Genomic DNA, 144,179 nt, shown 5'->3' on the forward strand with positions numbered 1-144,179 from the left:
GAGTTTCTTGGGTGATGACTAGTTCCAATTCACCTGTGATAACCCTTCCCTAGTATAGAGACTTATTCTACATAATGCACCAAAAAAAATGTGTTGAATGAAATGTCAATTGCATGACAGTGAAAACCCGGTAGGGATAGACAGTGTGAGGGATCAGGAAGGACAAACATTAAACTTTAGCTATGCTTATCTATAGAGGGGTGAGATTTCAGAGGGCTTTATTTTATATGTTCTGTATTTCTGAGTTGTTTGAATAATTATAATATATATGTGTATTTCTTTTTTAATAAGAAAAAGTATCAAAAGTTTCAAATATTTTTTAAAAGAGGTGTGTGGAAGGAGAAGGTTATGTCAGGATATGTGGCTATTATTCCTAACGTGCATTGTCCATGTGGCCAAGATGGTAAAGGGGGGCTTTGGAGGCACCTGACAGAGGTATGTACATACGCCGAAGTGCCCATCCTAAAAAAATAACTTATAAGTTTTGTAGAATTATTCGATTATTTAAAATATGTACATGTCTAATGGATGAAAATTAGAACCTGAAAAAAATGTTATGCCTTATACTTACTTTCTGCAGTATTGAAAACGTTTTTAAAATTCATTCTTTTATTTAAGTGTAGTTGGTATACAATCTTATATGGATTATATTAACTTCAGGTGTACAGTATAGTGATTTGACATTTTTACATCTTACAAGGAGATCATCCCCCTAACTCTAGTAATCATCTGTCACCATGCAAACTTATCACAATATTATTGACTATATTCCGGTTCCCCTTTTCACCCATCCCCCACCCCCTCCCTTCTGGTAACCATCCTTTTAGTCTCTCTTTCTATGAGTCAGTATTTGTTTTGCTTGTTTGTAAAAATTTTTTAAATATGTGTAATACAATCCATTTTCAAATATAATTTTTACCACATATTGAGCCTGCAACTTGTCATGTTGTATTTTCTTCTTCCACATGGAAAGCTCTTTACTACCACATGGAAAGCTATCCCAGAGTTCCAGAGAAAAAACAGAGATTGTTTCTGAAATTAAAAAGCATAGAGTCTTTCAGTGATAATCATGATAAAATAGATTTCAGTAGAGTAAATGATAACATGGTTGGAAAAAAAAGAGGGTTAAATTTATTTCAGAACATACCTTTAGGCTCTCTGTGTACCTTTAGGATTATCTAAACAAAGCTGAATTATACACACACACACACACACACACACAAACACACACACATCTCATGCTAAGAAAAGCTATAGATATTTATGCTCATTACACTTAACAACACATATGTGGAGAACTTAAAACTATGCTTGGTTACTTTTACTCTGCTTTGAATACAAAGTAGAAATGAGTGCAGAGAAAACACGAAGTGTGCTTTCCCAGAGTCCACTCCTGCCACAGAACACAGTGAATGTTGTCCTCTGGGAGAGAGGCAAGCCATTTAAATTCAGAGAACAGAGTCTTAACACTGGCAAGCTATTTTTATCTCAAGCTGTAGCTTAATTTGGAATCCAACCAGTTGAGGTCTTGCCTTTTTCTTGGATTGATTCTTTTTAATGGCAATAGATATCTATACATATGGAGAAAGAATTTTCTAAAAGTAACATTTTAACAGTTCTTGGAGAATAAATGTTCTAAAACTGGTTGAAAAAAATTGTTCATGGTAGAGCTTTGAAAGTTTTTGTTTATCTGTAGACTGTTGTTGTTTTTAAATTCACTGTATGACCCTAAAAAAAAAAAAAAAAAGAAAGATGCTCTTAATTGGTTTATTCAACCACAGTTCTGGGGGTGGGGTATGCCAACCTGCACAGCTATCTGACAGAATAACAAGACTGCCTTGATGCCAGTTGTCTGGCCCGGGAGGCCGGACCAAAATAAGGATGTGGGGAGTTCCTTGGCTTCAGGAGACCACACTACTCATGCTCAGAAGGATCTCCCTGGGCTTAAAGGGCAGCCAGACATCTATTCTATCAGACACGATGACTTATCTGCTGCAAGGATCCCTGCTCTTCCCTGTCTGTTAGGCTAGTCTAAATTCAAATTCTAATAAAAGAAAATAAAAAGTTAATTTCATCAGTCCCACTTGCCACATTTCAAGAGCTCAGTAGCCACATGTGGCTAGCAGGCTTCTATAATGGACAGTGCCTTTCCATCAAGACAAAAACTTTCATTGGACACCACTAGTCTATACCGATGACAAAATAACATTAGGCAGTGTTGTGAAAAGTGCTCGATAAGGAGTTAAGAGACTCAGAATTTAGTCTTAGTCCAGCCTCTATTTTATTTTATTTTATTTTTTGTCATAATATTTATTACTGAGGCTGTTTACAGAAAAGTCTTTTTTTGGCTGTTAATTTAGGTTAAAAAAATAGGTGTTTGTCTTATGTGATCGATTTTTTTTTTGACAAACACATATACAGTACTTACTGTGTATCAAGTACTATTTTAAGCAGTTTATAAATATCATCTCATCTTCATAATAATTCTACGAGCTGGTACAATTATCCCCATTTTCCAGATGAGGAGACTGAGGCACAGAGACATTAAGTCACTTACTGAGCCAGTAAGTGGTTGAGCCTGGATATGTACCCAGGCATTCTGCCTCCAGAGTCTCTGGTCCTATCCATGCTTTATGCTGCCTTTCTGAAAAGCCATGTGATGTGGGAGAATTGCTTCACCTCGCTCATCTAATGAGGAAAGCAGATCAAATGCCATCTTAGGTCCTTTCCACTGCAAATGGTGTAGGATTTATTCACTCACACAGTTGTTGTCGAGTGCCTATTCTGGATAGGGAATATATTAGATGCTGGAAATACACTACAAACAAAGCAGATGTCGTTCTTACCCTCACAGCGAGACAAGCAGACACTAATCAAGCACATAAAGACATGGACAATTGCAATGGGAAGCAGTGTGACAAAGGATTGGCTTTTGATACCGAGTGTTGAATGAGATTTGACCCATTCAGAGAGGCCAGGCATAGTTCTGTTGAGCAGGCAAACCTTGAGCAGTGCAGCCAAGAGGAGGGGAGATCAGGGAGCCTCTAGAGTCCTGGCTGTTGCCAACCAGTATTGGTCAGTGGTGCCCACATGCCCCGTGGTAGTGGGTTTACCATGAGGCTCTGTGGGTGGGGGCAGGAGTGGCAGGGTGAGGTTGGAGGGTGTGGGTGAGCAGGACCACAGAGAAACAAAATTTGCCCTCTCTCAGGGCACTCTTCTCCCTGGTTTGCCCAGATTCGTGTCTCCTGGGCAACCAGTGCCTGTGCCTACGTCAGAGTTAAAAATGGAATGCAGGCTAACATCTGTAATGGGGACCAAAAATAATTTGGGTTTCAGTCTGTGCACAGCATACATACAGGGGAGAGTTGAGCACACGCCTATGTCAGTGTGTGATGAGGGAAATGTGTGCAGAAACTCAACCAGGGAATGGAGTCAGGAAACTTCAGGTTAGAGATTGATTTGCTTCGGGGCTTCTGACTACAGAGACGTTGCTCCAGGAAGAGCACTGATTCGCAACTCTTGGGTGGGAAATTTTGTTAAGGAAAAAAAAATTCAAAGAAAGAAAAGAGCAAATAGGATCCCCATTCCGAAGAGGCTTTTTTCTTCCACTGATGTTTCTGTTGTAGATTTTCCCCCAAGGTTCAGGACTCGGTTTCTTTCACTTCAGCAAACTTATTCTGGTCCATGGCTTTACCCAGCTCATCAGTAGGTGGTGCAAATGCAAACCGGAGGGCCAGCAGGGAGATACCTGACTCTGGTCTTGAACATGAATACTAAGAAGAAGGATTGCCTACTGAGAGTTAACTACTGAGCAAGAGCAGTGGCTCAGAAAAGTGACTGATCCTACAGAAGTACCTTAAAACCAGGGCTGCAAACTCAGTAACTACAGTGGCTAGACAGGTGACAGAAATAAGTGACATGAGCTGGGCAGAGTCCATGGTGAACAGGGGATTATATGCTGTTATTACTACTCCACCTAATTATTGCCCTTTTTTTTTAAAGAGAGGTCAGAAATCTGAATTTTCAAGTGAAATGTGGGCAACTAACATTGTACATTAAGTGGCACAACAATATGTCTGCAGGAATAGATATGGTCTTTTGCTCCTAAGACTTGATACTCTTACTATATCTAAAGAAAGAGGCTGTCTATGGGGAGGAGAGTGGCCAGAAGAAAAGCATAATGAAGGGAAGATGAACACGAATAAACAGAGGGAAAGCGTCTCTCAGTCTGCTATACCAAGTGAGAAGGGCAGAAGAAACCACAGCAGGGAGCAGGGGCATAAGTGAGTCACCTGTGTGGAGGGATCTGTCTCAGGTGATCATGGCGTGATAACATCAACCACTAGGGTTAACCAGCTAACTCTGTCCCTTCTGGCTTGGTGCTCACCATGCTACTTCTGCTTATAATTTGGTTTCCCAAGATCTGTCCACAAATAGAGAACACAAATACAAATATCCACTTTATTTCGGAGTTTTACTTCACCTTCTAAAATTCTAAATGGGCACTCTGGTTTTACAAATTCATCTCTTTTTGTTAAACCAAGTGTGTCCCCCAGGACCTCCTCCTCTAAGACATGCTTGCAAATTAAATTTCTATGTGATGATCATATATGTGTGTGTGTGTGTGTGTGTGTAATCACGTCCTAGATCTGGAATCACTCATCCCTCCAAGAAACCTTGGCTTCGGGAGTGGGAGCTGGTATTTAAAGGCCACAGTCTGTGCTGTCATTGCATCTAGGCCTTTGCAGTGGTCAGAGCTAGGAAATACATATTTCTGGACATTTAAAAAAATCACAGGCTCATACTCATATTTCCAATTCAAATTTAACATTACAGGGGATATATATATATATATATATATATATGTATATGTATATATATATATGTATGCTACTGTGGAAAATCTTGATTTTTAACAACATAGTTATTTGCTTTATTCTGCAACAGAAAAAAATAGATTCAAAATAATGCTAATATAACTATTAACAATAAAACTATTTAATGCATGAAATTTATGATTTCTCTGCAACTCTATTTGTTCTGATAATATATATTCCACTGAGGCTAGATAGTTAAAATACTGTGCTAATAACTTGAATTATTTTCTCTGTGTAGTTATATCACAAGCTTGGTATAGAGTTAAAAATGATGAAACATTCATTTTAATTTTTAAAAAATGTTTAGGGATTGCTTTTTCTTTTCGATTTATCTTTTGGCTATGTAACATGCTAACAATATACCAAATCTAAAACTACATAATAATGTGTACTCGAGAAAGAATGACTTCCATCTGCATCTTGTTAGTTTTGATTCATCCTTGCGAACATAAGCAGGTAGGTATGTATGTTAACCCTCTCCCCTTCTCACACAATAGCGAGAGGAGGGGTGACCACGGGAGCCTCTCCCTGCCCTGGATGCTATCACTCCAGTGAGTGGTCCGGTGTGCTCCCTGTCCCCCATGTTGCGCCTGCCATGGGTCTGTGTGGGGGAGAGCATTGTGGTTACATAAGAAAATGTCCATGTTTTCCTTTCCATTTAGATACTGTCATTTCAAATTCAGCACGCATAAAGCCAAAGCATCAGCCTTCTCTTTGAATGAACTCTGCCTCCAAACTTTCCAGGACCTGTTCTCAGCAAGATCTGTTCTCAATTCTGTTCCCCACCCAGTACCAACACTTTGGTCACCTTAGGCTTCTCTGTTCTGTTTAGTCTTCACACTCTTATCAATCACCAAGACATTCAACATCAATATTTCTTGAGCATCGACTATATGCCAAACAGGAACAGGACATGATTGGTGATTCCAAGGAGCTTACACTGCAGTGGGGAAGACAAGAAAGAAATGATCCCAGTATGTTGTAAAGTGCTGTAATCAAAGTAGGCAGGAGGTGGTTTGAGAGAACAAAGGAATAAGGAAAAGTCTCACTAAGGAGGACTTCACAGAGGAGGTGCGTCTGAGCCGAACTTTGAGGGAAAGTGGGAATAGGATTTAATCATGAGAGAAAGACAATAATGATGGAAGAAAGAACAGGCAGAGAGAGCTCAGAGGTAAATGAGAGCAGGATGTGTTCCAAGAACAACATATTTTTTCAACATTCTTGGCATGTCATAATTTGGCAAAAGAAGAAAGCTAGAGATCCGATGTTGAAGAATTTTGTCTCCTCATCATGAACAATTTTGTTTTTTTACCTGAATTCTCTGGGAAGCCCTCAAAGGATTTAAAATTGCATAGTGATGTAATCAGAATTTCATCTTAAAAAGATCACCCTGGATGCTGGCCAGAGAATGACACTGGAATGAAAGAGGAACAATCTGGAGGGAAGACTAATGCAATAATTCAGGGGAGAAAATGATGAGTGCCTGAACTGAGGGCAGTGGCAGAAAAGATGGTGGGAAAAAAACTGTCTTGAGAGACGTGAAGGAGACAGAACCAATGAGACTTAGCAAGTGGATGGTGACTCTAAGATACCCTTAGACTTCTGGTTTGGCCACCCAAAGTGGTGGTGGCAACATTCACTTAGAACAGGAGCACAAGAGGAGAAGCAACAGGTGGGAGGATGAGAAGCAATGATGAGGATATCCCAGTGGAATAACACCATGAAAAAAGTATTCATTCAACAAACATGTATTGAGCATCTACTATGTGAAAGGTACAGTGTTTTCTAAGGAGTGAGCAACAGACTGTAAGATAAGGGGGAGGATGTGCAGTTTATTGACAATAGAGACAGGGTTAGAGAGGGCGACTTAGGAAAAACGAGACAGAAAAGGGCTGAGGGAGAAGTATTAATGGGAACAACAGAACGGAGTTTGCATTTGAGAAGCATGAAGAAAGTAACTGATCTAAAAATCTAAACAGCATGTTGAGCTAAAATTGCTTCAGTATGAATGCATGCTGAAGCCCCAGAGAGTTTCAGAGGTTGATGAACTAAGTTCTTTCAATTCTTCTTCTGTAGAGCTTCTTGTACCTTCCTTTTTGTTCTTATTGCTATAACCGGAACTCAGACACTATCTTCCTGTTCCTTTAATTTGTGTATTTCTCATCCTTTTTGTTTGTATTTTTTAATACTAAAATATGTTTCCTTCTTTACATCATAAAGCAAAAAGGAGAAATATTAAACATAATGTACTCCTATTGCTCAAAGATAAATATGGTTAATATTTTAGGGTAATTTTTCTTTTTCTCCTAATGAAGGGGGAAAGAGAAAAAACATACTTTTAATTTATATTTTTAAACAGGATCATATTGTATATTTTGATTTTTAATGTGCTTTAAAAAACTAAAACAGAATGATATAGGCCTCTTTCTCTGCCATTAAAGATTCTTTAATGACATTATTTTTAATGACCTCATAATATTACATTGTATTCTATTAAGAGCAACCCTGTCCATTTCAACATTATGCCATCTTTTCCTTCTCCAAATTCATACCATTTATTGTCAGTGCCATGTATTTTACCTCTTATCACAAACTATTTTATTATACTTTGTTATTTTTTAAAAACTTTTCATAAGTTTGTATTTTGGTTTTACCTAACATTGCGTGCATTAGTCAGCTTAGGTTAGTTATGCTGTAGTAACAAACAACCCCCAAATCTCAGTGGATTACAACAACAAAAAGTATTTATTTCTCACTCATTTTCATGTTGGTTACAGGTTAGCTATGGATCAGCTCCATATACTCTTCACTTTAGGATCTGAGCTGAAGGAGCAGCCTCTATCTAGGACATGTCATTCTTGTGGCAGGGGGCAAAGAATGATGGTGGAATCATGTGATGACTCTTAAAGCTCTTGCTTAAAAGTGTTGTAGGTCATTCCCACTCATATTTTATTGGCCAAAGCAAGTAACACGGTTAAGCCTGATGCCAGTGGATTAGGAGATATAATCCTCTCACATGGAGAGACAGCGAATCTTTGGAAAAGTAATGCAATCCACTTCAGCTCTAAATTCCTATGGATACGTATATTTTGCTTGTTCGCTATGTATCATCCGTCTTTATGAACTAACTAGGTTTTGTGAGGCAAAAATTTTAAGTAGCTTTATTTTTCTTACTGTCTTTCAAATAAGCCTGAATGGCATCCCTTTTTCCCAACTATGAATGTTACCTGGGAGTAGATCAGAAAGCTTTTCTTAAAACTTTGAGGTATTATCACAGTCTTTTCTTCATGATTTAAATAGTTTAATTTGGTCACAATAAAAACGTTAATCCCTCATTCAGTTTAAATCACCTTCTTTTCTACAACTCTTAATCTAGGTTTGGACACTTGCAGTGAGAAGGTCTGCTTTTCTCTATTGTTCTACCTCTCCTGTTAATCACGCTGCTTGACTGGTGTCAAGCCCTGTCTAACAGAAACAGTCGCTGGCTCTTTCTCTCATGGGATGATGTGTGGGTTTTTTTTGAAGACTCCTTGCCAGAGCTACCCACTGCACTGTTTTCTGATGGGGGCAAGCATCTTTCAGTTGACCCCCACAACTGTTCCCATAGCTCCTGCTTCTGGCTTTACCGTCTTCCTCTTAGGGCTATCTTGTCAGGCAGGCATATCAGATGCTGTAAGACAACTAATGCTGGCCACCTACTGCAGTATCCACTCAGATTCACTGGAAATATTTATATTCTTATTCTATCAAATTCTGAACGTGTTGGCTAATCCCACTATAGCCTTCACTCCTCACTTTGTCATCATGGGCAGCCCTTGTCTTTGGACTTTTCCAGGTATAAGTCAGTCTCTGGGTCCTCCAAACTCCTAAAGACATATAGCAAGTTCTCTGAGATGTTCTCTTAGGGCTCTTCATCCCACTTATGGTGGAGGTGAGATGGGAAAATTTAAATGCATAGAACCCCAATAACTGTTTCCCAAAGAGATTCTCACCTCCAACGATCCTCATCTCATCTGTACACTGGGGGTGGGAGATGGGCTTAGAATTACAAAGTGAGTTTAACAACCTATTAGCAGGTCCTAAAAGCTAGGTCAGCACCTCCTTTTGTTTACCACTTTGAGGCAATAGCCAAAACTAACACAAAAAGAAATCGTCATATATTTTCTATGTGTGACGTATTTTACACCTAAACTGGTTAACAACAAACAGGTTGAATGAGAGATGGGAGAAGTTGATATCTAGTTGTTGTTTTTTTTTTCTTTTAAAAGTCCATAGACTTTATTAGTGTGTAGGAATGAAAGATTTTTGTCAGTGTAGGGTTGACAAATGTAGGAAATTGAAAGACTGTTTTTGAATATGTATTACCTAGGTTAACAACACTACAATTCACATAATTTTCGTTTCTTTTTTTGTTCCTTCCAAAATACTTATTTTTTTAGAAGTGAACCCAAAATTTCCATACACCTCTATCACATAAACTTTAGCATGTATCATGAATTTCATTACACAGCCACATGTACATAAGCAACTTCAAGGTGATAAATTTGTTAATTTAAGACAAAAGTATTTGTTAACACAAGTATTCAGTGGCCTGAAAACATCAAGAGTCATAAGATTTCTGCTTCACTGTATATATTCATTATTTCATATATGAGGTCAGACAATTAACTTCGCAAACTCATCCTAGAAAAAGAGCTACATACCTCATTGCTGAATATCACTATGGTCACCTTCGAAGTACTCCCCTTGGGAAGCTATGCACTGATGCCAGCGCCTAGTCCATCCTTCAGAGCAATTTTGGAACTCTTTTTCTGGAATGGCCATCAGAGCTGTTGTCGTATTTAGGACATCCTTGATGTCCTAAATGTCATCCAAATGTCATTCAATATTTCCTTTATCTTTGGATAACGAAAGAGGTAATTGGGGGCCAGGTCAGGTGAGTAGGGAGAGTGTTCCAATACAGTTATTTGTTTACTGGCTGAAAACTCCCTCACAGACAGTGCAGTGTGAGCTGGTACATTGTCGTGATGCAAGAGCCATAAATTGTTGGAAAAAAGTTCAGCTCATGTAACACTTTTCAGTACTTCCAAATAGTAAATTTGGTTAACTGTGTGTCCAGTTGGTACAAATTCATAATGAATAATCCCTCTGATATCAAAAAAGGTTACAAACATCATTGCAACAAATTTACAAACTTAATTGTTAGACCTCGTATGGTTTCATAAGATAACTAGTTATTTTAATAAAAATTTACCTCTTATATCTAAGATAGATGCACAAAAGAATTTCACCATTATTTTAAAAAAGCACAGATTTGTGAAATAGCAAACAAGACTAGAAAGTTTAGAATTATGATTAGTATGAATGAAAAGGATTCATTCATCAAAGGAAAGCAGTTGTGAAAACTTACGTGTCCCATTCATCCCTGGAAACTGAACAGTTGAGGAAAAGGTACACTTAGAAAGATCTGGGAGTTCAGAACTCAGAGCCATTCCCCAGTTTAGTTCTACTTAGCTCTATTTGTTATTAATTTTAATCTTACTAGCAATAGAAAGCAATGCAGAGACCCAAGAGTAATATTTCAAATCTTGGCTGCCAGCAAATGAAAAACAGATTGAATAAATTTGGCTTGTGATTTATTCCACAACTTAAAGCCACTGCCCTTTAATTTAATCTCTTGAATACAACTATCATAGGTTTGCATTCATGTACTTGGATAATGAGCCAACCCACCATGAAGGCTGAAGGATATTTCTAGGGCTCTTTGCTGGCACTAGATAACACTGGGTGCTATGATATTATGCTCCCAACAGAGTTAATTATAAGTGTTTTAGAATAGAAACATAGAACAGAAAATTAAAGATGTTCTTAGTTCACCACTAGTAAACAAAGGGCAGGCCAGGTATGGCAGAGGCTCTTTTTGTTGGGGGTAAAAACCATTGAGATGAGAAGAGCTATTGAAGCCCAGGACACTTTAACGGATTACGTAGTTGATAATAGAAATGTTTTCCAACAGTTTATCAAAATTTTCAAACATAACAAAAAATATACTTTTTAAATTGATAGAAATTTTTTTCTTTTTTTAAAATTAAACATATTGGGGTGACAATAGTAAAATTACATAGGTTTCAAGTGTACATTTCTATAATATTTTATTTATACATCACATTGTGTGCTCACCACCCAGTCAGTTCTCTTTCCATCACCATTTATTTAACCCCCTTTACCCTCTTCTACCACCCCCCTTACCATCTGGTAAACAGAAACATACCAAAATTTTATAAAATTGTAGTACCGTCTCCCATATTTATCACCTAGATTCAATAATTAACATTTTGCAATATTTGCTTTATCGTATATTTACCTATCTATCCATGCATGAGTCCCTCTTATTTTTTTTATGCATTTCAGTATAAGTTGCAGACATCAGTACACTCCGTTTCTAAATACTCCAGCATGCCTATTATTAACTCAAGTTCAAAATGTTTTTGGTTTTTTTGGTGTAAAAGTGTATGAATGAAATGCATAAATCTTAAATGTGCCATTTGACAAGTTTTAACAAAAGCATACACCTAAAACATTGAATTTTAATTGGAGATATGACTATATGTTTTACTTTCAGGGTTGCATATTCCATCTCATCAGAAGCTTTTGCTGAAATTCAGTACGTTTTTCTTTTTTCATAAGCTTAAGTTTCAAAGACTACCAGAAGGCTAAATTACAGACTATCAACACCTACCCAATTATTTCCTCCAGTCATTTAACAAATATACCAAAATAGCAGACTGGAAAATATGATGATAAAAATGATGCACTTTACAATCGTATGCAAAATACAAAAATACTTCAGGATAAGTTTACAAGAGAAATGTGTAACATAAATAAAGGAAGCTATAAATCTACTGAAAGATAAAAGAAGGTTTTAACAATATGAAGAAAAAATACTATATTCCTGAGTGGAGCAATGAAAGATTGTAATATTGTCAGTTCTACCTAGTTTCATTTATAGGCTTAAGAACATTAGAATTGTAATATCAATAGGACTTTATCTCTATAACAAAATGATTATAAAATTTATGATGGAAAAGTCTAAAATAAAAGAATAAAAGGTGACCTAACCCTCTGAAATAAATACATGTGCAATAATCAATAATCACAGCACAAGATGATGGTACTTGGGATAAAGTGGAAATAATGGAAGTGGTGAGAAGTGTCAGATTCTGGACATTTTAAGATAGAGAAAACAGATTTTATGATGAATTGGATATTCATCATGAGAAAAAGAAAGAATTCAAAGGTGGTGCCAAGTTTGATACCTGAATTATTTACTGAGCTGTGGAAAATAGGAATAAAATATTAGGATGTACAAGAAGGGAATTAGGAGTTCGATTTTAAGTTTTCAATGTTAAGTTTTAGATGCCCATTATGCGTCCAGGAGGAAATATGAAGTAGGCAATTGGGTATTTGGGTCTAGAATTCAGAGGAGTGAAGAAGTGCATGTCTAGGCTGGAGTTATAAATACAAGATAAGATCACCTAGGGAGTGAGAAGAAGTAAGAACAAAGAGAAGAGGTCTGAAGACTGAGAGCTTGGTAGACAACGCGTAGCCACCAACTATCAGCTCCTTCAGAGCTTCCTCAGCTGAGTCACCTCACCCAAGGTCCCGCCCTTCCCAGGCAGCCCAAATCCACTGACTGAGCAAGGCCGGGGTATAAAAGCTCGACCATTTTGGGCCAATTGCAGGACAACTCTGACCAGTAATATTTGTTCCAGGTACCCCACTGGGTAGATCACAGCTTTGTTAGGCCTGTGCTCCCGTTCATCTTCTCTCTCTGCCCGTTCCTGCTTTCTCCTCCTTCCTTTCACAGGTATTGATCCCTCAGATACATCTTATACACCAAACTGTGCCTCAGCGTCTGTTTTCATAGAACGAAATCTATAACAGAAAGATAAGGCGAAATCAGCCAGGAGACAAAGAAAGGCCTTTGAAGCAGGAGAATAACGAAGAAAAAGAGGTGGCTTAGAAGCCAAGAGAAGTTCAAAGGGTTACTCCATGAAGCCTATTGTATCAGAGATTTCTGGGTGCCCCTTGATATCTGTTCTCACCCTCTTCCTTAGTTTTAGAATGCCCAGATTTCAGATGGACACCTTGTTGTCCAAAATAAAGACAACATTTCACAATTTCCCTTAAAGATAGGTGTGGCAATGTAACTAAGTTTAAGCCAATGATAAAAGAATACTGGTGGCTGCTTCAAGGGACCTTACTTAAAAACAACAACAATGAAAAACAGCTGGGCAAAAACTTTGCCCTTTCGTGTCCCTTCCTTTCCGCTGCTTGGGACATGTCTGGAATGGCTAAAACTCCATCCTGAATAGGGACGACAGGCCTAGACCTTAGGAATGGTGGAGCAGAAAGCTGGGCAGTCAGACTGAGATCTAGATGGCGGATGGTAGAACCTCTACACCAGCTCTGAAGTGCTTCCATGAAGACTTTCATGAAAGCAAATATATACGTACATATTTGCTTTTATATGTATTACATATAATATATATTGTGTGTATATATATATATATAGTATATATATGATTTTTTGAGTCTTTATCAGTCTTGTACCAATTTAATCCTAAATAATGTATCTACCCTGATCCTTCTTTACTCTCCACCCACCCAGGGTTGACCACTCCCTCTTTCTGGCCCTGCTGCTCTTTGTTCATGCCTCTGTCAAAGCATTTTCCATAATATATTGTCATCATTTAGGTGTTTTAGTAGGTGTTTTCAATTTGTTGAAATCTGTGAATGTATTTCAATCCATTAATTTGGATCTTTAGTCTTTGATGTATTATTGCAATTTATAAAAATTCTTATCCTTCCAATTAGATTGCGAACACTTTGAACCCAGGGACCATTTTTTATTCATATTCGTAAATTTTACATTTGATTCTTTATATTTTCTATTTCTTTGCTGAGAATTTTCATCTTTCTATTTGTTTCAAGAGTGTTCATCCTTTCTTGGAGCATTTTTATAATAGCTATTTTAAATACTTTGTCATATAATTCTAATGTATGTGTCATTTTGGTGTTGGCATCTATTGATTGTCTTTTTTCCACGTGAATTGAGACTTTACCAGTTCTTTCAAAGCTGATAATTTTGGATTGTGTCCTGGATCTTTTAAATATTATAGGGCTCTAGATCTTATTGAAATCCTATAGGCAATGTTGATATTTTTGTTTTAGCAGGTAGTTGAACTGGTTGAGTTCAGGCTATGAAACTACACTTCTGTGTCTGTGGCTGCCTTCAGTTCAGGCTAGAGGATATTGGAGTGATAAAGATTGGAAAGCCACCACTAGTTCAGTGGTACTTCAAATTCTGATCTTCTTCTCTAATCCATCTGCTACTATTTACTTTTCAGAGTCCTAAAATAGCTGTTCCATGCATTCTGTCTAGATTTTATAGTTGTATGCAGTCAGTGAAAAAAAATGAATTGTGCTTATTCTGTCTTACCCAGAATAAAACCTAACTAAATTGCTTTTTAAACATGTGTCTTCAATTTCTATAGAGGTTAAATAGAAGAAACGACTATACAAAGAATGGTTATGAGTTTCTAGTAAATTCCTTTCAATGTGTTGAAAAGAGGAGAGGAGAGGAGAGGAGAGGAGAGGAGAGGAGAGGAGAGGAGAGGAGAGGAGAGGAGAGGAGAGGAGAGGAAAGGAAAGGAAAGGAAAGGAAAGGAAAGGAAAGGAGAAAAGAAACAACAGGCCAAAATGATATGATGAACAAAGGGACCCTGAAATAAATAAGTGAACAAAAGTAATCTCACAGGGTGATCTGATCAGAAATTCCTAACAGGGCAAGAGGGTCATGGTAGGCAGTTACACCTAAGGCTTATACTTCCCTAGTAAAAGGTTATCTTTGTCTTAAGATGCACTGTTTTTGTGCATCTAAGTTAACACACCTTTGAAATGCCTTTTTTTTTTCCAGACCTCTTGGAAGCATACCACCCCCCAAAGAGCACATAAGCTTGTTAACTATTCTGTAATCCCTCGATTTCAAACGTATAAAAGAAACTACAAATTGTCATTCTGGGAAGCATTTTTCTCAGTCTGTTGAAATTTTGTTTCTAGTAATATCTCCTGTTTAGCTCGAACTCTTATATAAACTCTTATAAAAAAAATGTACAAGTTTGGATGCTGTTACACCAACAACAGAATCACTTTTGCTAAGCCACGGTCACCAAACCAAAACTTAATAACTAACCTCATTACAGTTTCAGCCTCTCCCAGGACTGGAATTTTAACCCAACCAGTCTGGAATTTCCTGCTCATCAGCTAGATAAGACCCCGGCTTTCCCTTAAGGGACAGTGTCCTTGCCTAAAAGAATCCACTCTTCTAATTTCTTAGTCCCACCCTCTTCTGCCTATAGAAACCTTCAATTTTGTACAACTCATTAGAGCGCCCTTTTAGTCTTTACTTGGGATGCTGACCAATTCACAGATCACTTTAATAAAGCCAATTAGAACGTTAAATTTACTTGGTTGGATTTTGTTCTTTAACAGATGATCCATTATAAAGTTTAAAGTGCTTTGTGCTAAGCTGTTGGAAATGTGACAAAAGCATAAACCTAAGAATTAAGCAGTCCTAGATTTGAATCTACATTTCATAGAATGGAAAGTGGACTAATACAAAGCTCACTGAGAAGATTAAATAATATCATGTATGTAAATTTCCAAGCATACATAAAATAGAAAATAAATGTTAATTCCACTTCCTTTTAGAATTTAGTTTCAGAGAAAATTTGCCTGAAGAAATAGTATACTTCTTCTGGTCATATGGTAAGAATTATGTAACTTGTTTTTTTCTTTATGCTTTGGCTGACAGGAGGCTCAGAGCTAAGTGTAATGAGAATCAGTATGTTCATTTGTGGAACTGGTATATTTGTCTCTGTAGAATAACATGGCATTTTTATTTTCCATTTTTTATTGCAATTTTATTCCAAATTGTATAATGTGACTTTCATGGTAAAATATTTTAAGCATTTCGGATGTAGGTAGAACATAGCCATAAAAATGTTAGCGTACCCTGTGCCTCTTAATTTATATGGTATTGCTAAATGTTTTAATTTCCTTAATTGAAAGTTTGCAGTTATTTTCTTGTAAAATAAATCATTTCAAATTAAAATAGTTATTTCAGAGTCATGAAAACTTGGTCATAGGATAGTCATATCTCATAATTGAGATTTATATTTTACAATTAAAGCGAGCACATTAGGTCTCAAAACTGTCATTGCTCTTAAATATGACCCATTTAAAAAACATTTTATATAAGGTATTGCTGACACGTGAAGAAAATTTTTCTAACAAAATAAGTTGATGGGATAAGATGTGGTTGTATAATCTTCCTTCCTTCAAATGTTTTTAGCATACTCATCACAGTTAACAGTATGCTTTTCTTTGTTAAACACTGTAGGAATTAGTTTATAGTCTGAAGACATTCATTCATAGTAAGCACATGTTGCATTAAATGACTCTTATTTAAAATAGATTTGGTTAGATTTTGAAATAATGAAGTTTCTCATGCATCTGATGAAAGCTTTCTTTTTTTCTTTCAGACTTTCCTTAGAAGGAGCTGTTTTTAAATAGAGCTGTTTTCTAACTACAGGCCCAGTTTCTCCAGCTTGATGTATGCCAATATGTTTTCAAAAGAGTTGTATGATTATGTTGTGAGGCCAGATGTATAAAGGTTTTTAAGTTTGCACACACATGCTCACTTTTCACAGGATAACACAACTTCCTAATTATTGATTGAGAGCTATTTCTGAAGCCTTAGATTTTCTCTAGTAATTCAGTTTATGGCCGTGCAACAGTGTGCTTACTGAATTTGAGGTAAAACGTTGCTTTATAAAATGGGTGGGCCAGTTTCAGACTGCTCAGATCTCCTTTGGGCTTAAATGTGCTTATAATTTGCCATATCAAGTGAAATAGGATTAAAACCTGCCCTATATCACCAGGAATTCCTTTCGAAATTCAGTTGGAATTTTGCAATAAATAGCTCACTGACTTATTGCAGATGTCAAGGACACTCTTGTTTTCTCTTTATATTTTCTTACTTTTGTTTTGCTGAAAAATATACAAATACTCTTCAACTTTAGGCATGTATCAATGACTGTAGCTGGGAATTAGAAAAGCTTGATTAAGAGCTTCTCAAATTAATATCACCATTTTTAGATGGAGAGACTGCAAAATATGCAGAGAAATGTTCACATCATAGGGGATTTATTACGTAAACAAACACATGATGGTTTTTAAATTGTTTAACAGAAGAATGGCTTGCATAATGTTCACAATTAGTGGAAAGAAGGCAGAACCCACATCCCAGTCCAGCGTCACCAGGGTCCCCTTGGCATCTTCAGTCACACAGGGTTTGGTTTCCCGAGACTAACACACTGTCGCCTAGATGGGCCTTCCTACAAGCTATTCCTCATTTCCCCATATTTTTTTCAAGTTTTAGCTTAAACATTATCCCCTGATCCCTGCGAATAGGTTAGAACTTGTTCACCTTATACACTTTTAGTTGGCCTCTAAAACAATAGTGGGAGATAAGCAAGATAGGTTAGCAACTTCATTTTAGATTTGACAACTATAGGTAAGGAAACTGAGGCACAACGCAGTTAGATGATTTACCTGAGATCACACACCTGGTGAGGGACAAAACTTGATGAAATGTCTTCTGATGCTACTACAGCAAGTCTTTTAAATTAGCCAAATGGCTCTTAACAACATTTCCTAAATAAGGTTCTCTAAACTTTCCAAAACATATCTAAGGGGATTGTAATAGTTTGAATCACCATTTTATATTTAGGTTAGGAGCAAAATATGCTGTCATAACTGTATAACCAAAATACAGTTTTTTTCAAAGAGTAGAAATAGCATGAAGAGATTTAAGAGTCAGTGAATAACAGCTTAAATATGTATTTTAAGTGATTATGTTTAAACCACAAGCGACTGAGGTTTATATGTTAGAAGATAACACAATTCTAGAGTTAGAAGAGGAAAAAAATGCACACCAGAAGTATATCCTGCTTTATGTTTCACAGCAGAGAACTTTAGTGGAGTCAAGGCATTTTACAAAGTTAATTAAATACTACTAGAAATATTATCTATAATTCGGAAATAGGCAAAAGCGATACCAGGTGATCTTACAGTGCAGAGCGAGGCTTGGCTTTCTATTTAAAGGCCTATGTCATAACTCTGCAGAGACAGAGTTAACGTGTAGATTCAGTCAAGTCTCGTTATTTTTGTAGTGATGTTCTATATAGTTGCCATGAACACTGAATTCTCAAATACTGACCATTGCTTCTAAGGGAAATACAGGGTTATGTTCCCAAGATCCTCTGGTCACAGCACTTTCATTAACTGATCAGTATATAACCTTGTTTGACATGTGTTTCTGTTTAAAAACACCCTATTACATACAGATATATAGTTAATTCGTTAATATTGAACTTGTGGCCAACCGCACTCTAACTCATGCCTGAACAAAACATAGGTAACACGCACCTAAGACACATCACTGATTTCTTGCCTTAGAAACACTAGACAGCGCTTCAACACTGTGATTGAGGGCCATTTTACACAGTGAAATTACCAACCAAAAAAAAAAGCACAAAAATGCAAAACACATAGCACCAAATAGACCACAAAAAGAACACTTGTTTACAACTTGTCAGCTGAAACAAAAAGGCAGAGTGCCACTTTGTTTGGCCTCAGTGGAAAACATGCAGGTCAGGCAACTCAAATTTTTTGCTGCTCTGTGTATGTTCTCTAATGACCATGAAACCGTGGTGAGTATTGACTTTGGGATTACAAATAAATTTTAATGAGTAGACGAATTCACAGATATGGAATCCACAAAAAATGAAAATTGACTTTATTCGTCCAATAGAGATGCAAATAATTTCTATCCAGCGGAACAGAACCCCATAGGTTATACAGCGTGTGGCCCTGCTAGAGTTAGGTTAACCAATTCTGCACCTATGACAGAAATCAATTAGAGTGCCTTTATAAACCTAGTTTCTCAATTGCTCTTTGAATCATCTTTAATATCCTATTAGTTCCCTCATTAATTAACAAGTTGAATAAAATATTTGACACATGTTCATTTTTCACTTACCTGTCATTTTTTTAATTTGAAAATTGTACCTTATAAATTTTCAAAGAGTAAGACACTGAGAAAATATACTCATAAGAAAATATACTCATAAAAAATGAGGAGGTTGAACTAGAAAAGTTCTAAGGCTCTTTTTCATATCTAAATTCTGCACTTTTAAGAGATTAAACAGCTTTGAAAAGGAATGGGTGAGATATAATTCAAAATTATTTAAACTACATTGATTGTAATAAAATTTGTTAAATATTTTTCCTTTAATTAGTGAGCATTTGCTAAACCTAATCTTTACTAGGATGCAATCAAAAAAGAAAACATTCTCTTAAAGTCACAATGGAAATAAGCCAACTAAATATACAGAAAGCCAGAAAAGATCACTTAAACTATTATCTGTCAGAAGGTAATTTTTTCAGTCTTAATAATAGAGGTTATATTTAATATCACGAGAAATAATTGCCTATTTATTACAGGTTTTTTTCTATTTGTGATTTCAATAATTGCTTCATCATATAAACCTACTATATAGTTCCCCAGTGAATTAATGAAGGAAAATGAAGTTACGCTGATGTTTCTTTATTTTAGCTTTACTTATCAGGTAGCTTAGAGTGAAATTTGAAGCTCAACCATAAATATATAGTTTTTCAAGACCTGTGCCTTTGTAAGCCTTTCCTCCTCCTTAATGTTATTTATAATTTATACTACTTACTTACAAATTGACTAATATAAATTTACTTATAATATAGTATATATTAACTGACTGCAAATTTACTAGTAGTTATAATTTTCTCATTCTTGATTTTTTTAAGTCCTCTTTCCATTTTCCTCTTTTATTTTACATGTCTTTTGTTGTCAGTCACACAATTCTGAAATTAGAAGGGAAAAGATATTCTTCTTTGTGGAAGGAGGTAAAGTCTGCATAAGAAAACAGATAATAAAAGAAAACATTAAATTGTCCTTTGGATAGAAAGAGAATGAGCCATTGCTTTCCTGCCGGCAGGACTGTGTCTATAGCTTCTTATATCATTGTGGTTTATTATCAGGAACCACGGTGGCCTTCATACACAATAGGCCCACTAGCTCATTACTGCTGGAAGAAGGGCTTCAGGCCAAAGACTTCTTCAACTTGATCAAGGATGGAAATCATAAAAGGGCTCACTATCTTTTAGGAGGAGGAAGGTAAAATACTTTTATTTCTCAGGAATAACTTCACACCCTGAAGACAGAAAAGTCATACAAAAAAATTTTAAAGTTTTCCACCTGCCGTATGTTACTCTGGGGGGTTCACAGCGAGTCACCCCAAGATGTAGCTCTGTGATATGTGGATTGTTTTGAGCTAGAGGCAACCAAGACCCTACGGGCTCAAGAGAAACTTCTGCTACCACCTAACTACCTAAAAGAATTTGAATTATGGAACATGTCGCAATAAGAGATTATCAGAGATAAACTTTTTTAAAACCTATTTATATGGCAGGGCAAACTTTGTAATTACTAAACATCTGCTCTTCTTGTCATCCTGCAATGACCCTTTAAAGCCCCTCACCTTTAACTCAGAATGTCATATATACCCAGTTTTCTCTTTCTGTCTTTGAATCGCTCATGTATGTGGGGTTCCCATGTGTACATATGAGATATGACACTTATATTTGCAAACTCATCCTAGAAAAAGTACTACATACCTCATTTGCTGAATATCACAATGGTCACCTTCAAAATACTTCCTTTGGGAAGCTATGCACCGAGTGCCTAGTCCACTATTCAAAGCAATTTTGGAACTTTTTTTTCAGGAATGGCCATCAGAGCTGTCGTTGTATTACCCTTGATGTCCTGAATGTCATCAAAATATCTTCCTTTCAATGTTTCCTTTATTTTGGGGTAAATAAATAAGTTATTGGGGGACAGATCAGGTGAGTAGGGAGGGTGTTCCAATAGTTATTTGTTTACCGACTAAAAACTTCCTCATAGACTGCTCTGTGAGCTGGTACATTGCCGTGATGCAAGAGCCATGAATTGGAGAAATGTTCAGGTCATTCTCATGTAACTTTTTCATGCAGCCTTTTCAGCACTTCCAATTAGAAACTTGGTTAACTGTTTGTCCAGTTGGTACAAATTCATAATGAATAATCTCTCTGATATCAAAAATTGTTAGCAACATTGTTTTGACTCTTGATTTGGACTGATTTGGAACTTTTTTGGTCACGGAGAATTGGCTGACTTCCATTGCGCACTTTGATGCTTTGTTTCAGGGTCATGTTTCGTCACCAGTGATAGCCTAAAACATCGTCCTGCCTCTCCAAAAGGTCTTGGCAAATTTTGACTCTCTGCTTTTGTTCATCTGTGAGCTCCTTCAGGACCATTTTTGTACACACCTTTCTCATGCCAAAATTTTCAGTTAAGATTTTCCTAACCATTTCTCTATCGATGTTTACTTGGTCTGCTATGCTTCTCACAGTCAGCCGACAATTTTGATGCACAATTCGATGAATTTTTGCAATGTTTTTGCCAGTTCTGCTCATTATTGGCCGCCCTGACCTCTCTTTATCAGTGACGCATTCTCTCCCCTCAGAAAAACGTTGAATCCACTTGTACGCTGCAGTTTTCTTCATGGCATTATCACCAGAAACTTGGACTCACATGTCCCTGGTTTACAGGATTATTAACAAGATTATGTGCTCCCTTGAGTGTGGTTACCTCCCAGCAGTCTGGAAAAAGATTACTCTGGCATTTGAAAGCTGTGTTAACCTAGAAACAGTGGACAAGGCTTGCTTAAGGCAAAGAAAACCCTTTTACTAGGGAAGTTATATGTCTGGGCATGACTGCTCACGGTGACCTGCCCAGTTAGAAATTTATGATCAGATCACCCTGTGAGGTTCCATCCGTAAAATCCCTTTTTCGTCCACACATGTAATAATAAATTTTGATTCTTTACACAATTTCTTATCTGTATGAGCTTGGAGAATAAACACAAACCCCTCTGTACCAATAACAGTATCAAGTAGTGGGTGGAATGTGCATGCTATGAGATAAGAACTTTGCAGAACACAAATTGTTTCCCAGTCTCCTCCTAGAGGAAGCTGGAACTTTGGGAATGATAGAAGCTGGTTTTTGGTAAAGAGAAGGAAAAATAGAGACAGTGAGCATTAAAAAGAGGCAGCACATGAAAAGGTGTTCAGAGTTATGCACGTTAAAATTGTTGTTGCTGCTATGAGAGGGGGTCAGAATATCTGGGTTCAGCTACCAAATGTGTCCAGTGCCTTTAAGCAAGTCACTTCCATGGGGGGTACTTGCTATGATTCCTTTGTCAAATGGGCTTCACAATCCTTAGGATTTCTTCTGTTTCTAAAATTCTGTAATTCTATGACCCAGGAATATGCAATATTCCTAAGGGATGCTGAAGCCCTTAAGAACATTTGAACACTGTAATATTCCTGGTATTTGCTATTTAAGAAGAGTTTGTAGCTTAGTATATTTTTCCTAATATGTGCTCTTATATATTTTGCTCTTAAATGTTTTTTCTACTTTTAATTGAACTAATTAATTCATAGTATGCCTTTATATGGGCTAGGACATTGTTCCTCCATTATCCTCCATTAGCTTGGCAAAATCATGGGGGCTTTTTTTGTTCTGTTTTTGCTTTTTTCCAGTTTAGGCACTCCTTCCATTGGACAGACACTTGTTGTTAGGAGCACCGCGCTCTAACCAACTGAGCTATCCAGTTGCCCCAAGTATTATTTTTTCAATCCTCAATGTTTTAAATGTAAGTGATGTTGAAACCTCAACACATTAAAAATGACGGAGAAGTTGATGTCAGTCAAGACTAACTTTTCTGCCCATTTTCTCCTCCCTCCTTATATCAACTAAGCAGAGCAGAGTAATTGCCAGAACCTGGTACTGTAATTCCATATAAAGGGAGAAGTACTCTTGAAGTGAAACTTCAACTAAGTGGTCACATGTACACCCTGATAAAGCAGAAGAAATTCTACAATATAACAGGCTGAAACTTCTTTTCAAATATCTGTGACTCCAGGTCAAGCATGGGAAGTTAAGAAAAATGTAATGATGTATTTTAGATAAATTCTTACAAATGGTATCATTGGGCCAAAGAGTTTCATAAATATTGCCAAATTGTCCTACACAAAGGGTTTACTAACAAATACCCACCTGAATTTAAAAGTCTAGCAAAGGTCTCTCCATTTGACTTTCTTATAGTCTATTTTCACCTGTCCAACCCACAGCTCTTTTATATGAGGCTAATTCTAACTGATTCCAAAAGGTCATCTATAGGTTAAAAAAAAAAACTTCTAATTATAGGCCTCAGTACAGTAAAAGTGGAAAAAATGCCATCACTTTCAGAACATTCTTGCAACCATATTAACATTAGTATGCTTTTGCATTTTTCAAACCCATATTAGTCCAAATAGTTACTGGACACTAAAGAACCCCAAGTGACTAAGACTAAGATAGAGAGAGAGAGAAAAAGGTGATTTCCTAATGTTAAGGATCTTAGAATCCTCATGGAAAGGACTTTATTCATCTGTGTTTCTCAAACTTCAATGTATTTATTTCATTACCTAGCAATCTTTTTTAAAATTGAGGTATAATTTACATACAACATTACATTAGTTTCAGGTGTACAACATAATGATTCAATATTTGCATATATTGCAAAGTGATCACTACAATAAATCTAGTTAATATCTGTCATAGACAGTTACAGAATTTTTTCTTGTGATGAGAAATTTTAAGATTTATTCTCTTAGCAACTTTCAAATATAAATACAGTATTGTAGTTGCTGTGCTATACATTACATCCCCATGACTTACTTATTTTATAATTGGAAGTTTGTACCTTTTAATTCCCTTCATCTATTCCCCACTACCCCATACCTCTAGCAACTACCAATCTGTTCTTTGTGTCTATGAGTTCTTTGTTTGTTTTTAAGATTCCACACAAAAGTGAGATCATACAGTATTTGTCTTTGTCTTACTTCTTTCACTTAGATAATGCCCTCAAGGTCCACCCATTTGTTGCAAATGGCAGGATTTTGTTCTTTTTTATGGCTGAATAATATTCCATTGTGTATGTATACCACATTTTCTTTATCCATTCATCCATTGATGGACATTTAAGTTGTGTCCATATCTTGGCTATGGTTAATAATGCTACAATGAACATGGGGGTGCATATATTTTTTTGAGTTAGTGTTTTCTTTTTCTTCTGATAAATACCCAGAAGTGGCATTGCTGGATCATATGGTAGTTCTACTTTTACATTTTTTAGGAACCTCCATACTGTTTTCCATAGTGGCTGCACCAATTTACATTCCCACCAACAGTACACAAGGATCTCCTTTTCTTCACATCCTTGCCAGCACTTATTTTTTGTCTTTTTGATGTTAGCCATTCTAACAGTTGTGAGTTGGCATCTCATTGTACTTTTGATTTGCATTTCCCTGATGATGTTGAGCACATTTTCATGCACTTGTTGGCCATCTGTATGTCTTCTTCACAGAAATGTCTATTCAGGTCTCTGCCCATTTTTTAATTGGATTGTTTGGGTTTTTTTTTGCTACTGAGTTGTATAAGTTCTTTATATATTTTGGATATTAACGCCTTATCAGATATGTGATTTGCAAATATTTTTCTCTCATTCAGTAGGTTGACTTTTCATTTTGTTGATGATTTCCTGGGGATCTTTTTAAAAAGTAGATTCTATTACATAGGTTGAAGGGGACAGGGCTATAATTCTGCATTTATAACAAGCTCCAAGGAGCACTCTTTGAGTAGCAAAATTATTTGACTATTAGGAAAGATGAAAGTTTTGGGTACCAATTACTTAACAGTCTCCTCATAAACACTTAACAAAGGTATAAGGTTATTTTCAATATTATTATTAATGTGCATATTAATTATTTTCTGCTCCTGCAGAAGCAATGGCAAATTTAATTCAGGAAATTTTCCTTGGAAAAATATGATAAATTTCTTCTGTTTAATGAGATAAAATAGCTATTCTCCCAACATATGCTGGATGGCACTGTTTATTTTATTTGTGAAAGATATAGTAGAGGAGGAATGGATTCAGAAAGAAGTGAGTTTGATTCCTTTTTGCTTTCCAGGGTTTTCATTGCTTTGTATGACTACAGATATTGTTTCCAGACTCAGTGAATATACAGACCAGTAACAAAACTCCTTTGAAAAGTTGGGGCGGGGAGGAATCTATTCTTCTCCTCTTTCTTTTCTTAGCTAAACACCTTTAACTTATTTTTCTTCAAACTTTCTTAGGCTTTCAGTACAAGCTTTCTGTCCTTTTTCCTTCATTGGCCTCTGTTTACTCCCTTCTATCTTGATTTTTTTTTTTTTTTGATGTTTACAAATAGGGTTGAGCTAAAAATCTTTTTTGGAAAGAATCTTTTTTGTACTTAAAATGATTTTGTGATAACTCAAAGCATGTGAGAGAGGGGAAGTGATTTAATGAGTGTTCAACAGATTAAAAAAAAAAGAGCTCAGAAAGGTAGGTTGTTACTTGTCCATAGTCACACAGCTCATAAGTGACAGAGGCTCTAATATGAACTTACATTTTTTCCAATCTCATGTTCTTTCAAGCGTGCCATGCTTCCTTGCAAATCTGGAAGATAAAACAAGCACACGGATTGTTATAATTTAAGCCAAAGTGGGTAGAGGTGACATGAATACAGAATAGTGGTATCGTGCCGCAAAGATCAGAAACAAGGAGAAGTGTTTCATTGAGAGGATGAGACGTGGCTTTGTGGATGGGTATTTCTATGAGGCACTTGGTTTGTGAGAATAACACAAGAAAAAATGGGAAATCCCAGGACTTCTCAGAAGTAGGAAGAGCAGGTTTCAGTGGAAAAAAACCATAGAGATAAAACTGGAAAGGACAGGTTAGGGCCACATCATGGACGGCGATGCACGCCAGGTGAGGGAAGAGCCTGTCATTCAGTGCATAACTAGAAACTGTTGTAGATTCTTATCCAAGAAGTTGCTTAAGCATAGCTGAACTTTAGGAGAATAACTTCAATAAAAGGCAAATTGTAATAATTGTCACTGAAATGTATAGAATGAGATGGTAGTTTTACGTTGAGGAAGAAAAACATCTAGAAAGTTGTTATGTTTTTAGTTGGTCTAGGATAGATTTATTAGGCAATCATCGTCAATGCAGGAAAAAACAGGTATGATTTCATGAAAATGAATTAAATTGGGGACATTTAAATTTCCTTGAAATTTATATTTGGGCTCATATGTGGATCCAAACAATTAGCACACCATCCCCAAATCAAACAATTCCTTCAAATACTATCACTGGAAGTCATTTAAAAATTATATATTATTTAGATACGCAGAGGCAAAATAAGAGTTTGGTTTTTAAAATAAAAGAAAGATCAAATCTACAGTAAGTTTTATTTTTAGAATTGCTGCTTTATCAACTTAACCCAGATGAAACAGTTACTCATTAGATGACAAAGTTGTTTTTTTTTCTCTCCTTAAATTCATTTCTGAGTTAATACAAATCTGACTCATTGTCACCAAAGAAGAGGAACCTTCTTGCAGAGACTTGTGCAGCTGCCCCGGGATCAATTTCTACATAAAACATACTTCTTTGAACAATAAAAATAATATAAATGCTAGTTAATTGAATTCTGGGTTTGATTGTAACTAAATCAGATTTTTTTCAAAAAATTGATAAATTGGACTAGAATTTTCTTTGAAAACAGTGACATTTAAAAATGTGGCAACCTACTTGTTACTTGAGAAGATGTAAATTCCAAAACACTGACTCATTTTTGCAATGAGCAAGTCCATGAATTTCTCAGAAAGTAAGATAGTGTGGTACAAAATGTCTGTAATGAGCAATAATGCCACACGTGGAAAAACTAGGATTAATGTCATTCTGATTCAAAGCTTTTAAGCTCAGAAATCCATCTGACAGAGGAATAGGAGCTCAAGTTCTTTTCAGTCAAATCAAAACAGGAAGAGCAATAAGCAGCTAATCCTGATAAGGGAGGGCCAAAAAGGAGCAGCAAAGAAGTTGCTGTTCCCAGACTGCAAGAACTGGTGAAGGCTCCAGGAGTTGGTCAGTGCTGGGGCAAGCTGGGTAAGCGGGGAGTGGTTAAATTCTCCACCTGCCAGATTTTTATTGTTGTGATACTGAAGTGATAGAAAACCTTCTGAGGCACTCGTTAACTGGAGGCTTTGCCCTGATTTATTTAGAAGGAAATACAATATTCAGATTGAAACCTAAGAGAAAGCAGTTGTGTTACTGCGGGGGGGAGGGGGTAGGCTCCTAAGATCAGGGACAGGAACACACCCGAGCATCCAGTCAGAAAGTTCTGGCTCCGTATGTCAGCTCCACTGTTCATTAGGCGTTTGATTGGATATTGGAGAGTCTCAGAGGCTAGGGTATTACTGAAGGAGGGGCATGTTTTAAGCTCCATTTGTATAACATTTGCATAACCTTTTCCTTAGGTTGTATAGTTACGTGGTAGTTGGGAGAGCTGTTGGAGATGGGGACGGGGGTAAGAAGGATGGGGATCTGAACCCCGCAGGCCCACCCCTCGCACTGCCTCAGGACCTTGAACAAGATTTTCCTCTTTCTAAGCCTAAATCTCCTCCTTTGCACAATGGAAATAATAAGATCCCCTTTAGAGAGGTAGTAAATGAGGTAAATACCATGAAGTGCTGGCTCCTAAATACTCCTTGAACATATAGGACTATGATCCTAAAAGATATGGAAGGGGAATACTATATTACATTCCATGGAAGATTGTTTCTATTAGAGAAAGTCTTAACTCTGCTTTGTTCTTAGAGCATTTTAGATACATATTTTCAGATATTTAGTCCTAAGTGTTCATTTTTCCCCCCTCCAGGTACTTTAAAGAAGAGCAAAGCAGCTCTTATTTAAACCACCATCACCCTGCTTATATTCTGGTTCAAATGCAAAAGCCTAGGTTTTCCCACAGAGGAATTAAAAACAGGTAATGATATTACCCGTTAGTGCACTCAGCACACACTATGAGAACAGAAGCTGGGTTCTGCCCAATACTTTTCCTCCATCCTTGGTCCCTAAGGAGAGTGAATTGCTCTAAAAGCCCTTATTCTCTGCTGTCCTGTGGATGGCAAAATGTTAGAGCAGCCCCCTTGGCCCTCCCCACATCACATTGAGAACCAAAATGACAACAAAAGGGAATGTAAACTGTTTAAGTAGTTCAATGCTCCTGTGTTACCTTAAAGTGAAGGAAAAGTAAAAACCATTCCAACCCTTAGAACTTGTGCCCTCCTTCCACCCCAGCTTGACAACCTCACCTGCCAAAAAACACCATTCCTAGCCGGATTCTACGCATTCCTAAATAGCCATGAAAATACCGTGTTTTTTGTGTGTGAACCCATTGAATACTTATAAATGAATGAATGAATAAATGGAGTTCCCAGTGACCTCGCCTTAGAACTCTGCATTTATTCATTCATTCATTCAGTCATCGTCCATTCATTCATTAAACAAACACTGATAGGTCCCTACTCTGTGCAGATGCTGTCCTAGGACTATGGATATAGTGATAAGGCATGAGTCCCCCAGCAGTGAAATTTTGGCATAAAATATTATGCAATTGTAAACCTCTAGATCATACAAAATTATATATTATGCTCTAGACACTGTAATTATGGGCATAATTATATAAGAAGGAAGCTATGCAGAACGTAACTTGAATACATCATACACTTGACCAGAACTGAATTTGTTATCATTAACAACTTCATTTTCCTTTCTTAGAATTTATATGGGCTTTTGGAAACATAATTTGGATATCCTGGTCTACTTCGAGAAGATGGCTAAGGAAGTCTGAACTCATAACTCTTTGTTTTTCTTAAATATTCTTTGGAGCGAGGCGAGGCATTTAAAATCATACCCTTAATCTTAGAGATTTGTACTAAAAAACAGGTCCGTTGATGTTTGTTGTTACTGATACTGACAATAGTGTTTCTATCACCAAATAAAAATGTTTAGAGAAAAAGTTAATTTATATATCTCCTTTTCATCTTTTTTTTTTTTTAACCTTCTAAGTAGAGTCTGAAGACCAGGCTAAGTGTCTTGGTATCAGACCAAAGCAATTGTTTCCATCAGGAAATTATTAATGTTATTACATTATTCTCTCTCATCTTTCATTGCTGAAGAGAAGTGACATATTGTTGACAGCTATCAGAGCCCTTCAGGCTTTATTGGAAAATCATTTGAAAAGTTGCCATATCATTAAAATCAAATTTCAAAAATGTTTCAAAAATCTCTCAGAGAACAACTAAGACAGGTATAATATAATATTACTATATATTCACTCTTTGCCTTCTAGTGTTCAGACACTGGTTGAAGGAGAAATGGGTTTGGGGAAGAAAATATGCCCTGAGGAGAATGCAGTGTTCATAAAGAGAGGCTAGCCCCCTATTTTAGTTTCCTTCCCTTCTCCAAGGGAGAGGCACCCAACAGAATCACTTGGAAAGTTCTTGGTATCTATAAGCAAAGGAGACTCATTTCTGAGCTGGATACCTCCTGGTCCTGGATTTGCTGACCTTCCCAAGATGCTGCTCTAAAAGCGTGGGAGAGTATCTGGGATACACTGCATAGTATTTCATGGTGGTATTCCAGGCACAGAGGGGCAAGAACCATCCGCTCAAGTTCTTGATTTTTCAGAGACACAGAAGGAAAGACAGAGGAGCCAGTTTTGGGAACAGCACTGACAAAGATGAGAAGGTGAAGAAGCCACTCTTAGAAGAGCAAAAGAACTAGGTGGAGTGAAAAATAGAGTAAAATAGTAAAAGATGAACCTTTTTGGTTGGAGCCAGATTATGTAAGGCCGTGCATGTCAGGGCAAGGCATGTATCTTCAATTCAGTAAATGACTGGAAACCACTATAGGTTTTTTTGAGCCAAAAAAAGAATCTAATTAGTGCTATGTGTAAGGAAAATCAATTTGACAGAAATGCATGGACTGGATCAGGACAGGGAAAGACAAGAGGTAACATGCACGTGTGATGCTACATAAGATTTAAAAAATTAAGCACCATTATGAAATACCACAACACATTTATTTGAATGACTAAAATTAAAACATGTATATACTGACAATATCAAGTGCTGACAAGGACTCAGAGCAACTGGAACTCCCATGTGTTACTGGTGAGAATGAAACAGGGACCAGCCACTCTGGAAAATGATTTGGCAGTTTCTCATAAGGTTAAACATACACTATCCATAGAACCCAACAATCTCACTCATAGTTATCTACCCCAGAGAAATGAAAACATATGTTACCATGAAAAAAATAAAACCTCTACATGAGCGTTTATAGAAATTCTGTTCATAATTGCCCCCAAAGGGAAAACACCCTGAAAATCCTTGAGTGGGTGAATGTATAAACAAACTATGGTATCTCTGTACCATGAATACTACTTAGCAATAAGAAGGAACAAGGTGTTATGCTGAGTGAAATAAACCAGTCTCAAAAGGTTTCATAGGGTATTATTTCACTTACACAAGTTTCAAAATGACGAAGCTATAGAGATGGAGGACAGATGAATGATTGCTAGGGTTTAGGGGAGGGAAGTGAGGTAGTAGTAGTAGTACTAGTAGTAGTAGTAGTAACAATAAAATGGCACGAGGAAGTTTTTTTGGGGTGATGAAACTGTTCTGTACCCTGATTGCAGTGGTGGTTACATGAATCTGTACATGTGTTTAAAATCATAGAATTGCATACCAAAAGAAAAAGGTCAATTTTATAGTATGATAATTAAAAACATTAAAATTAAAAAAGAAAGCACAGCCAGAAAAACCCAACAAATTAGGATGGAAAACAAGATATTTTCATTGTTTGAAATATCTATTGGACAGAGCACAGTAGCATAAATAAAAAAAAGTCAATGCTAAATGGGAGGAAGGAATGGAAAAACAGAATCTTAGATTGTTACATTCATCAATTAATTCGGTGTTAGCGAATACGATTGTGGCAGATTGTATTTCTAAAAATTTTAAAAACATTTGTCAGCCTACATGCTCTTCTAGAACCTTGCTATTCCTCCATCAAGAGGTCTATGTCCCTATCATTTGAATTTGTGACTGCCTAGACCAAGAGAATATGGTGGAAGTTACAATATGTGCTTCCTGAGGCTAAGTCATAAACATGCAATGTACTTTCTCCTTGTTCCCTTGGAGCATGTGCTCTTGGAACCCAGCCACTGTAGCATGAGGAATTCCAAGTAACCCATGGAAAGACCTATGTGAAGAGGAATGGAGGTCTCTGTCCACAGCCCTAGCTGATGTTCCAGTTAACAGCCAGCACCAACTTGCCAGCCATACGAGCGAGCCATCTTGAAAGTAGAGTCAAATTAAGTGACAGTGCCCAGAGCATGTGTCTGCCAAACCCTGCCCAACTTGAATATTAATGAGCAAAAAAATCATTGCTGTTGTTCTAATGTACTGCATTTTGGGGTGGTGTGTTACATAGCAATAGGTAATGTTTTCATTCACTTATCAACACCAACATCAGAGTGCTTTCCTGGTGTATGGTGTTCACAAGAATTCTTGTGATGGGATGAGGCTTAGAGGGAAAGAGTGCAGGACTGATTAGTGAAGTTAAACATTGGGCATAGTACTGAGTGATGCCATCATTGACAGTTGCCAATCCTGTTAGAATCCAGAACTCTTATTTCATATATTGAATAAGACAGAATGCAGATGGGTTGTGATCTGCTCAAGATCCCACAGATATTTAGTACCAGAGCCAAAGCTCTAAATCAGATCTTCTGACATGCAGTTTAGTTTTCACTTTGCCTGTCCCTTACCAGTAACAGGTTCCAGAGACCTGAATCACAGGACCTAGAGCAGCAAATCTACATCTGGGTGCTTCTACTTCCCTCTCCCATGACTGTAACAGACATCATTACTTAAATACAGCACTTTCGTAAGCTCACTGATGTGCATGTAGACAATAGACTCAAATTGCCATTAGTTGCTCTGAGTAGAAAGATACAAGAAAGATATCACTGATTTGTCGTCAGGAGTGTCAATAGAAGACAACAAAGGTGGGCTCAAAATATAAGCTGTAAAATGGTTAATTATCAAAATGTATTGTGTGAGAGTACAAGGAAGGCTTTCGACATGACTGCTGGGCATCAAGGATATCTGAAAAGACCCATAAACTTACTATTTACTGAATCTACTTAGAGATCGCTTCCCACGTCCTTGGAGAAATCTACTGTAGATCCTATAAGACAATTTCCATTTAACACTTTAAAACGTATTTTGTTGTAGTTTGGAGAAAACTTGCTACTTTAGTTCTAATATTGTATATATATATATATATATATATATATATACACATATGTGTGTATATATATATATACATATGTGTGTATATATATATACATATGTGTGTGTGTATATATATATATATATATATATATATATATATATATATATATAATTTGGCCTTGTCCTGAATAAAATAGAATTGAAATGCATACAGCATGTATAACAAGGCAATACTGGACAACTGTACACTTTAATGGTTCTGCTCTTCATAATACACTTGGCATTATGAGAACAAAGTAGGCTCAGAAAGAAACAGACCATTTCTAGGGTATGATTTAAAAGCAGGGATTACGAATTTATGGCATTGTAGATTTCAGCAAAACTCACCGAGACCAGGATTCAGATTCATCTATGTACATAATACAGGACTGAGAGCAAAGCTTCTCCGAACTTGATCACAGGAGAGCAAACACCCTACAAAAACAACTGCAACTAAACTTTCAGAAAAATAATGATCACTCTCCTCTTTCTATGATTCCAAGTAGGGAATGAACGTGGGGTTAGGCATAAAGGTTATTTGAGTAGAATAAGTAGCCATGTGCATTCATTCATTCATTTGTTCGTTCATTCACTGAGTACCTAATATGTAGAAGGTATTCTGTTATACATTATGGGGGATGCAAGGATGAAACCATCAGGGATTTTGTTTTCAAAGGTTCTCTAGCAGGAATGCCACCATCCTCTCTTAATAAACTAGAATTTGAGCACAAGGGCCTAATTTGGGAACATGAGACGTTATCTAAAATATTGTCCAGTGGCACCTAAACATAAGAACATTGGGTTTAATCACTAAAAGCAGAATATATCACTACAATTGTCTACACAAATCAGCAGTCTTCAAAAATATTAATAGTACCTCTCTCTCTGTCTCTCCTTTTTTTCTACACGGATTACATTATCACTTGAAAAATTACTAATTGCTGGATCACTTAGATGAATTACTGTACTCTTAGGTAATTATTGTTGGTAATGAAATTCGTTTCATCAGCTCCACTTTCAGATTTGCAATACAGACTTGTCCTTTAACAAGTAACTGTTCTTTTCAGAAAAATATGCAGCAGATGTGGCAAAACAGACATATAATATTCTTAGAAGTGAACTAATTTGGATAATTATTGAACTTTCCTTTATTGTTCTGGGAACTTTATTCTTCTAGTAATTTTTCTGTCCACATCGAATTTTCAAGAAGGTTAAAGCCATCATTTTGTGTAATTTATTCTCAAATCTTCAAAGGTCAGTACAATTCTTGTTACATCTTTTCAGGTTTTTGTGCTTAGAAGCTGCTGATTTATATTCCCCTAACCTTTTCGGGAATAGAATGTTTTAGTACTCGCCACTGGGTTTTCTTACATACCAGTCACTTGTTCTTCAACTAATAATCTTAACCCAACCACCTCTGGAAGCCCCATAATATCTGTTAAATGGCAGTGCCCAAGAACAAGACAGAAACGAATCTAGAGTGGGCTTTGGAGTCAATCCAATCTGGGTTCCACATAAGGCTCTGTCACTCCCTATGGGACTCTAGATAAATTACTTAATCTCACTAAGCCTCGGTTTCCTTATCTGTAGAATGGGGATACAACACATATTGTAAGGTCATTATGAGAATTAAGTAGGATACAAGAAAGCATAGGCATTCCTCAAATAACAATTTCCCTTTGTTTCCTCCTAAAAAAGACAATAATAAGGTCAGGATTTAATCATTAAAACATATAAACAGTTACAGATGCTCATATCCCAATCAATTTTTCTGACACTTTGATACGTAGACGATTTGACATTTCTTTCCTTTCTTCCCAATGGAAAAAAAAACACGCTACGTTAGGAAAAATGAAAATTTGGGGGACAGCCACCTATAATTTCATCATCCCAGCCTCATGACTGTTTTCCTTTTTTGTTATGGTCTGGCTTTATACAAAATGGTCACATTTTTTTCACAGTCGCCATCAGAGTGTGCTTATCCTGGCATCATCTCTTTTCAGGTACTAAGAGATTTATTCCCCGTGATAATGGGAAGCTGCTGAAGAAGACGCAATGGACGACTGCGGAGGTGTTGAAGTTCTCTTGTGATATTGTTCAAATCTTTCTGCAGCACAGAAACTCCACAAAGAACTCCTCTGCAGTTTTCCTTACCCAGGGCTATTTCTTTAAATCCTTTGACGTCAGAGAAGGAATGCTATAGCAACAGTCTGTCAAACTGGAATTAACTCAGAAGAAAGATGGGGGTGGAGAGAGGAAAACTGCTCCCGGGCGGGTACCGACTTCAGAGGAAGCAAATTGGGTAGAGGCATTCACTGAATGACATTTCAAACATAATGCACCCAGAGAAATGTGAAAAAAGTTGGTTGAGATATATATGATGTTTAACGCACGCAGAGAAGAGCGACTTGACAGTGTTATCTGGAAGGCCTGGTTTCATCAGAGACAATAGTAACAATAATTTCCAAGTATCGGTCACTTATTTACAGGCAGGCTCGGTGTGGACGTCATCTCACTTAATATTCTGGCACCTTTATGAGGCAAGCATCATTACTATCCCTATTTTCCAACGAAGAAATTGAGGCGCTGAGACAGTACACAGCCGCACAGCTAGCCATGATAGAACTGGGACCTCAATGCAATTTTGTTATGCATTGAGGCTTCAGTTTACTTTCTTATATTTAGCATTCCACAATATTAAATCCAAACGCGGCCCTGGGGTCTTCTAACCCAGACCCCCTGTTATGCCTCCTGAGGCTTATGCGGTACCAGGAAGGAAACTGGCCGCACCACTTGGGCGCTACTCAGAAGTACGAACCGGCGTCCAGGCGCCACGCCGACCAGAAAACGAAACTGCCGGGAATTCGTGCTTTTCTTCTTTAGCAGGAAACCAGAGAGAAATAGGAAGCAGAAGCCGCTCGCGGGGCCGGCTCCCTTCGCCCCTCGCCCAGGCCAAGCGCGCTCCAGGGCCTGCGCGCGCCCGCGGCGCGTCCTCGCCCGGCCCGCGCGCCTCGTGCCTCGCGCCTCGCGCCTCGCGCCCCGTCCCCGTCCCCGTCCCCGCCCCCGTCCCCGCCCCCGCCCCCGCGCGGCGGAGTTGGCTGCTGGGTGTGGCCGGCGGATCTCGGCGCGGCGCTGAGCTCTGCGCGCTCCGAACGCCAGGGGCTGCAGAGTGCCCAGCGGACTCGGGCAGCGTCGGGTCGGCCTGGGCCGGAGCTCTCGCCAGGTAGGCGACGACCGCGCAAGCTGAGGCTCGTGGGCGCGTCCCGCAGGGGGATCCCCGGCTTCCCGCAGGGGGCGTGAGGCCCCACGGAACCCGGCCCGGGTGGTGGCGCAGGACTGGCTGGATCCCGCCTGGTTCGGGGACAGAGGGCTCCGAGCAGCAGACCCTGCCAGGGAGAGACGGGGCGGCCGCGCCTTGGTCGCGCTCTGCTCCCGCGCGGGACCGGTCGCTCGGCCGCCGCCTCCGCCACTTCCTGGGCCCCTCGGTCCACTGGCTCTGGGAAGCAAGGGGGCGGTCAATATCCCTGGCCTCAAGACCCCCGGGTTCCTCCTCTCTACGCCTCTAACCCCCTCTGGGGGACGGAGAGCGAGCTCGTGTTTACACCGCATGTAGCAGTAATTCGGGACTGCCCAGGACGGTTGTTGCGTGGACAGCTCTGGGAAAGTTCATAAAAGTTCTCCACTGGGTACTAAACATGATCCAGTGGTTTCGTGTTAAATTTGTTTTGGAAATGATATGATGCCCAGCATTTTGGGGATAGGGTGGGCAGATTACTGGATTTTGAATACTTGTAAATTCAGTACATGGCAACATGTTTTGCAGTTCTCTCCACATTTCTGCTTCAAAACACAAATGACTCTCTTGTGTTTTGATGTTTATTGCTGTTCAGTAAGGGAAGATTGAATTTCTGAAAGTTTTAAAACAGCCTTTCATTTGTTGATAGAAGCAATGCTTTGTTATTTGCATCTCAGTCTCTTCCCCATTCTCCCACTCCTTCCTTTTCTCTTTTAGTAAAGGATGTGCCTGCATCCCTCTGCCTCTCCATCTCCACCGCTGGCAGAATAGCTTGGCATGTGGATTAGCACCCTATTGGGAGGTTTTCGAATTTAATTGTTGATGAGATCGCTTTGTTATCAGCCCATCTTAGTGTTGCAAACTAAGACTGTGACCTTTAAGTACATCTTGTAAAATAGAGATAGAGCACACACTGCTTATTTAAGATGAAAGAGAAGTCATTTCTAGTCTGCATGGAAAACGATGCTCTGTATACCCAAAATTGCATGCTTTGAGTCTCTTTGACATTGCACATTTTAAGATTTCAGTATGGGGCCTTTGGATTATTACTGATCCTAGGCGCTGTTGATGTAAGAACAGCCAAAGCTGTAGAGAATTTTTATAAGAGTTTATTTGAGCTTATTTGAGCCAAATTGGGGACATGCTGGGAAGCAAGATCTCAAATGCTCTGGAGAATGACAGTTTTACAGTTTCTTTTATATATTTGGGATTAAGGAGGGAACATATTATGTGAACCTGTGGGAGAAAGCAAGGCAGGAAAATCTCTAATTGGATTAAGGGTAGTTAACAAGATTGTGTGCTCTATTGAGAGGGTCTGAAAAAGAGGCATTTCAAAGATGTGATACCTAAACGCACAAAACAATGGACAGGGCTTGCTGAAGGCAAAGATAACCTTTTACTAGGAAAGTTAGAGGCCTGAGGTGTAACTACCCACCATGACCTGGCTAGTTAGGAATTTCTGATTAGATCACCCTGTGAGGTTACTCTCAGTTAAATTTATTACAGAGCCCTTTTTTTGTCCACATCTCTGAAAGTTTATTGTATATCTCAGTATTTGGTTAAAGATCATTTTAAGATTTTCCTTGTTGCATTTTGGTTTGTAGATGAATTTGAAACTGAATAGAACTTAAAATGTTATTTTATTGAACGTGGTTAACTCTCTTGTGTGTACACATTTATAAAATTATAAAATTAGTTAATATGGCTTGTGATATATTTAGGTTCCTCTATTTGTGAGCCATAGACATTATTTAGGAGATTAGTCTGAGTTATTTTTCTTTGTTAACCTGTAGAAATTGCCTCTTGTAGTATTTTTTCCAGCTTTATTGAGATGTAATTGACATATAACATTGTGTAAGTTTAAGGTGTACAACTTGATGACTTGATACATGTATATATTGCAAAATGATTACTATAATAAGGTTAGTTAACACATCCATCACCTCACATTATTACTTTTGTGTGGATGTGGAGGGTGAGGGCATTTAAGATCTACTGTTTTTGCAACTCCCAAGTATACAATGCTGTACTGTTAACCACAGTCACTATGTTGTACATTAGATCCTCAGAACTTATTCATCTTATAACTGGAAGTTTGTACCATTTGATCAACATCTCCCCAGAACTGTTTCTTTGAAATCATTGGTGCTTCAGTATGCCAGTACATATTTTTATGCTTTAAAAATAGACTCTGGGACATTTTGAAAATTGAGAATTGGAAGTAAGTGTTGGACATTTTTCTGTCCTTACCAAATACTGCCTGAGATGTGATTTCTCTGATTTCTTTCCGGCATGTTATTGAAGTAGAATGACTGAATAGTTTCTTTTCCTTTGCTGACTGGTTTAATCTGTATTTATTATAGGAACATCTGTTTATTGAACATCTGTTCTGCATCAGGGGTGATACACTGTTCTATTTATATCGCACAGTAATTTGGCAAAGGAGGCATTATCCAGTTCTACAGGTAAGGAAACTGCCTTTGAGAATGCCAGTGGTTATGTAGCTGTTAAGTAACTCAATTGGGACTCAAGTCCATGTTCTAAAGTCCATGTTCTTTCCTCTGTGCCACATTGACTTAGAACCAGGGCATGAGGCATGATCCTTAATTATTCACATAAATTATTAGCATATTTGTACATTTTCTAGTACATGCTCGAGACATGGCTTTGTTTTTCCAGGGTGATCAGTACTATTCATCTGTGTTGTTATACAGATCCTCACATAAGCCATTCTTCTCTTGCCTCTCTTTTCCTGGTTAAATGTCGAGCTCAGAGTTCAAAACCTCCCTCTTGCTAGGGCAGAATTTCTTCCATTGACATTAATAGGTAGTGAAAGCTTAATTATTCTTGCAAAATAATAACCCCATTGTAATGTGGGTTCTCTAGAGTCATAGATATAACTGTCATTAATGTGGAAGGTTACAAACAGGAAGGCAATTTATTTTGGATTATGGGAACCCTTTGATATCCCTGAAATTAAACCAGAAGATATTTTGACAGTTATTTCCTTTGTAATTATTCTGTCCCTCCTACAGCTTGAATTTCAGTTTCTGTGGAATTATTTACCTTATTCCACAAACATTCTGTGATGTCTCCCATCTTAAAGTTCTCCCTTGATCCGGTATTCTGCCCCATTTCTCTGCTCCACTTGTAGAAAGTAGAGTTTTTTGACAGAACAAAAATAAATACAGGAGAGATAACTAGAAACTAGTTACCTACAGGGCTGGGTAGGAATGGAGTAAAAGTGATGAAGGAAAGAATGGCACTGCTCTGATTATACCTTTTTGTATAGTTTTGAGTTTTGGAAACTTGTTAATGTTTACATATTCAAAAATAAAATTAACAAGGTTGGGAGAAAAAAAGCCTCCAAAATTGAATACAAGAAACAAATGAACCAACTATATTTCAATGAATAACATCAACTCTCTGAGGGGGGGAAAATCTAAGTATGTTATAGGACTTTTACTATATACCTTTAATCTAAAGATAAAAAGGGCTGCCAAAAAAATCTTGAACACTGTAGTAGGCTGTTATTTATAGTGGTAGAGACACAGCAGTTCTGAAACTCTTTTGTGTATATTGTAGGATTCAGCAAATAAGTAAATTTATTGATATTTTTGGAGCTGGAGTTTTTACCGTGGGAGAAGGGAAATAAAATTATGAAATGGAAGAAGACATTGAAGAACTCCCTGGTGTTGGATTGGAATTAGAGTTATCAATATGAATTTGTGCTAAACATATACATAAATTCATACATATGTAAACATATATTTCCTAGCTCTGTCTAATGAAAGGGCCTAGAAACAATGACACCCTAGTAACAGTGAGCATAACTACCATGTTTCCCTGAAAATAAGACCTAGCCAGACAATCAGCTCTGATGCATCTTTTGGAGCAAAAATTAATATAAGACCCGGTCTTATTTTACTATAATGTAAGCCTCGGTCTTATATAAGATTGGGTTTTATATTTATTTTTGCTCCAAAAGATTAGCATTAGAGCTGATTGTCCGACTAGGTCTTATTTTCGGGGAAACACGGTAGTGCCCAGATCTAAATGGCTGGTTCCAGAGCTGGGGCAAGGAAAGTATAAGATGAGCCTACCATCTTGATTTCTGGTTAAGATGGTAGGGTAGGTAAACACTGCTCACTTTCTCCCAGTACCACATCAATTACAACTAAACCACAGAACAACCATTACTGAGAATCACCCGAAGTCTAGCTGAACTGAAGTCCTACAACTACAGACATACAGAATAAGCCATCTCGAGACTGGTAGGAGGGTCAGAGACACAGAACAGGCTGGTACCACACCTGCATGTGATCTTTAAAAATCGGGAGGGATATCTCAGCTGTGGAGGTCCCCCCTTAAGGAGTGAGGGGTCCCAGCCCCTTCCCAGCCCATGGTTTCAGTGCTGGAGAGAGAAGTCCCCATAATTTCTGGCTGTGAAAACCAACAGAGATAATGGCTGAGCGAATCAGAGGGCAGCTGCACTCCCAAGCTCTCCTCTTAAAGGGCCCAAAGCATGGACTTACTCGCTGGTGGACTCATTCTCTCTGAGCTATAGCTGCTGGGGCAGCAGCTCAAAAGGTGCCAGGGACATACGAGGAGGAACTGAGTTGTCTAGCTTCAGGGTGAGGGCTGGAGCGGCAGCTTTCTCCCGGACAGAAGAGCTGGTGGAAGCCATTGTTTCTTTGTTGAGCCCTCCTCCTGCCTGTGTGCAGCTGCAGGCGGATGCCACATCTGCATCTCCATCAAACTGGCTATCACATTTCATCTGCTTTGCCCTAGTGACTCCCTGAGACCACACCTCACCCAACTTTCAGGCACACCCACACTACTGCCAGTGGCTTTTCTGTATAAACGGCCTGCCTTGGCTCATGCTTCAGAATTTCCTAAAATTTCTCAGAGGTTCACAAAACCCAAACAAACAGCATCTGGCTTCAGCATGTCCTGTAATGCTAGGTGACAAGCCCTAAGCCTGGCACTAGCGACAGCCAGCCTTGTTTCATGGCTTGGCCTCCAAAGACACCTCCAAGTACAGTGCAGGTGGCAGGCATCTCTGGATTGCTTTGTGGCTTATGCCAGGTGGCCCTGGGAAGAGCACAGGCTTTGGCTGAATTTGGCCTGCAGTGGGCCCCCTCCCTGGAGGCCCCAGGTCTGGCAGCCCCAGTGGCCAGCTTCAGATTGGGCAGACCATCACCCAGCCACCTCCAAGGATGATACACCCAAAGGAAAGACTGGACATTCACCAGAGCCCTGTTAAAGTGAACCCTGCTCTGTAGGGCCACTCCTGTACAGCAGCTCCTCCATTGTAGCCACAGCCAGTCCTCACAACCAATCAGACTGAGGGTCAATCCCTTCCATTGATGTGCAAATAGCAATCAAGTCTTAACTACAACAGGAGGGCACCCACAACCCACAAAAGAGATACACTTGACTCTGGTGACCAGGGAGACTGTACCACTGAGTCCCACAGGACATCTACTACATAAGCCACTCTGCTAAAACCGGGAGGCATAGCAGCTCTACGTAGAAACAAATGCAGGGAGGCAGCCAAAATGGGGAGACAAAGAAACATTTCCCAAATAAAAGAACACAACAAAGCTCCAGAAAAAGAACTAAACAAAATAGAGACAAGCAATTTACCAGATGTAAAGTTCCAAACACTGGTTATAAAGATGCTCAGTGATCTCGGGGAGAACTTCAACAGAGATAGGAAACATAAAAATGGAGATAGAAAACATGAAAAAGGACCAGTCAGAAATAAAGAATAGAATAATGGAAATGAAGAATATATTACAGGGAATCAACAGTAGATTAGATGAAGCAGAGAATGAAATCAATGATTTAGATGATAAGGTAGCAGAAAACACACAAGCAGAACAGCAAAAAGAAAAAGGAATCCAAAAGAATGAGTGGAGTTTAAGGGGCCTCTAGGATAACATCAAGCATACCAACATTTGCATCATAGAGGTACCAGAAAGAGAAGAGAGAGAGCAAGGAATTGAAAACGTATTTGAAGAAATAATGACAAAACTTTCCTAACCTGGCAGAGAAAATACATAAATAAGCCCCAGAAACGCATAGAGTCCCAAACAAGATGAACCCAAAGAGGCCCACAACAAGACACATCATAATTAAAATCCCAACGGTTAAAGACAAAGAGAGACTCTTAAAAGCAGCAAGAGAAAAGCAATTAGTTACCTACAAGGGAGCTCCCATAAAGCTGTCAACAGAAACTTTGCAGGCCAGAAGGGACTGGCAGGAAATATTCAGTGACGGACCCAACCAAGCCTTCTCTACCCAGCAAAACTATCATTTAGAATTGAAGGACAGATAAAGAGCTTCCCAGATAAGAAAAAGCTAAAGGAGTTCCTCACCACCAAACCAGTATTGCAAGGAATGTTAGAGGGACTTCTTTAAGACAAAAAAATAAAAATAAAAATAAAAAATATGAATAATAAAATGGCAATAATTACATATCTATCAACAATTACTTTAAATGAAAATGGGTTAAATGCTTCAGTCAAAAGATAGGGTGGCTGAATGGATAAGAAAAAAGATCCTTACACATGTTGCCTACAAGAGACTCACTTTAGATCAAAAGACACACAAACAGAAACTAAAGGGATGGAAAAAGATATTTCATGGAATGGAAAATAAAAGAAAAAAAAGCTGGGGTAGGAAAACTTACAACAGACGAAATAAACTTCAAAAGGAAGGCTATCACAAATGACAAAGAAGAACCCAGTTATCCCAATTCTGGGTAATCATCCGAAGAAACCCAAATGCTACTTCAGGGGGACGAGTGCATCCATGTGTTCATTGCAGCATTGTTTACAGTGGCCAAGATGTGGAGGCAGCCTGGTGTCTGTCGATGGGATGGATGGATAAAGAGGAAGGGGTACATATATACAGAGGAATACTGCTTCGCCATGGAAAGGAATGGGTTCTTGCATATGCGGTGCTATGGATGAACGTAAAGGATATTGTGCTGAGTGGAGTATGTCAGACAGAGAAAGACAGATGCAATGTGATTTTGCTTATATGTGGAATCTAAAGAACAAAATAAACAAACATAACAAAGAAACTCATAGATACAGAGAACATTTTGATGGTTGCCAGACAGGAGGGAGGTTGGGAATGGGTGCAAAAGGGATTAAGAAGTACAAATTGGTGGTTATAAAGTAGTCATGGTGATGTAGGCTGTAACATAAGGACTATAGTCATTAATATTGTAATAAACTACGTATGGTGTCAGATGAATACTAGATTTATTGGGGTTATAGATGGGAGGAGGGCTGGGGAATGGTAAAAAAGGTGAAGGCATTAAGAAGTACAAATTCATAGTTACAAAATAGTCACCGGGATGTAATGTAAAGCATAGGGAATATAGTTAGTAATATGGTAACAACTATATATAATGACAGGTGGGTACTAGACTAGTCACAGGGATCATTTCTTAAATTATATAAAAGTCGAACCACTGTGCTATACACCTGAAATTAATATAAAATAATATTGAATGTCAGCTGTAACTGAAACATTTAAAAGGGGCGGGGGGTGGAAGGTGAAGGAGAATAAGAGGTCCAAATTTCCATGACTTATAAAATAAGTCATGGGGATGCAATGTACCGCATGGGGAATATAGTCACTAATATTGTGATAGTGTGGTACAGTGTCAGATGGTTGGTGGACTTACGGTGATCACTTCTTTAGGTATATAAATGTTACATAACTATTCTGCACACCTGAAACTAATATAATATTGTATATTAGCTATATTTTAATAAAAATTTTTAAGAAAAAGAGGAGCCTAGGACATAAAATAAGGAACTGTTCAAAAAAAACTTGATGGGGGCATATGAAAGGAAATAGGAACTAGCTTGAATGGCCAAATCTGGGAAAATTTGAGAATATGAATGATGTTAATAATGGATTATAACTCACTGAATAAGATAAGAATCCAAAGTCCATAATAAATAAAATAAGGAAAAGGGGAAACTGCGCAACAGACTGCCAATAAAAAATGTAGAAGGAATGATAGAAAAGTTACCGGTTTGCAACTATCATGGTAATATTAACTCAGGCAAATGCTACCATGTAATAGAGACAGTTTGATAGGGAAAACGATATTAATGATATAGTTTCCAATGAATGACCAAGGGGAAACAGTGACTTTACAGTGAGGAAATCCCCTCAACCAAGTGATCAAAGTTAGCATCACCCACAGGGGTAAACAGGTTCCTCCTGATGTGCTTGAACTAGGGACAGCGTTACTTTTCTGTGGTATTTCTACAGCGCATAACAAAATCTAATCATGAGGAAACAATTGAGGGGCTTTCACTGAGGATAGTTCTACAAAGTAACTGGTCAATAGTCTTCCAATATGTGAATGTCCTGAAGACAAAGGCAAAGGAACTATTCCTGATTAGAGGCAAGTGCAAGAGACCTGACCATGAAGTGCAGAGCATAATCCTGGATTGGATGGATATTGGATTGAAAAATTCAATTGCTCAAGAACATTACTGGGACATTGGTAAAATTTTAGTATATACTGAATATTAAATAATAGTCTTGAATTAGTGTTCAGTTCCCTAAATTTGATCATCGTACTGTGGTTATGTGAGAGAATTCCCTTGTTCTTAGAAGATATACAATAAAGTATTTAGACGTAAAGGGTCAAAATATCTTCAATTTACTCTTAACTGGATACACAATAATAGTTATTACATATATAGAGAGAGTAATAAAGCAAATTGGTGATTCTGGGTGAAGGGTGTAAGAGTGTTCCCTATACTACTTTTTCCAACTTTAAGTTTGAAATTTAAAAAAAATGAAAAGTTAAAAATAAAATTTTAAATGTGTCCAAAACAAAACAAAATATCTTTGAAAGGTTTCACGTACACTGTCGACTCCTCAACTCATCATCTCCCATCTTCTCCTGAACCCCCTCCAGAGAGACTTGATCCTTTCTATATACCATGAAACAATTTTTCTCAAGGTCACCAGAATGTCAGTCTTGTCAAATTAGATCCCCCAGCCTCATTTTTGATCGATAGATATGTGATAGATAACTCCTTCCTTATTGAAGCATTTCCCCCCCTTAGCTTCTGGGACACTGACTCTTATTTTCATCCTGCCTCACTGGCTGTAGTTATTTACTGTTCTGCGTGTCAGCAAAGGGTACCACCATCCATCAGTTGCTCATGCTAAAAATCCTACGAGTTATCCTTAATTCCTGTTTCACTCATCCTATATCTATTCCTCTATTGGCAAGTACTAGGGGCTCTAACTTAAAAATTATTCCAAACGTGGCTATTTCTTATGACCTCCACGGCCACTACTTTTGTGTCAAATTACCATCTCTCCTGGCCTGAGCGACTGGTGTTTCAACTTCCAGCCTCTGTCCCACAGCGGCCGGCATGAACTTTAAAAGATGTAAGGGAAATCAGATGATATCACTTAGTCATCCAAACCCAATACTGGGATATAAAATCGGAGGTCTATACTATGGTCAGGAGCTTACATGAGCACGTGGTTGCTCTCTTCCCTGCAGCCTCACCACCCTCTCTGCTGCTGGGTTCGTTTCTGCCTGGTGGCCTTTGCATTTGCTGTTTCTTCTGCCTGAAGTGCCCTTCCCCCATTTAAGGCATGACTCATTCATCCATTTCATTCAGGTCTTACATTAATTTGTTTAAAAATCATCTTCCTTGTCACCCTCTTTTTGCAGTATTTTTTCTGTATAGTATTTATCTGTACTTGAAATTGTTATTTACTTATGTGCTTCATTATCTTTCTCTTAGACATAGAATAAAGCTCCACGACAACAGGAATTTTTGTTTGTTTTGTTTACTGCTGAATCCCTAGAGCCTGGAATGTGCCTGGCGTGTGTTTGGAACTCAGATAGTTGTTGAATGAATGAATGGATACACGAGTCAATGTTTGCCAACATTTTTGCTGCGTTTTATCTACTCCTATTTCAAATGGAGAAGACTGTTTCAGAAAATCTTATAACGTTAGTGCTGTTTAAAGTGTTTTGGTGACATGGCGAAAGCTTCTCTGGAAGCTAACAAGTTAACCAACTTTGTTTTCCATAACTTCATCTTTCTGTTGTCTGCCCTCTAGTGGAGGAATCCTAATAAGCAGCAAATGAATAGAGTAGGTCAGCAGGAAGAAATAAAAATGAAAGAACCATGATCACAAACTGGATTATTAACTTGTAAATTACAAGGATTTGAAAATTTTACTTTTCGATGAGCTTCTATGTTAAACATAATAAGATTGGAAAAAAGGAAAAACAAAAGGGCAAAAGTTAGATTTAAAGAGGTATCTGGCCTAGGATAAAAAAGGTAAGACTAGTTCCAAAATGTTTTGATTACTTAAAATAATTCCTGCTTAAATATACTTCTTTCTATTAAAATATTTTAAATATTTTTTCATCTTTAGTTCAAAGACATTTTTCATGTCTAATAATTTCAGTTAACGTTTGTTGATTTTCTACACGTAGTTAACATGCCAATGGAGACGCCAGTATTCAAACCCCAACAGTTGGGTAGTAAAGGCAGCACTCTTAGTTATCATGCCTCACCACCTTCCTGCTAATGCCCCTGGATGGTATAGGTAACAGAGAATTTCCTTTGGTGCAATAGTTACGGGCAAAAACTGCTTTTAAGTTCCTCAATACTGTGTGCTCCCCAGTACCATTTTTCCAGTATGCATTGTGGAGAGCTTTTTCTTCCCTAATTGCTGAGAACTGTCTCTTATTTAATCTGTTTCGAACTAGAAATCACATTAAATGATTTCATCACTCCCGTACTACTGGCTTGTTAAAATAATGTTAAAGTTTCTCTTATGTCCACATTTATATTTAAAGCAGTATACAGCTTAAAAATGTTTTCCCAATTTTGGTTTTAGCAGGGTTGGTTCCTGTACCTTACAATTTTTACCAAGGAAACTTAGTATATACTTTGCTGGGTAAAGGTCAAGTCCCTCCTGGCTGCTTATCCTACAGTTGGAACCCCAAAGGGAACATCTGTTTAGGGGGTATCATTAGTGTTGGCATCTTTGCAAGTACTTAGAGCTCGGATGTTCTCTTCCTAATAGCTACATAATATTTCATTGTATGGGTGTACCATATCTACTCTCCTATTGATTTATATTTGTAATTTTTTTATGTAAACAATTGGGTAATGACTGACTTTAAACATTCATTCTTACCTATTCAAAAATGCCATATTTTTAGATGCCTTACTGTTTCTTCTTCATTGTCTAACTTGTAATAAATTTTAACTATAGAGAAATTGATGGCATCTGTAGCATAAAGTGAGAACAGTCCCTTGGGAGGGACAAAGATGAAGACAGTGGTCCCTGTGCTCAAAGAGCTAATCATCTCTGGGTTCTTTACCTGGGAATTTCTGATGTTCCTGTTATGGTAACATTTAGCAATGGCTCGACTCAGTTTTTCTCCCCTTCAATTTTTATGAGTTCTCCACCTAGGCACCTTTACTTAGGAATTGTTTCCAATACAAAAATTGGGCTTTAACTAATTGGTAATGTGAAATTAAAACTCAATAATGCAGCTTAAGCTCAATGAAGTTGTCTATCTGGCATGTAACATAGATTATACAGTACATTTAGCATACTTAACAAGGCTTATTATAGTGACCAGTTTTTATAAAGAAGTAATTTAAAACATTTTTTACTTCCTAGACTTCTGTAAATTATGTTTTTAAATGGAAAATGGTAGACAGCTAATTACTTAAGGAAATTGAAATTTTGTCAACAAGGGATCTTCATTGTGTGCGTTGCTTATTAAATGGACCTCTAGGGAATCTGTTGACGGGGTGGGAATAACTTTTTGAAAAATGCTGTCTCCTGTCATATGGTATAAAAAGCAAAAGCAATTTGTATTTAAATGTTTTTTTAAGTTAGATATTAATTTTCATGGTTATATGTTAACCTTTATGGGAATTAAAATATACCAACAAGGGATTTTATTATATTTATTAATTATTAATGTACCACAAGAGAAGCTTTTGGGGGGAAAAACATTTAAAAACACACAAAGACTACTCCATGCCTTAATATATAAAGAAGAGGAGAAATGTTGGTATGTAAATTTTCACCCATGGTTCTGTGCTAACTAATCTTTTAGTGAGGGAACATCTTTGTGAAGTTGTTAGAGGTGATAAGGAAACGGTATGAAGGGAGGGTAAAGCATGAAGGGTAATGTGTGTTCACTTAAGGCTGGTGTATGTGCTACTGAGTGTTGCAGGATGAAAACATCAGTAGGAAAATCGGAACAGTAGAATAAAACTAAATGTGACTAAGTGTAATTCAAAATGAATACAGTGTTCAAGCCATCTGGTGGAGATAAGCCCCCTTTGATTGATGGATTTTGAGAAGATTAGTGGTGGGGGTAGGGAGTGGGGTGTGAAGTGGAATCCCAAATAGCTAGTCTTGGTTATTAATTAGCTGTTGGTCTAAACCCAAGACAGTAATTGTATGGTATTTTGTTAAATAAAGTGTGATCCTGAAGTAGCAGTGGTGGATATCTGTTCATCTCAGACCAAGATCACATAGGTACACTTGCTTTTTAATTAGTAAAACCTCCAAAGTTTTATGTTGTGTCTAGGCATTATGGCTTTATGTTAGAGAGAATGAAATCTGCACTGGGAGAAAGGCACTGATTGCTAACTATTATTGGTACCTTCTACTTATTATTGGTAACTTTGAGACATTTTACTTTTATTAAAGCTGTGAACACGTGGAATTGTAGCTACCTTGTCATGAATATGTAAATTGCACAGGTCACATTTTCTTCTGAAGCCAAGTCAGCAAACAAACTAATTGTGATGCCTGTTAGGCCTTCATAGATATTTGTTAAATGACATTCTGATATCCTCAGTTGCCGTATTTTCATCCTTTAGCGATGGGATTCATTTAAAGATAGGACTAAGTGTAGTATGTAACCAGGTCTGATAAATTTAAGGGGTTATTTCTGGTGAAACAAAAGCAAACAATGTGACTTTAAGGTGACATAAGACTGTGACTTAAAAAAAAAAAGACTGTGACTTAGTGATACAGGATGAACCCCACATGATCCTATCAAAAAAATCCAAGAGGTGATAATACTTGAGAGGAGTTTATATGAGAAAAGGCAGGCTGACACGGTTAGGACTCGTAATTTACATAATCATAATCTATTTTCCTAATGTTTGGTTCACAAAGTCGTAGAAATCCTAAAATTAGAGGCATCTTGACTTAGAGAAGGTAGTTTTAGGACTAAGTAAAAGGAATTACGCTGCTGTTTTACATAGCTGACAGTGAATTTGTAGAACTTGTGACTTTAAGAGGTAGTACAGCTAAAAATATAAGCATACTGAAAATGATGTCAGTGGATTCACAGGCAGTAATTTCAAGTGTATTGCTTAAAGTTTCTGGGAAATCCTTACTCTTCTGAGTTCAGCGACATTCTCATGAAGCACTTGGTTTTGGTGACATAGTTGAAATAGTGCTCCATTCTAGCGCTTACATCCTCATGTACTTATTACTTATCTTTTCTGATTGGGGCCGGTGTTTTTCTGTGCTTAGTGCAGGGTAGGTGTTAAATACATGTTTGCTGAGGGGAAGAACGGGTCACGTGATTATTTGGATTGACAAAAGGTCGAGATCGTGTCATTGCTATGTACTTTAGGACTATAGATAAAAGTGTCTCTATATCTGTATGGAGGAATTTAAACAGGATACACTGAAAAATAGAAATATAGCCATTCTATATTTAAAGAATGCACTCGGCATCAGGTAGCACTGGATGTTACTGTAATTTTAAGTTTAGTCAGCTTTACCTCAAAGACTTTTTCCCCTTTTTTTCTCTTTACTTGATTTAAAGGATAATTAAAAAAAAATTTAATATGAAAGTTAAACTGATTTAAAGACCTTATGATTAAACACTTAGCTTTTATAAATGGCAAATAGTCTAAAACATCGCAGTTAGTACACACATTTCGTTTATAATACAAATGTAAAAATTGTGTAGGAATGAAACAGCAAAATCCATTTGCTTTTTGTAGTGCCAGGTGGGTCAGGGGGATCACTGCTTAAATTATGTACAAGTCAAACCACTATGCTGTATACCTGAAATTAATATAAAATAATATTGAATGTCAGCTGTAACTGAAACATTTAAAAAGTGTGGGGGGGGGTGAAGGTGAAGAAAATAAGAGGTCCAAATTTCCAGGTATAAAACAAATAAGTCATGGGGATGTAATGTACAGCATAGGGAACATAGTCAATAATATTGTGTAGTGTGGTAGGTGTCAGATGGTTGCTGGCCTTGTCATGGTGATCACTTCTTTACCGTATAATCACTAACATGGTAATAACTATGTATAGTGCCCCGTGGGTACTGTTGAATAACTATGATGTATACTTGAAACGAATATAATATTGTATGTTAGCTGTATTTTAATAAAAAATCTTTTAAAAATCCATTTGCTTTTAATTCCATGAATTCCTATTCATTTTTCATTTTTATGCATGACATTTACCATCATGGATTATGGTATTTACCATCTCAGGTTAGATTTCTGCAACAGTGACATATCCTAGTCAATGATAAAAACCCCTAATTATTATTCAAAGCGTTCAACCCAAATGGATTCATCTATGATAACAGGATAAAGAACTTTCCTCCAATGGAATAGTTTTAGAATTGTTTCCTTGTGTAAACCGGAGTTTAGGCCTGAAGTTCTCAAACTCCAGGAGGCATCAGCAGAATCACCTGGAGTGTTCGTTAAACATAGATTGCTGGGCTCCACCCTCAGAATTTCTTATTTTTCAGGCCTGAGAAAGGGCCTAAAAATTTGTGTTTCCAGCAAGTTCCTAAGTGATGCTTCTGTTGCTGGTTGCCACCCTTTGATTAGCTATTTGGTTAAATGAATGGTTAGCACTGTTTCTTCCCTTACACACCTGCATGACTTAACACTAATAATGGTGCCTCAATCTAGACATTGTAGGTACTGTTGGGGGGGGGGTCAGGTGTTGAAATCTTCAGGAGGTGGGTGTAGTGTGAGAAAGCCCTTCAAATAATTGGATATTTTTCCTCCTGTCCTGTCTACCCCTTCGAGTCTTTCTCCCTTCCACAGCCCCCTCATTCGTAGAAATCCTGGTCTGTATGAAGGGGTCCATATGGGATAGGGATGGTTTATGTCCTCTCCCAGCAAACAGAAGAGCACAACCCCTAGAGTCAGGGAAGAAGCCTCAGTGCTTCTCAGGGAGTTAAGGAGAGGAAGAAGTGGTTATGTTGCAGCATAACTGGAATGCTGAGACCATGAAGAGAATTCTTTCTTGGTAATCATTTTGTTTTCCTTTTTTGTTTAAAGTATGGTGGTTGTATTATATCTATTGATCCACTGATAGCTATAGATATTGGCCTGAGTAGTGGTTATGGTTATAGCTTCTTCATATATTGCCCTTGCTGGGCCAAATTAGCTTTGACTTAAAGTTCTAAGGACATTTTGTAAATGTGTATTATTTAATCCCCAAAACAATCCCATGGGGTCGATATTTGAGTCTCCACTGTACCCATGAGAGGAGACTCAGAGAGGTTAAGCAGTTTCTGGGATCACACAGTAAGTATTGTCTTATTGCAACTCTGTTAGGTTGTGTGAACTTGGGTAAGGTCTATAACCTCCCTAAAATGTAGTTTCCTCATCTGTAGAATGAGGATGGTATTATCACCTGCCTTCTGAGGTTGTTAAATGAGTTACTATGAAGAGTTTTGAACAGTGCATGGTGCATAATAAGTGCTCAGTCAATGTCATCTCTTGGTTGGCTAACTCCTACTTGGTATCTTTTAAGTTCAGGGCTCATCATGCCTCTGTACCAAGGAATCCTTTTTATGTAGTACAGGTCAACAATCTCTTATTCATAGTTTGGAGCTCCAGAATGCTTTGAAAACTATAGTTGTTTTCAGAAATCATTTAATGGCAAAACCTTATGTGATTTGAACTCATTTGGTGCTACAACCTGAGCTGTACTAACATGAAACTTGCTAGTCTATTTTTTCCCACCTAGTTGTGGATATACTTAGATTTTGCTGCGGGAGTACTCCTTGATTATGTGGGTTCAGTACTCCTGGAGTACTCCTTGATTATGTGTTTCTCCACGGTTCAGTTGGGGTGTTATGTGATATATGATGAGCACAATTTTTAAAAACCTGAATTCTGAATTTGGAAATGCATCTGGTCCTAGGGCTTAGGGTAATGGATTATGGACCTAAATGTTTTTCTTCTTAGACTATAAACTCCTGGGCCTATGTCTTATTCATGTGTAGTCCCAATTCTTGGCACATAATAGGTATTCAGTAAATGTTTGGGGAAAGAATGAACTATGCCAGAACATACCAGTGAGGTGAAGGGAAACAGACCTGAGAGCAGCACGTTATTTATTTTCTGGAACACAGATAAAATAGACTGCTTTAGTTTACAAGGCTGAATTGCTTTACTTTTGGAGCACTTAAAAATGTTGAATGTAATGAGAAATTTGGTAGCAAAGTAAAAAACAAGATCTAATGCTTACGCTACAGTTTCAGCATCTCTAGCTTCTATTTTCCTCTCTTATCTGTTCGCCTATGCAGCTATAGGTTTTTAGCTAACTTCTTGAGAAAGAAAGCCATAAGGGGATATCTGTATATATTGAATACTTGGGGTGGGTAGGTAAGGGTGTATTTCAATTCCTTGGTAATAATGATCACAAAAGCTTTAATTACCTTACCTAATTCATTATGGGTTTCGGTGTGTGTTTTTTTAATTTTACAAAGTAGAAAAATTATAAATCAGGTTTGCAAAGAGAAAAGTAGAATATTAGAGAATTTAATTATAATAAACTTGAAATGAACTTTTCTGATAAATGCTTAGTAAGAAAAAGCAGTTTTTGCTTACATTTTTAAAGTGCAATTTAAAATATTCTTTCCTCTCTTAATATGCTTTCATGAGCAGTATGAAAATTATTAGTAGCTAAGATACTTGTATTTCCTTGTCTCATATAGATGAAAATAGCTGTTCACTAAGAGCAGTATAATTGTGTCGACATAATGCCTTACTTTAATAAAAATTCTGTGGACATTTTAAGAAGTGGAGAGGACAGTAGTTTGAATTATGCAACTATTTTTTTCTGTTTTATTTAATAAATTGGCTTGGATGCAATGGCTCATTGGTATTTTTTGATATTTGTAACTGGTACAGCCGAACTTTTAAAAGATAACTGATATGCTGCATTCTACTCAACTTACAATACTTTCACTATATGATAATTATTTAAAATGTGTTAAATGAATCAAATATTCATGCTTAGTCATAAGAGATCCACGATGGTGGAGTAGATAAACACGGTGCCTGCTTCCTTCCATGAACATATTAAAATTACAACTAAATTATAGAACAATCAACCTGGAAAACCACCTGAAGTCCAGCCAAACAGAAATCCTATGATTAAATACAAAGAAGCAATCACACCGAGACTGGTAGGAGGGATAGAGACGCAGAACAGGCCCCACACCTGCGTGTGGTGGTTGAGAATCAGGAGGGATATCTTGGCCACAGAGGTTCCTCCAGGAGGAGCGAGGGACGCCAGCCCCTCACACCAAGCTCCCCAGCCCAGAGTACTGGTGCTGGGAAGAGAAGCCTCCACAGCATATGGCTGTGAGAAACTGGGGATTCCGACCGTCCAAATGGGCTAGAAGGCTGTGGGAAACCCAAACATCCTCTTAACAGCCTGCATGCAGACTGATGTGCTCGCCAGCACTCACCTTGGACTCTGGCGGAAGCCCGGTGACTTGGGGTCCTCAGAGACAAACAGGGAGACAGGCTGAGGTGTGTGGCTGCCAGGGGAAGACTGGAGGACAGTCGGCATTTTCCCTGTGTGAGGTCCTTCTCCTGTGCAGCCGACAGGTGGGCGCCATCTTTCTTGCATTGAGCCCGCCCCCATCATGGCCAAATCTGAATCTGATTGGCCTGGTGAGCTCCGTTGTTCTGCCCTGCTGACTCGCTGGGACCCTGCCCCGCACAACTCCCCAGTGCTGGAGGCACTTTCTCCACTAGCAGCCAATCCTGCCCTGATTGCACTCTCTCTGGGTCTTGTGCTTAGAGAAGCAGAGTAAGTTACTCTATGGAAAGAGGAAGAACAAAGATATGAAGAGAAAAAAAGGACAGCTAGAGAAAGAATACTACTGGTTTTTATCCTCTCATCTCTTACTGAGGTGGTAATAGTCATGCCTTTTGGTGCTGTGATTCATCCTAAATCCTTAGAACAAATTTTTCTTTATTTCTTAAGCTATTTCAGGTGAATTTATTTACTGGAGAATGAAATGTCGTAGGTGCTAGGGATATAGCAAAGGATATAGTGAAAAACATTCCCTGCCTTTAGAGCTTACGTTCTACTAGGAGGAAATAGACAACAAATAAGCAAATACATGCTGGATGGTTGGGTCTTTTAGTGACTTTATATATAGACAGGTTAAAGTGCTTAGGTGGGTGCATATGTGCTATCAGTGAAGGTCCCTCTGAGGAAATATCATTTGAGCAGAAGTAAGGGAGCAAGTGATGAAAACATCAAGGGTAAGAGCATTTCAGGCAGAGGGAAGAGCAAGTGTAAAGATCCTGAGGCTGGAGGCTACTTAGTGCGTTCAAGGAACATTTAGAAAGCTTTTGAGTGGTGGGAGCAGAGTGAGTGAGAGAGAGACTGATAGATGAGGAGGTCAGAGGGGTGTGTGTAAGAGGTTGTGTGGGACTTTGTAGGTCAAAACAGAGTTCGGCTTTCCTCGGAGTGGAGTGGAACGCCGTTGTAGGATTGAAAGCAGAAGAGTGCTGTGTGTTTTAATAAAAACTATCACTAATTGCTGTGTATAGAACAGACTGGAGAGTGGTCAAAAGCAGTAGAAAGGACACAAGGTGAGAGAGATGGTGGCTTGGACCAAGGTAGTCAAAGTGGACACAGTCAAATCCTAGATTTTTTTTATTAGTTTCAGGTGTACAAAACAATGTCCTAGACATGTACACCCCTCACAAAGTGATAACGCCCCTCCCCCACTGGATTTTTTTGAAGGACTGATATGCTTTGTTGATGGTACAGATGTAGGGGATGAAAAGAAAAAGAAGTTAAGGATGACCCTCAGGTTTTTGGCTAAACAATTGGAAGGATGGAATTACCATTTACTGAGATGCAGAAGACCTGAGGGATTCAGTTTTGAAGTATTAAGTTTGAGGTGCCTGTTAGACATCCAAGTAGAGATGTCTATTGGTGCCCTCTGAACTTTTGTGAAGTATTTCTCAGTGGACTCCATTCTAGTACTAATTCTCTATAATTTAGTCTCGAATACTATAGCTCAAGTTTTCTATTCCATCCTCTGATCACATTCCACGATAAAATCCTTTAGTAAATAATCTATATTTACTAAATAATTTTAAGTTGTAGGAATAATTGACTTTCAATTGAGTTTCAGAAAGACCATAAAGTTATATATCAATATTTTAAAAGTGGATTGATATGTAAATGGAGAACTGAATCAGTCTCTATTTTTTATAGTTGCTTTGCGTTGCTAATTTTGGAGTAAACACACTGAAAAATGAGTGAACTGGAACAGTTAAGGCAGGAAGCTGAACAACTGCGGAATCAGATCCAGGTAAGAGCAAACTTCTTCATTTTGAAATTTTAACACTTTTATTCAGTACCAGCAATGACAAAAATTGTTCATGAGTCATCATTCTACATATGTTAAATAACTTATGAGGCCAGAAATGGTCTTTTTTTTTTATTATGCCGCTAAAGAACGCTCCAAAAATCATTAGTAACAAATCAACTCAAAACAGTAAAGAGCATAAGAAACGAAACACAAGCTCCGTTTTTAACAAAACTAAAAGACACTCCCGAACTACATAATAGGATGGGGGAGAGTTGTGAGACGCAGTGATGCTTCAGGGTGTGGGAAGGCTTCTCATACAGAGTACGTCACACTCTCACAGGAACAACTGCAATAATCCTTTCTTTGAAACAATGGAAACAGGTGCTTTCATGGACTGAGGAGTATCAAGGAAGGCAGAGAAAAAAATGAAATAATACAGACATGCTGTCTCTTAGGAAGCCTCTTGTTGACAGGGTGGAGGAAAGAATCTTGTGTAGTCTGGCACTACCTTCTCTTTTTCTCAGGGAAAAGTAAGAGTTAAAACACCTTACAAATATAAATGAAGACCTTCCGCACAAAGCAGGGAGAATCCCTAATAACTTGGAACACTGCTGTTGCCCTCCCCAATATGATCCTTTTGCAATAGACAGTTCAGAAGGCCTCATCTAATTTGAAAGTGAGGAATAAAAAAAAAGGAATAAGCACAGGCTCTATACAAGGATATTACAAGAAAAGAGAGGGAAAGGAGCAGGAAAAACGGTATGGATGAAGAACACTCATCCCCCAAAATTTTGATTCTGAGTAGATTGAAGTACTAACCATTTTCATTGCCAGGAATTCAAAGAAGTTAATGATTTTGATGTGAATAAGAACTCTTGAGTTGATACCTTAGGTGTCAGAACAAAGCTGTCAAAACAAAGGAAGGATTTATTTAACCTGGGATGAACAGAGGCAGCTTCGTGAGTTAATCTATGAATTAAATGTTGCTACCACCACCAGAAAGGATTCTCCCCCGTCTCCACTTTGGGTGACTTGCTCCAGATGTTGAGCAGGACCTACTGATTGGCCAAGCACATGGGCATTTGCCCATCTCATTTTTGAAAAATCTGTTCTCTGTATTTATGAGCTTGTGTTTTTTTGCTTTTGTTTGTTTTTTTAAAGATTTTATTGGGGAAGGGGAACAGGACTTTATTGGGGAACAGTGTGTACTTCCAGGCCTTTGTTCCAAGTCAAATTGTTGTCCTTTCAATCTTAGTTGTAGAGGGTGCCGTTCAGCTTCAAGTTGTTGTCTTTTCAGTCTTAGTTGTGGAGGGTGCAGCTCAGCTCCAGGTCCAGTTGCCGTTTTTTAGTTGCAGGGGGCACAGCCCACCATCCCTTGCGGGAGTCGAACCGGCAACCTTGTGGTTGAGAGGATGCGCTCCAACCAACTGAGCCATCTGTGAGCTCAGCGGCAGCTCAGCTCAAGGTGCCATGTTCAATCTTAGTTGCAGGGGGCGCTGCCCAACATCCCTTATCCCTTGTAGGACTCAAGGAATTGAACTGGCAACCTTGTGGTTGAGAGCCCACTGGCCCATGTGGGAATCGAACCGGCAGCCTTCGGAGTTAGGAGCATGGAGCTCTAACCTCCTGAGCCACTGGGCTGGCCCCTATGAGCTTGTTTTATTATTATTATTTCTTGATTCCACAAATAAGTGAGATATGTAGTATTTGTCTTTCTCTGTCTGACGTTTTACTCAACATAATGCCCTCAAGGTCCATCCATGTTGTCGCAAATGGCACCATTTTGTTCTTTTTTATGGCTGAATAGTGTTCCATTGTATATACAAAGGGTGCCAAAAATATATATATACACATTTTAAAAAGGAAAGAACTACTAAAATTATAATACAATGAATGACACTAGTATTCATTTGAGTAACACCAATTTTTGAGCAAACGTCATACTGCACAGTGCTACTGTAATTCCATTCAACTTCAAAAAGTAATACATAGATAACATCTCTTAAAATGTGTACTTTTTTTGGCACTCTCCCCCCGCCCCCCTGGTATATACCACATTTTCTTTATCCATTCATGGATGTATTGATTCAATGGATGCATTGATGGACACTTAGGTTGTTATGTTGTCTCCTTATTTGGCCATTGTAAATACTGTTGTAATGAACGTGGGGTGTCTATAGCTTTTTAAGTTAATATTTTCATTTTCTTCAGATAATTACCAATGGGTAATAGTGTTCATAAGAGTAAATTCTCCTCAATGTAAAGAGAATCTTTGCATAATGTACATTTGCAAGTAATTGCTGTGAAGATATTTGTAGAATTCTTATATTCCAACATGATGTTTTAAGTTTTGCTACAGATTTGCACTATTCAATAATTTTCACATGCAGTTTGTTAATTGCATTGTTAATGTTAAAGTAACATTAACAATAAGGATAGGGATTTTAGGTTTGTCCACTGCTGTATCCATGGTACCTAGAATAGTACCTGACAGATAGTGTTCAACAGATTTGTTTTTGAATGACTGAAGTAAGACAGGTGACCTAAATGATAGTTCATTTTCATAAAGCTTAAAATCAGAGAATCCTTTTTTTAGAATTTAGTCTTCAACTTATTCATTTTTGAAACATGGCTCAGGTCATCACTGTCATTTCTAGAAATTCTTCTCATTGTAGGAAAGTAGGCTAAATCATTCCTTGCCAAATGAGATTTCTCAACCCATAATTTGCCTAGAATGAAAGACTCAAATCGTATGTTTGTGTAACTACTTATGAACACCCTTACATAGAAATATCCTAAGTGTTTATAAATAGGTTGAAAGGGCAGCCAAAGGATTGTGCATTCCATCTTTTCTGTGAGTGGAGGCAGGCATTTTGCCTTTGGCTGACTGGAACACGTTGTTCATTTGGGACTTATATGCCTCCTCTTTGCACAGGAGCATGCTAAGCACAATAGGGAAAACCAAAGTTGAAGAGGATACCATGCTAACCTTTGAGGGGAAAATTTTTGTTTTAAGTCTAGTAGGGAGAATTAATTAGCATATGATTTTCTGATGTATATGAATCCTCTAACGTATTATTAACTGATAAATTTGGTTTTAAACAATTTGTTCCTTGTTAAATATGTTCTTCCCTTGCCTTTATTTATGTTGTTACATTGATTTCTGTTTCATTATGTTCCTTTTGGAAATTGCCTTTAGTTATGTAGAAATTTAAAGTCTCTTTGAAAAGCTATAGCTTAGGCATAAACACCAGCTTACATGGTATGAATTAATGCTATTAATATAAATGCTATTAATATAAAAAACATAGATGTGACTCAGTATAAACAGTTGATATTACATAAAAAAATTGTTTTCTTGTGATGCCATGTCTTTTTCTCATATTAGATCTAAACTATTTTATTTCTAATATCATCTATATCCAGTGTACTTGGAAAGCATTTTAAAGAAGTGTTATGTATTTAAAAAAACGTTTCTGAAGTGACCTGGGTTAACTATAAATATCTTTCCTATCACCTCAACTTCTAGATGCTAGAACAAGCAGAACAGAACTCAGAACTCTTGATTTTTCTGAAGCTTAGTAACAAATATAACTGTGGTTACTGCAGCCTTATTAAATCAACTGAGTTCGTTTTTACTCAGGGGATGCAATTAAAAATCTTTTAATCATAAACCCAAAGTATATTTGCACAATAGAGTACAATTGAGAGTCCATAAATAAATCACTTGGTCATAGCCAGATGAGTTTTCAACAAGGGTACTAAGGCAATTCAATAGGGAAAGAATAATCTTTTCAGCAAATGGTGCTGTGACAACTGGATATCCACATGCAAAAGAATGAATTTTGACTCCTTCCTCACACCTTATATAAATAAACTCAAAATAGTACCTGATTGTAACAGCTAAAAGTGTAAAATTCTTAGAAGTAAACATAGTTTTTAATCTTTGTGACCTTGAATTAGGCAACAGTTTAATATGACACTAAAAGCACAAGCAACAAAAGAAAAAAATTGGTAAATTGGACTTCATCAAAATAAAAAACTTGCGTGTCATAGGATACTATCAAGAAAATCAAAAGACAATCTACAGGATGGGAGAAAACATTTGCAAATTATACATCTGATAAGGGTCTACTATTCTGAATATATAAAGAACTCCTACATCTCAATCCAGTCGTCTACCGATGGGCATTTCGGTTATTTCCATGTCTTGGCTATTGTGTATAGTGCTGCAATAAACATAGGGGTGCATAAACTTTTTTGAATTAGAGTTTTGGATTTCTCTGGATAGATACCTAGGAGTGGAATTGCCAGATCATAAGGTAGTTCCATTTTCAGATTTTTGAGATACCTCCATACTGATTTCCATAGTGGCTGCACCAATCTGTAATCCCACCAACAGTGCACAAGGGTTCCCTTTTCTCCACATCCTCACCAGCACTTGTTGTTTGTTGATTTATTGATGATAGCCATTTTGACTGGGGTAAGGTGGTATGTCATTGTGGTTTTTATTTGCATTTCTCTGATGGTTAGTGAAGTTGAGCATTTTTTCATATGTCTGTTTGCCATCTGTATGTCGTTTTTAGAAAAATGTCTCTTCATGTTCTCTGCCCATTTTTTAATTGGGTTGTTTGTTTTTTTGGAGTTGAGTTGAGTGAGTTTTTTATAAATTTGTGATATTAACCCCTTATCGGACATGTCATAGACAAATATCTTTTCCCATTCAGTAGGATCCCTTTTTGTTTTATTGATGGTTTCCTTTGCTGTGAAAAAACTTTTTAGTTTGATGTAATCCCACATGTTTATTTTTTCTCTTCCCTTGCATGAGGGGATATATCAGTAAAAATCTTACTTGGGTAATGTCTAAGAACTGCTACATCTCAACAATAAACAACCCAATTTAAAAATGGGCAGAGGATTTGAATAAACATTTCTCCAAAGAAGATATATAAATGGCCAATAAGCACATGCAAAGATACTCCTACATGAAAAGATGCTCAACATCACTAATCATTAGGGAAATGCAAATCAAAACCACTAGATACCACTTCACATCCACTAAGATGGCTGTAATAATAGTAATGATAAAAAGAAAACAAGAACAGTGTTTTTTGGGATGTGAAGAAATTCTTGATTAGAACCCTCATACATTCCTTGTGGGAACATAAAACAGTACAACTGCTGTGAAGACCAATTTGACAGTTTCTTAAGTTAAACATTGAGTTACCATATCAACCATCAGTTCCACTCGTAGGTATATTCCGAGGAGAATTGAAAATGTAAGTACACACAAAAACTTGTATGTGAATGTTCAAAGCATCATTATTCATAAAAGCAAAAAAGTGGAAACTTAAATGTCCGTCAATTAATTAATGGATAAACAAAATGTGACATATCCATATAATGGAATATTACTTGGCCATAAAAATAAATGAAATGCTGATACATGCTACACAATATGGATGAACCTTGGAAACATTATACTAAGTGAAAGGAGCTAGACACAAAAAGTATTGTGTGATTTCATTTATGTGAAATGTCCGGAATAGGCAAATCCAGAGAGATAGAAAGTAAATTAGTGAATACCAGGGGATGAGGGAAGAGAGAATTGGGAGGTACAGTGTTTCTTTTTTTGGAGTGATTGAAATGTTCTGGAATTAGATAGTGGTGATGGTTGTACAACATTGTGACTATACTAACCATTGAATTACACAACTTAAAATGATTTAAATGGTTAATTTTATGTTATGTGAATTTTAATAAGTTTTTTTAAAATAAAGATTATGTCGTACAGTAAAAAGTATATTTGCAAATCTACATTTTTCAATGAAAATATTTAAAATCCTGTCTAGTGATTTCCATGTCTAAATGTATTATAACCATCTTTCTTTACTTCAGGATGCTAGGAAAGCATGTAATGATGCAACGCTTGTTCAGGTAAAGGGATTTTTTTTTCATTTTAATAATTTACATGAAACAGCTTGACACTGATGCAAATGACATTCAGATCCTTCTTATTAGTAGTTAATTGAAAGAAAAATGAGATCTCTATTTAAAAACACTTTGTAATTTGTAAGGTGCTGTGCAAGTGCTTTTTAAAGCATATGTATTAAAATAAAAGTCTGTAGAAAAAGAAATACTATAAAATATGTAGATTCTTATATGTTTCTTTTTAGGTAGCTTCTAATTCTTTTTGAAATGCCCTAATTAAGCTTGTTTTTCTTATATAAACTCTTAGGAAGGCTTCATTAGTTTAACTTTGATACTTTTCATGCAGGAAATACTTTATGTGCTTTATAAGCATAAAACTGATTTTCTTACAGTACTCTTTGATCATCTACTATTAGATTTTTATTTGGGCTTTTTTTTTTTAACCAAAGTTGGGCAGGGGTTGTCCATTCTTTTTAGTTAATAGTCTACAGAAGATTTTCTCACTGGAAAGTATGCAAATAGCATAATTTTAAATTAATCATACTTTTTTTGAACAACACCTTGATCCTAGAAATGACTGTGGAATTACACCTATTTATATTAAATTACCTTCAATTGCTACAGATTTGTTCTTTGTTTGCTTTTTTGCCTATTAATTGTTTCTACTTTATTTTCTGAGCTACATCTAAGCTAACAAATAACATTCATGTCATTTTCTAAAGATCACATCAAATATGGATTCTGTGGGTCGGATACAAATGCGAACAAGACGTACACTGAGGGGTCACCTAGCTAAAATCTATGCTATGCATTGGGGATATGATTCAAGGTTTGTACCTGTCATTTTCAAACTATCAGCAGAATTATTTTTGTTACGAATCATCGTTTGCATTTCTTTTAAAACAAACATTTTTTATAGTTAAAACAAACTATATTTATGAAATATTTGCAGACAATGCATCCAGTATGAACATTTTGCTTCCACTAAAATGTTCTTTGACACTTTAAAAGTTTAGAAATCTTAACTATGAAAAATAAATTTCCTTTCTTAAAAATATCCATTATCAAGTTATTCAGATAAACTGTTTAGGATTTCTTTTCTTTGCAGTGGGGTATTATACTTTGTTTTTTGATATGCGAAAAGCAGTTCTATTGCATATTAACCTTGAAATTTTAGTTAATAAGCAAACATTTCTTGAATGTTGCTATGGATAAGTTACTAGATATTACTATAGTTATTTGTTATCTAAATTCACAAAGGATGGAAGTACATATCTTTAGTACTCAAAATTCCATTTTTCAAGATGCATTCTCTTTTGCTCGACTATTGGATTAACTCAACTAGCAGTTATTTGTCTCTCTTTTACTTTCCTATGACATTATTTTATACCACTCCTCTGACAATTTTCATTTACTTGATTTCTTATAAATATGTGTAAAATATCTTATCTCCAATCTCCCCCACATGGTAAAGGCCAAGGCTAGGAGGTATTTCTTGTGTCGTACCCATAACACTGCCTCACATTCACAAGCTCTCAGTTGATGTTTTTAGATTGAATGAAATATGGTTGTTAGGCTTATATGTACTCTTATGGTCATTAAATTTAAATCAGTAAATACTAAACCAGTCCCTTATATCTACCAGAATCTTGAATAACAACTAGAATATTGTCATTATGAAAGTGTTGAATCATAACCAGAGACATTTTTAGTGATATGTCTCCATTTTGCTAAATTCTACACTATGTTGAAAATTTTGGCATGCAGAATAAATTTTTTAAAACTTGGGACACTATTTTCTGGTATCAGGTTTTTAATGAGAAAAATTATATTTTTCTTTTCTGAACTACGTTAATACAATGCATAACTAATTTAAATTTCTTTTTTTCCTCTAAGTGTGAAATTATTTTTATTTCTTCTTCTAGGCTACTAGTCAGTGCTTCCCAAGATGGAAAATTAATTATTTGGGATAGCTATACAACAAATAAGGTAGAATTTCTTAATTATTATTTTAAATAACTGTTTATTTGGTTTAATATCCACCAGTTCATTCCTTTATTCTATTACTTCCAAGATTAATTTCCTTCTAAGATTAATCTATTTCATTTATTTTAATCTAGATCCTCTCTTGAGTCTTCGTGTTTGCTTTTAATATTTAGCCTCATTTTTTATTCCAAGGACGACTGCCGGGATATTATTCAGTGTGTTTTACTGGAGTCTCATATTTTCGTATTTTAGAAAAGAATGTGCATCAATTTTACACATAACAGTTTTTAAAAAATTCCCATTTCCTAATGTGACAATGATCTGGAGATTTTTATTTCTAGTTGTGGGTAAGCTAGAATGCTAGTATGAAACTTTTCTTTGGTTTACTCTAAGCATTGATTTGTGTTTCTAGACTGCTCAGAAGAGACAGTAGATTGGAGGCAAATTACAACTTGTTTGGATCTCTTAGTGAAAGCCAGGATCCCCTAATGTCCCTGAAGGAATCCCTGATGTAAAGGTGTTCAGTGGTAGTGGAAAAGCCTTAGGAAAACTTTCACAGGTCAAATACCTCAGATTCTGTGTACACTTGTATCACTATTAAAGTTTTAAAAGTACTATTTTGTGAAATAAATAGTATCTTCAGCCTGATTTAGATTTTAAAGGTAGATAAGACATATTTGTATTATAACAGTTTTTCTATATTAATTGGCATTGAGCATGTCTTTCAATTATATTTTCCATACTTTTAAAGTTCTTTGTATGGACCTTTAGTTAGCCTTGCTATTCCTTAAATCTTGCTGCCTGATCTGCAAATGATTGGTGTTAGGTAGCAAGGCACCAGGCGATGGTGTGAGTAGATCAGTGTAAACGATTAACTGTTGTTTAAATTTGAGCCCAGAGTGTGGGACCTGTTATTGGAAGGACCATCTCTTCATGAAGGAACCATTTTAATCGAATCTGATACTAGTATTATTCAGTGTTATGTTGGAGAAAATTCTTCTTTTGAGCACTACTGCAAAAACAAAGAATTTTTATCAGATTCTTTAATATTTTACAGTTAAGATTTCAAATTGCTATATTAGCATTGAAACATCCTATGTTCTTGCTTCTCTTAAAAGAATAATTTCTGAAGAGCACTTAAATCCAAATTATTGAATAATAATATAGAAAACATAATAGGTATTTTAGTATGCATTAGTATTTTATTTTTCATTGTTCACTTTTCCAATCCATTGCATTCTTTATTTTTGCTTTAATTTTTTGTATGCATTTAATTTTTAGTAATATTTGCTTCATTGTAAATAATTTACGAGTGTGACTATTTTTGTAATCTTTACTTAGTAATAGTTTTTGTGCATTGTATTTGTTCTACAGATGCATGCTATTCCTTTGAGGTCCTCCTGGGTGATGACCTGTGCTTATGCTCCCTCTGGTAATTATGTTGCTTGTGGAGGACTGGACAACATCTGCTCTATATATAACTTAAAAACCAGAGAGGGAAATGTGAGAGTGAGCCGAGAACTACCAGGTCACATAGGTGAGCTCCATTAAATATTATCCTTTCCTACCAAACTTGACTCCTCCTGAAGAATGGAGCTGATCAAGGTGAATGAGTGACAAATTGTGCTCAGCCGGCGAAAGGATAAATACTAATTAAGTGAGAGTAGAACTTACTATGAACTAACTTTTTAATATAAATGATGACCACAAGTCTATTTTTCTTAAAAAGGTATTATTTTTGTCAAGATGATAAGTTTATTGCAAACTATTCAAACGATAATGAAAAATACAAAAAGGAAGTAAATATTTTCTGGCATAGTATTTGGTTAGCAGCATTAATTAGGAAATGTTGCCACTTATCAGGTTTCTGCCTCTCCTAATTCATGGCAGTACTATTTGACCATGCTTTTTACAAAATCTCTATAAGGCATTTCCCTGCCATTTCCATATTTTGAAACACTGGTGAATTCTGAGCATTCAAATGTCACCTTTTTTATGAAGCTGTCACTGAGGTGGTGGTTCTAGTCTCACCATACTTCTAATCTTTCTCCAAGGTACTTAATCCTGTCTGTCATAGACCATCGATATTCGTGTAAAGGAGTCTCTGTCTCTTAGGTAATTGTAGTAGGTAGAAGGGTCTGTGTCTGATTCAGGTTTGTAACTTTCAGAGTGCCCAACATGATACGGTTGACACAGTAATTACCTAATAGTTAGGTGAAGTAATTAAGGTAGAACGACAGATTACACTGACAAACACGTGTGCCCAGGTATTCTATTTTTAAGAATATATAGTAATATTTCATATGCTAATTGAGTTACTAAATCGTTGATAACCTAACGTGTTCCTCTCTGCTGTAGGCTACTTGTCCTGTTGTCGTTTTGTAGATGACAGCCAGATTGTTACAAGCTCAGGAGATACAAATTGGTAAGTTTATTCCAGAAGAACACTGATTTGGGGGTTGCGGGTGGTAGTAGGAACTAACGTAAGAAGAGACAATAGTCATTGTTTTTATTTACTTTTCATTACAGTGCTTTATGGGACATTGAAACAGCCCAGCAGACTACCACGTTCACTGGGCATTCTGGAGATGTGATGAGTCTTTCTCTAAGTCCTGACATGAGGACTTTTGTTTCTGGTGCTTGCGATGCCTCTTCCAAGTTATGGGATATCCGAGATGGAATGTGTAGACAGTCTTTCACTGGACATGTGTCAGATATCAATGCCGTCAGTGTAAGTGAATAGCATTTCTAAGGAAAATTCTTATAAATAATATGCTCTTATAACATTGAATCCCTAAATAGTAAGGGTTTGATGGGGAAAAAAAATAACAGAAAGGTTTTTTCCACAGGCCTAGGTCTTTCCGTACATGTGAATAATAAGTTTTGTTTCCCAGTTTAGAGGGATGGATCATCTTAGCAGACAAGTTGGATATCCACAGCAGTGTGTTCAAGTTATTCACAACATTCCCTTATTATTTTTCTGGTATCTGTCGAATCTGTAGGCTATCTCATTCATGACATTGGTAATTTGTCTGTTTTCTTCCTGATTAGTCTGGTGTTGTAGGTTGAATTGTATCCCTCCAAAATTTATATGTTGAAGTCCTAACCCCCAGTACCTCAGAATGTGGCCTTATTTGAAAGAAGGGTTGTTACAGATGAGGTTACTTGAGAGGTACTGGATTGGGGGTCCTTAATCCATTATGACTGGTGACCTTAGACAGGGGGGAAATTTAGAGACAGCAAGCATAGAGGGCAACCAGTGTGAAGAGATACAGGCCGAAGACAGCCATTTGCAAGCTAAGGAGAGAGGCCCCAGGTGCTTCCCTCCCAGCCCTCAGACACCTGATCTCAGACTTCCAGCCTCCAGACTGTGAGACAATATATTTCTTTGTTTAAACCACCCAATTTGTGGCACTCTGTTACAACAGCCCTAGCAAATGAATACATTTGGCTAGAGGTTTATCAGTTTTATTTGTCTTCTTAAAAAAGACATCTTTTGGTTTCAGTGATGTTCTGTATCGTTATTCTGTTTCATTGGTTTTTCACTCTGATCTTTCTTCTTTCTTTTCCGCTGTTTATTTGGGTTTCATTACTTTCCTTTTTCTAGTTTCTTAAGGTAGAAGCTGACACCATTGATTTGAAACGTTTTCCTTTTCTATCATTGGAGCTTAAAGTTATAAATTTCTACGTAAGCATTGCTTTTAGCTGCATTCCACAAATGTTGATGTGTTTATATGCACTTAAAAAGAATCTGTACTCTCCTGTTACTGGATGGAGAGTTTCATAGATGTCAATTAGGTCAAGATGGTTGAAAGTGTTATTCAAGTGTTCTTTATCCTTGCTAATTTTTGTCTGTTCTTTCTATTCATTATTGAAAGAGGGGTGTTGAAATCTCTAATGGTGCATTTTTACATTTTCCTTGTCATCCTTTTGTTTTTGCTTCATGTATTTCAAAGTACATACTTTTAGGATGGTTATGTCCTCTAATGAATTGATTCCTTTATCATTATGAAATATCCCTCTTTATCCATGGTAATATTATTTGCTCTGAAATCTTTGTCTGATATAACAGAACTAGCCCAGTTTTCTTTTGATTAGTGCTAGCATGGGCATATCTTTTTCTTTCCTTTTATTTTTAACCCATTTGTGTCTTTATATTCAAAGTGATTTTCTTATAAGCAGCAGTTGGGTCTTACTTTTCTGTAATCTCATGATTTGTGCCTTTTATAGTTTAGACCCAAAACTGAAATAAGAGTTGCATTTAGAAAGTAGAAAAAATATTATTTGCAGGTGATGTATTTAGCTACCGAGATATCCCAAGATAGAGTTCAGTGTATTTCTGTATTACAAAAACTATTTTAAAATCAATAACTTTGCTATACCAATAATAGCCAGGTAGAAAATGGGGAAGAAAATCCTATTGAGAACAGCAACAAAAATTATAAAATAGACAAGGAATAAATTTAGCAAGAAATGTACAGAATCTTTATCATAAAATTTTACTGGTGCACTTTTTTTTTTTAATGCCATGTTCCTCAATGGGAAGACTGCATATTGCAAACCAACCATTTATTTTACAAACTAATATTCAGATTTAATACAAATTTTAATCTGTAAAAGAAACCCAAGTGGAATCTTTTTGAGATGAGTCAGAATATGGAAAAAAGAGACTTGATCAAATGTCTGTGAAACTCAAGTGGGAAAAAGAGAGGATAGAATGAAGCAGAATAATGAGTGTTTTGCCACGCCAGATAATAAAATTTACTATCAGGTTATAATGATTAAAAAAAAAGGAGTATAAAAAAAAGGAGTATGATAAAGGTACAAGAAAGGACAAACAGCGAACTCAAAACTAACATTTTGGTGTATATAAGACTTTAGTGAATTAGAGATGTAGCAACAAAATGAGTCAAAAAATGATTAACAGCTGGGACAATTAACTATTAAGAAAATTAAGTTAGATCCTTACACTGAGTGCTGTATGTCAAATAAATACCAAATGGATAAAAAAAACTAAGACGTGAAAAATGAAATTATTAAAAAAAGAAGCTAGAAGAAAGTAAAATTGAACATGAGATAATAGTCTGAGGAAGAACTTTGTTTATAAAAAGAATGAAAGAAATCTCAGAGGAAAAGAAAAACAAATTTGACTAGATGAAAATTAAAAATTGCTTTATAGTTTTAAGAAGTAAACAATATGAGAAGGCAAATGGTAAACTATAAAATAATATGTGTAACAAAACAAATTTATATTCTTAATTTTGTTCCTACAAATCAACAAATTACACGTAAGTACTAACAGCCCAGTAAAAAATAAGTAAAGGTCATGAACAATCAGTCAACAAAAGTAATACAAATGACCATTAGATATAAGGAAAAAAAGTTATTTCCTCTTTATAAAAGATCAGCATTGAGTAATGCCAGTATCTGGGAAAAGGGATTCACAAACTAATAATGGGTAGTTTTATTTTTTTGTTTTCACTACTGGTTTAACTTGATAACCTAGCTTAGCTGGAATGATTCATGTTCTCTCTGATCAAATCTGTCCTATTTATTTCTCATAATGGGATTTTGAAACCTTTCTTTAAGAGTACACATATATAAATTCTATAAATAGTTATATTTATCTGTTCTAATAAGACATATGGAGGACCAGAGCCAATATTTATTGAATACTTGCTATGTGCTAAACAATGGGCTGTGTACTTGGCATGTTATTCTATTCAATCCTAACCAATACTCTAAAACTGAAACTAAGGCCCAAAGTAGTTAAGAATCTTTAGTACCAGTTATCAATCTTTAGTACCTGGTAAGAAGCCAAGGTGGAATTTGATTCTAGGTTTGTTTTACCCCCGAGCCTATTATTATACTGCCTCACATGATTTTTGTACATGTCTATGAAATAAATGTTTGTTGCTTTTCTTTCTAGTTTTTTCCAAATGGATATGCCTTTGCCACTGGCTCTGATGATGCCACTTGCCGTCTCTTTGACCTTCGTGCAGACCAAGAGTTATTATTGTATTCTCATGACAATATCATCTGTGGAATCACTTCTGTAGCCTTCTCAAAAAGTGGGCGCCTCCTGTTAGCTGGTTATGATGACTTTAATTGTAACGTATGGGACACACTGAAAGGAGATCGTGCAGGTTAGTAACAAGTCTGCATTAGGTTGTGGTTTTGGTAGGAAATAGGAAGAGTTCACATCAGTTGTTTGAGGCTCCTGGAGACCCTGGAGCTGAGGAATTGGCAACCTAGCAATGCTCACTCATGGTCACTGTTGCCCTTTGAGTGCAGTTACGGTGCATAAACCACAGTTACTTTTCTGTTTTCTGAAGAGTTAACATCTAGTTCTGTCCTATTTTCTTGTTTGGTAAATTTTGATATAAATGTGAATAGTGAATATAATTCAGTGTGGTCTTTTCCAAATTAAAACTTTCTTATAACCTGACAGGAAACATTGTTTAAGTGCTATGGATCATGTTCCTTCTCGAACAGATCTTATCTGGGACAGGACATATACTCACTGTCTTCCTTTGCAGCTTCCAAAATATTAGTATATACATCAAGTCATATTGAGAATAGTCAATAACAAATTACAGTGATTTTTTTTTCAAATTAAAAAATCAAATAATTCTACATACTGTTTCCCGAAAATAAGACCTACTCCGAAAATAAGCCCGTTAAGATCGTCACCAGATGGAAGCATTTAGTACGTGATGATGAAGTTCCAGATGATGACATGACTGTATTTGAATAAATATAGATTGTTGGACATGAAAAAACTAAGACATCCCCTGAAAATACGCCCTGATGTGTCTTTTTGACCAAAATTAATATAAGACCCGGTCTTATTTTTGGAAACACAGTAGATTGTCACCAAAACATAGGAGTTCTCTGACCCCCAATCCATATTTTTTGCTTCCGAAGGTGGCTTAACGCTTAGGCATTATCTGTTGAGAGTTCAGCTTTAACACCGCTCCTCCCACCACGTCCCACCCAGACCCATCTTCCAATTTTTCCCATTTTGTGAATTTTGGTTAACACATCAGTCAGTGTTTACATAATTCTAACTTTTTAACAGTACTTACTGCTGAGCAATGGTCTATACTGTTATTTCTTTTGCTATACTTATATTCTCTAGGTTTAAATTCTTACTTATATTCTCTAGGGTTACTTTATTCTCATTACTTATATTCTCTGGGGTTAAATTAATTTTTTGGCTTATATTCGTAGTTTTGATGTACTTCTCACTAATTAATCTTCAACTTTTCTGCCAGTTTTGATATGTCTTGGAGTGGATCCATTTTCATCCATTGTGTTGAGTATTCAGTGGACATTTTCCAATCTGGAAACTTACACCCTGTAGTACTAGGATGTTTAATTGCTAGCATGCCGAATGTTACCATGCTGAACGTGCTAGAGAATATTAAGACTTAGACAAGATGCACTTCTTTTCCTGAGATTGGATGAAAATGCTTAATTACATATAGCGAGAACACAAACTCAAACACAGTATTAAATAAAAAAGTCTTGTGAGAATTTGATATATTCTATTTTTTAAAATCTTTACATTTCTCATTTTCCTTCCAAATATTTGGGAATATTTCATTTTATGCTGTGTGGTAATCAGAATGTTGAGATTAATATACAAAAGAAACTAAAACTAGATGAGTTTGGTGGTTTCTGAAAGTTATAATCAAAACATTCCAGCATTTGGTGGTTAACAGACGCAAGTAAATAAATTATGTTGGTATTTTTCAAGTGGTATAAGGCAACTTTGTACTTTCGTTTTTGTTGTTCTTGTGGTAAAAGACTACTTCATTGAACTTCATTTAAAATTTTGTTGAAAATAGCATAGCTCAGTGACAAAATATGGAGTATCATGAACTTACTAGAGCTGTAGAATAATAACCTATATCTATTTTCCTACATATAAGAAAACATAATTATGAAATAGTTTTTCAAAAATGATTAACACGATTTGACGCGTATGTCAAAAATTCATGTAGTGCAAAGAATTGTATTTTACTTAGATGTCCAACTTATCCCCGGCCCTCAGTATCCCCACTCAGAGGAATCTGTTCGCTTTTAAGTGCTCTTCTGATTTTTGTACATACACTTGTTTAATTCTAAAACTTGCCCATTGTTAACTTTTTTTTGAACTTTTTTCAGGTGTTCTTGCTGGTCATGATAACCGTGTCAGCTGTTTGGGTGTAACTGATGATGGTATGGCTGTGGCAACAGGCTCTTGGGACAGTTTTCTTAGAATCTGGAATTAACAGTGCATACAAGTTTTCTGTTCTCCGTTGATGCCTGGAGAAATCAGTGCTACAGCCCATAGCTGTGAAAAAAATTCTACCTTATATTTGCAGGTGAAGATTTTTCTATTGAGATTATTATATAGAAAAAGAAGCTTTCAGTAAACTACAAAACAAAACAAAAAAAAGATGAAGAAAACAAGGCAAAGGTGCTTGCTGAGATCAAAAGGACCAATGTATTAATTTGAGGAGCTGAGCTAATTTAACCTTGATGAATTTTTGCTTTTCTAAATCTAATTCTTTATTTTCTTTGTGTGGAACAAAATGTACACATTAGAGCAACCTGTTTGTGTTTGCATTTTTCAAGAACTACATTTTTAACTCTATACATAAGAACTGTCACATTTTTGAGTTTTGTAATGAGGAAACCAGGCACAGTAATAGATGGAGGTAACACCATATGTGTCCTCGTGTTTCAAGAAAGTCTCCTTGAATTCTGACCTTCCTTTTTAATCTAAAAGAGATCCTGGTTGCTTAACGTTTAAGAATGCTAACGGCTTGGTACCTCTGAGGGGAGTCCTTTTGATTATCATTAGTTTCTGGTGCCTCCTTTGCCATCCTAGCAATGTAAATAAGCGCTCAATTTCAGTTCTTTGAGGGGGAGATAATCAGAAGGCCAGGGAATAGAGATTTCATTCTGTAATCTTAGTCATATGTAAGAAACTCTTATTTTATGAATAGTAGATAGCAGTAATCACATATAAATGGTTCTTGGCATTTTAAAAAGCAGATTATGATCAAATGACATTTAAGTAGCCCTCTAAATAGTGAGACTTTCCTATTGATTTCAGATTCTAGAACTGAGTTTGTAGATTGTACTCATTATTTAATAACGTTGATGAACATTTGGATTGTCCTTGCATCAGAATTTTCCCCAATGTTCTCCATCAGGATGTATCTAGATAGGAAATATGACAGTGTTGTATTTTTCAAAATGTAAAATCTGACCAGTCATTAGATCTGATTGGTTTATATTATGTGAATTTATGTTCATATAACATAAAATCTGAATTGGTGTAAACTGTAACTTCAAAAGGAAACCTTTTACAAAGAAATGTTCAAGTTCTTTGCTTTTCTGTAATATTTCTTCCCTTAGCACAAAATACTGGTTTCTAAGTGGCATGACTGTACTTCAAAGAATAGGTAGACCCAAGCGACTCCATTTTAAGCCACAAGACAAAGTTCAAAGCAGTTCTTCAAGGAGTCAGAGGAAAATACTAAGCAATTCATTTCCCTGCTTGTCAATGGTATAATAAAGTATCTATTACTAGAAAGGGCCCTCCTAGATTTAAACAAAAATACTTTTCCCCTTGGATTTTCTCCTACAAATAAATCTAAATGATTGACAATGGAAGATTGTTAGTCTTGCTTGATGGTGAAGTCATGAGTTATTCTGATATACAGAAGTGCATTGTGTGTTATTAACTCAGTAAACTGTTAGTTACTGGTGAGATACGTTTCTATTAACTTTTGATCACCTGTAACCCTAAATACTCCAAAATTTTACGTCATTTTTCATTTTTATATTGTGAATATGCTAATAAGTGCACAAATTATAATGAAGTCATTGTCAGTTTTGTTTAACACCAGTTGATAATAAAAAGAATAAAATAAAGGAAGATTAAGATACAGGGCCATAAAAAGTTGTAGGTGGCAGGCAAGAATGTATATTTATACACATTTCTATGAACTTTTTGCTGTTAATGTTTGTAGACTATTAATATTACTTCATAAAGGCAGCTCTTTGAGATAAGGCAAGAATATTTAGAACATACTCATTTCCAAAAGAAAGGGAGGGGGTGAGGGTTTGCCATGTAGTTCAACAATTCATTCCAAAATCCTGTTCAGGAAAGCACTTCTGCCATGTGGAAAATAGCTTTATACAGAGTAGCTCCTCTACTTTGAAAGTTATTCTAGGAAAAAGATACTTTAGTCAGAGACACAGACTACAAGAATTCTGTTCTTAAACATGTTGATAAAAATGATTTAATGTTATTAAAGTTTCTGTAGATAGTTTTAAAAACAATTCCCATAATTAAATATGTACGAGGCAACTGAAAACTACCAAGGTTGTGACTAATTATACATATGACCAAATGATGACCTCATTGCCACATTAACTTACTAGTTTGCTTTCGAGTGCTATGGGTTCCAGTTGCTAAATATATTTACTTGCAGTTTGACTTCAGCTGGTTGTCTGTTTAATTCTGTTGTTCATAAGACTTCCTGAAATCAACAAGAATATATCATTTGCAAAAATGCGTAGTTTGAATCTTAGTTTTTTAATAGTTAAAAATACGGCCAAATATACCTTTAGGGAATTCACATCAAGAATATTGCAGTTATCTGATGTCTATTAATTTTTTTTTTACTTTAAAAGATACAAATATGTGCCTCAGCAGGTTTATTTGCATTAATCACTTCATAAAGAGTAGTTTTTAGAGATCTGGCAAGAATAAAGGCATATAGTCTTTTCTAAAACAAGGTAATAGAGACCTGCCATTGTGGTTCACAAGTCATCCCCAAAACCTGCTCAAGAAAGCACCATAAGCTAGGTCCCTCCCTCGCTCATCTTTTTATAGCTACCATTCCGTGGTTACACACACCATGCTGAGCTCCACCTTCACACAGGCAAAGATAGCACAAGTCCTAGACATGATGGGTGTAGGTGCTTCTGGAGTATGGCGTAAGCAGTTTTAATGTTAACCTATTTAAAGAGAAGTGGATCTTGACGTCTCCAAGTGACAAAATGCAATTTTTAGTGTTAAAAAATGCTGTGCCAATATTATATAACTGACCTTTTCCAGCACTTTTGAGGTCTTAGATTTAATGATACATTAAGACTTTACCTGCTTGAAAAGTGAAAACCTTCAGGGAAATTTATGCTTTGATTACTGATGAATGTCTCCCATTTAAAATTGTAATACAACTGAATACTTAACAGCTTATTTGTGTTTAAACTTATGGAAACTGACTAAACAATTTACCAAGTGGGCCTATCATTTTAATAATGATGTTCTTTCTAGAATCTTTAGTGTGTGAGTCAGGCTAAAAAATTTAATTATTATGCTCAACTTGTAGTTTCCCCTTTGCCATTGTGGAAAACAGTATTTAAAACCATTTCTCACCTCCTGTTAGAATTTTTAAAAGACCCACAAGCTAGACCATCTTTCTTGTGAGAAAGGGTAGCAGAATGAATAAAATTGGTATTTTAAATGAGATTACATAGAATGTAAAGTACACTTCATATTTACTAGTTTTTCTCCCACTGTTCATGGTGAGTTGCCTTAAATTCAGTGCTGTATTTAAAATATTGGTTATCATAGGTACTCATGAAAATGGTTTGTAGTTGAATGTCTAAGGTAGCACTGTTTTAAAAGTAATTTATTAATCAGATTGATGGTACACCTTGTATTTAGCAAATTTGTTTGCACATTAATAAAATTCCTGTTTTCTTCTTTAAATCCAATTGTTGATCCTATAAAAGTTATGATGATGCAGCATTATGAAAAAAGTTGTATTTTAACTGGTGTTCAACGTGCCCCACAAAATCTTACACCATATAGTATTTTTCTTAATAGAACACTTCAACAATATACCTGGTAGATATTTGAAGCCTTTCTGTCTTTTATACAATGGTGCTCTATCTTATTGTTTTCTTTTCAAAGAAATGTCTGAACACTTGTATTTGCATATTCTTATCCAAAGGCACCCACATCTAAGTGGGTTTTTAAAGTTAATAAGATGTTTTTCTTCACCTAGAATGGTTTCTATACACTTGTGGCCAACAGACTCAGAATATCAGTAGTATGACTATGGGGCAGGGGAACCTACTAGATTAAAGCTCTTATAAAAGCTTTAAACCAAACAAATGATGGATTTGTACCATGATTTAACAGTGTTCTTTGATCTTTCTTGCACAGTGATTCATTCCTTTATGTACAGTAGCTCTGTGAAATAATACTGCTGTGAATTCATACTGTAATCAATAAAGTACTTTAACCCGATTTCAGGTAGCATGTTTTAAGTTAATTTTAGTAGACTGAATCATTAAAATTAAGTGTCAGAACTAAACTCCAAGCCTAATATTTCATGCTCAGCCTGGTTTCTGTAACATTGGCCTGGAATACCAGAGCAGAGATTGGAATGCTTCTGACTTGTACTTGAAGTACTATGTTAGCTTCCTCTTCGAGGGCCACAGATTTTCGTTACAAGGCAAAATTAAGTCATTCTTTCCCTGGAGCTCCTTTAGGATAATTTAGTTTCCTTCTGTGTAATTTTTAAATAAACAATTCTGTTGCTTATAATATTGATTAAAAGTTTTTACTTTCCTCATCACAACCTTGTGGAAGGATGAATAAGTAAAACTTGCAACACTAGGCCAGGTGTACTAAATGAGTTAATAAAATCAAAAGATGATGAGCCAGTCTACCCAAGGTAGCTTATACACCTCCCGTAAAAATTAAAACTCACTAAATGCCAGTATAAATGCTACATTTATCAACTATCAGGCAAACAGGTTTTATTTTCACCTTGCAAGCTTGCATACTTATAAAAAATGTAGTTTTGTAAAAATTTTGAGGTTATACAAAGTTTATAAATAATCCTGCAAATACACATAGTGAACAATAACTCTGAACTACATCAGCTGTAAATTACATAATTTCTGTAGAATCCACGGGCTTGGCCATAGATACACTTACTTCTAGGCATAAAGGTTGGGTTTCATTATTTTAGTGTTCCATTGCCAACATTCATACGTTTTCAAACTTGACCAGGTGGAACGTCATTCAAACTAGTGATGGAAAACTTACTACAAATTTACTATACCGGGACCACAATTCCAGTAGTTCACGAACTTTAGCATGCATCGGGATGACCCAGAGGACTTGTTACACAACACCGATTCCTGGTCCCCAAACCTAGCGTCTGGTTCAGTTGGTCTGAGTGGGACCCAAAAATGTGCATTTCTTACAAGTTTACTGTTGACCCAGGGACCAAACTTTGAGAATCACTTAAGTATGCTAATGAGATGAGACCAAACCATTATGCTGTTAAATTCAAATACTTTGTATAAAGGTTAAGGCCCTGAACTTGGAACCTAAGTTAGCAGTAAGCAGTTTTAGGCATCAATTTCATATTGCAGGTGTTACGTGATCCCACTTGGTGGCTTGTACCATCTTTTGGTTATAAAGCAACAACAAGAGCTATAAATTAATATTTATTTGACACTGCATCCTAGTATCTGATTGGCATAAAAATATATTTTTGAAAGGCTTTTATGTTCTAAATAATGTTATATCCTACTTAAAATATCCTGAAAAAGAGTGTTGCACCTGCTGTGAAAAGACAGAACAGCATCCAGGAGCCTTGAAGGCACAGAAAAGGAAGTACTGAGTATTAAAAGAAGAAAAGAGCCTAAAATGCTATCCCTCCATGGAAAAGAAGCATGAAAACACTTGGCCAAATGCACTGTGTCCTCTGTGATTGTGCATTTCTAACAATTATGTACCGTGTTTCCCTGAAAATAAGACCTACCCCGAAAATAAGCCCCAGTTAAGATCATCAGCCAGATGGACGCATTTAGTACGTTATGACGATGTTCCAGAAAAAAGATGACATGACTGTACAGGTATTTGGATAAATGCAGATTTTTGTACATGAAAAAATAAGACATCCCCTGAAAAATATGCCCTAATGCGTCTTTTGGACCGAAAATTAATATAAAATCCAGTCTTATTTTCGGGGAAACACGGTAGGTGATGCATATTGGGTGGTCCTCAAGATTACATTTTGCATAGCAAAGCCCTAGAATGTCGTTTTCTAATGTTTCCACATTAAGTTTCAATTAGTTTTCAACACAAAACACAATACTTGAATCCATAAACATTTCATTAAGCTAAAAAATACAATGACAATTTTTAACAGTGCCCTGGCAAATTCATACAATTAAAAGTAAACCCACAGGGGTGAGGGTGTGAGGGGAATCCAGCAGTGCCCTCAGCAAATACCTTATGAACAGAGTCTGTACACGACTGTAACCACCCAAAACTCAGACCTCCCTTATCTTTGGTTTTTATCACTTCAAACTTGACTCCTAATACTGAGATAGGAAGCTTTCTTTACTGTCGTCACAGCTAAAGCTGAAAATGTTTCTTGAGAAACATATCAGGAAGCTATTTAGACCCAGATACTTTTAGTAGACACTATTTAGAATAACTTTGTACTGCTTTACATCGGTTTTAATGGGAATAAAAGGAGTAAAAACAGCATATTTATTAGTGGCTTACATATACCTGCCAGAATGGCAAGTGACTGTAAGTTGCATAAATAATAACACACGAGAACATTCCACATTCCCTCCTGCTGGTTAGAGCACACAGTGCAGTTTATAAAACAAAACAGTGACTATTCCCATTAGACGTCAAAAATTAGTTTTGAGAAAGAAGATGAAAGGAGTACCTCTAACTCCTGGATGCCAGGAAGCAGAGTTTTTCAGAATCAGAAACGAAGAAAGCCCTAATTAAGAGCAAGGCCCCACCCCTCAGGGGTCACATAGTTGGTTCTGTTGCTTTTAACTAATTCATTATTTTAACACATCCAACAATTTAGCCTTTTCTTTACCCAAAATTAAAACTAAAGAGACATAACACTCTTCAGAAATGCAAACACCCTGAGATAGATCATTACCAGAATCTACACAAGAATTTGCTATTTAGGTACAGTGAGCACAATTCATATTTAAAGTCATTTCATAAAAATAACTGTCCCAAATTATCCAAGTTCCATTTTCTCCTATGATGATCACCAAAGCCATCTCTATGGTTAAGATTCTTCTTCATTGCTTGAATGTAGAAACTGTTTAGTAAAATTCTCCAGCTCACTTTTAAGTTGAACGGCTTTATTTCTAATTAAAAAAAAAATGAACAAAACCATCTAATTATCATAAAGGTCAATGAGAAAAAAAATGCATTCCACCCAATCTTAAAAATAAAAAACACTAGGTAACTGCTGTTAACATTTATCTGAACTCAGATTAAACTATTAACAACCCCTTTTTAGAGTCTTTATTATATATGCTACCATAGCTTTCCAGCAAACACAGATTCCAATGTCCAGGACATGAAAGAATGAAAAGCGTAGGAGGCAGTGGAGTCATAACCTATCAGCTAACATGGGACTGACCGCCTAAGTCACATACAATGCTAGAATCCTACTTGATGCAGGTAAATGCCCATAGAAAGAGGAAAAAAGGAACCAAAACTGACAGAGAACACAGATTTGTGTATCCCATTCTCACACTGTGCCAGGACACACACACATACTTGAATGAGCTTCTCCCTCTCTTTTTCCCTTGGGCTTGTTTTGCTGCGTGCATATGCTTGAGGTCATGTAAGTTAAATGTACACATGAACTCCACTGTATATTTCTTCAGGCAAGTCTCCTGAAGTACTAGGTAATTTAAATTCTATCTGAATGGCTGAGCATTAGCTAGTAACAGTCGAGATTGCAAATATTATGGAATTTGTTATTGAAAATTTTCCTGTTAGAAAAAGGTCAATTTGCAAATCAAAAATATTCATACTTATCAAGTCAGTCCTGCCCAAATCAGAGAGCTACATAAATATCAATAATCTGTTATCATTTATGTTTTACTATAACAAGATGAAACACATTTAAAAACCTACCGAGGTTAACAAAAAAACTTCTACTGGACGTAGTTTCACCAAATTTCAAAGGCTGTACTTGGAATGATCTAACTGAAAAGAGCAATGGAGTACTTGGAATTCACTTGGGTGTGTTTGTGGTGTGTGAAAAGAGGCTGGGTTCGAAGGTACAGGGAGTCATCTCCAGAGACTCTGAAACTGAGGTTCAATGAGAATGTGACTGCTGAGCAGATTAAGACACCCTATAGAGATACTACCACAGTGTTTTAAATATATGTCCCCAAATTCAGGTTATAAGGACAGTCTCTCCAATTTGCAGACAATGCAATCTGCTCTTATATGGGGGTTTGTATGTAGTATGTGCTCTGGTAAGTAGCAGCAGGGATTAAATGATGCTTAAGGATTCTCCCAGACCTGTGAACCAGCAAATGGGCTAATAAAGTTGACAGTTAAGAACTGCCAAGAAATACAGACCATGTGGTGATACTTCTGGTCTTGTCCCCAAAAGCATAATTTATTTATACCCCAAAGAGTCCACGATAAATTACATTAAACCAGAATTCTACATTATAGTAGGATACTTTGTTTACTTTTGTTGTTTCAAATTTAAGTATATTCAATAATCCCCAATGAGAATGGAAGGTATGGGTCTTAGATATACATGACTAAAAACTTATACTTTGAATTGCAAAACTTATGCTTTCAAAAGGGACTAAATATAGCTTAAGAGTTGTAAAGTTAGATCTAAAAAATTCCATTTACTTTGATGTTTCTTCTTGTTGAAATTAGCCTTCATTGAAATGGCAAAACTATGGAATTAAATACAGAAAATTATAATTTAAGCCAACACAGAAAGCTAAAAGTTGTAACACAAATGCACTAGTGATTTTATCAGAAAATGTTCACATTGAGAAAAAATGGTTCAAATACCTTAAAAGCTTTGAATTGTTTTGTATTTCCTCCAATTCATCTATCTCTTTGGAAAATCTAGCAATTTCTTCTTCTAGATGTCTTTGTGTAATATCAACTTGTTGGCACAGGCGAGCAAAAGTGGTTGCCATTTCCCTTAAAATAAAAAATATTTTATCAGCAGTCATGAATGTCTTTTAAAATGAATAGGCTTTCATTTAAAGCTTATAAAAAGGAGATCACATGGTAAAAAACACTTAAAACATAAGGTATCAAAGAATAAGAACAAGGTGCTAAGAATGGTATGGGGAGGGTATGGCACTTGTGAGCTTAATGACTGTGGGCTTAATTTCATCTGGCCTCAAGACAATGCTCAGCAGGCGGTATTACCTCTGATACATGGTTGTGAATATGAATAAGCTATAAAAAGGCAAAAGATGGGTATATTTCTTCAGAAGCCTATTCTTGTCTCCTACCCCCAAAAATTACTGAGACCAGGAAAAATTTCACAAACTCCTATGACATAGACAAAAATACTTTAAATTATGGCAACATTTAACCATATTTCTAGAACCAATAGGTTACATTTATTTTGTATGCTAGTTAGTAATATGTTAGCATTGGCAACGTTATGTTTATATTTTGCAACTGGGAGCACGCCTGGCAGGTAATCCATCTCTGGACTCCGATTAAACAACTTGCTCATCTTTCTCGGCAACTGTTCTGTGCATCTTCATCTTTGCCCTGGGCTTTTTCCTCTCCCTTCTCTCCACATCCCACCAAGTACCAATATTAGACAAAGGAAGCATCTTTCATTATTTTAATATTTTATTTAATTAATATTTTACCAGTATTATTTTAACTGAGTAATTAGTTCAGGTTGCCTCCATTAGAGTGTGAAGTCCTCTAAAGAAAAGGATCAAGTTATCTTTAACTTTTTATTTCCCATACGTCTACCATACTTTTCGTCACATGGTAGGCAATTAACAAATTTTTGATGATCAGATGAATGGAGAATTTCATTAATATTGTTTCTACATATGTGAACCTCAGCTGCTTTCTGCTGGAGGTCCAGGTATCTTCCTTAGATGAAAGATCTTCCTTAATACTAAAATTATATAAAATACCTCAATAAATATTTGGTAAATGAATAAATGAACTAAATCAGTGGTCTCAAATCCATGCCCTCATTGTTTCCATTCTCTATAAGCTCTATGTTAGAACAGGCTTTCATGTTGTGTCTGAAACAGTATAATCTCCCTGCAAATTCTTGTCTCCTTCATCTATTCCATTCTATACACACACCATTGCAAAGTTATTTGTTCTAGAGCTAAATATTAATGATACCACTCCCAAGAGTCCTAATTAGCCAGCCCTGTCCTAGTGTTAGGTTTATACTCGAATGTACCCTATTATATACAGCTGTCACTGAAATTCTCTCATGTTTCTCAACACATTCCTTTTCCCCTACCTTCTTGCCTTCGGTTTGAGCTGTTTTCTCTGCCTAGACCATGCTATTCTGCACATTCTACTCCTCCTTTAGGAAACCTTTATTGATCCACTATCCTTTATGATTTGATTCTAGAGCCTCACATTATGAGGTTATCATATTCCTTATCACATTTTATTATAAATATTTACATTATTTCTTCTATTAAATTGCAATTGTCTTCAGCTCAGAGAACTTTTTAATTCACCTGTCAGTAGCATCCAATTACAGAATATTACGCATTGACTTAACTGGAGGGCTACATATTTTACTAAATCAATGAAACAAATCTTTAAGATACATGAAAGAAGACACTCAGTAGACCCAGGTATTTATTATAATAACAAAGTGTGTTCATATTGTGGTATATTTTTGAGCTATTCTCTTATCTGTACATTTTCTGCATGTATGTCATACTTCAATAAACCTTTTTTTTTTTAAAACCAAATACGAAGCGTTCAACTTACTGTTGTACTTGATGGCTGCAGTTTGCACTAGTGAAGCTAACAATCATCTGCAGTTTTTCAGTTGCGTAGTTCACAAACTGTTGTTTAAAGGCTCTCTCCTTAGCACGGGTGGTCCAGCTCAGCCTTTCATAAAGATACAAAGCTCCATACATACTTAATGAAACTGATATAAGTTTCCAGCCTACAGTTTTCCAAATCTGTAAGATAAATTTCCAACATACTTTGAGAAAGAAAAACACTACCAGGGAGATTGTACTAAAAGGCATTTTAGAAAACTCATCAGTTCCCTACAGATCTTTGAGTAAGATCCATTTTAAAAAAACATATCTTCCTTCTCTATGAAAATCTGAAGTAATCAGAAATCAAACAAGCTGAAAAAGGAAACAGCACATAGATATCAGGCAAGAACTTTCATAATCTGCCAGACATTTGGTAAGTTAATTCAATGTTGCTCACAAAGGGAGGTTAATTTCTTTTCGGTCAGAGGTTTCAAAAACCAAAACATGTTAAGTATATACTGTTAATGATATGAAAATTTAATATGTAAGAACTACTTTGTAATCATCAATACTATAAGGCAGATCCCTTTGGCATTCTGAGAATGCTACATAAGAAACCTGGATCATTCTTGTTACTCTATGTATAAATATCATTTCTTTATGTGCTGTGATGGGAAAATAGAAAGCATTAAGGACCAGCTAGTTGGTGGTGTTTCTTTCCTAAAGATGTATTTTTTAAAAATGTATGTTGTAATTATTTCACAACACACATATATTTATCAAATCATTAGTTTGTACACCTAAAACTAATACAATGTTATTTCAATTATTTCAATTTAAAAATAAACATTTTTTTAAAATTTAAGACTAAGCTTGTGAAACTTCTTCATTCACTAATTTTAACCTACAACTTTTCATGTTATTTTACAGATCCTGTAAAGAGAAATACATATACCTTTCTCTTTGTGATCTAGCAGACAGCTCTGCAAAAATTTCAATTTCCATTATACAAAAAAGTATTGCTTCTTACCACTCCTCCAACAACGATGATGCCCATAGACGTTCTAGATGTAAGAGAAGCTAATCCTGTTATTAATGTAATCATGAGTTCTTCCTGTGATGCATTATCTGGCGTTGCTGGATTGGTAGGAGCAGTGGGAGTAGAAGCTAAAGATCTGGGGAGCTAATATGATTGGGAAAAAATAATCATTACAATTAAACAAATACAAACGCAATAGTTACATTTATAAAATTCTGTTCCATTTCTTTTAAAATTATAGTAGTAAATCAATGAAAAGAAAGACTCCAATTAATGAATTTACCATAAACATAGGAAGAAAATAAAAATGGTCTGAAACTTATTTTCTATGACAAATTATTTTCTATACCAATATTGTAAAGAATAATGAATTTTCACAGTGTATAATGAGTCTATCTGTAACAGTAGGCCCTCAACTCTTAAATTAAAACTGTATTTAAAAAATGTTTTCACACCAGAGACATAATCCTTTAAAATAAAATTGGACTTCACAATTAAAGTTTTACACTTAAAAAATACATCATAGGAAAATTAAAAGACAAACCACAGACTAGAAAAACATATTTGGAAACCGTATACCTGATAAAGGACTTTTATCTAGAATGTATAAAGAAGTACAAGTCAGTAAGAAGCCAAATAATCCAACTAAAACTTGGGCAAATGATTTGAATAGATGTTTCATAAATCAAGATACATGAATAGCGAAAAGCACAAGAAAAGATGTTCAAAATCATTAGTCATTAGGGAAATACAATCAAAACTATAATGAGGTAACACTTCACATCCAACAGAATAAAAAAGACAGACAATAACAAGTCTAAATGAGAATGCTGAGAAACAGAACTTTAATACATTGCTGGTAGGAATGTAAAGTAGTGCAGCCACTTCGGAAAACAGTTTGGCAGTTCTTCAGAAAGTGAAACATGGATTTGCCAAATGGTCCAGCAATTTCATTCCTAAGTACTCAAGACAATGAAAACAGATGTCCACATAAAAAACAGTACATGAGTGTTCACAGCATCATTTTTCATAATCAAAAAGTACAAACAACTCAAATGTCCATCAACTGATGCACGGATAAATAAAATGTGTGATATGTATAATGGAATATTATTCAGCCATAAAAAGGAACGAAGTACTGGGGCGGCTGGATGGCTCAGTTGATTAGAGTGCGAGCTCCTAACAACAAGGTTGCTGGTTCAATTCCCGCATGGGATGGTGGGCTGTGCCCCCTGCAACTAAGATTGAAAATGGTGACTGGACTTGGAGCTGAGCTGTGCCCTCTACCACTAGACTGAAGGACAACAACTTGGAGTTGATGGGCCCTGGAGAAACACACTGTTCCCCAATAATCCCCAATTAAAAAAAAAATTATTTTAAAAAAGGAATGAAGTACTGATATAGGCTACAACATTTGTGTACAATGATGAACTTTGAAAACATTATGCCAATTGAAATAAACCAGTCAAAAAAAGGACACATTTTTTCATTCCTTTTATAGGAAACATTCAGAAAGGGCAAAATGATGGCTACAGAAAGCTGATTAGCAGTAGGGCTGGAGGTGGAAATGATGACAGACTGCAAAGGGGCACAAAGTATCTTTTGGGGAACTAGAAATGTTCTAAAACTGGATTGTCGTGATGGTTTTACAACTCCATAAATTTTCTAAAAATTAATTGATAAATTCAAAAAAGTTTTTAAAAACATTTAGATTCATTACAATTTATTTTACATCTGAAAGCAAAACTTTGAAGAAAATAAAAAAAGTTTCAAAAATGAATGATGAATGACCTGAAACAGTACAGGACAAAAACTTTGGAATTGGTTTTCCCTTATGCATAGTATGCCTAATTCAGAAATGGCTCTGTGACAGATATTAACTCACAAATATGCAAATTTGACACAGCTAGTTCTATTAGAGAAAAATCACATAAGCAAAATGAAAAAGTAGAATCTCAACTGGTAGAATCAAAGACACATACCTGTGTAGTAGTACAGCAATAAACACCTGATAAAAAGCCTACTTTAAATAAACAAAAATAAACCAAAAAAAACCATACCTGAAAGATAGGCTCTGATAATCCTAGAAGCACCCTCTGAGCATTCGTAGGGCCCAAGAAACGCTGAACAAGGGAAGACCAGCCCAAGGAGAAACGAAATACAATATCCTCTTGAAAATCTGAACATAACTTGTGGCAATTTAGGTCATAGCTGAGATCAAATTTCTTGCAAGGAATCAGTGTGTGTAGTTTATTCTGTACACCAGCTGGAAGTAATGGCTTCAAATTTTCTAGAAAGAACAAAATTATGACATTTACTTTAAGAAACAATAATAAATAAGGTTCTACACTTTATAAAACACCTACAGGAAAATGAATCCTTTACCAACAAAATAAAGAAAAAAACTACACATGAACTTGTCGATATATTACCAATAATTTCTTGCTGGGACTGAAGCATTGAAGTGTTGACTTCATTGGTGCACCGATCAGCCAAATTTCTTCCCATACCATCTTCTATGTGCTTATTTAACTCCTGTTAAAAACAGTAAATGTCTACATTATTTTTCTCTAGAATATAAGCAGATTTTATAAAACTCTAAACATGTAGTAAGCACTAAAATAATCTTATTCTTATTCTAAGAGGATAACTTTTCTGTGCACTTTATATATAAAATAGTTTACATTTATTATAAGAGTGCACACGTGTGCACGTGGAGTAACAGTTCAATCACATACTGATGGCCATAAAGACACTAAAATGGACAAACCACTACATAAGAAAGAGTATAGATCAAGGTGAGGAGACTATCTGAAAAACTTTTAACTAAAATTTAACTTTCTTACATTTTTATATACTTTCAGTACACTTGGAGTAGGATGAAACTCAGAACAAAATTCATCAACCAAAACAGAGAGTCGACAAATTTCATCTGTCATTGCACATGAAACCTGAAATATAAAAATCAAGAGTAAAAATATTAAACAAGATTATCAACTACTCAAAGCAACAGGGATAACATTTTTAGCATCATCAAAAATATTTCCATTCCCAGCATTTTAATCATAAAGGTAGTTACCCACCTTGTTTGCCACCTCCTCTGTAACCTCCTTGATTTTTTTCTTAACATCCAGTGTTAAAAGGTTCATTTGGTTTCGGATAAAGTCCAGTCTGTCAATTTGGTCTTCCCTCTCTTCCATTGAATAAACCCTATTATAGTATGAAGAGTAATTAATATTCAGGGTATATTAAAAATCCCAAAACAATTAAACAAGGGCACTTAATTATGTATTGAACCATCTGTTAGCATTATACAAGAAAAAATCTCATATTTCAACATCAAAAAGGATTCAAATAATATTTTACTTATGTTTTATAGCTGGTTGGACATGAACTACTTTCTCGCTCATGTGGCACCTGAATCCCACAAAGGATTAATGAGGACTCTAAGTTTCCAAACACTTCATAGACATGAACTGAACTCCCAAGACTTTATGATTATACAAACCATCCTCAAATCACATCTTCTTTGTGCCATGTTTAATTCAATGTCCTGTATTTTTAAAAATTAAGAAGTTCAATCCAGCAGACCAAATACTCACTTTGGTTACTGTAATAAAGCAATTGAGCTGAAAGGGACATAAATGACAACATAATCTCATTATACAGAAATAATGCATAGGGGGCTGAGGTCAGACGGGATTCTGTTTTGTTTTATAAGCTGGAAATTCTTGAATTTTGTTTATAACACATTCTTGCAAAAGTGTTGAAATTAGGCAACAGATTTAGATATGAAAGGAGTTTTGTTTTCAGCATTATCAAGTACATTTAAAATTCCCAATTAAATGTCATCTTGGACTTAATCGTTAATGTTTCATACCTTTCTTTTGATTGGCTCAAGTTCTGCTAAAAGGTTCAAATGAGGCTTAACATCATTATGTTTGTCACTTCTAATGACATCCTGATCTTTCTTTCAAGTGTACCAAGGCTGTGAGAACTACCCTTTTCTTCAAAAGTGCTGACACTTTCATATATTCATTTTCACCTTTATAAAGTAATAAATGAATAAAACAGTGCAGTACAGTATAACATACAGGGTAGTGCTTACCAAATTGACTTTCCAGCTGGCAGGTAAAATCACTCTGTTTGTTTACCAGCTGATGAAAACCACATTGGCATAAAAGAGTGATTTCAAGGTTATAAATGTATGAATTTATAAAAGATGACTCATGGGTTGAATATAAAAAAGAGGGCCACCTGTTTTGGACTTCTTCAAGAAATTCAGCTTGAAGAAATGGTTCCTCCTCTGCTTTAAAGACATTTAAAAGCCACCAAACATTTTAAAACCACAACTCATACACGACAATACCAAGATCCAGGGAATGTAAATGATGTATGCAAGGCTGTAGAATAAATATTTACAGTTTCTTCACTTAAAAACATACAAGTGGGCACCAGTTACACCCACAAGGCTTTTAGTAGGAAAAGTATTTATAACAATTTAAAACCTTAGTCTAAGGAATTCATATTGACACACAAAAAATTATATTTTTAGTTTGCAATAAAATGTATTCATACCTTTTCTCTGCTGCTGCCACGTTTATTGAATCCATTATGTTTTTCACAGTATCTAGTATCTGTTTAGCTCTGATAGTGTGCTGTTCAAACTTTGTTTTCACTGCTGACTGCGAGATACACTCCTGCGAGGGGCCCAAGCCATAACACATTACTGTAATTCCATCCCAACATTTTTAGGAATTTAAACACAAAAACTTGCTGTTTACAACTTTAACCAAAACAGAAATAAGGATAGAAAATAAATGCATGATGAACACAACTTAAAATTACAAACGTTAAAGAAATTACAAAGATTCAAAAGTAAAAAAAGCTTTAAAACAGCAAGTCCAAATCTTTGTGTAATTTCACACAGTAATGTGTAATGGTTTTTTTACTGTATTTATTCTTAAAAATAAATAAATAGGATACTATTTTCAATGTTAAAAAAGGTTTTTCCTTTAGAATCAGTAATTTTATTTGTATCACCTTTAATCTACTTCTAATCTATCTTGATTTTTCTCATATTTGCAATAGATAACCTAACAAAGCTCTTTATTGAATTATAGAATTCTGTCATATTAAAAAATATTAGTTGAATGATATGATTCATATATGTTATTAAAAAGAGCTTTTACAGATTAAAACTTGAACAATTTGAAAACTATTCTTTAACAACAAATAACCTAAGTAATACTTTGCTGATAGAAAAATAACTACAGCTATTTCAAAGATAATCCTGTTACTGGCATTGGTCTGTGTGTGCCTACAGGTCCCAATGATACCCCATCTCATTTGTTTCACTTTCGAGATAAATGCAACTCACAATCTGTTAATACCTGTACAAAATAATTAGAATTTCATGACCAGTGTTTTTTTTAAATAGAAGAGAACGTATCAGAATGCATCACATAGTGACGGATGTTTATTTTGCGAAATTTTGGTTTCAATTTCTATATGTGTGCAGGCTACATGTTATTTAAAATATTTATGGTAATTCATCATTGAATGTTTGCAAAATTATTAAATTAAAATCAGCCTTTCAGTTTTACTTCACAGAAAGTGAAACTCTGTACTGACATCACATTTGAAAACAACTACAAATGTTGACAGAGGGATACTATCAAGTCTTTGAACGATCAAGAAATGTTCACCTGGGTCACAACATAAGTAACTATAACAGATGTTTTGTTAAGAGGCCATGTTTATTTTCTATGATAAACTGTTTAAAATTTGGGATATACCCCATCTCCAATATTTCTTTGAATTCATCTTCTTGAACCTCTTTTTATATATCAGTAGTACAAAGTTGTAGTCATTACTTCCTAAACTAATTACTATCCTTCATTAAATAGCTTACAGATTTTAAAAAGTATTCACTTAGTACTCTAGTCCTGTATTTATTATCTTGAAATCTGTATGTTACATATTCATTCAATGTACTATTTATAACCTATGCTTGGCCTTCATGTCTCTACAATCTCTAAAATGATAATCTGTTCACTTCCCTAAAATAGAAAAGACTCTTAAAATCTTTTTGCCATTGTAGCTGCCCTCGTCAGCATTTTTTTTGAGGTGTAGAACACAAAACAAATTCATTTCTAATTTAGCTATAGAGCACATGAGGTAAGTCATTTGGTTAAGTTTATAAAGACTTAACTCAGAGACTATTACTTCCTTCCATTGTGTAGTCTCACTTTTGCTTGTGGTGACTCTCATTCATTCATCACTGTATATCACTAATCCTGAGGAGACTAGTAGAGGGAAGTTACAGCATTTCTGTTCTGTACATGTCAAAGCGAAAACCAATACCTAAACAACATTAAACATTTAAAGTGTAAACTGCAGGTTTTTTAACAACCAAAACAAAACTTAAGTTTTATTTTAAATATTTGTATCTCATAAGTTGCCAAATTAATCTCCACAAAAACTATAATGCATAAAAATATTTTAAAGAAAAAAAAGGTTAAAAGAAATTCTATGTTCCTCGATGAAGCAGATCTAGATATCAGCAATGAAGACCCCGAATTTGTAGACAACAGCACAGTATAAGAGCTAGACTAGACAGAAAAGAAAAGATCTCCAAAAGTTATTAGGCAATATGTTACTCCTTGATTCAAAAATATACAAGGATAAATATAAAGAAGAAAACACACAATCTTCTTTTAATTAAAAAGTATCCCACAATGATGTTCCCACTGATCAGAAAAAATCAAGAGTCAACCAGCAAAAGAAATACTCTATTCTAAAATAAGTACAGGAAATGCTAATTTCAAGTTTTGTTATTGAATTATTTCTGAGCTCTCAATAGACTAATATGTTTATGAATCTCCATGGGGAATATATATACTGCGCAGCAGTTCCCAGACTTATTTTATCAGGAACTCTAACTCCATGGAGAAGTTTAACATCTAAAGAAGCCAGCTAGTAATTAATCATACATAGATACACATATGTAAATATTAATATTTATGTTTAATTAAAATAAAACAAAGTTGTTAAGGATCCTTGATAACTCAATAACATTCACCACTCAACTTATTATTTTGAAATATTTTAAAATGAAGTACAAGAAAGAACACCAATATATAATATACCTTTCAAGTAAATATACCAAATGTTAACATTCAGCCTCATTTGTTTACCTTTCCTTCTCTGATGCTCCATTCAGATAGGTATGTCTATACATAAAGATATACCTGTATTTTTACATATATATATATATAATATATATATATATAATATATATATATATATATATTATATATATATATATATATTTTCCCGTTGAACAATTTGACAGTTCATTGCAGCTACCACAACCTTACTACTAAATATGTGTCTTCTAAGAATGAGGACATGTGGCTACAGAACCAAGAACCAATTACTGTATTGAGAACATTTATCACTGGGATAATACTATCAACCTAACACAGAGTTCATTTTCAAACTTTACCAGCTGTCCCAGAAATGTTCTTTACAACAAATTCACTGACATTTTACAAAAAGAGTTATTTTATATCTCTTTTCCATCACATAACCAAAACTATTAAAAATAGTTAATGGCCAAATATTTGAGCAAAGAAATTTAGATTTGTAAATGGCCTTTAGAATATATACCTGTCCACATACAGGTTGAAAACAACAAGAGAACATATTAATGTTGATTTTCTTGATTGATTTTACTTGATTTAATTTCCAAGCTTTGGACTTTGTACTCTATTCTGTTCATTAATATTTAGTTCCTTTGAACCAAATGAATCTCAGAGAAGTCCATGGCAAAAATCAGACTGTTTGATAATAATGAACTTGGTACAGGTTTTATTTTCGCAGAAATCGTTTTATGAGACTACAAAAAAAGAGAATTCTAAAAGTGAAAAGAAAATGTGTATAAAGTCCATATTCTGTGATCACAATACAAAAAATTCAAGAATTAACCAAAAGTTGGATGAGAAGGATTAAAACACCCGAATTTGAACTACTGGAATGGGCAATTTCAAAACTACCATTAAAAATAAACAATGAAAACTAAGCTGGATATTGAAACCCACGGAATATGTCCAAAGCTACATTCAAAGATAAATTCATAGCCCTAAATTCTTCCTTAAACAACAAAAAGCAATTCCACTGAAAATGCTTTGGACATTCAGACAGAACTTTTGACCTAGCTGATTATTTCTTTAGGTAAATTCAAATAATTTTTAGCTGACTCTCATCTTAGATCTGTAAGTTTCAATTAAAAGTTTCACATTCTAAATCCTGACATTCTCTATGAGTTTATTTAAAAGCTCTTGCTCAGAAAGTTTTTTCCATATATAATTTTTAGATTCCCAAATGAACGTTGACAATAAAAAAAGTAAACTGCCAATTCTCTCCTATAAACATTAAAAAGAATAGTTCCTAAGTCTGCCTGATTATTGCAATCACTTGGCAACTTTGAATATGTACAGATTCCTAGGTCCATTGTAGCCCAACTGCATCAGTCCCTGGGACAGGTCAGGAATCTGCAGATCTCTAAAGCACCTCATGGGTTTTTCAAGACCAGCCAGGTTTGGGAACCAGTGCTCCACAGGCACATATTTTATTCTTCTCATTCCTATCTCTTCAAGGAGATACCCTGGGAAAGAAAAAGCTGCACCAGGAATCAATATGAAGAAGGGTATAACAAAATAGTATTATTATTTGGTAGGAGAAATCAATGACAAACAGGGAGGGGAAGAGAAAGTGAGTGAAAGGAAGGGGAGGGAGAAAAGAAGGAAAAGAAGGAAGAAGAGGTCAGTAAGTAAGAAAAGACAAAGGAAACAGAACAACAGATCCTTTCCCCAATATTTTCCCTATGGATGAAATAACTGATGAGAGAGAGGAGAGAATTAAATCTCTTGTCAAAACAAAAGGGAAAGAAAATAAACAAAGAAAATGATCTTTGAGTAACTGGGACTTCATGTATCCTATAGCCTAGCTAGAGAGAACATCTGCCTCTGAATAATTAGCGAGATCTTACCAAGATAGCTGGTAGTGGGTTTTCTTTCTTAAACACTTTGTCTTCACCTACCTAATAATCTTTCTGCCTCTCACCAAATTAAAGACAGGGGATAGTGAACAAATGTTTAATTTTAAAAAAATTCTGCCTAGTACATTCAACATTCATGTCCTTACTATTAAAGCGGTTACTGTTTATAAGGAAGAATAATTATAGGTGGAAGTTTTTTCAGGTCTGCAATCTTTGTGTTCACTTGAGGGTGAGAAGAGGATATACAATCTAAGCAGACCTAGATCAAATAAGGCTAAGTAAGAATTTAGATGTCTTTTAACATCTGAAAAACTTTCCAGTCAAATGCAGGATGAGTTTCAATGTCTTTAAATAAAAAACCTATATCAAAACATAAAGAAGTGTATCCTCCCTTCCCAATGCTTCACACACATTAGCTATTCATATGCCTCAGTAATTCCTATCAGATCCCTAAAGTACAGGACCTATTTTTTAGTTGTTTTTGTATTCACTCATGTGTTCAGGACATTTGGCATAAAATGTGAAGAGTAACAGGTGACAACAGTTTTAGAAATGTAATAAACTTTTGTCAAATGACATTAACTATGTTATATTTATCTCTATAAATACTATGGTACAAAAGAAAAAAAGATTATCTTCACTTTGCTCTATTCCAACCCAACAGCCATTACATTTTAGTCTTGCCCCAAATTACATATAGAGAACTTCCCTCAATGCAAAACACAAGCAATATTAGAAAGTAACTTCTCATTTAAATACAAATACATAAGGAAAATGATTAAGAAAGAAATTACAATCTTTAATTCTCAATTCTTACGGATCATCCATTTTGCAGGGACTTCCTTTCTTCAAACTTTCCTTGCTTCACTTGCTGTGTCAGTAACTACACTAAATAACAGTAAAGTTATTGACAAAGATAAATAGTGAAAATAGAACATTATGATCACTCTCCAACCAATGCTAGGGTTTTACATTAGCCAATACATTCACAAAATCCCTACCTCAAAGATTTGTTCAAAATTCTGAAACTCCTGTAATCTTGACTGAAATCCTTCTGCAAGTGCCCCACCTGTAATAGTTAGGTGAAGATTTAAAAACCTAGTATAATATAGCAAAGTAGCATTTCTAGCCATTTTTATAACCTACACTTGTATGTCAAAAGGAAATGTTTAATAAATACATACCACCTTCTGGCATCCCCTGTGCTTTGTGCATTCTAGCATTAAGAACTTCCTTTGCAGAAATAAAGAAGATACGATTCCGTGCTTCTAAACGATCCACAACTTTGAGCTCTTCCACCAAGAAATGTAGGCATCTTTCCATGTGCTGTCTGCGTACCTAGAGAAAAATAGGATATTAAAAGAATTTTAATAGTTAAACAAATATAATTATAACAGACAGTTACAGGCCTACACTAAACTTCATTTATAGTGATATCATAACAATAGCTCCCATATACTTAACAAATCCTAATTATAATTCAAATATAAGAAGTTTGATACTTGCTGACAGAAAATCTGTCTCTTAAAGTAGTGATTCTCTTTTGAACATTTAATTTAAAATTCTGATGGACCAAAAATACTACAGTCATTATAAAACATATTGTAGACAAATATTAGGACTTAATGGCATGGGAAGAGGTTGCTAATTCTATATTAAGGACGTACATAATTATATAACAACAAAGAAATGAAGTGTGTGTGTGTGTGTGTGTGTGTGTGTGTGTGTGTATTTATATATTTATGTAGGTCAATAGGTGGTATGCAAGAAACACCCACAAAAATGGGTGGCATTTTTATATCTTCCTTATGCTTTTATTTTCCAAATTTTCTACAATGAAGCTATTTTTATTTTGAAATCAGGACACAAATAATATATTTCTCTTCTTTAAAATACTGAAATTAAAGTTGGGGAGAATGCACTAGCCAGGGATTAGAGTTGCAATGTTAGGTTTAAGATTAGCATATGGGTATTAAAATTAAGGTTAAAACTAGTTAGGGTTTAGTACTCACCTTTAGCATTAGGGCATGATAAAAAATCTCTATGTTAACACTTAGTACAACTAAGCAAACTAAGAATGGGGAAGAACCATTTATGGGTGACACTTCCTAACTATCTGATGACTAAATGAGACCCCAATTTGAAAGGGTATGATTATAAAACAAAAGTTAATAATAGCAAGATATAAAGCTTCATAGTAAGCAAAATTCTAATTTTGAGTGTGAGGGAACAATGAAAGCAAATAATCTAACATGTGAACAGTGATGGGATAGTGTGAATTTTAATTTTTTAATGCGTTTTCTAAAATTTTTTTTACAATAAACAGATACTACTATTAAAATCATAAAAAGTAGTACCGAGCAAATATTATTTATAGACCAAATGCCAGATATTCTATTCCTTTTAGAAAGAAGTTTCTAAAATCACCAGTATGATTAATGTAAAAAACAATAATACCAAGTGTTGGCGAGGATATAAATCACCTGAAACTTTCAATCAGCTGGTGGGAATATAAACTGGTTCAAGCACTTTAGAAAATTCTTTGGCTGTTTACAAAAACAGCATATTCTTAACCTGCAATCCAGCAATTCTAGATATATACCTATAGATTATTGATCTCTGCATTATTGATATTGAGTCAGATAAGATCATTGGGGGAGGGGCTGTTCTGTGATATAGGATGTTTACCATTTCTCTGGCCTCTACCCACTAGATGCCAGTAGCACATTGCCCCGTAGTGACAACAAAAATGTCTTCAGACGTGGCCAAGTATTCCCTGGGGTTAAAGCTGTCCAACCCCTTGTACTGAGAATACTGGTATATATCTGACAGAAATACATTCCTATGGTCACCAAAAGACTTGTAAGAATATTGACAGCATCATGATTCCTAATAACTAAATACAGGAAAATCATCCACATGCACATCACTAACAGTACAAATAAATCAACTGCAGTTAATCACAGGACGCAATATTATACAATAGTGAGAAATGCACTTCAACTATGCACAAGAGTATGGGTGCCTATCACAAACATAATGGTGAGCAAGAGAAACCTGACACAAAAAAGTAGATGCGAAATGATTCTATTACACAAAGGTTAACAACTTGAAAAATTAATCTAGGGTGTTAGAAGTCATGGTAAGTGGTTACCCTTGGGAGGGAGAAGAGAGGATGGAACAAGGGGATCCTGGGCTGCTGGGAATGCTCTGCTTCTTGATGTGGATCCCGACAAAAGTGTGTTAAATGTATAAACAACACTGAGCTGGACACTTATGATTTGTACACTTTTCTGTTATACTTCAATAAAAAATTAAAACAAAACAAAAATGAAGTGTCAAGATCTAAAATGAGTAACGCTTTTAGAACACAATTTTCCTTCACAGTAGCTTAATACTTGTCTATCACATATTGACTTCAGATTTTCTATAATTATACTCTTTTCTCAAATAAGAGAATAGCTGCTTATGATGTTCTATTCTATAGGTAGTTTTCTTGGATAACAATGCACCTGAGTATACTTCAAAACTTACGGGGAAAAAAGTAACTTACATCTTCCATATATTCGGGCTCTGAGGCAGAGGCATCCCAACGATTATTCAGAATGAAAATATTAGGCTTGGAAAGTCGCTCATTTACCTTGTGAAAAAAATGTTTTTCCTGAAAAACATCAAATGCCCAACAATATGTTCATTTTTAAAAGCTATTTTTACGTTTTTATATAAAACTTTATTTTAATATAAAAATTTGAACCATTTAGACAACAGTGATTAATACTCATTGACAGAGTATCCCAAAGCACTCTGAGCATTAAACTTTTCGATTATGAGAAAATTAAAATAAAAGAAAGGGAAAAGTGAAGATATTCCTGCTCCTGCCATGAGTCTTTTTTGAAACTGAATGTTAAAAATATTTCATCTGTTTCTGCTATATGCAGGACATAAAAGGAACTGCTGGATATAACAATCCATATTTTCAAAAAGCTACCTCAAATTGTTTTTAAGATTTAGATTAAGTAAATTAGTAACAATGTGAGACATATGTACAACATATCATAATAAACAACAGAGAAAGGTATGTGCCATACATACTATAAATAAATGCTGGAACTATTGAAAGGAAGAAGACACCATATCTAGTTGAAATTATGAAAAGCTCCACAAAGAAGGAGGAAGTGATAAAGATGAGCTTGAAAGTATAGATAACGGCTTTTTGACACGACGAAAAGTTGGGAGGGGGAAAGAATTGTGGGCAATGCACATAAACAAAGGCATCAAAATCAGAATGTATATTAAAGTTTGTTTATCCAACATCCAAACAATGAAGTTATTCTAACAGATTTTAAACATTTATCATCTGTTATATCATCAGGTTATAAACAACTATCAGTGTTGTCAAAGCAGCCTGGTCTACGTGATATGGATGGGGCCACTGGGCCATACAAACACGAATAAAACAGTGACTGCTGATAACACCAAGGTTACATAAGTGTTTGGCCATTTATATGCTTTTGATAAATAACAATTTAAAAATATCGCAGTATAGTTTGAGATACGAGATTATCTAAAAGCTGGAACGTTTGTTTGAGATGAGTCTGGTTCTAGACATTCTGGATAAATAAACTTCTAAGTTTGACAGTGGTTTAGAGTATACACAGGGAAGGCTGGAAAATATTGACAAAACTCAAAACAGGAAAGTCTTGCCTGTCATACAGGGATGTGAGGTGTTGGTGTTATATTTTATTCAAGAGAGACTTAAGTCAGCATCCTAACAATTCTGGTGCCCATTTCTTCTGAAACAGGCAAATTACCACAGTGAATGTCAACAACACACACGTATCATACCTTCAACTCCAAGATTCACGAGAAGCTACTGCCATCAAACCCTAGATTGCTATTCAAACACTGGGAACACACGAGACCAGAACCAGCACTTCAGGTCCCATGGAAACACACACCCCTTCATTCACCCTTGATATCAGAAGTTCTTTCTAGTCCAAGATTTGGATTTCTCTCACTTTTTGGAATTAAAACACATACCATTTCATTTCCTACCACTCAAACATAACAATATGATTAAGTCCTACCGTGTTCATTAGTGTTGATTCAGAGTTTGCAACCAAAACGAAGACATCAGCATCTAAGCAAAACTTATCAATCCAGCTATCCAGCTCTGTAGTGACATCGGTACCTGGACTAATGGAATTAAAATAAAAATCATATAACATTTTTTAAAAAGAAAATTTCGATTACAGAAAGACAATTTTTTAAACTTTTATAAATTGTTTAATGTTTAAGGACAGATTTCTACCAATCATCAGTATGAAGCCTAGGAGATTTAAATTATTTTCTCACCTATAAGACAGTTGTTGTGGCAAGTTGAGAGTGTGTGCTTTATATAATTCTATGTGTTTGTTCTGCTGACAAGGAACTCCAAGAGCCTACCCAGTTGACAATAAATGCTAAAAAAAGGTTTATTTACTAAAAACAAATAACCTCATAAGCAAGTAATATAGTCAATATTTTAACCTTTTAAATCTTAATGCTTTGGAAGACTAAAATATAAGTACAAAAACCCTAAACTAGGCTAATACATAATAAAAAATGAAGGTATAAGCAGCTATGTCCAGTACAGTTCAGAAAAGACTAAGTGCTTATAAGTAATGAAAAATAAAAGACAGTCTGCTAGACATAAATTTAATATACAATCTGCTATAAAAATTATAGTGCAATTATCTACAGGTTGGTTTGATGTATCCTGTGGCAAGTTGAAAGACTGGTGCCATGGACACAGTCTGGCCGTGAAATAAAGCAAAATTAATTAGCTTATAGTTAAACCAAATATTTTTACTTCACAAGCAACTTCCTCTGATCTGATCTATTTCTGTTGATTACTTGAAATACTCTTCCAATTAAATGGAGAGCCCATCATCAAAAACAAAATGATTTCCACAGAATACTGAAATTTTAACTGAAGAAAACGAACACACCAAAATTAAAAACAAAAACAAGTCATTTAACTACCTTTTTTGGTTAATGACATTACTTAATAGTTATGCATTACCATTTCATTAAGCACCAGTGTAGTAGGATGATTTTAAAGATACATAATAAATGCAGATTAATCAGAAGAGTTGGAAAACAAATTCCAAGAGTACTGGATTAATTCTTGAACAATGAAAAGCTATATAAACTGTCCAGCAAAATTATTTTGGGAAACTTGCTCTCAAGAATGAATTCATTACTAGTTTAAAAAATTACCTATTTAGAATTATTTACTTAGGTATCTAGAATTAGACATTCTCTAAGGCCCAGCTACTCACACAAACTACAAAGTCAGATAAACAGAGAAACAAAAGTGGCCACCCTTGAAATCTCTTGTAATAGAATTAGACTGATAAATTAGCACTTTTATAATACCATTAAAATACAAAAACCAACACCTTAACTGTTCCTTAACAATATAGTAAATGAAAGCAAAGCAGCAATTGAACATTTAAAATTTATATGTATTACACGCTAAAGCAAGCAGCATTATATTATTAAAAACACCTTTACAAGAACTAAACGCAATTCATATGTAATTTTACCTGTCCACTAAAACCAGGTCATCTCTCAAGAGGGCACATTTTGCCTTTGGCCAAAACACATGCACGAGAGAGCCAGCTTTCAAGTCTTTGTCCATGTGAAGGGCATGGGCCAGCTGATTAACTGTCTAAAGCATGGAAAAGAAAAAACAGAACTCTACTTGTAATAAAATTTAATAAAAACGTAAAATGCTATGGTTTGGTGCAACATTTATTTTTGTAAAACATGTACAAAAAGCAGAACTTTAAATAACTTAAAACCATTTGAGCAATCTTGAGAAACTTCAGTTTTAAAATTATCAACTAGGAAAAATAACTGGCACCCTTAAAACAGTTTACTCATTCTGCAAAAATAATCAGGGCTACATTCTAAATGCCCCCCAAAATGGAACGGTGGCAATGAAGTACCCTGTAACCCCTAAAACTGATAATGTATGTAGGAAAAGAAATGTGTAATATATCAAGAGAAAAAAAGCAAATCAGAATATAGCACATGATTTAAACCACTTTGTTTAAAAAATACAGAGAAATACAAATTTAATTCTATACCAAAGGGTTTCCATTGGACACGGGAAGTATGTGAGTTTTGGAGTTTTTCTTTTTATCTATTTGTACTTTCTGTCTCTTCTAAAATGAATGTGTATTGCTTAGTAATGAAAGGGAATAGAAGAAACCTCAATCAAGGAAAGGGCATCAGCACGCATACCTCTACGGTTCATTTGATGTGTATCAGATTTTACAGGGAAATATCTATTTTCAAATGAGCACAATACTCCTGATCAGGGTTGAAGTGAATCTCCATAATGACCATGTTAAGTAGGTTTTTTTTTTTGGCTTGCTTTCATAAACTTTGTGATGGAATTATAAACTTGTACTAAAATCTTGATGCCTCACCTATAAAATTAAGATTTTAACAAAAGCACCTATCAGGCAGAATTGTGGTGAGGTTTGAGTTATTACAAGTATTTAGAACAGTGCCTGGTACACTGCAAGTATGTAATGATGTATTAATTGCTACTGTTGTATTTCTTTCACCAAGTAAACTATTAGAGCACAAGATTCAAAGTCTGTTTACACCTTAAAGCAAGCCACCACTTGAGGTAAACAAATGTAAATTCTGGAGTAGCGGAGAGGAGTAAAAGAGCAAGGAAGAGGACTGGAAGTAGAGAGCACAGATCAGAAAAAATGAATGATTTCCTTAAAATACCACAGCACACTTGACTTTGAGGATCTGATGCCATTGGTTGAATTGTAATTTGCTAAAATTTTTTATTACAAAATAAATGATTCCGTCATTTGTATGGGTTAAAAGTGTGAAAAATATTTTCATACACATCATCTACTTTATTCCTCAGAACTAAACTGAAGGGTATTACACAGATTGTTACCTGATCTAGATCAAACAGCAAACTCACAACACAAGAACCGGATCCATGCATTCACCTAGTTTACCAAAAACTAAAATGGCATGGAACTTCAAACATCGGTCTTCTGTATTCGTGGGTGAGAAGTTAAGACTTAAGAGAAAGTGACCATAGTGAGAAACAGTGTCTTTACCAATTGCTTTCATTCCCGTCAACATCTTACATCTAATTTTGTTTCTTTGTTTTTGTTTTTTTTTTGGCTGAAGGAATTTGGTGGCACTGAATTCCTTAAGACATTTATGAAAGGTAGAGAACTGCCATTGGCCCTTATCTGATAAAGCTATAACGTAACATTTATTCATAAATATACTTACTGAGTACTCCAAAGGTAAAACAATTTCTAAAGGCACAAATGTGTCAAAAACAGATTCTAAGGGCCCAATTTTTTACACACAGTTTTCTTTAAAAAGACAAGATTTGAGATTAAATAGAAATTACACACTTCAATGTTTTCATTGGGAAACTTCAATGTTTTCATTGGGAAAGTTTATTTTTAAAACGTAATACGCTTTTAACTATAATTTACTTATATTTTAAGTTAAGGACAGGATTTCGTCACCTAGTAATTTAGCTCTGAAGCAAAAGAACTTTAGAGAATTAAAAATATAAGTAATGGCTTAAAAAACTATGACTCTATGACTCCAAAACTATGACTCTTAATAACTATGACTCTATTAATGGGTCTTCCATCTCCAGGATTGCAAATATCTTACATATTTTTTAAAGACCAAGGACACTGTTTCAGATATATTGCTAAGGTCAAATATGATACCTTCACACTCTTTTTTTCATCTGATCCTTCTGTCATAAGGTAAGCTTTATCTCCATCAGTTCCTTCAACACTCAGTAAGCAATTGGTTGTATGGCCAATCCCACTAGGGAGGACTTTATCCCACAACATTGCATTGATAACAGAGCTCTTCCCACTGCTTGTCCTGAAGAATGAACATAAAAAATCATGAAAAACAAAATGTAACAGTAAAAAACTTTGTTTTTTCACTGGGTCTAAGGCTGACTTGTCTAGAATTGAAATTTTGTTAAAATTTCATCAGACTGAGTTTTTCATGAAAGAGTTGACAACTTGATTTACACAAATATTAGCAAGGTACATTTTAGAAAACAGCAGAAAACAAATCCTACCTTTTCCATAAAGCTATCTTTGCCTTTTGTAACTTTCTTTTGGGGGCAATTTGAAATCACAGCCCCAAATTCTGTGCTACTTGACCAATCACAAGATGTGGTCTAATGTTCCATCTTCTTAAATCTAGGCTGGACCTTTTGTACATCCACAGCTAAATACCTATTTCTCCTTCTCAAGTAGGACAACTGAGTCATCACATTTCCAGGAGGCCTCTTCCCTCCCACTCTTACTCCACCCTAATCTGAGGTAGGGGCTCTTTAATAGACTTACCTCATACTAGATTCTAAGGCCCTGAGTATATGGTCAAATGGGAGAAGCAGACAATAAAAACAGAAACTAAACAACAGAACTCTGTGAAAATGTTTTAAAGTCATAAACAGGTACTTTAGTACAGAATAACTGAGAAGGAATACTTAAATAGAGTGAGTGATAAGGGAAGGTTTCTGAGGTAGTAACATTTAGGATGAGATCTGAAGACTGAAAAGGAGCCAGCCAGACAGAACAAGGCAAAGAGAATTCCAGGCAAAGGAAATTGCAAGTGCTAAAGCCCTAAGTAGGAAAATAGCTTAGAAGGCCTATGAGGTCAGTTTAGTGAATAAATAAATGCCTCTATTGGTACATAGCATGTACCTGAGCGACCAAATAGCCTAGTATTCTGTCTTTGCATCCCTATTGCCTGAAAGTGCATGGTACATAGGTAGTTAACAAATGATCCTTAAACGTATGGAGAAGCTGTGGCAGAGATCACTCTGTCACTCCAAACGGTAACATTAACGAATGGCACTTCCTACTGTCCCCCTGGGAATCACGAGGCTGAGAATCTTTTGTAAGACACACCTGATAATCAACAGAAGCTTAAAGGAGTAAGTGACATATTATGCATATTATCTGTATTTATACTCTTATAACTAGCTAAGAAGCCAATTCTTGGAGATGAGCATCCTTAAAAAATAAAAATATGATTGACCTTCATAAAGCCTTATTTCATACCAGGAGCTAAAATGAACAAATTCTCTTACATGTTAATGACTTTAACAATTAACACAGGCAGAAATTGTTGTAGAGAAAAGGGGGAGGAGTAGCACTTGTTGAAACATCAGAAACAAAGATGGAGAAATGACAGGGAAAACTGATTTCTGGAAACTACCCTCGAGAAGAAATAATAAAGAATTACCTGCCAAAAAAGGCCACTTTCATGAGTCTCCGAGACAGCACCTCGCCGATAATGGAAAGCTTGTTTTTATATCCATGGATTTCTACCAGATCATCCTCAGTGGCTATTTGATTAAGTTCTGGATTTTTGTATGTTGCTACAACATTGAAATGGTATTAGAAAAAAATGATATAAATGAATATTAAGTTAATTATACAATGGGATACCTACTGTGTGCATATATTTTGGCTTTGTTCTATATTAACATGCCATCTGAAAAATAAAAATGCCCATAGCATTTGAATATTTGGTAAAAGGTGAGTGCCTCTTTCCAATGGGTTATAAGAATCCTGCCCCAAAGAATTTCAAAATTATTAAGAATTTCAGGAGCCCACTCAAAAGGTATTTATTATTCATCTGGTTTCAAAAATACGAAATATCCAACTAAGACAAAAATGTTTCTGAACAGAGAAACTAGAGCCTAATATTCACCTATTATTGTCCCCATCCTGATTGGATCGTCAAATCTTGAGCTGAGAAGATCCACATGGTAAGAAAGAGTGGAGTTTGAATGGGGCCCTCCAAAGTAAAGATATGGTTCAAGGTCTCCAAAAGCTAAGTAAGGCTTTGCTACCTTAATCGCTTCTTGTCTGCTTCCCACAGGGATGAAGCTAAACAGCTCATTTCACATAAAAAGAGAACTTGCAGACTGAATCCTACCCCAGCTCCAAATTCCCCTCTTCCAAGGACAGGGATAATTGCGAAAGCCTGAGTTTGAAAAGTAGAAAAGCCTTTCAGCTTTGTTTCTATTTCAGGAATACACATGCGCACAGTTATATTTTTATCATCTGATTCTGCAGGTAAAAATATAGTGATTCATTTGGTTATCTGAGTGGTCCTAATTAAGACACAAACACTGATACAGCTTACCCAGTGGTCATCTAATTCAATTAAGCTTTACATATCTCATCATACTTTTCAAGAGAATTAATAAAATATGTGTAACTTGGTAAAAAAAGTTAAGACTGGCTTGAAGTATCATTACATTCACCTTTGTTTTTCATTTTATTCTTGGTCTTCCTGATTTATTTGTTTTTTTTGGGGTTTTTTTTTTTGGCAACATTTTTTCTGAGGTTCTAGAACCAGTAAAATCCAATACCGATTCTAAAGCATAATGCTCAATCTATAACTGGCTCAATACACAAAAGATGTTATATTTAACTTCATTTTCACTTCCTATCAACTCTTTTAGAATAAAATACTATATACTCTTTTAGACTAAAATACTGTGCCAGCTCAAGTTCTTTCCAAATTGGAAACATAAAGATTCTATACCAGTATTTTCATTCTCACTCCAACAAAACTTGAATTGTGTCAGATTTGGTGATAGAGACACAATAATAAGGCATGGTCCTTACCCTTAAGTGAGGAAGGGTAAGGAGGGACAATGAAAAGTTTGATTCTACCAACCTACCAAATGTTTCACCACTGTCACTGGAGAAGTTTACAGAATCCCACCCTCCCTTTTCATTGGACCCGTGAAGGCCACATAATCTTAAGAAACAGAAAAGTTTTCAACAGTTATCTCCAAAGAAGTATTCCCTAGTAAGACATTCCTCGCCACCTTTGTTTAAACAGTTACACTCATTTTAGGAAAACTGTTCTTGCCCTTTCCCACAGCATATCAGCCTCATTTGAAAGGATAAAATAGGTCTGAGATGTTGGCTTAACAGCTGAGTTGGGGAGGAGGTAAGTATAATGGCTAAATGTGGGCTGCCTCATTTTTAGTCTGGGCATTCACTAGCTCTGTGATCTTGGGCAAGCTGCTTGACTTTTCTGTACATTGGTGTTATTTTTAAAAGGCGTGATTAAAATTGTGCCTCAATGTTGATGAGGATTAAATGAGCTATTACTATTACTGAAATGAGTTAATATATAATTCATTTCATAGTTAATTATACAATTCAAATGAAATTCAATTAATAGTTAATTATACAATTCACAGTTAATTATATAATTCAAATTTGAATTCAATTCATAATTATGTAATTCAAATGAAATTTATTCAATTTATTTATAATTAAATTAATGCTTGAATTTAATTTATATCATGTATAATAAATGAGTTAATGGTTTTTAAATGAGTTATTAATATAACAATATACTTAGAATAGTACAAACACTTATTTCTTAGTTGTTATTACTACTATTTAATCTTCCTTTGGAGAGCAAAAATGGGTTTTATTTGTAATATCATCACTCATCACTCATATATATAGCACAATACCCTATATATGTGTTCAGTAACTACGGTTGAAAGAATAATGCACCTTTGTATATTTTCAACAGTAATTATTTTAAAAACTTTAGAGAAACTCACCTTCAACAAAATGTGATCCTTCAGTAACAAACTCCAGTAACTGGTCAAAGATTTCAGTAATTGCCTTCTTCGCCAGCACAAAGTGCTTCAACGGAGAAGCAGTTTCTGCCATTACGCTACTAGGGGATGGAAACAAAAAGTTAGAAATGCACAGATTAAACTGGACCACAATCACCGGCAAATTAATGACACTTTCCAGGGACACTAACTCCCCAATGAAATAAACTAAACTGTCAAAATGCTTTTAGGTAATTATTTTGGGGGGAGAAGTGTTAGTCAGACAAAGACTTCTTTTGAGTGATCTCCACTAAAATAAGTGAACTCCACTAGCCAAAATCTTAGTTGCAATTTCTACTTTATTTCCCTTTGGTGAAGACGAAACTAACTGTGGCTAAACTGCGACTATAAGCGACTCTTCAGTATATATACCACGGAACAGAATTAGTGAGAAGCCAAGTTCACAAACCGTAGGTGATTAAGTTTCTCAACCTGGAGCTCTGGGTGGATGGAGGTGGACGTGCAAAGTGAGGAAATACAATTCCAAGATCATAACTCAATACCGACGTTTGGAATTATGTAAAGTGATTCTCTTCACAACAAGGAAGGAGGCAAGGCTTAAAGTGAGCATTGAGTTTTCCAGCCCAAGTACCAAGACTTTCAAGGAATAGAAATTTAAAAAAAAAAAAAAAAAACACGGGGGGCGGGGGGCAGCGTCTCATGAAAAAGACACCAAACAAAAACGACCGGACACCAATCTACTCCTGGTGTGCATGTGTGGAACGCAGCACGGTGGCCATCAGGAAGGCGAGCACACCGGAGGGTCAGAACCGTCTGAGCGAAGCAGCTCCGTGGGAAAGGCGGGGTGACGGCGACGACGCGGTTCAGCGGCGGGCATCACCTACCTCGGGAAATCCAGGCCTTCCACACCAGGCGCGGGAGCCCCGCCCGCAGGGCAGGGGCCAGACCCCGCCGCCGGCCCGCGTGCGCCGGCCCAGACCCGGTTCCCCTCGCCCAGGTTCCGGCCTCGCGAGCTCCGCGGGCCGGACCCGGCCGCCAGCCCGGCTCGCTCGCTCCTTTCTCGCCGGGCTGTGGCGGCGTCTCGTTACAGAGCACCCGGCGCACGACTCTCCGACTTCGTCCCTGGCCGCACGAAGGTCACCCCTAGAGAAGTAAAACGGCCAGCGGCCAAGACAGAGGGCACTCACACTGTCCTGGTTCCGACTTGTCACTCGGCATTGGCAGGTCAGCCGCAGCCCTCAGGCCGCTTCATCCTCTTAAGGGAGGCTGGCAGGCTGGGAAGAGGCGGGAGGCGTGCCAAAAGGGCGGTCACTTCCTGTCTCTTGCCGTGCCCGATTTTGTTTGGCTCAGTGGCCGGAAGTGCACCTATGTCGAGCGCCATTTTTGTTAAGGGGCAGAAGGCAAGGTTTGTGTGGGCAGGGAATGCAGCAGGGGAATGTTTTGCTGTTCACTCCCCACCCCCTGCCAACTTCTGCTTCCCCTCCCTTCTCCTTGCAATGTTTTCAGAGCTCTGACCAGCCTAGTCATAGGTAGGTGCCAATGGCTAGTTTAGTCAGGGAGAGCTAAAAGGAGGTGGGGTGAGGTGGAGGTTGGGGCTACCAGACAAGAGGGTGCGGAGTTGCTGGGCCAGCAATAATGGAAAACCCATTTGACCTCTCCACTACTCTGTTCTGTGCGATTGACTTTCTGGGCTTGGAGCTGTGAGTGTCTGTGTGTGTGTGGAATTACTTTAGAGGTGAGAAGAAATTAGGAAATTGATGTATTATCTTTGACTAGTTTTTCTCAAACTTTGTACTTAGGAGTCACCTGGGGATCTTGTTAAATTGCCGATTCTGATTCATTGGGTTAGAGATAAGGCCTGAGAGTGTGAATTTCTAACATCCTTGGGAAGCTGCTGCAGCTGGTTTGTACATGGCTCAACAAAATCTCCTGGGATTTCTTTCTAGAGCTGACTAGTGAGGTGCAGTTTTGCAAGTGAAGCCACTTCATCTTCCTGAGCCTCAGGTACTTACTTCATCTATAAAATTGGAGTACTAATAGTACCTCCCTTGTGGAGTGTTCTGAAAATTAAGTGGGTTGATAGCATGTAAAGTGCTTAGAACACTGCTGCACACACAGTAAGAGCTGGATAAATATTGTTTTGTTGCAACAGGTGAATATCAATAAGCAAATGCAATAAATTAGGTATTCTGAAGAAGAAAACTGGCAATGGGATAGACTATGTGAAGGAAAATAAGAAAGAGTGAGCCTCACAGGGTGGTCCTTTCTAAGGAGGTAATATTAACTTGCTTTTCCCAGGAAGCCAGTCCTTGGAATAACTGGAGGAAGAGTGCCCAAAATGGGAAACAGGGAAGTCCAGAGGTCCACAGGAAAGAGAGTATTATGGTAAATGAAAAGAAAGACGGCCAGTATGTCTGGGATGAAGAGAGAGAAACAGAGATTGGGGGAAATAAGTTTAGAGAGGTAGGCAGGTGTAAAATCATATAGGCCAAGATCAGAAATTTACATTTTATTCTAAGTGCAGTGGCTTGCTGTTTTAAGCTTGGGGAGTAATGTGATCTGATTTACATTTTAAAAGGTCTTTTTGGTTGCTCTGTGGATATTGGACTGTACAGAGATTCCATACAATGTTTATTAAAGGGTCCAGTCCACTGGCTGGAATTGCAGGCATTCCATTAAAAGAAAATGGCTTTTAATATTAGCAATATACGAAGTCCCTGGGCATAATTGCAAAATAAACTGGAATCATTTGACTTCACAATTATTTTATGTTTTTTAATCCCTTATCTCCTTTCCCTACCCTCTCCATAAAAACACATACATAAACACAGTATGCTAAATATTTCTGCTAGGAATTCTTGGAATTATAATTATCAAAATGTGTGTATTTATCTAAAAACATTGTGATGCCAATGACCCAGGGTAGTCTCATACTTTGCTGGCAGGAGGGTTACAGTGTGTATCAGTCAGGTTTTATAGGGTAAGAAACTTACTGGAAGAAATTGGCTTATGGGATTGTGAGGGCTGGCTAGGCAAAATATGTATGTAGGGCTTGCCATCCCAGTAAGGGCAGAAATTCTTGGGCAGGAGCTCACACTGCAACCTATAGGCAGCATTCCTTTTCAGGGGGCACCTCAGTTCTGCTCTTAAAGCCTGTTAACTGATTGGATCAGCCCACCCAGATTACCCAAAATAATATCCTTTATATAAAGTCAACAAATTGTAAATGTTAATCACAAATACTTTCCCAGCAACACCTAGAGTAGTGTTTGGTTGAATAACTAGGTACTATAGACTCTCCAAGATGACACATAAAATTGTCACATTGTTATGAGCTATTTGGCAAAATGACTCAAAATTTATAATGTGTAGGCCTTTTGACTCAGCAACCCTAGGAAAAGAATCGCTTTAGCTGTAAATACATAATCAAATACATTCAAAATACAATATATTCAAAAATACAAATAAATATATAATAATCAGAATATTTAAAAACCATGAAAAATTGGAAACAATCCAAGTGTTCCCCTATAGGAAATGGGTTAAATAAATTATGGTACATGCACAGGATGGAATATGATGTAATCATTAAAGTTTCTTTTAAAAAAGTACTTGACATAGAGAAATGTTCACCATATTGCCACAGTATATAAAAATATATTTTTGTAAATCGTATGTAATATATATATTTTATTTCTGGGTGGTGGTACATTACTTTTTTTTTCTTTGTACTTGTTTGTTTTCTGCATTGGGCATGTATTCCTAAAATGAGAAAAATCTAATAGTTTATATTTTTAATGCTTAATAAAACATATATGTATATATAACTAATAACAATATATTTGATAAGCACTATAATTTACAATGGAGTTAAGGCATTTAGCAAAAAGAAATCAGATTTTAAGGATGAATTTCAAGCATCAACCAGCATGTGGAAGGTGAAAGCATTCACCACCCTTGAGATCATTCACAGGTCTGTTCAACAAATACATTGAAAAAGAAACATTTTAATGGAAAACTACAGAACTTGAAATCTGAAGACCTGAGTTCAACTCTATACTATGCCACTTAAGAGCTATGTGAAACCCTTAACTACTTATATCAGTTTTGAGCATAGGGGATCTCAAAGGGATCTCTTGTTTTATTTACATTGTTTGAATTTTGAAAATCATGATGGTATCCCTTTATTAGTTCTGTAAATAATAATGTTTAATATAATTACTGTATTTTAAAGTAAAGGTGACATTGCATGTTATGAATTATAAAAATAAGTGTTTTGATATAAAAAGTAATTAATCCACTGCTTTTCTTTTTATGTAATAGACTCATAAGCAAAAACTAGCAAAGTAAACAAAGAAAGAAGAAAAAGATTAAAATATAAAAGCTGTAACAAATAGAAATTAACAAAAACTAAAATTTATTTTAAAAACTTATATATTTGACATATTACTTCCAACTCTGTTCTTGAATGTCAAAAATAAGGGAGATACAAACCATGGGGAAAATAACTAGACATATAATATAAATGCCAATACATATGAAAACTTTTATGAAGCGTAAAATTTCTGAGAAACCATCAAATACCAACATTAGCCCAAGAAAAAACAGCTACTAAGTATTTAAAAAATTGAAATGAGAATTTCCCACATATACAAAAAAAGAAGAAAGAAGAAAGAAAAAGAAAAGCCAAGCTAGATGATTTAAAAGTAACTTTTTATCAAATCTTTAAAGAAAAGATTAATCTTATCTCACACAGGTTTTTACTGAGTATAGAATAAGAGAAGAAACATCCCAACTCACTTATAAGACTAGAATAACCATGATTCCACATTGGATAGGAGCTGTAAATATAGAAAATCACACTTATGAATATAGAAGCAAACATCCTCTATGAAATATTGGCTAACTGAAGCCAACATTGTATTAAAAAACTTTTTGTCCAAATAGGGTTTTCCTAGGGATACAAAAATAACATGAAAATAATTCAGTGTAATTTATAATATTAGTAGACTAAAGGAGAAAATTCACCTTTATCTCAATAGGTGCTGAAATAGTCATTGCTAAAGCTTACTACCTACATATAATAAAAGTTCTTAGAATGCTAAGAAACGTGATAAAGGCTACCTACCAAAACCTGCAGTAAATACACTTATTGGGGAAACTTTAGGAGTCTTATATCTAAGACTAAGAACAAAAAAGGAATGCCTGCTGTTGCTACTTCTGCTCATTATATTAGTGAAAATACTGACAAATTCTGTAATGAGAAAAAGAACTATTAAGGACTGGCAAATGGAAGTAGAGACAAATATGTCATTATGGCAGATCATATGATTATTTGCATTAAAAATTGAACAAAGATATTTGAACTAAAAAGGCTAAAATCTGAACAAGTTTTCTGTACACAAAAGCAATGTTTAAAAAAAATCAGAAGCCTTCCTATATACCTATAATAACCAATTAGAAAAGAAGATAGATAACATGTCAAAGCAACCAAAATTCTAAAGAATCTAGGAATTAACTTAAAAATTGCATATGACTTTTATGGAAAAAATTAAAAAGAACATTAACAGGAGACCTCAGTAAATGGAGAAATATACAGTGTTTATAAAAGGAAAGATTAAACATTGTAAAGATGTCAATTACCTCTAAAATTACTAATAATTTTAATGTAATTCCAATAAGACTTTAGATGGAATTGGAACTAATTCTAAATTGACATGGAAGAAAAAGTCCACCTATAGCTAAAACAGTTCTCAAAAAGAAGAGCAGAGAGGATAAATTCACACTACCTGATATTAAGACAATTGCAAAGCCATAATATTCAATGCATAATGTTATTGTCAAAGTATGTGATACTGTTGCAGGAACAGACGAGCCTAATGAATACAGATAGAGAGCCATATCCCAATTATGCCCATGGAGAGTTGATATGTGATAAAATTAGTATGAATCACTGGGTAAAGATGCATTATTTAACAAATAGTACTGGGGGAAACTGGCTCACTTGAAAGAATAAAAATAAAACTTGAATCATACCAACACACAAAGAAATCCAGACCAAAACATGGATGGATCTTGAGATTATCATGCTAAGCAAAATACAAGTCAGAAAAAGTTGAGAACCATATGATTTCACTCATGTGGGATATAAAACTGAAAACAACAAATGGACAAAACAAACAAAACTCATACACCCAGATAACAATTTAGTTAATACCAAAGGTAACGGGGGAGAAAGGGTTGTAAAAGAGGGAAAAGGGGGTGAAATATATGGTGATGGAAGGAGAACTGACTGGGTGGTGATCACACAATAAAATGGATAGATGATGTATTATAGAATTATACACTTGAAACCTATATAATTTTACTAACCAGTCACCCTAATAAATGTAATAAAAATTTTTTTAAATTAAAAAAAAAACCTCAGACCTAAACATGAAAGTTACAACCAGAAACTTATTGGGAGAAAATGTAGGAAAATAATTTGTGACATTGGGGTTAGAGAGGATTCTGTAAATAAGATGCGGAAAGCACAACTTGTAAAGAAAAAATATGATTTTTCTACATTAAAATTAAAAGATTTCTGTTCAACCAAAAACATCAGTAACAGATAGATGACAATATGAGAAACTATTTTTTGCATTGTATATAGTCAACAAAGGAGCAACATTTAAAATTTGTGAACTTCTGAAAACTAACCAGAAAACCCAATAGAAAAGTAAACATGATATGGAGACGCACTTCACAAAGTGAGAAACCAAAATGATTCATAAACATATCAAGCTATTTTCAACCTTCTGTGTTTCCCCTAAAATAAGACCTACCCCGAAGATAATCCGCAGTTAAGATCGTCAGCCAGACGGACGCATTTAGTACATTATGATGATGTTCCAGAAGATGACATGACTATATTTGAATAAATGTAGATTGTTGTATGTGAAAAAATAAGACACCCCCTGAAAATGCCTAATGTGTCTTTTGGAGCAAAGATTAATATAAGACCTGGCCTTATTTTGGGGGAAACATGGTTGTTAGTAATCAGATAATGCAAATTTAAACACTAATGTACTATTTTATGCCTCCCAGATTTCCAGAAAATTAAGTTGTATGACATTGTTGATGAGGATGTAGGAAAACGTGATCTGCTGGTGGGAGTATAAACTTTAGCTGTATTGGATAATAATTTGGAAGTATTTAATCACAAGTATACAAAAAAAAAATTCCCCTCTCCCCAAGAAAACCACCAAAACCCCAAAACATCTCAACACATACAGGAATGTTTATGGTAGCATTGTACACTAGCAAATACTTAGAAACACAAAAAGGCACTCAATTTGATATTTTAACTGGAGTTCAGAAAGGTGACGGGGAAGTTTCCTGCCTTATATGATAAATCACCTTGAGGACAAGAACCATAGTTTATTTTAGCCTTGTATCTCTAAATATATGGCTTGACAGTAGATAGATATCCCATAGCTGTTAAATTGAAGAGTAGTGCAACAGAAGTTTTTAAAGAGTTGCAAAGAATCCATGGACTATTGGAGAAAAATTTAGTGACTTTACACTCATTGTCCATGGGTACAGTCACACAATTAACAAACAGGGATTAGAAATCAGTCATATATGCTTTGGTCCAGTACTAATACATCATTTACCCTTCAGGTGTCTGGTAGGGCATTCCATGAAAACAAAATAGGGCACATTTTAACTTTTTCTAAAAAAAATTCTTTGAAAAGTGGTTGGGAGGTGTTTATTCTAGCTTAAAAAGTATTTGACTAATGATGTTATAGAACCATTTTTCTAAGCTATAAAAAAGTTTAGATCAGAATTTTGTTTTCTCAAATTTCAGTCACTCATTTATCACCTACCTAATTTTTTTCCATGTCCATGTATCATTATTTACTTCGTTTTTCTTTAAATCAATTTGCTTTTTTAAGAAATTAGTTTTGTCCTGAGTAAAAATATACATGAATCATATTTGATGTGCTTAGTTATATTTTACAACATACAATTTACAACCATGAAAATAAAACTAGGTACTATATACAATTATTTTTACATGTTGTGTAGTTTAATGAATCTGGATTAGATGATCTCTGCGGTAGCTCCCAAACTAACATTCTGTCATTCTAGGTTAGTTTCTCTACTTCAGCATTTCAGTTGTTCACTAAAGAACGTTGGATCAGTGCCATAAAGAACTTAACCATACTCTTGTAACCATCAAGAATTGCTTAGTAAGATGTGCCATGATATTCTGCTTAAAAGACACATTGAAATTTATAAATTCAGCACAACCAAATTGTTGTTAGACAGGAATATATATTTATAGGCTATAAAAGCAAGTGATATGGTATATGGTATAAAGGGAATCACTTAACACAGTTCATAGAGGGAAGAATTTTTTTTGAAAATCTACTCCCACCTTGTTAATTGGAAAACCTTTAATCTCTTGAGACTTTCTGAAAACTCACATGAGGTGAGGAAGAGTTGCAAAGATGAGGGCAATTAGCCATAGAATATAGTTTGAGGCCTATGTTTTAGAAACATGAAGAATGCCTTAAAGAAGTAACCCTGAATAAAATGAACCAGGTAGATAGGAAACGATAATTCAATCTTAGTTTCAGCCAACCAAAATTCAGAACAGCATGGTGAATGGCCAGTAGGCAGAGGATTGAAAAAGAAAAAAGGAATTACCCACCATAAATTACTTTTGATGGGTATGTTTCCACTTCCTGATATCAGCTTATTCTGAAGAGTAAGGGCAAAAGTTTCAATTATTTCAAACTGTAATGTTTTTCAATAGTGGACATTATCTGGATCAGATATTAAAAACTAACAAATTTTTGAGTTTTCATTCAAAACATACTTTTCATTAAAATTTTCAGGATATAATTAATTCAGCTCAATATTTTTAGCAAGGTTATATTCATTTGCCTATTTAAAGCCACAAATAAACAACAGACTTTTAATGGTTGTGATAACAAAAATTCCTTTTCAAAGCTGTCTAAATAATCATTTCTCTTCAAGTATGGAATAAGACTAGTAGATAATACAATATTCCTACTTAGCAGTGTGAGAAAATTGTTTCTTTTTCAAATGAGTGAATTACTTTTCACAAATGTGATTTATTTTGGGTTCAGGTAATTACCAGTGCTACTAAGGAGAATTAACTAAATAAAGAAGTTGTGGTGATTCATGCTTTAACATGGAAAGTCTTTATCTAGAAAAAATTTTTTAAACCACTAGTATGAAGTAGACTTCAAACAATTCTGATACGCTCTTAAAATTTTTAGTTTTTCAACTTACAAATTGAACATTTAACTTCATATAAATATGAAAATTACATGTGACAAGAGCTTTGTGAATTTATATTTTACACCACAAATGTACATAATTTTTTCTTAGATTTTAATGTCTTAAAAGACTTTTTTGGAAAGCTAAACCAATATGAAGCGTTTTTGTCAATCAATAAACTCAATGCCATTAATGAAAATTCTCTTTAGATCCTCTGCATCTTCAGTAAATCAGAACTGAAAGTGAGAGGCAAAATTTTATTTTTAATTTAGAACGGTGAGGCTCAGTTGTAAAGTAACCTAACCAAATTTCCTTCTCCATTGGGATTAACATTAGCCTTAAATATTTATTTTCACTTAAATTCTTAATGAGTACTGATTTTTTTTTTGGTGAGCCAATCTGCTTCCCAAGAGGATTATAGCCATTTGATTTTTATTAGCTTTTTCAAATTTACGTAACTTATAGTGCTTTTTAAGCATTACAATTCCATTAAAAATTAATCACACTAGTTGGGGCATTATATTAAACTAGTTTCAAAAGATAGTATGATTGGCAAAACAAGGAAAAGTTAAGGTTAATGGTAAAGTGCCAGGAATTAAGTAATTCAATGCTTTGTAAGTCGGATTCAAAAATTAGGAATAGTGTCAGCTATTGGAAAAAAAAAGCCTATATACTCTATCTGTCAACAATTCAGCAATCACCTAGCAATCCACTATAGGCTCAGTGAAACTGAGGAACCGGTTAATGTGTGATATACATTCAGAGAAATCTAAGAAGAGTGATTTAAAATGGCAAAACTGGCAAATTAACAAGTAGGAAGAGGAAAGGCTTTTGAGTAGTGCACAATCACTTTGAAATGATGGAGTACAGGGGAAATGCTTTGAAATTTCAAAAGCAGTAACTCATTCCAAGGTGAAGTTAAAAATAGCAAGAAAAAATTGACCTGTCACTATGTTCACTGCTGCCAAGAATTCTATTGTAGTGCTAATAAACATCATTATCACTTATGTTTTCTCACACTTCAATTGTGGTTCAAGTCACAAAGAATATAGTGGAAATGCCTGTCTTTGAGAGAGAAAAAAAAGAATTAGAAAATTTCTCTTTAGGTAGGTTTGTTTTTCCAAAGAAGTTCATTAAGCTAAAAATAAACCAGCTACCTCAGCAATTTGGTCAGTCAGACTTATTTGAAAGCTGAGTCAAAGTCAGAAGTTTTTATTGAACAAGCTGTCAGTAGGATGTTGCCTCAAGCTGCAGAGTCTTCAAAAAGTACAAAATTATGTTTCTAAAACTTGGATTTAGTATCTTTTTAGTTTCATTACCGTACTGTTAATTTTATTACAACACCTAATCAAATGTAAAGCAATAAAATACAGAATTAAAAAATAGAACACCAAGGCGTTACTTAAGGTTCGTTTCCTGAAAATCAAGTTCCTGGAGATGGATCTATATCAAAAAAGTATAACAACAATTACCAAAAAGGCAGCTGGACGGCTAGGTGAAGTACTCATGAAAAATATCTCAAGGACAACGCTTACATTTTTATGTAACATGGTGTAATGGAAACATCACTAGACAGGAAGCCAAATAACTTGGATTCACTTCTGTCTGCTACAGTGGTTTTGTGACCTTGACCTAAAAACAACCTAAGTTTCTATTTCCACAAGAAACTTAGAACTAGAAGGTATAGACCAGATGGTTTCTAAGGTTTTCTTCTAATTTAAACAATTATAAGTCTTGTAGGAAACATTTGTATCAGATAGCTCTCTCTACCTGGAAAGTTACAATCAGATGGAATGGTAGTTTCTAAGAATACAGGTATGCTTATACAAGTATGACAAAATAGTAGATAAAAATGATTGGTTGTGAAAATACTTTCTTTCTGCCACTCTCAAAATAGCCTATATTCCCATGGTTTTTGAAGTGGGAAAATCATAGGTCAGAAATTGGTTTCTTCAACTATATCAATATTCCCAAACAATATTGTTTGTGAGCTGTAGTATTTTTTAAGTTTGAGGCCGCCGATACACAAAGTTCTATTTTTTTGAGGCTGCCAGTTAGAAGCTGCTTTTTGTGGTTGTCTCTCTTTCCCTCCCTCCAATACATATATTGAAGTCCTGGGCCCCCATACCTCAAAATGTGACCTTACTTGGGGATATAGTCTTCACTAAGTTAAAATGGGGTCATTGGGGGGAGTCCTACTCCATATGACTGGTTCCTTGTAAAAAGGGAAATACGGAGACAGACTTGCATACAGAGGGAGCACCACCACATGGACGGGAAGACGGCCACGCATCAGCCACGGAGGAAGGCAGGGAACAGATCCTTGTCTCTCAACCCTCAGTAGGAACAAACTGGGCCAACATTTTAGTTTTGAACTTCTAACCTCCAGAACCGTGAGACAATAAATTTCTGTTGTTTAAGCCACTCAGTTTGTGGTACTTTGTTATGACAGCCACAGCAAATTAATATAGAAGCTAAGATGATTTTACCATGATCAAAGGTAATTTATACTTTATCACTCCAGCAACCCCTTAGCTCCCAAATCTTCCCAGTTCAGTATTAATACTTCAGGTAAATAGATGATTTGACACCAACAGTTTGGGCATGACTTTGTAGTTGCATAACTGGAAATGAAACGTGAACAGGTTGAGTTATGAAATGTGGCTTTCTCATTGTCTAATCCCTTACCAGTTCCTCCCCAACCACATCTTACATTACTTAACACATATATCAGGGCTAAAATAAAGTGATGAGTAAAAAAAAAATAAATAAGACTACCAAGAAAACTAAAACCAGATCTTTTCTACTATTACACTGACCTTCTTGTGTTATTAAAAGAATCACACAGATGGAGAGTCCAGTGATTAACTTGGGGATAATTACTGATGGGGAATGCAAAAGGAGGGTCTGGGTTCTTATTAAGGGGAGTATCAGTGGACTTAATTTTACATTATACTGCATTTTAGTGCTGGTAGTGCGGCAGTTTAACGACTTTCTATATGAAAAACTGAGCTTGTTTTGAGTTTAAAAAAGTTAATAGCACCTGTGGTTACAGAAGGAAGACTAGTCATTTCTTTAGTACATCTGTTTCCTATCAATTCTAAATCAGAGCACATGCAAGAAACAGGATGACAGTCACCAAGAGGGGTTAAAACTATGAACTACCATACACTGAAAATACCACAGTTAGTATACAATTATATACTGAAAAATGTAGCAATGCCAAGAAAATTGGACAATTAAAGAATCTTACTTGTTTAAGGCAAGTCTCATAAATTGTGTTTAAAATAATTCATTTTAACATCTCCAAAAAAAGTCGTATTTATTGTTTTACATTAACATTATGGAAGTTAAAGAGAATAATCAACTTGTCTCATGGACTGGAAGGTGACTTAATAATTCCCTTTCATTTCCAAACCTCATCAAACAGTCACTACATTTATGAGGTAAGTCAGCTGAATGTTTGAAGTCTAGATGAATTTTAAGATCTTCTATTTGTCCTGTTGAATATTCACAGTATTGACATAAATAAATCCCTTCAGATAAATGTGAATTTAAATGCTTGCAATATTCCAGCATACTTGAAAAGCCTTTCCCACAGTCATCACAAACATGAGGAAAAATTTTAGTATGTTCAATAGCAACATGCCTGTTAACATTTGTGTGAAGTCTACTCCGAAAACCACATACTTGGCACACAAAGAAGTTTTTACATTTGTCAAAGGTAATTTTGCTCAAGAGGCTATACTGTCCATGTTCTCCATTGTTATACTTGTCACTTAACTCTATTAGTTTACATGCATGTTCATTTACCACATGACTGTGCAAGTCTTCTGGGTCATTTGTCTCATGTTCACAGAACTGACACAAGTACTGTTCATCACAGCTGTGCTCCTGGAAATGTAGGTAGAGTTCACTGCTTGAGGAGAACTGCACATCACACTGCTCACACCAATAAAGGTGATCACTAAAATGTGTGTCTGCAATGTGCTGGCTGAGGTTCTCAAAAATTACTGTCTTATAATCACAGTATTTACAAATGTAGGGATCCTCTTCATGCAGTTTGGCGTGTTCGATCAGAAGCATGTTGGTAGAGAAACTTTCCTTGCATACTCGACACACATTTGAATCAGTACGCTTATGCTTCAGGATCATATGCTGCTTTAAATCTGAAAAATATTTGCTGTTGAACTCGCAAAGTTCACATTTGTAGAGGCCACTGCTATTAGCTCTCAGTAACGGCCATTTCTGCTGGGCAGTCACATTCAAAGCTTGGCTCTTGTCAAGGATCTTGCAAAGTTTAGCTGGCGGCTCTTCCTCAGTTTGGTCTTGGAGACTCTCAGAGGAATTGTTTTCTGTCTCTATATCATAATCTTCAGAAATTGCATGCACTTCTGCAGCAATTGGAACATCTTCAGCAGTGTGAACTTCTATAGGGCTCTCTTGAGTTTGGTGGACTGATTCAGGTGAGTCACATTCTTCATCACAAATTTCAATATCAGTAGATTTTTCTGAAAAATAAAACAAGCCTATCATTGTTAAGACCTATTAAATAACTGGCAAAAAAAGTTACTTTATGCATTATTTCTTGATCGATCTATACAAAATATGCAAATGCTATTACTTAGTTTCCCTAACCTGTAGAAAAGGCAGTGTGGTCTAGAATTCTAAGTACAGGACTGGGAACCAGATAGTTCTGATTTCTGTTTCTGGTCTTGATTCCATCTGTAAATTTTGGCAAGTCATTCGATGTCTCTGTATCAGAATCATCATCTGTAAAAAGGGATTTTGAGAAACATTTATATCAAAGCATTAAACATTAATTGTTATGACACAAAGCACCAAGTATTTTAAGTATAATTTTGAATTTCAATAGGAACTAAGGACTTAGATTTAGCCATGAAGAGGTTACATATATAACAGACACAGAAAATCTGTCCACACAAGTAACTGTTTTTGCTTCCATGCCCCAGTTGGACTAGAACACACTTTTCAAAATTACTTAGGAATTTTAAGTTTAAATTACTGAATTTGAATGAGCCTTTATTCCCTCAGCCCAGACACAGTATTGTCAAGTTAGGATGGAGAAGCTGAAATAAGGTCCGTATAGAAAACGGCTTCAACATCATGTCATTGTTGTTTTAATAGACTTATAATTTGGGATTCTTCTCTACAAGAGATTTGTTTCTTCTCATTTATTTATTCAATCATTTATTTATATCAGTATGGACTCATGGCTATTTATTTTATGTTTTGGGTTATAACTCAATTTTTTTCTCCTCAAATTGTTTCAGCTTTGGCTATTTGGAGTTCTTTTAGTTGGCTCCTGTGCTCCTTTAGCATATCTGTAGTGTTTGTGTGTGAGAGTTTTGAGTACTTCCTTATTTTCTGGCACTATAGGATGCTTCAGGCTCATCTTGTATATTTTCTGCCCCAGAGCTAGAACCAGTCATTTCTCCAAGAAGCCCTAGTTCCTTTTATTGGAGAATGGTATTAGAAACCAAGATCTGGGCACTAGATGTGCTCACTGCTACTGGATGTCATTTTTTTTTAGGGGTGTCATTTTTTTCAAGTAACAGAGCAAAAAATATTTGTGTACACTGCCATGTATTGATAGACATACCTACAAATATTTTTGTATGTAACCATCTGTGTCTATATTAAGCCAAACATGAGTTGATACTGATGTCTCTCTCTTTTTTTAAAAAAATAATTTGTTTCTGTATCTGTAACAGGAGCTCAAGGGAAATGGGAATTTTGATGATTTCAGAGGAAGAAGAAAACAAACCCAAGTTGTTATCATTCACCCAATACTGGAGAAAAGAGAAGTCAGTACAAGATGAACGACTGAAAAAGACCGAATCCTTCATCCTCTATTCTTTCTTTCATTAGCGCTCCAGACTGAAAGGTACAGCTGAGTGGATGAACTGTGTGTAACATTCTTAACTTTTCATTATAAATGCTCCCAATTCTGGGTCACTTCTGCTTTGCCACCAATTCCTAGCCAACTAAAATGTATTTAGGAAAATATACTTTTTATTTATATATCTAAAATAACTCTAAAAATTAAAATTCACTTAATTGCTTTCTTACAAAAAAAATTCTTGTTTTCTTGCATTTAAACAAATTTAAACACTTGCCCATTTTGAAATTGTAACTCACCCACATTTTCAAATACGGAAGAAATGATAATATATAGAAGCAATTTAAAGAAAAATATCTTGTAAAATATAAGATATACCTTTGTTGTCAAAATATTTTAAATCTGGTTGTCTCATAGAACAGACACTATAACAATGGTCAGAAAAAATTCCATTGAATCCATCTGCAATTCTGCTTATTCCAGAGGAATCTGAACATAAAACAAAATTTAAAAATTTTCAAGCACAGTAAATATACATACATACATTAAATTGCAACCACTCCTTTATCTAACATAAATTTTCAGTGTTTGCGATAAAGTATTAATATTTTCCTCAATTCTGATAGCTTTTATATTTCAGATTATATTAAGATCGAGCTTTGAAAGAATCGCAAATTATACAATATAAAATATAAAACTGCGATACACACAGGTACATTTCACTTACTGTCAGAATACCACAAAATATAAATATGCAATAAACGTGTTAACTGCAAAAAACACTGAATTAACTACCAAGAAGATATGCCACGTGATGCAGAGAAAGCATAATGCATAGGGAAAATGGTCTGAGGGCCAGTTACAGCTTCTGAATATAGTCATTGGCCAGTTAGAGCTTCTGAATATAGTCATTTCAAGTCTTGCCTGGTAGGGGCCAGAAAGCAGTAAGCCAGGCTTAATTTCCTCAAATGTGAAGCATGTGTAGGTTGGCTGGGCTAGCAGGAATGACTGGGACCATCCCAAGTCTATGTATGTGAGGTATATGGGTTAGAGATAGCCAGAGAGACCTCTCTTCTTAGTACCAAGACAAGAGACAACCTCAACCACAAGATATAAAATCACACAATCAAAATAAAAGTTTTTATTTCTGAAAGTAATGTATAGGATAAAGATATTTTTCCACAATGATGCAAAATATCTTCCAACAAGGTTATAGTTGTGCATTAAGCATAAGCTTGGGAAGCATATAGGCAAATCCCAATTACACTGTATAAGTATGCAACCTTGGATATCTACTTTTAAGTATCTATAAACTATGAAGTTGTATGGAATTAAATAATGTCTGTCAGTTCTGATGTGTGCCTAGCACATGGTAGACAATGAAAAATACATATTCAGAGAATTTATTTAAAGTTTTCTCATACCTAATAATTGACCCAGGTATTTAACTCTTATCTGATCATTTATGAGAAAACAGATGGGAATACAATTGCATGGAAATTAATTCACAGCCCAACTTTAAAATCATTCACTGACCTGAATAACGAGAAGGGTGTAAAGTCTTCCTTTTTCTCTTTTTAGGATATTCATTCATATCTTTTCAATCTAAAAATGAAAAGAAATTTAAAATATGTCGCAAATAACTGTTAACACTGTTATAAAAAATTCCTTCTAACCGAATTTACAGGCAATAAGAAATTTACATGTCACACGAAAATCTACTTCATAAGAGAAATGTTAAAATGTTAAAAAAAAAAAAGCCTGTTTATATTTTGGATTTTTCTGATCAAGTTTAAAGGCAGGGCACCAATTTCTGTTTTCTTTCTTAGTGAGATTAAGAACTCTTTTTCAAATGTTGATGTAATTGTGAGAACTGGATAATTACAATAAGCCTTATGCTTATTTTTTTTATAAAAAATAAATTGAGCCTATGGCAACGTATTAAGAATAAAATAGTTACATTTCTTATAATTGGGAGTATTTTGACAGTTTTCAAGCAAAAGGTGGATATGATCCCTTAAAAAAGTATTTTTGCAAGTCTGTATTGATCCCCTGGATTCCAGGAAAAATACTTATCACACAGACACTTATCATATAGATACTTATCACATTGTATCAAAATACAATTTTCAAGAAAAAAATCCTTTTCTTACTTATTAGGTCACGTTCAACATTCTATTGAGAAGAAAACAGGTATGGCAACCATTGTACAATTAAATTCTCATGGACTGTTATAAAATTGATTCATTCGTTTTACCACATTCTACTTACTTGGTATAAATTCTTAATACAGCAGTGAGGAAAAATGAATTACACTGAAGTTTTCATAGGTGGTAAAAAATGCCTGCAGGAAAAACATGACAGAAGTCCTATAAGCAAAAATGTAGTTCATTTCTGAGATTCAAGAATACAATATTACCAAGATCTTTACTCAATTAGAAAGTTATACAAAAATTAATTCAAGTATAATATTCTTTTGAACACACTGTATTAAATACTAAAAATTATTTATATTGACAAATATGTGAGTATATGTAAATGTCATATTTCTTTGAAATGAATTTACTTTCTAAAGCTGTGTCTTAACACCAAAGAATATAAATCTACATTAATTTATTCAGTCATGATGAAATCAAATATAATGAAAGCAAACACCCACCCCACAGACTTTTAACTGTTTAAGTCCTTATAGACTTAATTTAACAGTAGAATAATAAAAACGATCATTTATTGATCACCAGTTATGTACTAGGCTGTGCATATACTTTATCTTACTTAATCCTAGGATATATAAAATCCACAACACTCTCTCAAAATATTTTGTTATTAACACAGAAACTGAGGCATAATAAAGTCAAGGGGAAACTTAATAAGTGGTAGGGTTGGGATTTGAACAAATATCTAATCAATTTTAAAGCCCAAGTTTTGGAAACAAATAGGGAGATAAAGTGATCACCCCAGTTCAAGTAACAGATTATTGTCAGAATCAGAGCTACCTCTTCCATTTCAGTTAGTGTTCTTTCCTCTGTAGCAGTGAGGAATGTCAGAAGGAATGTTAGAAAAAGGTTTTCTCCATCAGTTTTATATGCTGCTTTTCTTACCAATAAGGTGATATACATAGCAGGTAAAACTTGGCATCATTACTAAGACCATCTCATTTCTAGTGGTGAGGAATCTGAGGTGCACATACTATTTTTGCTGCTTCATTAAGTTCTGGGTATATCAGCACTACAGGTGATGTGATCATATGGTACTAAGATAGAGCTTTTTTAGTTTATTGAATACCTTTTTAATCCTTATTTTATTTGGTCTTCACAACTATTTTGTGAAGTACATAGTGGGGCTACTATCATAACAATCATGTGAGGTACATAGAAGGGCTACTATCAAACGCACCCCAATTTTACGGATGAGGAAAGAGAGTCAGTGAAAGTCAGATCAACTAAGTGGCAGAACCAGAGATGAAAAAGCATGTTTTCTGACTCTTGGATTTTGAACAACAGTGAGTAAACCTTTATTGCTAATCACTGCTACAAGCAAGTTACATCTTGCTTCCACTTCTTACTCAGCCACTAATTGGGAGGAGGAGAAGGGAACCATCCAAAGAACTGACAACCAGGAGATTTACGGAAATGATATTAACATATATAATGCCTTACTTAACAAAACAAATAGCATTTCTTAAGCCCATCCCAATCAAGTGCATTCAAAAATTTTTTAAAAAGCTGTTTTCATATTTATGTAATAAACTAAAATTTCAAGACTTATTCCTAATCCTTCTTTTGTACACTTCCAGAATTTATACAGCCAAAAACTTTCCACTTCATGTTTTAAATGCTCTACAAGTTTCAGGGAGAACACTGAAAACTGGCAGCTGAGCATGTTAAAGTAGCCTCTTGTTATTTCAGAATACACTTCAAATTCTTTCAAACATGAAGAATAAAAAAGTAAGAAAAGGAAACCAAGCATGGCATTAAAATTAATGTTGCAAGCTGGCCAGCATTCAGACTGCCAGGTGAAAGGAATAGGATCACCTTGATCAGTCAAGATTTGACTCCTATTTAGGGCTGAACAATCCCCAATGCTTATTAGACCTCCTTTCAACAAGATGGGAAAATGCCTCCTCAAGACCAAAAGTGCTACCCACACTTCATTTCAGCAAATGTTTTTATGTGCTTTTGGGTGCATAAATACCACGATGAAGAAGTTTGACTTTTTCTTAGAGATGTCACATAAGCATTTGCTCACTAGTTCTCCTCTCGAGGAAGATTCTGAATCCCATGCAGCTTATCATTCACTCCCCCTTCCCCACTTAAAAGCAAACTATAAGAAAAAACTATCAGAAAATTAGAAAAATAAATAAATTAAATCATGTAGAATATATTCACCCTGAAAAATCAGAGTTAACATTTTGAAGTACAGACTACTAGACATTATCCTATGCTAAGATATGAATATACGTTTTACATTTACAAAAATGAGATCATGCCACACAAAACATTAATTTTAAAAAATTTACAAAACTCATGTCAGCAACTTTCCACTTGTCTCTTTTTCAACAATGTCTATGTACAAAACAGACTACACATAATAGGCAGTCAGCACTGACATGAAATAGAACAATCTTTTTTTAAGGACTTTCTTGCAATGTAAATATTCTCTTAATAAAAATAAGACAAGCATTTACCATAAAAAGCTACATTTTTATATTAAATAGTTTTAAAAGCACATCCTTTTCACCCTCATTTTAAAATATGCAGGTTTACCAGATTTTAGAAAAATATAAACACAAAAATGTTGCAGGAGAGCTTGAACTAGAACCCAATTATATGTCCAACTTATTGTCAGTCTTTGCTGAAGTACCACTCTTTAGCTCTTCACAAAGAGATGTAAACTGCTTCAAATTACTCGTATCCCTAAATTGTACTAAAAAGCAAAACCAAAAGAGGTGTATAAGCACCCTAACGAGCGGCTTGCTTAGACTAGAGTTTGGAGTCTTGCGCGCCCGGACCGACGGCTTCCTGCGGCGGCCGAGGCTCGGGCACGAGCACGCGGATGCGCGGCCGGAGGGTCACCCTGCCATCTGGAGGGGCGGGCGGGCCAGCGTGGCACCGACGGGCGTCTGGAGCCCAGACGTCGCAGGACGTGCCGGTCGGTGGGTCCTGCGGGCCCCAGCTCTCCACCCTCGCGCCTCGCAGCGCCACACCTCGGCCCAGCGACTAGCGGGGACTCCCAAGCCCCGACATTAAAGCGCCTAAGGAAAAAAGCCGTAGGCGGCCGCGGAAAGCCAGGGTGGCAGCGTCCTCAGCAGGGGGTGGAACAGCCTTCGCGATGGGGGAGGGGGACCGCAATCCCGCCCGAACACGAGGGCAGCGTTTCGGTTTAAAAGACGCCATCCGGTCTTTCCTGCCTCCTCCCGCTGGAAGCTGCCCCCGCACGCCCGCGTGCCCCGCAGCAGCCCAGCGCCCCGCTGGCCCGCCCCTCCGTCACACTCACCAGTCCCCCGGGGCCGCCGGGCCAGCCCAGGCGTAGCTCCCAGGCGGCGGCGGCCGAGCGCGGGCGGAGGGGCCGCGCCGCCCTACCCGCGGGCTCCCGGCGGCGGGCGGCGGGCGGCGGCTCCGGCCCTCGCGCTCCCGGGCACTCGGCCGGGCGGCTCCGCTCCCTCCCGCGCGCCCCACGCCTTGCCCGCCAGGCCCCAAGCCCAGGCTCCGCGGCCGCACTCACCGCCTCGCTCTGCGCCTGCGCCTGCGCCGCGCACCTCAGGGTCCCGCTGGGAGGGCGGGGAGGTGACGAGGTGAGAGTGGGGGCAGGGGACCTGACGGCGAGGCCGGGCCTCACACCAGGCCTGGGAGGGACCACCGGCCTCTAACCCCGGGGGTGGTCCGGCAGCCCGCGCCCCCTGCCGGCACCTCCGCGCCGCCGCAGGCCCTTTTCGCGCCGGGTAACGCTCCTCCCGCGACCAGCGGGTGACTCCAGCCCTAGAACCGCTCCGGGCGAGGCTGCGCAGGGAATTCACCCCGCCCGCTCGCAGCCCTTCTCCTGCCCCCGAAGAAGGGGGAGAAGCGCTCGCGCCAGCAGCCGCTTTCCCACCCCGCTCCTTCAGCGCTGGGCCAGGCTGATGGCATTGCAAACCTTAACGAGTGGCAGCAGCCTGCTGGGGGTAACGAAAAGGGCAACAACCGCGTCATGGTTTTACTGACGTTCGCCAAAGAACCACACAGGGCTGGGATGCAGTCCACCGGGCAGGAGGGCGAACTCTTGAACCTCGTGAGTCGGCTGGATTCCTTGACTCAAGAAATCGTGGTGGAATTAATGTGAAATTATATGGGATTGGATTAGATGACTTAATGCCCTTTCCGACCTTGAGTTTCTATGAGCAGACGTAGAAAGGATTAAATTTATAAAGAAGCGCAAACTAACGGTGGAGACGGTTTCAAAAATGAAAATTCAAGAGTGGTCATATGCTTAATCTTTTTGACAACGAATTGAGAGGTTGTTAGTCCCAATTTACATGATAGAGGAGTGAGTTTGTGAGGGGCTAAAGACAAGGTTTTACTCTTTTTTGTAGCCGCAGCCCCGAGTTCAAGAGATTGTTAAGTGAATGAATCCCATTTACTTGGGATTATCACGTGCCCAAAGTGACTCGGATAATCAGGGCTGTAATCCGCGTCTTTTTATCCACGCCCTCTGTGCTTTTTCTGAGGACCACGTGCTTGCCAACCAACTGCTGGGTAGTAACAATCACAGACCTTATCCCAAGCTCTTCAACTATTTCCCAGGAGATATAGCCGTGTTTGAGAGAAACACTGATTTGTGTGGCTCAACTTTTATGAACTCACAACTTTTATGTGTGTGCTCAGCCCAAACAAACAGGAATGTTTACGAATGCTGGCATGGCCTGATAAAGTACGAAGAGATTTGGTGGCATTTTTATCCTAGTATTGTTAGTACTTGACACAGAATAAGGAATCCACATATGTTTGTTGAATTTATAAAGAACAGGAGGTATTGCTTCCTCCTCTTGGCTGGTTGAGCTGTTTCCCGATGTGATACAGTGGAGGCCACAAGGGGGTGTTATGGGACCATTTTAAGTTACTGTTTTGTTCACCCTTGCCTTGCGCCAAACAAAATCTTCACATTCTAGGCTGAAGTTTTACTCCAAAACATACATTTTGTAGTGAGAGCAACCCCCCCACCCCCAGTGTATTACTTAAACAAACAAACCCACACTATTTGTGTTTACTCAACAAAGTGAATAAGAACATCACAGTGTTTACATGTCATTTAACATAATCACACATCAGAAGCAACTTGAGGTCCTGATTGGCTGAAGTATGTTTCTAGTTTCATTTTTGCATCTCCCTTTTCCTCCCTTTCCACTTAAGGGTGGTGACTGCGAGAATAAAACCCTCAAATCTCAAAAGTACCAAGTTCTGGAGTTAAATATATTCTGTTATAACGTTGAGGGGATATTGAATCATCATTCTTCCAACTTATTGCCACACTTCGTAGCATAGCTTAATTTTTTCCTAATTGGAAAAGGGATACATGTTTATCACATAATGGAGATAGTAGAAATATACGAAGAATAAAATGACAATTTATCATAATCTCACAACCCAGAGCTAACTAATGATAATGTTTTGCTCAACATTGTTCCTTTATTTTTATATCTATATCCATATAGAATTGGTTTTTTTCAAAATTAGGATAGTATTGTTTGTTATTTTGTAACAGCTCTTTTCCCCCTCCCCCATTTCATATAGCATGAGTATTCCTTGTCCTATTAATGTTAATGGCACCTTGGAATTCCAGTATAAGTGACCATACAGTTAAAAGGTGGATGATTAAGTTGTTTCCATCTTTTAAAATGCTTTGCCAATTTGGTAAGTAAAATAACAGCATTCCATTTTAATTTATATTTCTTGGAGTTTTTGTGTGTGTGAACTTGAATAGTTTCTCATGTGTTTATTGGCCATTTGTATTTCTTTTGTAAATTTTCAGTTTATGTTTTTTGCCCATTTTTCTACAGGCTGTTTATATGTTTTTTAAACTAAACTTTTTAGCTTTTTACTTAAGATATAGGTTGCATATATTTTTTTTATAATTTGTTGTTTCCTTTTTTATTTTGTTAATGGTACAAATGTTTTAAATCCATGTTAAAGCAGGTCTATGAATCTTTTCCTTTATAGGTTTATTATTGAACTTTGGCTGAAATAATCTTTTCTTCTCCCTAAGCTCTGATTGCACTTTTTTACTTTAACTTTTTAATTTATCTGTAATTTATTGTGGGGTATGAGATCAGGAGAAGCCTCTCTTTTTCTGTCATAAACCTTTTTTCTTATTTCTCTCCATTTAGATGTCATATAGCCTGAAACTAAATTTGTAATAATAAAATAGCTTCATATGATACTCAAGTAACTTCCTAGCATAGGTTTTTCAAACTTTAACTGCCTCAGAATCACTAGGAGGTCTTGTCAAAATATAGATTTCTCTGTTCTATGTCTAGAGTTTCTAACTAAGTGTGGGCTGGAGCTTGAACAACTATCTTTCTAACAAGTTCTCAGGTGATGCTGATGCTGCTGGCCCAGGAACACACTTTGAAAAGCACTATCCTAAGACTTTCCCCACCCATCCCCACACTAGCCAAAAAGCACTCTGACTCTTCCACGGATAGGCTGTAGCTCTTTCTCATCTGTGTGTTTCAGCATGTTTCTTCCACCTGCATTCCCTTTCCTTAGTTTCTTTCTGTAAGATCAAGCTCCTAATTTATCTCTTCTATGAAATCTTTGATTTTCCCCAGCTGAGATCCCTAATCACTCTTCAGAGATTTCACAGTATTTGGTACATTAAGTCCACTTCTGACTTATTTACTGTGCATTTACTGTGAAGATGTATTTACTGTGAAGATAATGAAGCTTAAGTTTCAAGTTCCTTCCATGGCATGATCATCTTCCAAGATAAGGTAGTTAATTTTTATTTTTAATTTTATATTCTTTATTAAAAAAAAATTGGTCCCCTTAATTTCTATAAACTGTCCTCACAAAATTTGGCTCCACTCCTGCATTGTCTCGCCACCATCTTTGAATATAAGGTAAGTAAAGAATGTTACGGAAGCACATGACAGGTGGCCTAGCTGGGTCTAAGGAGGATGGGGCAGTAAAGAGTCTAGGTATTAAACATTAAACTTGTTGAATGAATTGATAAACTCTTTCCTGACCGCCTAGCCTGCTGACACTAGTGCAGACCTGACTGAGTGATGTATTCTTGACTCGGACGTGAGGCAGCTGCATGCCATAGTCTCGAGTCAGGGACCTCTCATCCCCGAAAGAGACACCGGGACTCCATAATTCTAAGCCATCTATCATAGCAGATGTCCTTCAAGCAGCCAGCCCCGTGCTTTCAAAACCAGCAAGCCCAGATCTAGCTAGTCAGTCAACCTACTGAGACGTTTTGCTTTCTTAAAATAGGAAAGAAACAGTCTTTTAGCTTTAAAAGACTTACCCCATTTCTCCTTCCCTGAATCTTATCTCTGAGAGCCTACCTAGACTCTCTACTGGATGAAATTCTCTTGAGGCTATAAAACTTTTTCAGTCAGTACTCAATTTTCATTTGCTATTTAGTCTTTTTATTTTTTAACTGAATGAACACATGAATGAATGAATACAATCTGACTAGACGTCCTTATTAGAATACTAATAAGGAAACTTCTACGGTGTTTGTATGGCGTTTTTCATTTTCTAGAGTACTGACTTTATTTACAGTATCTGGGAATGAAGGTCAAGTGTTGTATCCATTTGACAGATTTAAACTTGGACACATATACCTGTGAAGCTCCGAAGACTGAAACATATGAAAGAAGATTGACATTAATAGATGATAAAAAGGAAGCATTACCCCAGTACATAAGTATATTTATTATCTCTAGAACTAAAACTCACTGATTGTTTAGATCTGTGGTAGGCATTAACGCTATTCAACAATATCCAATTTCACGTGCTTTCTACCTGCAGTGTAATCTATAAGAGATTACACTCCCTGTCCCGTTTGAATTTAGGTAGAGCCCTATAACTTGCTTTGGTCATTGAAATGTTAGTAGAAGTGCTAATGTGTTACTTCTAGGTGGAGGCATTTCATTTCCAGTGCTTGCTTCTCTAATCCTCCCTTCCTCTGTCTGGAGAGCTATCAAGACCCATAGTAGACATGACACAGTAAGAAACCCACCTTTGTTGTATTAAGGTGATAAGCTTTGGGATTGTTTTTTTATTGAAGAATCACTAATTTTTCAATAATCACTGACTGATATAAGGGCTAAGTTTATGACTATACATTTTCTTCATTCTAAAGAACAAAATCTGTTAAAATCTATGTTCCATTAGTGTACTTAAATTCAGTTATTTACTCACTTAACAAGCATTTATTAAAAACTACTATTTGCAAGATAACTCTGGTAGCCACTATGGAGGGGACAATACAAAAATATGTTTTTAGTTACTTTTCTGGCAGCCTTCCACTGAAAAATCTATGGAAAACTGTTAGAACTGTAATTTCCTTGGAGTATTTTCATGTAACAGTTCTCGTGTCTTAGACCAAGTGGTGCCACATTACTCAGTGGTAACCATGGGAGCTGCTTTTGATGATCAAAATTATCCGGAGTTTACCTCTTCTATGCCCAGCTTTGACTAGCCTACACTGAGTAGCTCTGTTTTTCTTGTTGTTGGCCATGAGAGTCAAAAACCAGAAAGTCATTGTGGATGAAAAAAAAAGGGGTTCTATGGAAAGTAACCTCACAGGGTGATCTCATCATAAATTTCTAACTGGGCAGGTCATGGTGGGTAGTCATGCCCTAAGCATATAGCTTTTTAAATAAAAGATTTATCTTTGCCCTAAGCAACCTCTGTTCATTGTTTTTATGTATCAAGATTAACATACTTTTGAAATGCGACTTTTTCAGACCTCTTAGAAACATAACCATCCAATTATTCTGTAATCCAATCCCTGCTTTGCTTTCCCCCACCTCCATGTAATCTTCCTTAAATTCCCTCAATTTCAAATGCATAGAACAAACTGCAAAACTGTTATTCTCCTGAGCATTTGAGATCTTACTCCCCAGCACATGTCATAAGTTTGGCTCAAATAAACTCTTATAAAAATTCTCTACCGGTTTGGATGTTTCTTACATTGACATCATAATTACCTGTAATGCTTGCTAATCACAATAAAGTGAGTGGGTGAAGACTCTGGTGTCTTCCCTGGTAGACTGTATGCTTTGTGAAGGTAAGAAAGGAGTCAGCTTTGTTAATTGCTGTTCCCCAAACGCCTCGCATTAGGTGATTTGACCCAGACAAATCACCTAATGTTTATTGTATGAATGAAGAACAAAAGGAAAGGATACATGAAATTCATACCACACTATAAATATTTGCACAATGTTTAGTCCATTTTGTGTTCAAAGAATATTTAATAGCAAAGATTTACTTAGTGGGCATTCCTTCTCATTTTTGATTTTCCTCTAAAATATGCTTTGAACTGTGAAATCTATTTTGAAATAGGAAAATTGATGGGGAGTCTTCAGGGGAAGGGTAACATCAAAGCAAACTTAGCTTAGTTACCCTTAGAGCTGCAGGATTTTCAGGTATTTTGCAACCATTCAGAAAAAAAAAAAGATTTAAAGAGGAACAACATAAGCAGTGCAGATCTTGATTTTTTTCTGCTCTTCACAAATGTAAAATCCCATTGTTTAAGGATTTAAAATGGGTTATGTATCATTGATTTGCTCATAAAAAATGATGAGGTTTGATATCTTCAAATGGTATTTTATTTGGATAATAATCTAAGTTTATTGTTTCAATTTTTAATCAGTGTGCCTTTTGGGTATTTTTCATGGTTTTCTATAAACTTTTTCAAACATACACAAAAATAGAATAAGAGATGAATCTTCATATACTTATCACTTCATTTTCAATAATTATCAAGCTATCCTTCACTTGCTTTATTTTTACTTTTTTCCTTTTGCTCTCTCACGGACCTCCCTCCTTTCTTCTTTTCTTGTTTTTCTCTCTTAAGTATTTTAAGAAAATCCCAGATCATTTCACTCCTACGTATAATTCTCTATAAAATATGGACTTTTCTTTTTATATGAACACAATTTCATTTTCACACCTAACAAAAAGAACATTAACTCCTTAATGCCATCAGAGACACAAATTTCTGTGTCTCACACATCTCTTTTTTCAGTTGGTTTGTTCAAAAACAAGATCAAACAGGCCTGTAATCAAATCTACTTTTCATGTCATTTTTTGTCTCAAGCTGGATACCCCCCTTCCTACATTTTTCATGTCATTGATTTGTGGAAGATGAATTTACATTGCTTTCATATGTTTTAAATTGTGTTACAAACAGAACTCTGAAGATTTGTACTGTAAGGAATCTTGCATTTCTTAGTGTTTTGCTAGTTTACAAAAAGCAGGCAGAGTTTAAACACCACCCCCCCAAAAATAACCCAGTTTTATGGGGGTGGGGATGGGGAAATTACTGTTTTTATTAATTTATTTGGCTCCATAATATTACACAGATATAGAGGTGTCATTTTCCAAGGAGAAAAAAAAAAATCACTGAGTACAACATAAGCAATTCAGTCACATTTCCCAAGCTTATCACTAGTAACACTTCTTTGGCTGCTTCACTTTTATCTCTGTAAGGACTACTGAAAATTAAGGGTTAAACAAAAATCAAGATAAATTGTTGAGACTGAGCCTTCCAGTTCCTTATGTATCATGTATCTTACCTTCTTCCTTATAAACTAAATCCTGACTTGACTGGAGACTGAAATGTGTCTAAAACAACATTTTCTAAACCTCCTTTGAAGACAGAGGTGATGTTAAGACTCAGCTCTGGCCAATGACATGTAGGCAGAGGTGGTTGTGAAAGTTCCGTTTTTTGACTCTCATGGCCAACAACAAGAAAAGCAATGCCACTCAGTTTCGGCTACTCCATGTTTGGAAAAGGTAAACTCTCTGGATATTCCCGATCATCAAACGCAGCTCCCACGGCTACCATTGAGGAAGTGACAACACATGGTGTAAGACGTTAGAGGTGCTCCTTTCAAAAATAGTGATAAAACAGTTCACAGAGAAAGAAATAGCGATGGTCTTTAAACATATGAAAAAAATGCTCAAGTTAATTCATAGTAATATAAATACAAATTAAAACTACCCTGAGCTATCATTTCTCATTGTCAGGTTGGTATAAATAAAAAAATTTGGCAGCAAACTCTTTGGAGTGGTTGCAAGGAAACGGGCAATTTCTTGAATGCAAATGATACAAGCCCCAGGGGGAATACTATTTTTTACAGATAAATTTACCATTCAGTTGATAAATCTCAGAGGTATTGTGGGTTTGTTTCCAGACCACCACAGTAAAGTGAATATCACAATAAAGAGAGTCACATGAATTTTTTGGCTTTCCAGTGCATAAAAAAATTATGTTTACACTATACTGTAGTCTGTTAAGTGTGCAATAACATTATGTCTAAATAAGCAATGTACATACCTTAATTTAAAAATATTTTATTGCTAAAATATGCTAACCATCATCTGAGCCCTCAGCAAGTTGTAATCTGTTTGCTGGTGGAGGTTCTTCCCTGGATGTTGATGAAAATACAATATCTGTGAAGCACAATAAAGTGAAGTGCAATAAAGTGAGGTATGCCTATATCTGAAAGAAATGAAATTATTCTTTCAAAAAGAGATATCTGCACCCCTATATTCACTGCACTATTATTTATAATAGTCAAGACATAGAAACAACTTTTGGTCTGTAGATGAATGGATAAAGAATTTGTGGCATATATACATGATGGAATATTATTCAGCCATAAAAAAGAAGGATATCCTGCCATTTGTGACAACATGGATGAACATCTCCCTATGTTTTCATCTAGGAGTTTTATGGTTTCAGGTTTTACATTTAAGTTTTAATCTAGTTTGAGTTAAATTTGTGAATGATGTAAGATGGGGGTCCAGTCCATTCTTTTGCATGTGTATATTCAGTTTACTCAAAGCTATTTATTGGAGAGACTATCTTTTCTCCAGTGAGTATTCTTTGCTACCTTATCAAATATTAGTTGACTGTCAATGCATTGATTTATGTCTGGGCTCTCAACTGTGTTCCATTGGTTTATGTGTCTGTTTTTATGCCAGCACCATATTGTTTTGATTACTATAGCTTTGTAATATAGTGTGAACCCAGAAACTGTAATGCCTTGAGCTTTGTTCTCTTTAAAGATCGCTTTGGCTATTTGGGGCCTTTTGTGGTTCCGCTCACATTTTAAGATTGCTATTTCTATTTCTGTAAAAAATGCCATTGGACTTTTGATTGTGATTGCACTGACTTTATAGAGGCTTTGGGCAGTGTGGACATTTTAACAATATTAGTACTTCTGATTCATGAACATGAGATATCTTTCCCTTTACTTGTGTCTTCTTCATTTCCTTTCATGAATGTCTTATAGTTTTCAGTGTACAGATCTTTCACCTCCTTGGTTAAATTTATTCCTAATTATTTTATTACTTTTAATGCTATTGTAAATGAGATTTTTTTTTTATTTGTTTTTGAGGAAGTTCACTGTTAGTGTATAGTTTAACTAAAGGTTTGCCACTTTTGTTTACCCTTCAAAGAACCAACTCTTAGTTTTGTTAATTTTTTCTAATGTTTCCTTATTCTCAATGTTATTTATTTCTACTTTAATTTTTGTTATTTCCTTCCTCCTGCTAATTTTGGGCTTAATTTTTTTTTTCTTGTTCTTTCAGGTGTCATGTTTCAGATCTTTCTTTTTTCTTATTGTAGGCATTTATAGCTATAAAATTTCCTCTTAGAACTGCTTTGCTTTTGCATCCCACAAGTCTGGGTATATTGTGTTTCCATTTGGTATATTATGATTGTCTCAAGATATTTTGTGATTTCTCTTTTGATTTCTTCTTTGATCCATTGGTTATTCAGGAGTATGTTGTTTAATTTCCATGTATTTGTGAATTTTCTAGTTTTCCTCACGTTATCTATAATTTTATACCATTGTTGTCAGAAAAGATATTCTATATAATTTCTATCTTGTTAAAATTTTTAAGACGTGTTTTGTAGCCTAACACATGATCTATCCTTGAAAATGTTCAATGTGCATTTGGAAAGAGTGCTGCAGTTGGATGAAATGTTCTTTTGATATATAGTGTTGCTCAAATCTTCTATTTCCTGGTAGTAGATCTCTGTCTAGATCTATCCGTTGTTAAGAGTGGGTACTAAAGTCCCATGTATTACTGTATTGCTGTTTATTTCTCATTTCAGTTCAGTTAGAGTTTGCTTTCCCCCACGGTCCAAAAGTAAAGTTCTTATGAAGTCTTTTTGTAAACTGAAATGGTGTAAAGCAAAAAGTATCCTCCACTTTCTAAAAGTTTGCATTATGCCACATTGCTGTTATGAAAGACTTACATTAGTACCTGTTTTCACTAACAGAAATAAATCCAAGGAGGATTTTTGCTTTTGCGGAAAAAGCCATCACCACACTAATGTAGGTATATTTAGGTCTTCCAATGTTGGATACATAAATATTTACAATTGTTTTATCTTCTTGACGAATTGACCCCTTTATAACTATATGACCGTCTTTGTCTCTTTTGACCATTTTTAGCTTAAAGTCTGTTTAGAAAGTCTATCCCTGCTTTCTTTTGGTTACCATTTGCTTGGAGTATCTTTTTCTATCCCTTCCTCTCAGCCTACGTGTGTCCTTAAAGCTAAAGTGAATCTCTTACCAGCAGCATATTATTGGATTTTTAAAAATCCATTCATCCATTCTTTTTCTTTTGATTGGAGTACTTAAACTATTTATGTTTAAAGTAATTATTGATAGGTAAAGACTTACTGTTTCCATTTTGTTAATTATTTTCTGACTGTTTTGTAGATCCTTTTTCCTTGCTCCTTCTCTTGCTGTCTTGCATTGTGATTTGATGAGTTTTTACGGCGGTATGCTTTTACTCCTTTATCATAATCCTTTTTGTATCTACTACAGGTTTTTCCTTTGTGGTTACCATGAAGCTTAAAACATCATATAGTTATAACATCCTATTTTATTTATTTTTATTTTTATGTTTTATTGGGGAAGGGGAACAGGACTTTATTGGGGAACAGTGTGTACTTCCGGGACTTTTTCCAAGTCAAGTTGTTGTCCTTTCAATCTTAGTTGTGGAGGGTGCGGTTCAGCTTCAAGTTGTTGTCCTTTCAATCTTAGTTGTGGAGGGTGCAGCTCAGCTCCAGGTCCAGTTGCCGTTGTTAGTTGCAGGGGGCACAGCCCACCATCCATTGCGGGAGTCGAACCAAGCAACCTTGTGGTTGAGAGGAAACGCTCCAACCAACTGAGCCATCTGGCCAACCGGGAGCTGAGCGACAGCTCATTGACTTCATTCTAGTTGCCAAGGGCGCAACTCGCAGGCCCATGTGGGAATCGAACCGGCAGCCCCATTGCCCAGAGCTCACACTCTAACCAACTGACCTACTGGTAACATCTGCCCCATAACATCCTATTTTAAGCCGATAACAATGATTTATAGAATGTGTGTCATGTGCCTGTGTTATGCTACTCACTGGGGAATACAAAGTTGAACAAAAGAGAGCCCCTACTCCTGAGAACCTGATCGTCTTCTGGATTAGACAGGTGTCAACTGGGCTGCGAAGTGCAGGGTAGGAAGTGCTTCTTGGAATATTAGTAAGAATCAGCCATGTGACAAAGTTGGGGAAGATTGTTGGCCAGAGGAAATGCATATACAAAGGAAATGAGAAACAAACAAACATGGTTTGTTATTTCTGGAAGAAATGGTCAAAATTGAAGTGGATATGTTTTTAGACTGGAGAAGTGGAAAGGGGCCAGGTCTGGGAGAGTTTTGTTTATCTTACTAAGAAGCTTAGACTATCCTGTAGCAAATAGGAAAATATTGGTAAGTGGTAGCATAACCATCATATTTTCATTTTAATGGTGACTTCTAGTAGCAACAGTATAGATACTTCCTTGATGGTAGAGAGAATTAGAAGCTACTGCATTTTTCTAGGTGACAGATGATAAAGACTTTGAAACAGAGCAATAGTATTAAGGATAGAGAAAAAGGATACTTTCAAGAAGTATTTAGGAGGTATTGTCAGAATAATAGGATGTTTGGAGGTGAGGAAGAAGTAACAGTATAGAATGAATTCCAGTGTCTGGCTTGTGTGATTGATTAAAAGTAGATTAATGGGCATAGGGAATGCAGGAGTGGAGCAAGTCTGGTGGCAAAAGAGGATGATTAACTTTGGTCTTGTTGAATTTAACATACAATGAGGGTTTGGTCTAACACTGTAGTAGGACTGGGTCTGAGGAAGTGCATATATGGTCAGCATGCAAATGTCATGGCTCACATGCCTAACATGGGGGATGCTATGTCAGATTAGTGCATTCACTGATTCCTGTTTCAGAGTGTTTTCTGTCGTTAACACTGTCAAGAACCTGCTGTAAGTGATAGAAATCCAATTTGGATAATCTTAGGCAATAGAGTACTGGTTCACACCAACTAGAAAGAGCAAATACAAGTTGTGGAAGCCTCAAAGAGAGAGAAGTCAACAATATTTTAGAACCCAGAAAGTAGATACACAAGAGTTCACTAACTTAGCAGACCACAGCAAGCTGAATTCTGTCAACATTCACCAGTCAGAGGTCACCAGGAACACACTTGGAGTTAAACAGAGTTATGTTTACTTAGTTTTCTGAAGCAAGGGTGAATACACCCCAGAGCAATCGTGGAAGCATCTCAGTAACGGAGAATTAGGACGAGATTCTTATAGGGGTGGGTTTGTGCTGAGTGATTCCAAGGAGAGATTAGGGAAGTGGGGTGTCACCTCTGGATAGGATATGGGTGAGAAATGGGGGAATTTCATCTCAGGGTAGGATATGATTGAGAAATGGGAGGATATCTCAGAAATCATTTTTTCAGGAGACTGAAGTAACAAAACCAGACGGATGTTTTTGGTAGCAAAGCACAATCACTTAGAAGAAAAGATTGTTAGTCATTTCTGCAGCTTTGGTATGGCCTTGTATAGAAACACAGTCTACGTGACCTTGTCCATGTCTTTGGAAACTGTTTATGTTCTGTTCGGAATATCACAGTCTGAATATCAGCCGGGCTGAATTTCATTTTCTCAGGTCTAACTGCTTCCAAGAGGGTAATTCCAAGAAGCAAGACAATTTTTACAGCAGTATCCTGGACAGGCTCAAATTAGATACAACAGGCATAGGTATGAGTGGGACTGAAATTTTGAGAAAGTCTATATGAAAATGAAAGTCTGCTGAAGAATGCAGTTTGGCCTTGTCATAGACTAAATGTCTGTCTCCCCTTCATACTGCAAATGTTGAATTCCTAACCCTGTATGTAATGTTGTTGGCAGGTGGGGTCTTTGGGAGGTGATTATATCATGAGGGTGGACCCCCCCATTTTGGGGATTAGTGCACTTATAAAAGAAACTCCAGAGACCTCCCTGGTCCCTTCCATCATGTGAGGACACAGTGAGAAGACAGCTGGGTAAAGGAAAGGGCTGCTGTTGTATATCAGAAGCCTAATAAAAGGGTTTAACTTAAAAATATGTATATATATATATATATATATATATATATATATGTATTACTTTGATAAAAGTAAAACATTATTTTAAAAATCATAATAACTGAGAAAGGAAGGTAGACAGGTGGGAATGACTGGTACCAAGAAACAATTCTCTTTCCCTCTCTCTTTCCCTCCCTCCTTCCAGCCTCGCTTCCCTCCCGCCCTCTCTCCCTCTCTGTCCTGTATCTCTCTGTGCTTCATGTGATTCATTTTGCTAGGGATGGCTCCTAGCAGTTCTGGACTCATTCTCACAGCTTTGCTGATTGAGAGCAAAGGATTCTTCCTCCCAACTTCAGCTAGTGTAAGAATGACGTCCACATTTCAGTCCATGGCTTTCTTCTTTATCTGGGAAACCTATTTCAGTGTCTTTAGGATCCTTCCTCCCAATATGGATCTACTTGGTAATTATGGAAATATTTGTAAATAAAGATTGTATTGGCTTGTATTTGCAAATATATTTCATTTTTCAGAACAACTTGGAAACTCGTAATGCTTTCCAGTGATAGCAGTTGCTATTACTATTTTGATGAGGTGATAAAAGAGAAAAGTATACTAGTGACTTGTTTTCTTATAGACGTTAAGAAAAGCACCTACTAATGTGGTACCACATCTTTACAGTCTAGTGGTTCTCCCTTCTTGGCAGGACTTGGTCTTTGCTATTCACCAGAGATCTTGCTAGAAATGCAGACTCTCAGGCCCCAGAATCTGAAAATTATTGTGTCAGAATCTGATTTAGTTACTCTGGAGTCTGGTCTTTTATTATGATTATGATTGATTATCATTATTATTTTTTAACTTCCCAGGTGCCTAGGTTGTTAACTAACAATCTGAGTCAGTCATGATTCTGTTTCTCCTTATTTGATATTTGTGACTAAGTTAACAAACAGAGTCGTTTCTCAAAAATTTGTGTGCCTATAAATCATTTGGGGGGCGGGTCTTATTCTTTTTAAACTTTTTATTTTGAAATAGTTACAGATTTACAGGAAGCTGCAAAGACAGTACAGAGAAGTCCTGTGTACCCTTCACACAATTTCCCCTAATGGTTACATTTTGTATAACTTTAGTACAGTATCAAAACCAGGAAATTTATATTGGTACAATGTGTTGGTATAGTCCTGTGCTATTTTATCACCTGTGGAGAGACCTATAACCATAAATGCAATCAAAATGCAAAACTATTCCATAACCACAAAGATCTCCCTTATCTAACCATCTGCAAATTCTGCAAGAATCATTTATTAGCAACAGTTATCATTATTATGTACCTCCCAGATGCCTGTCATTGTACTTATTTAAACCCCTTAACAACCCTATAGGATATATATTATTATTATTTTCCCTTTACATATGAGAAGACTAAGGGGTAGGCAAAATGGATGAAGGAGGTAAAAAGGTATATCCTTTCTGTTATAAAATAAATAAGTCCTGGGGATGTAAGGTACAGCATGATGACAATAGTTAATAATACTGCATTGCATACTTAAAAGTTGCTAAGAGAGTAGATCTTAAAAGTTCTTATCACTGGAAAAATTGGTACTATGTATGGTGATGGATGTTAACTAGACTTATTATGGCGATCACATCACAATATATACGTATATGAATCATTATGTTGTACACCTAAAACTAATATAACATTATATGTCAATTATATCTCAAAAAACAAAACCATCTTTTCCTTAGACACACCTGTTAAATATCCTGTATCTTAAATTGATTGTGGTTCCAGAGAAAAATTTTATTAGTTTTCTTCCTTTTTATTATTATTTTTTGTTAAAAATACAGCTAACATACAATATTATATGAATTTCAGGGTACATCATTGTTGTTCAACATTTATATACCTAAAGAAATATTCACCATGATAAGTCCAGCAACCATCTGACACTGTACTATGCTATCACAATATTATTGACTATATTCCTTATGCTGTATGTTACACGCCCAAGACTTATTTGTTTTTTACCTGGAAATTTGGACCACTTATTACCCTTTATCTTCCCCCATTTTTAATTATTTAATTACAGTTGATATTCAATATTATATTACTTTCAAGGGTATAGCATAATGGTTAGAAATTTATATAATTTAAGAAGTGATCCCCCTGACTAGTCTATATTATTGACTATACTCTCTATACTGTACTTTACATCCCCTGACTGTTTTGTAACTACCGATTTGTACTTCTTAATGCCTTCACCTTTTCCACACTACCCCCACCCCCATCCCACCTATCACCCTAACAAATCTAGGACCCATCTGACCCCATACATAGTTATTACAATATTATTGACTATATTCCTTATGCTATACTCTACATCCCCATGACTACTGTATTTCTTAATCCCTTCCCCTTTTTTCACCCACACCCTTAACCCCCTCCCATCTGGGCAACCATCAAAATGTCCTCTGTATGTATGAGTTTGTTTCTGATTTGTTTATTTTGTTCTTTAGACTCCACATATAAGCAAAATCACATTGCATCTGTGTTTCACTGTCTGACATACTCCACTCAGCACAACACCCTCCAGGCCCATCCATGTCACCCTAGATGGCAAGAACCCCTTCCCTTCCCTGGCCGAGCAATATTCCATTGTATATATGGACCACCTCGTCTTTTCCCATTCTTCCATCAGCAGACACCCAGGCTGCCTCCACATCTTGGTCATTGTAAACAACGCTGCAATGGAGACATGGATTCACACGTCCCCTGGAAGTAGCGTTTGGGTTTCTTCGGATGATTACCTAGAAGTGGGATTGCTGGGTCCTTCTTTGTCTCTGGTTATAGCCTTTGTTTTAAAGTCTATTGTATCTGGTATAAGTATTGCTACCCCAGGTTTTTTTGTTTTTCATTTCCATTTTCATAAAATACCTTTTCCTATCTCTTTACTTTCCATGTCTCTGTGTGGGTTTTAATCTGAAGTGATTCTCTGGTAGGCAGCACATGTAAGAATTTTGTTTTCTTATCCATTTAGCCACCCTGTGTTTTTTGATTGGAGCATTTAAACCATTTACTTTTAAAATAATTGTTGATAGATATATAACTATTGCCATTTTCTTATTCATAATTTTGATTTTTTTTCCCCTTCACCTTAAAGAAGTCTCTCTAAGATACTTTGTAATACTGGTTTGGTGGTGATGAACTCCTTTAGGTTTTTCTTGTTTAGGAAGCTCTTTATCTGTTTTTCTATTTTAAATGATAGCCTTGCTGGGGAGAGTAGGCTTTGTTGTAGATCGTTACTTTTCATCACTTGGAATGTTTTCTGCCAATGCCTTCTGGTCTGTAAAGTTTCTGTTGAGAAATCAGCTGACAATCTTATGGGAGCTCCCTTATAAGTTACTAGTTGCCTTTCTCTTAATGCTTTTAGGATTCTCTCTTTGTCTCTAACCTTTGCTATTTTAATTACAATGTGTCTTGGTGTGGGCCTGTTTGAGATCATCTCATTTGGGACTCTCTGTGCTTCCTGGACTTGTCTATTTCCTTCACCATGTTAGGAAAGTTTTCAGTCATTATTTCTTCAAATAGGACCTCAATCCCTTGCTTTTTCCCTTTTCATTCTGGTACCTCTATGATGCGAATGTTGTTACACTTGATGCTGTCCCAGAGGTCTCTTAAATTATCCTCATTTTTTTTTTTTTGGATTCTTTATTGTTTTTGCTGTTCCAATTGGGTGTTTTTTTTCCTCCTTTGTCATCCAAATCGCTGATTCGATCCTCTGCTCATCTAGTCTTCTGGTGATTCCTTCTAATGCATTCTTCATTTCAGTAATAGTATTCTTCACTTCTGACTGGTTCTTTTTTATGGTTTTATATCCTTTTTAATGCTTTCTATCTCTTTGTTGAAGTTCTCGCTAAGTTTCTTGAGCATCCTTATACCCATTGTTTTGATATCTGTTTCTGGTGAGTTGCTTACATCCATTTAATTTAATTCTTTTTCTCCTGTTCTTTTATTTGGGACATATTTCTTTGTTTCCTCATTTCAGGTGCCTCCCTGTGTTTGTTTCTATATATTCGGTAGATCTGCTGTGTCTCCCCATCTCAGCTGGGTGACCTTATGTAGTAGATGACCTGTGCAGTCCTGGCACAATCTCCTGGTCACCTTCTGCAGGTGCTCCAGGAGTCCCTTATGTGGGTTGTGTGTATGCCCTCCCTTTATAGTTGAGCCTTGAATGCTATTGGCACATCCATGGGTGGGATTGACCCTCAGGCTGATGGGCTATGGGGTTTGGCCATGTCCACAGTTTATAGGCTGCTGTGTGGGGGCTTACTCCAGTGAGTGGGATTCACCGCAGCAGGCTCTGGTGTCTGTTGAGACCGCCCTTTGGGTGTTCCACTTGTGGGGCTAATTGGGCGGTGCTCTGCTGTGGTCTGCAGCCAACCTCTAAGTATGTTGGTTCTAGGGCCTCTTTGGAGGGGCCCCAGTGCAGGCCCAGGTCATCCACTGCCTGTAGAAGCTACCTAGTAGAAGCTACAAAGCAATCCTCAGTTCTTCACTGCCTGTGCTAAACCTGGAGGCATGTGGGAAAGGCCACTCTTTGAACTGAAGACTGCTGCCACCAGTACCGGGCCTGGGGTAGCTCCACAGAAAGCCAAGACACCCCAAGGAGAGCTGCCACTGGCCGGCTCCCTTAAAGTTCAGCCACTAATAAAGCCTCATGCGGCACTGAGTTCGGTGAAGCAGGGTCTTAGGGAGTCACTAAAGTGGGAAGCATTGTGGTCATCAGGTTAATACAGACTCTGTTTAGGTGCCAGTACAGAGCCTGGAGCTACTCAGGAAAAACCTCAGAGCACACTGAGGCCAGTTGTTGCCCACCTGGGGCCCGTGGACTCTGATAGTTTTCCAAGAAAGAGTGCAATGCAGGCAGGGCTGGCTGCTCACTGAAAGTGCATTGGTGGAGTTCGGTTGGCTGGGATCCCAGTGAGTTGGCAGGGTGGAGCCCCAGAGCTCACCAGACCAATCAGATTCTGATTTGGCCATAAGCATAGGGGGCGGGCTCAACACATTAAAGATGGTGGCCACCTGCTTGGCTGCAAGAGAGGAGAAGGACTCCACACAGGGATGATGGCAACTGTCCTCCAGCTCTGGCCTTGAAGCCACATACCTCAGTCTGCTCCCCGTACACCTCTGATGCCCCCCGAGTCACCGTCCCTCCGTAGGAGCCCAAGGTGAGTGCCTGCGAGCATGTGAGTCTATGCGCAGGCTGTTTAAGAGGACGCCTGCGTTTTCTGCAGCCTTCTGTCCCACCCAAATTGTTGGTATCCCCACTGTTTTTCACAGCCAGATATTGTGGGGTCTCCTCTTCTTGGCACCAGTATTCCGGGGTGGGGAGCCTGAAGTGGTGCTGGGGTCCTTCACTCCTTGGGGAACCTCAATGGCCCACGTATCCCTCCCTATTTTCAAACGCC

General features: G+C 36.2%; 4 protein-coding genes across 15 annotated transcripts; 2 read left to right on the top strand and 2 right to left on the bottom strand.

The window, feature by feature from the left end:
* Nucleotides 1-35,333: 35,333 nt before the first annotated feature.
* Nucleotides 35,334-75,611, top strand: GNB4 (G protein subunit beta 4). 2 transcript variants are annotated; one of them, XM_081029510.1, is made up of 11 exons: nucleotides 35,334-35,611; nucleotides 38,047-38,148; nucleotides 55,274-55,370; nucleotides 61,269-61,307; nucleotides 62,024-62,130; nucleotides 63,227-63,290; nucleotides 64,662-64,824; nucleotides 65,646-65,712; nucleotides 65,817-66,018; nucleotides 69,217-69,433; nucleotides 71,460-75,611. In XM_081029510.1, the coding sequence occupies exons 3-11, from the start codon at nucleotides 55,314-55,316 to the stop codon at nucleotides 71,564-71,566; spliced, it is 1,023 nt and encodes a 340-aa protein (XP_080885636.1). In that variant the 5' UTR covers nucleotides 35,334-35,611; nucleotides 38,047-38,148; nucleotides 55,274-55,313; the 3' UTR covers nucleotides 71,567-75,611. The 2 variants fall into 2 exon arrangements, with proteins under 2 accessions (XP_080885636.1, XP_080885637.1); XM_081029511.1 differs by lacking the exon at nucleotides 62,024-62,130 and having other exon boundaries at nucleotides 71,460-75,610.
* On the bottom strand, nucleotides 74,972-106,225 carry MFN1 (mitofusin 1). Of its 9 annotated transcripts, none has more exons than XM_081029424.1 (19): nucleotides 106,130-106,225; nucleotides 104,925-105,043; nucleotides 102,566-102,701; nucleotides 101,023-101,185; nucleotides 98,830-98,954; nucleotides 97,327-97,435; nucleotides 95,793-95,900; nucleotides 93,424-93,577; nucleotides 93,241-93,308; nucleotides 87,754-87,875; nucleotides 86,259-86,385; nucleotides 86,022-86,126; nucleotides 85,608-85,710; nucleotides 85,236-85,465; nucleotides 83,167-83,319; nucleotides 82,138-82,334; nucleotides 80,203-80,337; nucleotides 80,035-80,081; nucleotides 75,971-78,512 (listed from the first exon to the last, which is right to left on the bottom strand). In XM_081029424.1, the coding sequence occupies exons 2-19, from the start codon at nucleotides 105,034-105,036 to the stop codon at nucleotides 78,358-78,360; spliced, it is 2,349 nt and encodes a 782-aa protein (XP_080885550.1). In that variant the 5' UTR covers nucleotides 105,037-105,043; nucleotides 106,130-106,225; the 3' UTR covers nucleotides 75,971-78,357. The 9 variants fall into 9 exon arrangements, with proteins under 9 accessions (XP_080885555.1, XP_080885557.1, XP_080885554.1 ...); XM_081029426.1 differs by having other exon boundaries at nucleotides 104,925-105,040; nucleotides 106,130-106,209; XM_081029423.1 differs by having other exon boundaries at nucleotides 105,827-106,155.
* On the top strand, nucleotides 102,693-106,207 carry LOC308489010 (uncharacterized protein). The gene is made up of 2 exons (XM_081029535.1): nucleotides 102,693-103,927; nucleotides 103,987-106,207. The coding sequence occupies exon 2, from the start codon at nucleotides 105,642-105,644 to the stop codon at nucleotides 106,095-106,097; it is 456 nt and encodes a 151-aa protein (XP_080885661.1). The 5' UTR covers nucleotides 102,693-103,927; nucleotides 103,987-105,641; the 3' UTR covers nucleotides 106,098-106,207.
* A 7,836-nt stretch (nucleotides 106,226-114,061) lies between the features above and the next one.
* Nucleotides 114,062-126,242, bottom strand: ZNF639 (zinc finger protein 639). Of its 3 annotated transcripts, none has more exons than XM_081029557.1 (6): nucleotides 125,824-126,242; nucleotides 122,371-122,443; nucleotides 121,636-121,704; nucleotides 120,478-120,588; nucleotides 118,875-119,009; nucleotides 114,062-118,747 (listed from the first exon to the last, which is right to left on the bottom strand). In XM_081029557.1, the coding sequence occupies exons 3-6, from the start codon at nucleotides 121,691-121,693 to the stop codon at nucleotides 117,600-117,602; spliced, it is 1,452 nt and encodes a 483-aa protein (XP_080885683.1). In that variant the 5' UTR covers nucleotides 121,694-121,704; nucleotides 122,371-122,443; nucleotides 125,824-126,242; the 3' UTR covers nucleotides 114,062-117,599. The 3 variants fall into 3 exon arrangements, with proteins under 3 accessions (XP_080885683.1, XP_080885684.1, XP_080885685.1); XM_081029558.1 differs by having other exon boundaries at nucleotides 125,596-125,834; XM_081029559.1 differs by lacking the exon at nucleotides 125,824-126,242 and adding an exon at nucleotides 125,060-125,599.
* Nucleotides 126,243-144,179: the final 17,937 nt, after the last annotated feature.

The sequence above is a fragment of the Rhinolophus hipposideros genome, assembly GCF_964194185.1.
Source record: "Rhinolophus hipposideros genome assembly, chromosome: 2".
NCBI lineage: Eukaryota > Metazoa > Chordata > Mammalia > Chiroptera > Rhinolophidae > Rhinolophus > Rhinolophus hipposideros.

Excerpts from the sequence above, each read along its gene's own strand:
- GNB4 (XM_081029510.1), top strand. The coding sequence starts at position 55,314 with ATGAGTGAACTGGAACAGTTAAGGCAGGAAGCTGAACAACTGCGGAAT. Across the intron at positions 61,308-62,023 it reads ATGATGCAACGCTTGTTCAG|ATCACATCAAATATGGATTC; the intron begins GTAAAGGGATTT and ends CATTTTCTAAAG. Across the intron at positions 69,434-71,459 it reads ACTGAAAGGAGATCGTGCAG|GTGTTCTTGCTGGTCATGAT; the intron begins GTTAGTAACAAG and ends AACTTTTTTCAG.
- MFN1 (XM_081029424.1), bottom strand. The coding sequence starts at position 105,036 with ATGGCAGAAACTGCTTCTCCGTTGAAGCACTTTGTGCTGGCGAAGAAG. Across the intron at positions 87,876-93,240 it reads ATTTTGAACAAATCTTTGAG|GAGTGTATCTCGCAGTCAGC; the intron begins GTAGGGATTTTG and ends GGCCCCTCGCAG. Across the intron at positions 78,513-80,034 it reads CAACAAGAAGAAACATCAAA|AAATAAAGCCGTTCAACTTA; the intron begins GTAAATGGAATT and ends TTTTTTAATTAG.
- LOC308489010 (XM_081029535.1), top strand. The coding sequence starts at position 105,642 with ATGAAAAAGACACCAAACAAAAACGACCGGACACCAATCTACTCCTGG.
- ZNF639 (XM_081029557.1), bottom strand. The coding sequence starts at position 121,693 with ATGAATGAATATCCTAAAAAGAGAAAAAGGAAGACTTTACACCCTTCT. Across the intron at positions 120,589-121,635 it reads ACACCCTTCTCGTTATTCAG|ATTCCTCTGGAATAAGCAGA; the intron begins GTCAGTGAATGA and ends TTTTATGTTCAG. Across the intron at positions 118,748-118,874 it reads CCACACTGCCTTTTCTACAG|AAAAATCTACTGATATTGAA; the intron begins GTTAGGGAAACT and ends TTTATTTTTCAG.